General features: G+C 31.9%; 5 protein-coding genes across 11 annotated transcripts; 3 read left to right on the forward strand and 2 right to left on the reverse strand.

The window, feature by feature from the left end:
• Window positions 1-10,484: 10,484 nt before the first annotated feature.
• On the forward strand, window positions 10,485-42,024 carry LOC129919734 (fizzy-related protein homolog). 3 transcript variants are annotated; one of them, XM_056000723.1, is made up of 7 exons: window positions 10,485-10,611; window positions 17,629-18,069; window positions 26,415-26,667; window positions 37,883-37,993; window positions 40,348-40,470; window positions 40,548-40,682; window positions 40,953-42,024. In XM_056000723.1, the coding sequence occupies exons 2-7, from the start codon at window positions 17,948-17,950 to the stop codon at window positions 41,643-41,645; spliced, it is 1,437 nt and encodes a 478-aa protein (XP_055856698.1). In that variant the 5' UTR covers window positions 10,485-10,611; window positions 17,629-17,947; the 3' UTR covers window positions 41,646-42,024. The 3 variants fall into 3 exon arrangements, with proteins under 3 accessions (XP_055856698.1, XP_055856695.1, XP_055856696.1); XM_056000720.1 differs by lacking the exon at window positions 10,485-10,611 and adding an exon at window positions 10,645-10,878; XM_056000721.1 differs by lacking the exon at window positions 10,485-10,611 and adding an exon at window positions 10,645-10,874.
• Window positions 42,025-45,772: 3,748 nt separating this feature from the next.
• LOC129919731 (uncharacterized) lies at window positions 45,773-66,958 on the reverse strand. Of its 4 annotated transcripts, XM_056000715.1 has the most exons (7): window positions 66,828-66,956; window positions 66,474-66,760; window positions 60,253-60,463; window positions 60,119-60,185; window positions 56,269-60,057; window positions 49,854-53,876; window positions 45,773-49,783 (listed from the first exon to the last, which is right to left on the reverse strand). In XM_056000715.1, the coding sequence occupies exons 3-7, from the start codon at window positions 60,417-60,419 to the stop codon at window positions 45,980-45,982; spliced, it is 11,850 nt and encodes a 3,949-aa protein (XP_055856690.1). In that variant the 5' UTR covers window positions 60,420-60,463; window positions 66,474-66,760; window positions 66,828-66,956; the 3' UTR covers window positions 45,773-45,979. The 4 variants fall into 4 exon arrangements, with proteins under 4 accessions (XP_055856690.1, XP_055856688.1, XP_055856689.1 ...); XM_056000713.1 differs by lacking the exon at window positions 66,474-66,760 and having other exon boundaries at window positions 66,828-66,958; XM_056000714.1 differs by lacking the exons at window positions 66,474-66,760; window positions 66,828-66,956 and adding an exon at window positions 65,597-66,300.
• Window positions 66,959-71,678: 4,720 nt separating this feature from the next.
• On the reverse strand, window positions 71,679-90,239 carry LOC129919733 (D-xylose transporter). Its single transcript, XM_056000719.1, has 4 exons — window positions 90,073-90,239; window positions 73,486-73,723; window positions 73,158-73,421; window positions 71,679-73,094 (listed from the first exon to the last, which is right to left on the reverse strand). Exons 2-4 carry the CDS (start codon window positions 73,710-73,712, stop codon window positions 72,014-72,016), a joined length of 1,572 nt encoding a protein of 523 aa, XP_055856694.1. The 5' UTR covers window positions 73,713-73,723; window positions 90,073-90,239; the 3' UTR covers window positions 71,679-72,013.
• A 10,601-nt stretch (window positions 90,240-100,840) lies between these two features.
• LOC129919526 (uncharacterized) lies at window positions 100,841-107,683 on the forward strand. Its single transcript, XM_056000433.1, has 6 exons — window positions 100,841-101,368; window positions 103,383-103,614; window positions 103,782-103,907; window positions 103,972-105,219; window positions 106,460-106,589; window positions 106,648-107,683. Exons 2-6 carry the CDS (start codon window positions 103,459-103,461, stop codon window positions 107,007-107,009), a joined length of 2,022 nt encoding a protein of 673 aa, XP_055856408.1. The 5' UTR covers window positions 100,841-101,368; window positions 103,383-103,458; the 3' UTR covers window positions 107,010-107,683.
• A 10,854-nt stretch (window positions 107,684-118,537) lies between these two features.
• LOC129918089 (uncharacterized) lies at window positions 118,538-141,032 on the forward strand. 2 transcript variants are annotated; one of them, XM_055998439.1, is made up of 6 exons: window positions 118,538-118,627; window positions 132,513-132,764; window positions 134,358-134,504; window positions 134,743-138,098; window positions 138,163-138,232; window positions 138,994-141,032. In XM_055998439.1, the coding sequence occupies exons 2-6, from the start codon at window positions 132,516-132,518 to the stop codon at window positions 139,063-139,065; spliced, it is 3,894 nt and encodes a 1,297-aa protein (XP_055854414.1). In that variant the 5' UTR covers window positions 118,538-118,627; window positions 132,513-132,515; the 3' UTR covers window positions 139,066-141,032. The 2 variants fall into 2 exon arrangements, with proteins under 2 accessions (XP_055854414.1, XP_055854415.1); XM_055998440.1 differs by having other exon boundaries at window positions 134,379-134,504.
• Window positions 141,033-144,179: the final 3,147 nt, after the last annotated feature.

Raw genomic sequence — 144,179 nt, forward strand, 5'->3', positions numbered from 1 at the left:
ACATTGCACGAATAATTTGTAGTATTTACGAATGCTTTTCTCATTAATTCGTACATTGTACAGCACTATTCGTATATTGTACGAATAGCATTGTAATATTTACGAATGGCTTTACTAATAATTCGTACCTACATTATACAGTGCTATTCGTATAATGTACGAATGTTATTTATTGTATAACTTTCCGCCATTGATTTTTTTCCTGAAATTTCCAGAAATATTAATTGTTGAAATAATTACCCAAGCATATAACTGTACTTCAAAACTATAAAAATTTATTGCATACATTTTTTACATTTATAAGTTTTTGGACCTTAAATATTATACCATATGTATTCCCTGGTGTTCATATTCTTTTTCTTGGAAGATCACTGAAAATATATAAACATTAAACATTGAAAGTAGCTCGAAAGCACAGTACACATAATAAGGTAATATATTCCGAACGTTGTCAAAATTTGTTTGTCAAAAATGGGCACCAATCTGTCAGGCCGGCCTTTAATTTTTATATTTCAATCGCAGTAAACAGGAAATTTGTTTTTGTTTTAATTTATAAAATGTCATTTAAAAATACATATTATAAATTGAAAAATAACAAATTTTCTTCGTGTATCATCGCGGAAAATTGTAAATAATTGTTTAAAAATTAGTGGTGTGCGTGGTTTATCGGTTTTTGTTCGTTTTTCGTCGGTATTTTAAACAATTAAGAATTCGGTAGCTGACATTGGTCGCCAAAGTGTCATGTTTTGACAATCTGGCGACCAATGTCAGTTCGGAATATATTACCTTTTTATGTGTACTGTGGCTCGAAAGAATGTCTATACTTACAATAAATATTTAAGAAAAGTACTAGTACCAAAGATGTTTTGATATGGTCCGCCATTTGCCAATTGGTAAAGCTGATTGTTGATGAATTCTTGATGCCAACCTTGAAAAAATATTCCAAAATGAAAGTAAAAAGTCAAAAAATAAATTAGGATTAATGAAATAAGCTATAAAGGACAATGATTTAAACTTAAATATAGATTACTCACCTGATTTTTGTTGCGATTCTGATTGTTCAGTCGATCCTCGGTTCTGTAATCACTTCAATCACTATTTTTACAAATTTTATGTTTCTAAATTATATTTATTTTAACTTATTATATTTTCCGTGAAATATAAACGTTCTACAAGCGACGACACGTGTATAGCAACTAACTTTTTTGATGCTATTTAGGAATGGAAAACGATTAACAAAGAACGGAAATAACGGATATTTCGGTTCAAATTTGGTACCACTCAACGAATTATTCGTATATTCTACGAATAATGCGTACAGGCACCCTACGAATAAATTTCTCTACGAATATTAGTATTTACTTAGTAAATAGTACGAATTTATTAGTAGATTAGATTAGATTTAGATTAGATTCTGAACAATAATCTGTTCATAACTTTAGTGGACTGTATAACATATTGATAATAATAAATAATATAAATAAGACACAACACATTGTTTTGTTATTAATTGGACTGCACGTCCTCTTTATTGAGAGATCTTGTTAAGACTGAAAATTCGGGTGTGTGTGGAGGAAGAAGGAAAAAAGAGATACACATAATGTTTCGCTGATCTCCTATTCGTTTGAGATGTTGTGTGTGTTGAGATATTCTCCTGCGAGTAGGCACGGATTATTTAACATCCTGCCCACTTTAAACCTTCGGTTTAATATTTGATGATTGTTGATCTTCGATGCGTTGGGGGCTTCTTCCGAATAGCATTTGCTCAAGGACATTGGGAAAACCATTGGCGCCCCTGAGTGTTTGTTAATGCCAATGGAAAAAAAACCAAGTCGATTCGGGTATTATGTAAAGAAGTGACTATAGTGACAGAGGAGATCGTTGTTCAAATGAATCTCCAGACTGAAAGCTTGTTAGATGCCTTGGAGACTTTGATTTGAGTGTCGGGAGAATATCGTAGTTGGTGGTTTTAATGAACCAGAGTTTTGAAACTTGAAAATGTCCAAGGCCAGTTTTGTTGTTGTGAAAGCTGTTTATGCGGTTGTGTCATATCTGCTATTATTGCCAAATATAGATATCTGGAGATTTCTTGGTGTGTTTTCAGTGTGTGAATAACTTTTTAACAAATATTTCTACTTTGAGTGTGGAAAAACTTGATCCGTTTTATTTTGCAAATCTTTGGTGATGATTGTTGTGAGACTTGTAGATACTGCTGAATTCTTATGGTTAAAATTGAAGAGCTACTGAAACTAGTTGGTGTATTCTGTTGATGGTTCGATGAATCACAAGTTGGTGCTGTGCTGTGGTTCTTGTAGTTCTTGCTGCTGCTTTATTTGTTATCCTCGTTAAAATACTGATGTATGACGAAATATTGCTGCTATTGATATACTGCATTGTGTGCCTTGTGTTGTTGGGTTTGATCTGCCTATGAACAGATGTCCCTGCCCACTTTGATTCTACAGAATCAAGAGAATTGATAAAGCTGTGTCGTGTCTCATATGGCTTTCTTAGCCATTTCTCTGTGTTGGAAATGCTCGGAAGAAAAGAAAATAAAGAAGAAAATATTTAGTCATGCTTCCTACTTGAAGGAATATATTTTATAAATGTATGTTTGAAATGTGCATGTTTAAAAAATTTTTTTTATTACGTTTTATCTCGTGAGCCTCTTGTGGGCTCATACTTCTAATTTACTGTTAAAAGGTTACCCATTGTAGGTAGGTCCTTTTCTGCAATGTCAAAAGGTTACCCATTGTAGGTAGGTCCTTTTCTTGAATGTCAAAAGGTTACCCATTGTAGGTAGGTCCTTTTCTTGAACGTCAAAAGGTTACCCATTGTAGGTAGGTCCTTTTCTGCAATGTCAAAAGGTTACCCATTGTAGGTAGGTCCTTTTCTAGAATGTCAAAAGGTTACCCATTGTAGGTAGGTCCTTTTCTGCAATGTCAAAAGGTTACCCATTGTAGGTAGGTCCTTTTCTTGAACGTCAAAAGGTTACCCATTGTAGGTAGGTCCTTTTCTAGAATGTCAAAAGGTTACCCATTGTAGGTAGGTCCTTTTCTGCAATGTCAAAAGGTTACCCATTGTAGGTAGGTCCTTTTCTTGAACGTCAAAAGGTTACCCATTGTAGGTAGGTCCTTTTCTGCAATGTCAAAAGGTTACCCATTGTAGGTAGGTCCTTTTCTTGAACGTCAAAAGGTTACCCATTGTAGGTAGGTCCTTTTCTGCAATGTCAAAAGGTTACCCATTGTAGGTAGGTCCTTTTCTTGAACGTCAAAAGGTTACCCATTGTGGGTAGGTCCTTTTCTTGAACGTCAAAAGGTTACCCATTGTAGGTAGGTCCTTTTCTTGAACGTCAAAAGGTTACCCATTGTAGGTAGGTCCTTTTCTAGAATGTCAAAAGGTTACCCATTGTAGATAGGTCCTTTTCTGCAATGTCAAAAGGTTACCCATTGTAGGTAGGTCCTTTTCTTTAACGTCAAAAGGTTACCCATTGTAGGTAGGTCCTTTTCTGCAATGTCAAAAGGTTACCCATTGTAGGTAGGTCCTTTTCTTTAACGTCAAAAGGTTACCCATTGTAGGTAGGTCCTTTTCTAGAATGTCAAAAGGTTACCCATTGTAGATAGGTCCTTTTCTGCAATGTCAAAAGGTTACCCATTGTAGGTAGGTCCTTTTCTTGAACGTCAAAAGGTTACCCATTGTAGGTAGGTCCTTTTCTAGAATGTCAAAAGGTTACCCATTGTAGGTAGGTCCTTTTCTGCAAGAATGTACGCGTTGTAAGGACGCACACTCTAGTCCAACCCAATGTCAAAAGGTTACCCATTGTAGGTAGATCCTTTTCTGCAAGAATGTACGCGTTGTAAGGACGCACACTCTAGTCCAACCCAATGTCAAAAGGTTACCCATTGTAGGTAGATCCTTTTCTGCAAGAATGTGCACCTCGTGTGGATGCACACTCCTAGTCCAACCCAAAGTCAAAAGGTTACCCATTGTAGGTAGATCCTTTTCTGCAAGAATGTACGCGTTGTAAGGGCGCACACTCTAGTCCAACCCAATGTCAAAAGGTTATCCAACGTCAATCAAGAAAAAGGTGGAAATCAAACAATTTTTCTCTGAAGTGAGGAAACAACTTAAGATACGTTATGAGAGATGCTAGTAGCCCCTTTAGAAAAATTGTATTCATTAATTCATATTTACGTCAAACCCCGAACACCAACCTTGCGTGCCTTTTTTTGTATAGTATGTGATGTAAATAAATACTTGAATTTGTTTAATAATTGGCGAATACAAAAATTAAGATGTGTTGCTTTTTTTTTTGTTTAAGTTAGAAAAAATGCTTTATATTGGTTTGGCGTTTCTATAATTCAGCTTGCTTTGACTCTTTTTGTTTGTTTGCATGATTTTCTTACGTTATGTATATATAACTGCAAAAGAATGAAATGAAAATATCTTGCATTAAAACTAAGATCCTTAAATGAAACATTTAGCCTGTCCTATAAAATGAAAAGCGCTATTATTTTGTTTGACATTATTCTCAATTTGTGCCTTGAGGATTTCAAAGAACAGTTACTCAAATTGTCTTTGTGATTTGTGATTAATTTGAATAACCACAATGAAAAGTCTCACTCCGACCCAAACAAATAGGTTGATAATTATCCTACTTACTAACCACCTCGAGAAAGCAAAACAATTCAATTAAACCCTGGCAGATCTAATCCTCAACCTCACCGCACAAAACGACAACATTTTTGGAAACAAAAGCAGCTAAAATAAAACTAAAAAGATCGTAAAATAATTCCTTATTGCCTCGGCGATCTACGATTATGATTTCCTTTATCATAAAAGAATTTCGCACACAATTATTTCCCTACACCATTAAACATGAGTTGTCAATCTGACCCGACAAAAAGGGTACAGATCTTACTGTCCTAGTTAAATGAGTGGTTTACAACCAAATGTATGCCTGCCTACCTACTTGACCGAACCAATGACAAGAAAATTCTTCTGCTACAAAAAGGACAATAAACGACCTAACGGAATTTTCAATTTCAACAGCTGCATAGATTCTTCACAACAAACCCTAAAACAAAGGAAAATAAATTGTTCACACAAAAAAAAAACAAGTTGGGCTACATTCATATATTTTGCAAACAAGATACAGTAAAACCCGGATAAGTGCCTCTCGCTTAAGTGCCTTACCCGCATAAGTACCTTTGTTTTCTTAGAACCAAAATTTTAAGCATTTTTTCACATAAAATTGATCTTTTAAGTACCTTTCGCTTAACTACCTTCCCCGCTTAATTGCCTGGCTTTTCAAATTTTATAATTGAATTTACTTGCAAAAAATTCTTTTAAGTACACATTTGAAACAAATTTGAACTGTAAGAAAAACTTCGTTTCCTAAACCGCTTTAAAATTCTAAAATTCTACCATAGGTAGAAATTAGTTAGTTAGCTATTTTAAACATTCAAAGTAATTTTGTTTTGTGAAGATTATGTTTTTAGTAATCAAACATGTTTTTTTTATTATTAAATAAATATAGAGATAACTGCCTATGAGCACTTAAGCGGGTTCTTGTAAGTACCTTACCCGCTTTAGTGCCTATCAAAATGGGACATTTAAGGTGAGGTACTTATCCGGGTTTTACTGTACATAAATGCGTAGCGCGTAGGTAGGTATATTCTCGACTACTAGATACATTCTTACACTATTGGTGTAACACCGCTATTTCTATTTTCTTGCAAATAAAAATAAAAACATTTCGCGATTTAAACGAAAACAGCCATAAAAACAAAAAGGTACCTGCCTAGCTAATGTGTACTCAAGTGACTCTCGACACAAGCAATGCATCCCTAAATTACCGACGAAAACAAAAATGACCTAACGGGGTTTCTATTCCAACAGCTCCACCACCAAGTTGGTCACATAAACAATAAATAGCGAAAGGAGTCCCTACCTAGATCATGAAGGATAGTAGTACAAATAGATAGATAATTTGTGACGACATTCGTACACCACAGATCAATGTGTCTTGTTTTGCGTTGTTTTTTTTTTTTTTTTTTTTTTACGTATGTAGATAGTATAATATCCAATTTATACTGATCTACTGTTTTTGCTAATTGGAAATCTTATTGGGAAAATCCTTCATGTAGATACAATGTAGAATCTGATTTGTAAATAGGTTTGTTGATTTATTTAAACGCAGAAATTGCTTGAGTGTCATATTAAAAATTTTCAAACTTATACACGCATGCGGATACATAAAAGAGAAATATGATTTAAATTATAATTGCGAAATATGTTATGTAGGCAGTAGGCACATGATGTAAGATTTATTGTCATCAATGAATTCATATGAAACAATATGTGCCTATGATGTGTCTCTAAGATACATAGGTAGATATTTGTACCTATCTACTGCAAAATAAAATTAATATATCAAGTATATTGTAGGTACCTAGATGCCTATGTGGGTATTAATGTGCATAGGTGAAAATGTGATTTTTTTTTATTTTGAGGCCACAAGTGCACAAGCATAATATGTTAAGGTACCTACACCAAAGAAATGTAACTTGATGAAATTTGTCTTCGCCAAAAACGAAATCCTAACGATCCTGTGCGCCTAGCCTGTGATGGATGGATGGATCACAAAGCTACCTGCGCTATTAAAACAATTCTCTATCTCAAAGAACAACAACAAAAAGGGTGATGTGTAGTGACACGCGACACAAACAACGTATCCCTAAATAACTGACGAAAACAAAATTCTTGCTATACCTACTACAGTCCTACACATAAAAAAGGGAAATGAAGTTGACCTAACGGGATTTTTCATTCCAACATCTGCACCAAAACAGACCATCAGGATAACAATAACAAACCTTAAGTCGCGCAACAAATGACAAAATAGACAATCATAGTTCCTGAAGAAGATTATTGCTTATGTAAATAGGTACCTACTCCTGCATGCATCATTTGCGTGCAGTGTAATAAATATTTTGAATTTCAGCTAGGTGTTCAAATGATATTCATAACAAGCAAGTAGCAGAAAGCTGATCACTTTTGCTTTTTTTTTTGTTTTTGCTTCAGAAAACTAAAAAATAAATTTGAAAACTACCTACTACTGTCTGATGTGGGAGATGAATGAAAATTGTTTTTGGTTTTTGCTCTTGTTTTTTGATCGAATTGAATATGAGAAATGAGACACATTATGAAAATTATTTGTTTGTACCTATATATTTTCTTTATTTTTGTGCCTGTGTAGTATGTTTATTAACTACCATAAATTGTAATTACTATTCACGAATTTGGATACCTACATGAAAATGGAGAGAGATACGATAGTAGGTATCCCTACTATAATTTGCCATTTTGTAATAAAATACTAACATACATAATATAACTATGTATTATAAAATGTGTTGATAGGAAAATTATTTCTTGTCTGTATGTATGTTTGTTAGAAAATTATGATATTTATAATGTTTATTTTTGTTTGTTATGAATGATGTTTTGATAAAATAAAACCAATAAACTTGCAATTGTGTTAGCAGTTTTTAAACATGTTTGTATGTAGGTAGTTAAATATGTATGATGTACATATGTGAGTATGGAATGTTAAGTAGGTAGGTATAATATTAAAAAATGTATTGGTCAGAAAACAGTCTCATGTACCTGTAGGGGTACATAATGATTTTTTGTTTTTTTTTTTTTTGTTTTTGTTTTGCAGGTATATATGTACCTATGTAGTTAGATATGTGTATGTAAATGTATAGTTATTAAAAAAGTTTTGGTTGGTTTATAATCATGATAGATATAACTTACATATGTTTTTCACATAGGAATGTACCTATGTATGTGTAATGCATTCCATGAAACATGTTGATACAGGCTCCACAGCTAGATCAGCTGTTGATTTCCTTTGTGCTTCATCTCTTATTTCAGCTTCCATGAATTTCAAGCACTTATCCGCTGTTAGATCGTATCCGTGTACAATTCTCCCAGTGAGTTATCGCCAAAATAATATCCCAAACTAGCACAACATGAACAGGTATTTTGTTTTTCTGTTTGAATTCCTTTTTTTTTTTTTTAACTCGAGAGAATTTTTTGTCTTTGTTTTTCTATTTTTGTATTCATTTTTCGCACTTGCACTTGGACAAACACGAAAGCACCGCTGATGGTGGTTGTTTATTTTTCAATTAGAAATATTTTTTTTTATCATTATTATTATTAACGGCACTACATTTATAATAAAACCTTAATGTACTTTTAGAGGTGCATAGCTCAATATTGGGCTACGAAGGACCGTGAACAATAATCTGTTCATAACTTTAGTGGACTGTATAACATATTGATAATAATAAATAATATAAATAAGACACAACACATTGTTTTGTTATTAATTGGACTGCACGTCCTCTTTATTGAGAGATCTTGTTAAGACTGAAAATTCGGGTGTGTGTGGAGGAAGAAGGAAAAAAGAGATACACATAATGTTTCGCTGATCTCCTATTCGTTTGAGATGTTGTGTGTGTTGAGATATTCTCCTGCGAGTAGGCACGGATTATTTAACAGATTCTTCCTTTATTCATTAGATAAATTACAATTTTTTTTCTATTGGAAATACGGACATGACAATGCTGCCGTCTGCCGGAAATGACATTTCAGTATAATAAAAAAAATTATATAAAGAGAAGATGTATCAAAAAGATTTACAATAAATTTGAAATAATAAATTACATAAATAACTGTTACACAAAATATTAGACAAAAGTTTATATTAACATAGATATGAGGAGTAAATTTGTATATAATTTTAAATTTTAAGTATTAAATATTAATTTTTTAATTTTAAAATTTTAAATTTTTTAAATTTTCAATTATTTTAAATTTTTAATATTTTTTAAAATTTTTTAAGTTTTTTTTTTTTTTTTTTTTTTTTTTTAGTACGAATTTATTAGTAAATACTACGAATACAATGCAAGAAATTACTAATGCTAATTACAATGCACGAATATTTTTCCTACGAATGCCATTCGTACCTGTTTTACTAATAAATTTTTTGAGTGTAGATGATAGTACTAGATTAACCAAAACATCTACTAGTAGTAAACTACCACCTCCAATGGAACAGGGCTAATACTGCGACACGACGAGACGAGAGCGTTGTGAGACTAAAATTGATATCCAGGTAGGGTAAATTTGGTAAGTTGGGCAGGTAGGGTAAATTGGGTAAGTTTGGCAGGTAGGGTAAATTGTTTAAGTTGGGCAGGCAGGGTAAATTAGTTAAGTTGGGCAGGTAGGGTAAATTGGGTAAGTTGGGCAGGTAGGATAAATTGGGTAAGTTGAACCGGTAGGGTACATTGGGTAAGTTGGGCAGGTAGGGTAAATTGAGTAAGTGGAGCAGGTAGGGTAAATTGGGTAAGTGGGGCAGGTAGGGGGAAATTGAGTAAGTGGGGATGGCAGGGTAAATTGGGTGAGTGGGGCAGATAGGGTAAACCCGACAAACAATTTTGGTTCTATAAAGCTTTACAGATGCAATTGTTGCTTCTGTAAAGCATTATAGAAGCAAAATTGTTAGTAGGGAAGTGTGTAAGTTGGGCATACAGTACGCAGCTGAAGCGAAACGAAATTTTCCATAATTTCTTTAACGAAATCTTGATCGAGTTTTTGCTTTTGAACTTATTTTCTGATGTTTTTTCTTGAATTTTGTTATTTGTGTTTTCATTATTTTTACTTTGCTGTTAACATGTTCGCTGTTGACTTTGGAGACTTCAAAACTTTTCGTTTCGCTTCAGCTGCGTACTAGGCTTTACAATACATTTGTTTTTTTTTTTTTTATTTCAAATGCATTTTTTTCAATTGATATTTTTTTAACTCTGCTTTCAATCAACTATAAAATCTCAAGTTCTTTTTACACCGTTGCATACATTTATTTTAGAACACGATACGACATAAAGGCAACCTATAAAAGAATTTATATTTTTCAAAAAATGCGAGAAGTCAGACGAACAAATTAAATTTCCATAGCCTCGTAGTTGGAGTGTAAACTTATTTTCAATCGTACCAATGTAATCTGCCCCTTATATCAATAAACCTGATGGCCATCTACATGTGAAACTCGCAACTACACAAAATAAAATGGCGTCAAAATAATAAAACAAAACAAACACACCCAAACGGCTCTTTTTGTATTCACCTCTCACCACCATTGTATATATATTTCTATAGTACTATCATGAAGTCGAATTTAGTATTAGTTGATGTCGCCACTTTTTTGAGGTGGCGCTCAGTGTGTTTTTTTCATACAAATTCTGCTTTTTCAAGTCACCACTAGAGTTCCTAAGATTTTTACTTCATGATAGTACTATGGAAATATATATACAGCTCACCACACTCATTTGACAGCTCCATTTTAAATTTTTTATTGACGATTTTTCTTCATAGATCAACTCGAGTCCGTTTGTGTAATAAACCACGCGCAGTGATTTGCTTTTGCTGTGTTTTATTTTTTTTCAAGAAAAAAACATATATTCAATTTTCATATTTTCTATATAAATCACATTAAAAAGAAGTTATTATTCACAGCAAACAAATAAATTTGTAAACTCAAGTGAGGTAAAGAAAATAAATCCAAAAAAAAACTCACCAAACAAATCAATAAAAACCTAAAAAAAAAAAACTTCTCGGCTAGTTTCATCTATCTTTTTTGTTTAATATTTAAAATTACATGCATTTGTTAAGTGTATAAAAATCCAATCAAAAAACAAATCTATAAAAAGTTACAAATTTGGAATTTGAATTATTTTAGTGAATTTTTACTTAGCAGGAGACCTCTCAACATATTGCACCGAAAAAAGTATCCCAGAAATAAAACTGCAGTGAGTGAGTAATTTTCTTCTTCTTCTCTATCTTGTCTTGAATAAAAATGTATCCATGGACTCAATAGATTGACAGCAAGTTTGTTTACAATTTCGTTATCTGGGTTATTAATAGAGAAATTGAAGAAATTCAAGAAACACCGAGAAAATCAAGTACAAAGTTGTCAATTGCCATTTAATTGCTTTGATTTATGTGGAAAATCAAAGCCTCTTTCTGTTTCAATGAGACACAAAAGAAAGTGCATTGATTTTTCACAAATTGCCGCTGCTGGAGGCACAAAACAAAGCTCTCTCAATTTAAGATTCCAGTTCGATAGCTTTTTAAAAAAAGTCTTAACCAACCCCCAGACGTAATTTTTAATGAAAAAAGAACAGCTAATTAGTTGTTCCTATTTGGATGACCTTTGCCTAATAGGTCGACTTATATAGCTCACAAATGGAATTAACTTTTCTTTTTAAATCCAAAAACTCTTTATCTTGTCCGTCGGCGTCGTTTTTGTTCTGTGGAAAGAGTATTTTTTTGTTTGCTTTTGATTAATTCAATTCATAATGTGAATTTATTGTGGGTAGTTTTGAGGAATAAAGAGGGCGGATTGAGAGCTGCAATAGGCAGTATTTCATCGTTATCTTTCTAGTATTGTGGTTTCCAATGGAATATATTCAACTTGCATGTGGGTTGCGGTTGTTTTAAAAAATTTTGTTAATCTTTATTGGAATTGAGATCGAATGACGTAGGCTTTTGGTCTATGGGAGTCGTTTACTAAAAATACATCAGAACGACATTGAACAGAACGTTTGATTTAATCTACCACAATATTATTGTTTTTAGTATAAAGTTCTGTTTCTTTCTTGTTATTTGAAGAACCACATAGATTTTTGTGGTTACTACCAAGGAATACCTAAATCTTGTGGTAAGAATCATGTTCCACTGTTAACTTTGCATCAAAAATATGCCAGTGGCAATGATTTGATTTCAGAATAATATAGTATTTGCATTTGATTCATTTGAATTAAAAATGTCACTCAAGTTGCCATTCCATATGCAAATCTGATACTCGTCAAACGTACAACATATCAAACATTCTTTGAGATAGATGTACCATGACGATGGAGAATGTACAAAATAATCAAAACCGGGTTTGTGACACGATCATTGTAAAAGGTTCCAACGTCCAATCAAAATCACGTCAAGAGATTCAAATTAAGCGTTTTAAGTTGAACCAGGCATTTAAAACAAATTCCATCGTCTATTTAGAAGGGTTCATCGTCTCTATAGCCGTTACCAAGCTATCAAAACCTTTCTGTAAAGTAAAAAGAAATTTGCAAACAATATCGAGTTCTTCTAAGGTGACATCAGTCGATCTCAGCTCATGCACTTTGTGATCGAATTCAAGAAAATATTCGTTAATGTATTCGCTATCCTTGTATCGCATTGCTAACACTTGCCTTCGAAGTAGCAACTGACCAGAGACAACTACATAGAACTGCCGTGCATTTTTTCTCTTTCAATTTCAAAGAATCTTTCACATCATCATCATCATATAATAAAACGGCAAACACTTATTTTGTTGTACAAAATACGCGGCCCACAAAAACCGAAGGGGCATAAATTATATACCGAACGATAGGAAATTTTATCTAGATGTGCAGAATGTATACTTTGTTTATTTTTATTTTTACCGAAATAGATAAAAATAATAAATTAAAATTGAGAAAAAAAAAAACAAAAACAAATGTGCTGAACCACGCCCTCTCCCTTCTGTAAGTGGAAACTTCTAAAAGCAAAGACGAGAACCTTCGAAGACATTCTCGAATTTCGAATAAAATTAAGTGTTGCATATTCTTAGTAGTAAAAGTTACAATTGGCACTCGAATTTTGAGTGCGGGGTCGGCTAGTTTTCATTATTAGACCAGTGGCAATCCGGTTTTCAGAAGGCAAAAGTTGAACAAATTATTAGCAGCATAAGGGTGGTGGGAAAGTTTAGGATAAATGGTATATGAAAGGGGAAAAATAAATTGCCCACAAAAAAATTGGGGGAAAGGGGGTGGGGGGGGGGGCGAAAAAGTGGGGGTTGGTGTCAAAATTAGACGTCCTATCGAAAAAAGTCAAATCGTCGGTGAAACCAGAAAAGTGTGTAACTCCATTTTAGAAAATTTTATAGGAGAGCAAAAAAACAAAATCGTTTTGAAGGCATTTGTATGAGTTTTCATTTTCTAATTTGCTAATAAAATAAAAACTATGAACTTTAAGGGGATTCTGAGTTTAAGCATTGTATATATATTTCTAAGAATATATATACAATGGTTTAAGGAACGGTAGATATTAGGTTTGTCTAACAGATGGCATTCAAATCTAATTTTCAGAAAATTTGGAATTACACACTTTTCTGGTTTCACCGACGAAATGCAAAAGTTGTAGGTAGGTAGTATAAATGTCTACAACTTTTACTCAAACAACTTTTTTCTATAACCTCGAAAATATTGAAAAAAATGCAAAAATACCTACGATTTTTTAAAAATTACTTTGTTATGTTTTCTATCTATTAAAAATGTTTTTTGAGCAAAAAGTTAATTTTTGGATTTTTGACGAATTTAATTTGAAAAAATAGCTAATTTTGCAATCAAAAAAGTTACCGAAAAAATTTTTGATTTTTGCAAATTTTGGAATGCAATTATTTAGCTTAAAACCGTTTTTTTAAAGATTGTGTGGAAAAACTATACTTTTGTTTTAGAAAATATTGAGAAAAATTGAAAAAAAAAAAAAAACAAAAAAACGATTTTTAAGATTGATTTTTCCGTAAATGACAGTAATATTGGCTAGAAATAATTTTCCATAGAAACCAAATTATACTTTTCTAATGGTCATTGACCTTTTTAATTTGAATCAAGCACTAGAATAGCTCTAACGTGCAAAGTTTTTGAGATATTGAATTTTGAACGTCCCAAACACTATTTTTCTGATTTTTGGCATGGTAATATGTCAAAAACGTTATGTGATAGAATTTTTCTGACTTCAGATTTGAGCTCAGCGCACAAAAAACCAATAGAAAAACATACTTTGATTTCTATAAAAAAAAACTTTTTGACTAGGGAAATAGAAAAGGCATTCTATTTTTTCTCCCCTGTTCGATTTCACTAGTCAAAAAGTTTTTTTTATAGAAATCAAAGTATGTTTTTCTATTGGTTTTTTGTGCGCTGAGCTCGAATCTTATATCAATATAAGCTCTTTGAAATGTATAATAATAATTATTAATTTTTTATGAAGGTTTAAAAAAAATTATTAGTTAAGACTCAACTCGAAAATACATGATAGTTGAGGCGCAAACATGTAGTTCATCTATCTTCCGGTACTCTTATAGTTGCAGAGTAATCTGCGTATCACTTCTATTTGTAATTACTCAATGGTATAATTTAGTTTCTATGGAAAATTATTTCTCGCCAATATTACTGTCATTTACGGAAAAATCAATCTTAAAAATCGTTTCTTTGTTTTTTTCATATAGTTTTTCCACACAATCTTTAAAAAACGGTTTTAAGCTAAATAATTGCATTCCAAACTTTTCAAAAATCAAAAAAATTTTCGGTAACTTTTTTGATTGCAAAATTAGCTATTTTTTCAAATTAAATTCGTCAAAAATCCAAAAAAAATCGTATTTTTGCATTTTTTTCAATATTTTTGAGGTTATAGAAAAAAATTGTTTGAGTAAAAGTTGTAGACATTTATACTACCTACCTACAACTTTTGCATTTGAGTTTTTCGATAGGAAGTCTTATTTTGACAGAAATCTTAAAAAAACATGATTTTTGACACCCATCCCACTTTTTCGCCCACCCACCCCCTTTTCCCCAATTTTTTTGTGGGCAATTTATTTTTCCCCTTTCATATACCATTTATCCTAAATTTTCCCACCACCCTTATGCTACTAATAATTTTTTTATTTTCAAAAATTATTGGCACTGGTCTATATGTGCAGCGTCCAAAAACGAGTTCAATAAAAATAAAAACTTATATAACTCAATTAGATGCCTGGGCCCAAAAACTGTTATTATATCGTCGGCACAAAGCCAAAACCGCGAAGCTGCATTTTCGGACATTTTCACTTTATCATTTAACTTGTTATATATTATGTATGTCCCTCCATTCAGTGCGTCGATCGCAATCCTCAATCTGTTGTCTAGCAGGCGAAACTATTAATGTCTTTTGCACGAGTTTGCATAAGTTTGCATGAGTTTACAAGACTTTGAAGCCATTTTTCTAACAACATTTGCAGATTCGTGGTTTTAGCGTTGTGCTCACGATAAACATATGTATTATAGTTGAGAAATGTTAATAATAAATACTAATTATAAAAAGCACTAAAAATGTATGTACTTCTGGTTACATTTTTTGGTTTTGTTATATCCTAATTTTCAAAACGCGCTAAATTTTAGCTTTATTAAAAATTCCATTGCTGAAACACAAAAAAAAAACATTACTAAAACTTCGTGCTAGGCTTTTGAAATCAGTATTTAAAAACAAAAAACTTTTTGTCTATTCGAGATGACTTTAAGTTCAAATAATAGACAATCTAATTAAAAACGAGTGGTTCCAAAATTGTGTTTGACCAAAATTCTGTATCTAAATAAAAAAAATCTGTATAAACATAATTCTGCATAAAGTTACTCTACTATTCTATTATTCTGTATTTAAAAATTCTGTTAATTAATTCTGAGTAAACAGAATTTTAAAATACAGAATCTTGGAATGCAGAATTTTTGAATCCGAATTTTGACACATACAGACTTTTGACCTCAACCGAATTTACTAACGGCAAAAATTTAAAAAAAAATTTAAAAAAAATTAAAATTTTTGATTTATACACAAATTTTTGAATGCAATATTTGAAAAGAATTAAAAACCAATAAAACTGCATTTAAAATTATGTGATAGTTGAAAGCAAAAACTACGAAAACAGCTAATAATTTCAAAAACCGAAATAAAATATAAAAACAATTTTTAACGGGAAATTTTGAATGTAATCTTTTAAAGGAACTATTTTCCAACCAGAAACAACAAACATTTTAAAAATAGATGATTTAACTCGAGAGAAAAAAAACTTTATGTATGAGTTAAAAATTTCCCATACAAATTTGTATGGGGAAAGTATGACCTTAGAGGCACGGGTTAATGACCTCCAAAAAATTTTTTTTTGCTAATTTCCCCTTATTTAGGCCCTAAACTTTCGATCTGTGGGGTGTCTCCCCCGAAAACATCACTTTGGGAAATAACGGACACCCTAGTACACATAATAAGAGTTCTTTAGTAAAAAAAAAAAAATAGAAAAAAAACTGAAGAAGGGTACAAAAATCCAAACTTTTTTACTTTTTTTGATATGTTTAAACTAATTTTTCGGTTTGATAATTTTGTTTTATTTTTTTTCTAATAGTATTACATCAAAACTCAGTAAAAACTCATTTTCAATTCAAATCTGGCATTCAAAATTGATTTCAACTTATTTACTTACCGATCAAGAAAGTTGTCGGAATTAACTTAAAAATCGTATGACAAAAAAAAAAACATTCTCCTGGTAAACCACAATAGATGCTTTTACCAAGACATCTTCTAGTACTTGGTTGGTAACTTATAATGCAATGTTTGTTAACATTGCCAACTTTTTAATTCTACCGATTCAGAGTCTATAATCTTTTCCACAACAATTATAATGCATATTTTTATTCCATGAGCCACCAGAAAATGAAAATATCCAAATTTAGGTAAACAATCATTGGTTTCTAAATAAAATACATAAATAAAATCAGCTTTATAAAAAAAGAGAATATAAATAATTGAATAATGAATATATGCATTTAAAACATGCTTAAATATTTGTTCCATGTGATATCCATATCATTTCGTGAATCAATTCTATTTTACACTAAACTAACAGCAACTATGTATATATATTTGAATGTATAAAATGTGTTACAATCAATTCCAATTATAAATCATCGTTCAAAGATACCTAGACATACTATTTTGGATTTGACATAGTTTTACTTTAATGTAAACTCGTAAAGTATAGCTCAATTTGCATTTCTTCTTTTTTGTATTTTTAATGTGTGTGTATGTCTTATACTCCATCCAGTGATGTTTCACAAAATAAAATAAAATATTTTATTTTTACATTTCGTTATCATTATCACTTCTTCTTTTTCTTTATCATACATTATTCTTATCTAGTTTAGAGAAATGTAGGTAATGTTTCCTTATCCAATTACTTCCTATGAATTTTGTATTTTTGTTTGAAAGTTTCTACCTGATGAACAAACAGTATTGGAACCTTTAATTACAAAACTATAAATGACTTTTAATGTATTCTCAATTTGTCTATAATTGGAGATAAAATAGTTTTGAATTTATGAATAACACACCACCGGAATAGTGATATCAGGTACTCTCATTTGTATTTATTTAATAATGCTTCTAATTAAAAAAAAAATAGAAACAATGCATACTTAGCTAGATCAATTAGAACTTTTGTATAGATATTAATTGCTTCAAAATGTAGAAAGTATACCGCCAAGTTAAGTATTCTAAAACTAATACGTTTGAGATCTGAAATAAATTAAGAACTGATTACAGCAACATGACCGAATTAACTTATTTCTGTGGCGCGTTTATATACAATATAAATAGTTAAGCCCTTTCGTTATTCCTTTTTTTTAATATTAAATTTCGAAATAACAAACATTTAATTTTTTTTTTTTTTTTCAGGAGTACACAAACACTTGGGTTGAATAATCTATATCAATATTTACAAACAAACTGATCTAAAAATCGGAACGTCTCATGAAATCTATCTCATGCGTAACTAAGTAATTTATTTTGTCCAGAAAAAAACAAATAGAATATTCTATTTCCATCGTCACTTAAATTTATTTTGATAAAAAAATATTTACAATTTTTGGAAATCGCCGGTATTAATTAGAAAGAGAATAAAACAAAATTGTGTTAAATAAACATTTGAAAATTGCAACAAAAAGAAAATAACAATTTGGAATTACCCTAAGAGTGTATAAATTATTATAAGAACATGTTTAGTCCAGATTATGAGAAACGGATTTTAAAACATTGTAGTCCTGTTGCCCGGAATTTATTTAATTCGTTCGATGCAGCTAGCACATCAACATCACTAGATCGATTTATACCATGCAGGTGAGTTATAAATTTAAGTTAAGACTTTTTAAAAATAAACAAGAACTACGAGTAATATCTTGATTAAAAAAAATTATTATTTTATAAGCAAACAATAAAAAACTAATGGCCGTGCAATAATCGTTCGATTTTGTAGCAAACAATAAACGAGAAGAATCACTTTGCGTTCAATGATTTGGGTACCCTTAAAACGAATTGGTTTTCTATAAGTTACAGATTGTTTCAAGTGGGTCTCTTTTCTTTCAATAGTTACCTATTAAATTTAACAAGGGAACAAGTTTACTGAAAGAGAAACTTTTACAACTTAGTTCATTAAAAAAGTTAGAACATCGGGTTGTATACAAAAAATTAACTCGAACACTTTTCTCACATTTCAGAACATTTGCTTCAGATCGATCTGTAGAAAATGTTCTGAAAAGCGAGAAAAGATTTCGAGTTCATTTTTTGCATACGACTCACTGTCATAAAATGGGGGAAAAAAAGGAATAATGTGGAATATTTAATTTTATAGTGCAATTAACGGTTCAGTAACATATTTTAAAAATTTACATTTTTGGCACTATTGTGATCTCGATGTTGAGGAGGCCATAATTCTAAAACGTTTCTGTTTCAAACTAGTGTTCTACCGGTGAAAATGTATGTAGGGATAACCAAAAAGTTTCTCAGGTTTGATGTTCGTAAATTAGTAAAAAATAAAATGCCCGACTGGGTCGCACGAACTTGCTCTAAAAGTTCAAGTTGTTTAATTTTTTAAGGCTTTTTATATAGAAATTTGGAAAATGTAGGTACCTAATATACATATGTAACATAGGTAAAAAAAAAAGATTCGTTAAAAAAAAAATAAAATAAAACCTGAAATCAAATTGCCCCCCCCAAAACAAGTATGCGGTTTTGATTGATATATTAAGATGCATTTTTAGAAAAAAAATTCCAAAATCGTTAGAACCGTTTTTTGAAAAACTAATTTTTAATAAACAATTTTTTGGAAAAAAAAGTTTTAAAATACAACAAAATTTCAAAAAAATTCAATGTCCTGTTTTCGAAAATTTGATTTTTCAAAAAAAAAATTTTCAAATTTTTTTTTAAAATCAAAAAATTATTTTTTTGGAAATTTTATTTTTGGTTTATATTTAAATTATATAAATGCTTCTTCTTATCTTAGAACTTACATTTGAATTTTGTAAACAAAATCGTTGGAGCCGTTTTTGAGCAATTTCAACTTTACTATAATCGGTATAAGACAAGTACCGTTATTTTTTATCCAAAAAAATTAATTCCAAAAATCCCTCTGAAGAGTCGCCAAATAACGCAACATAAAAGGCTCAAACTCTAGGGAGCTACACTGGCTGCTCCCCTGCAACTATCACTCTAAGAATTCGGGAAGATTCGAGGCAAAGTATGTAAGGGTTAATTTTTGCATGTAAAGAAACTCTGCATGTACCTACCCTGTAGTGGCGAAGCTAGGGAGAGTATGGGGACCGGGTGGGAGTGGCTCCACCAGCGCCATAAGTTAAGGGCGATAAAACCATGTTTATTGTACATTATAAACGAAAAAAAGTTTGAATCTAAAATGTAAAGAAGTTTTTATTAAAAAATAAAATTTCTATGGAATTCAAATGTTTACGGCAAATACCCTAGCTACGCTCCTGCGAACCTTAAGCCTACTCCAAATCATGTAGAGAGGTACCTACATACCTAAATCAAATTGTTTTTAAAAATATGAATGAAACTAGGCCCTTACATGTTGGGATCTCTTTCATTATGAAATAACACTTCAATCAAAAAAACATTTTGATTGTTTTTTGAATTTCTTTGACATCTTTCTTTGACATTTTTTCAAATAAAAGGAATTGAAGAGCGGTTTTTCATAAGCGAACAAGACTACTTTTTATAATTTTTTTAGGAGAAAGCTTTTTGTTTCCTTTTTTGTATTAAAATACAAATCTAAAAAGAATAAAAATGTTCCGCAAAACCGCTCTTTACTTGCTAAAATCGTTTACCCCCAAGAAAGACCAATTTCTCTCTCAAACATTTCATTGATTCTACCATACATACCACTAGCCAGATGTTTTCCGATCATTAATTACAGGATCTCGATTTCTTCAAAGCTTTGCTTTGGAGAAAAGTTTAAAACGAAAAAAGAATTCTTGTTGGCCATTCTACCAAACATCTCAAAATGCGAATAGTTCAAGAAGCAAATAAGTTCATAAAAATATTTTCGATATACGGAGGAGGTGGGTTTTCTTTTAAATCTAAAATCTGTTGTGCTGTTGGCTACTTAAGTAAATAGAAGTCCGCTTGACTTAATTCATACTTCTCCAGTTTTTCAATCGTACAAGTTCAATGATAGTTTGAAATAAGAACATGTTTCACCTTTTATTATACTTAGTTAGAATTCTGGGTTCAACCACTAACCAGTTTTCCTTCCAATATATCATTCAGTTTCTATTGTGTTTTAAAATGACTCCTACATCAGACATACCTTATTTTTGTTTCTTTTTTTTTATTTTGGCATTATTCTTTTTTATTGTCACAACACGAAAAAACACTTGGTTTAATGAATCATTCAGTCCAGAAATATTCGAATTTAGTTTTTTTTTCTATTTTTGGTTCAAACAAAAGTTAAGAGCCTAAAACTTGAATTCAATTTATAAATAATTTTATTCACCCCTAACAAAATAAAAAATAATCAAATGTGACGGTTTTGAACGTTATGAATCGTAGAACGAATATATTTGAAATCTCCTCTCATAATACTCTAGCTCATGCTTATGTGCACTCACCTTTGACGATCACTGAAAGGCGTATATATGAGATTTTAATTAAATACAGTACATTGAACTAAATAAATGAAAATAAATTAAATTAGAGGAAAATTATTATATTAGAAATACTTGGACGAATTGTCATTTATAATTTTTTACACTCTACATTGTCGGATTTGGGTCTAACTATTTTTTTTTTGTAGCGGCTACATCAAACTAAAGCACTGTTCGCAAAATTGCTCAAAGAAAGAGTTAAGAATTTCAAAGTACTTCTGACATTCTTCTTTAAGAAGGGTTAAAGTTCTTTATAAATAGATAAAAGAAACAAGTGGGCGATCCAATAGAGAGAATAAAAACTCAATAAAGAAGTAATACTTAACATACATAAAAACGAAATAAAAATGCGTTAAGAAGTGTCATACCGAAATTATTTTACTATCATGTTCTCCTTTTATCGCTTATTCCAAATAATTTGGCACATCAAAACAATTTCTGGGATAACTCTAACCATTAAAAACTCTTGGTTGCATTCATATAATTTAAAGGAAATGGTAACGGAGTTACGAATACCAAAGTTACGGGCGACAGAGGTACGAGCGTCATAGTTACGCGAAACCGAAGTTAAGAAAAACTAGAGTTACGAATTTTAAAGTTATGTTAAGCTATGACATGTGATTTTTGGGTTGGCAATAATTGCGAGGAACGATATGGAGTTATGGAAACATAAATAAGAGAATATCGATACGTAGGTGCAAAACTTACATAAGTATACTTATGTTTTTTTTTTCTATTTCAACGTTTTTGCGATCTTCTCACAAAAACAAAACCATATATGTATATCTATTCCTATCCAATCAAAATTTTACAAGATTAAATGACACCCATTTTCGCTTTACTCATTTAGTTCTGACTAATGAGAAAAATGTTAATCTCTTGTTTGTATTTCCATAATTCCATATCGTTCCTCGCAATTGTTGCCAACCCAAAAATCACATGTCATAGCTTAACATAACTTTAGAATTCGTAACTCTAGTTTTTCGTAACTTCGGTTTCGCGTAACTTTGACGCTCGTCACTCTGTCGGCCGTAACTTCGTCGGTTTCCCAATTTAAAGAAATAGGTAGTATCCCGTGGCACGATATTTAGTGCGTTAGTTCGAGTCCCAGCCTCCACAAATAAGGGTACTACCTCTTGCAAGGTATTGACAAAGCCTCCAAGAGTATCACTGTGACAAAAACTGCATTTCCTGGTTAGTCGTTCGGACTCGGCGACAAATTGTTGGGCTATTCCATTCTTGAAAATGAATTACACTGACACAAGAATGGTTGAGAGTTGCTAGTCACTAGGACTTGCTCCTTTCTGGGGTGTCACATGTATAATATATCAAGCCACAATATGACCAAAATATACATTAAGTCAATATGTCTTGTTAAATAAAAATGTGGGTAATGTAAACAACATCAATGAAGAGACACAGAGTGTATTTAACGAAGTACCACGGCATCTTATAGGTTCGGGATACCTATCTTAATTCTAACACACAACACTGACTGTTGTTGTTGTTTTTGTGAAGTTGCTCATGCGCTACTACCTTATAGCATGAAACCTGTAAATTATTATGCTTAAATACACACGAATAGGTATACAACACACAAACTAACTAAAGTTGGGATAGAAAGAAGTGTTGTGCTTTATATTCTATAGTTCCACCAACTTTGAAGGCATATTTTCCTCTCTGACGAGTTTAGCTTGGCTGTAGCCAAGAGCCGCGACGAGTCATTGGTTGGTTGCTGTGGTTGAATGGGTTGCGTGGAAATCTTATATGGTTTCATTTTAGAAACAGTTAGGAATTGTTACATTCACCTCTAGGTTGTTCACCTAAACCAAAGAGCTACAAAAAAATGTATCTTTCGTGTGCATTATATTCAATCTATGTTAGGTCTACAACATGGTGGATGCATTGCATATGCATATGGAAAAGAAAAGTCTGGTATCTAGTTGTCTGAAACTAGAAACTTCATAACGATCTTGTTAAGATTTTGTTTTTTTTTTTGTAGACGAATTTTCTTTTTTTTTCTACTGAGGGAGTTGAATAAAAAATTAGCTTTGTAGGAATATACTAGAAATAGGAATAATGTCATCTGTTGTTTATTTAATTTCGAAATGCTGAAAATAACACAAACTCTAGGTGACTGACTGACTGTTCAATCGATTTAAAAGTTAATGAACTGGCTATGGAAAAAAAATGCTTTTTTTTTTATTAAAGCAATGATCGGTAGTTGTACTCCATATACATATAAGAAATTGGGCCACATCGATTCCATTTCCATTTTTTTTTATTGTTTTTTGCACATGTTTTGTTGTAATTTTAAGAACAAGTAATGAAAGATTTTATACATGATTATAAGATATTTTTTACGTCTGTTCTAATATAACTTATCTCACAATATTGTAGAAAAAGTTATTGAGTTTTCTATGAATATTTTTGTTTAAGTGTAAAATTCAGAATATTATCCGTAACTCTTTGTAAATAAATGGTAGAAAGATTAAATTTGGTACGAATATATATGATACCTACCTCCCACAGGAGTTCATAATAAAAATGAACAGAACACATTTTTTGGTTATTAGACATTATTATTTATTATTATTTTTATGAGGCTTAATACAAGCAAAAACATAAACTTAGACTTAAAAGATAAAACTTAAACATTCTAATTTAGAGAGTGAAATAGAGATTTTTCAAGGATTTTCGAAGGAAAGACAAATCAATTATAAAATGGGCATTATTAAGGAATGTCCATATTATGTTGATTTGCGAAGATCAAAACACTTGATCAATAAAGTTTAATAAATGGGGACGAGTTGCTCGACCCGATTTAAATCAATAAACATCAAAGAATGTTGCGAATATTCAAGCTTGTTGACAATGAAATGGCAGTTGAATTCAAAAATGACAATTTCTAATTGTTATTTTTGGGTTTTACCATGAAAAATAACACGTCCACACTTAACTCAGAGTGTGTACAAGTAGCATGCTGGCCAACAATTTAAAAAACAGTGTTGATCGACATATTATGGACGCTGCTTTAGATAAACGTAACAGTCTGAAAATGGGTTCAAAGTGGCAATAGTTGGCGCGGTGAAGACGACGATAGACAAGTGAAACGGATCTTGGGTTGCCTGGGTTTGTTATAAATTGAATCATTTCCAGCAAAGCTGGACAATCAATATTACCGGTTATCAGTTGGTGGATGAAAATCATGTCCGCGATAGCGCGGCGTTGAGCAAGTGTATGAAGGCCAATAAGCTTCATAAGGAAACAGGATAATTTGATACGACCAGGGGAGACCACGTACGACAAAGAAATATAGCAGGAAGACCATCGGGTTCGGGGGAGAAGTCATCTTTAAGGAGATTTATATTTTCTCTAACCGTAAAGCGCTCATTAATCAAGGAGACAAAAGATTTTTGCGGACAATTCCATAGGTAGTTGAAATGGTCAGAATCAGGTTCTTCACAGAGAAAAATAGACCACATAAAATAGAACAAAAACAATAAGATTTCTATATGGTTTTCATCCAAGAAGGAAACCTTATTAAAACAATCGGGGTTGCCTTATTGTTTTCAAAATTAGCACTTGTAGGGTTTTAACAAGAAAATTAAAAAAAAAAAAACGGCGACCAGGCCGCGGATCGAACTGAAATCTTTATAAAAAAAACCTTATTAATCGTTGATTTTAATAAGATTTTCATTATGAAACATATGAGCAGTAAAACAATAAGGCAATCTGTTAGTTTTTAGGTGGTCATATTTTTCTGTGTGTAGACTTCCATTACTAAAAGAAGAACTAACAAATTTTACAAAGAGGTTTGCTATAGTTTTGAATCCGTTTTTTTATGTTTTAGAATCTTTTTTTTCTAAACGAAATACTACTGTTTTTTTTTATTCTCAGGTACCAGTTCTTCTGCTCAGGTTAATAATAATTTATGTATTATTCAGAAATAGCCCGAACAGTAAACTATGTACGCTGGAAAAAACAAACGATAGAAAACTTTTAAAAAACATGTCTCTAAATCTTATCCATAAACATTTTTTTCAATATGATTTTGGAGTTGTATGGGTAAAATCTAAATCTGCTTTTTTAACAAAAATTCTGTTTTTCGTTTTCTTATTTAGTTTTTTGAATATTCATTTTTATTTGATAAATTAATGAGTTTTCATTTATTTTTCAAAAATATTTAACATTAAAAAAATTTTCTTAATATTTTTAAATGTATTAATCTTAATTTATCAAATAAAAAAAATAATATTAAAAAAATTAACAAATTAAGTACCTATGTAAGTATAATTAAATAATCTGCAAATTTTCACCAGCAATAACAAAGGTTCTTAAAAAAAATATTTGGTTTCTGTTATAGGTATTCTTGATTAAATAAGTAAGAGAATGATTTTACATAATTCGACAAAAAATTAAAAAAGTTTTGGAAAATGTTAAAGAGCGCACCCAAAGTGAACTGCTATGACCCATTTTAAATAAGTTTATTTATTTACAAGAAAAGTACTTATCTGATTAAAAAAAACTTAACTCCTATAAAATTGGAGCAGACAGAACACAGAATTAAATTTTGTTCATTGTTGTTATTTGTATTGTATTGTATTGTATTTTGACCTCACCCATTGTCAGGAATTCTGATAATTCCATTTGATCCATGATCAGCTAAAAACATTTTGCAAACAACTTTAAAAAAATGTCATATCAAATAAACAATAAATCCTATCATATGCATAGTGTTGTCTAACTTATCAGTTTGGTGTTCAAAGTCAACGAACTCACCTTCTACAATTTTGGAACTTCAAAACGTTAATTGCATTAAAAATGATCAACCTCAAAGAACAATAAAAAAAAACACATAAATAATTTCCTCACAATTTAATCAAAAAAAAATATTAGAAAAATAAGCGACTCTGAAAAGAAAAAAAAATATTGCAGGAACCAGCAATAAAGATAAAGTAAATTGCAAACGAAGCACGAGGCAAAACGAATCGTGTGATGCATTGCTTCTTTTCTTTTTTTTTCTTTCTTCTGTGAATACATTTTTTGTTTGATGTTATTAAATCCGCCAATGGTTTACCTTGCATGTGAATTGAATATTTATGCTCAAATAAAATAAAATTATGAATACTAATAAAAATGATGACAGCATAAAATAATACAAATTAAAACTGGGTGGTACCTGATGGTCTATGCACAGCCGCATTATTCATAGAAAAAAAAGGCAAGCATTGTTTTTAACGCTTCTTGTTAAATCTTGTTAAAGAAGACATGGTTGATAGTTTTTTTTTTAAGTTCACAAAATACTATAGATTTTGGAACTGATCTTGATATAATTTTTTCAGCTGATAAGAGGAAGTGGCCATTTACTTTGAATTTGGTCGTCGATGTTTCGGTCATTTTTCTTCACCACCTTATTAAGCTTTTATTTGTCGAGCCCATTTTGGGGTGCGACTCCATAAATATTTTTAAAAATTATGTAGATTTCCATAATAATGACAATATATTTTTTGTATTTCATTTCAGAGCAAATAACAATTGGCAAACAAATTTCGCCTCAATTAGTAAATCAAATGAAAATTCACCACAGACTAGCAAAAAGCAGCGCGACTGTGGTGAATCAGCCCGCGATAGCTTAGCATATTCTTGCCTTCTTAAAAATGAGCTCCTTGGAACAGCTATTGAAGATGTCAAAGCAGTTAGTGATGAGCGGAATGAGAATAACTATCTACCGAGTGCAAAAAAGAATCTTTTCAAATACCAGTCACCAACAAAACAGGTAAGCAAACTTACAAACAAACAAATGTTAAAGTTCTTTTTATTTTATTCAGAAAAGATAAGATGAATAAGTATGAGCCATGAGCCAGCTCATTTTTATAGTCATAGCGTGTATATGTAGCTTTCGACCCCCCATTTGATCTCTTGTGGAATTTAGAAATATACAAGTATTAAAGAAAGAAATACTTTTAAAGTGTCTAACACTGCAGTAAAATGATAAAAAAAAAGAAACGTAACCAAGATCGTGCACGTTTTGTCGTGAGGTTAAAATGTATAAAGAAAAAAATCAGTCGATTTGATTTGTTTTTTTTTTTTTAATGACCAGACCATCTTAAAAATAAACTGATATAAAATTGAAAAATTATTAATTTCTGATTATATTATTGTAATTATTAATCTTCACTTCGATGACCCACTGCTATTTCAATTTGAGTTATATATTGATGTATTGTATAAATTTAAGTTTGTTTTCTTCGTTAAAAATTTGATTGGTTAATCCTCTTCCATAATTAAATGTGGAAAGTAAGTAGAAACTCATCAACCAGATGAAATCATAAATTTGATTTTAACATTTTGCTTTGGAAAATTTCGTTAACAAAAAAGTAAATAGAACAATGGAAATCATTTTTGAAAAGGGAAAAAGCTATTCCATGGCCAGAAGTAGGGTGGGGATCAAAAAAAGGGAAAGGGTGAAAAAACGTGGTTCTTAACAATTTCTGGTAAAAATAACTCCCTTATCGAATATAGTTATGTATGTATGTTAAAAAGTTGTACATAATCAAGAAATCTATACAGCTTTTATTTCAACATCACAGAAATAGTAGGATTTTTATAAATGCTATTAAAAATATACCTAGCTACGTTTTTATGTTTCAGGTAAGCTTGAATTTTTAATTAATTTTTTGATATTTTTTTTTTTAAATATTTATAACCTAAAAAAAGGATGATGAGTTTTGATTAATTCAATAGCATTTTTTGGTTGAAACTTTTACTTTAATATGATGTGTAGAAAACTAAGCTGCTATTGTAGAAAATTACTGTCAAAACAAGCCCTAAGAATAAAATACTGGTAGTAAAAATATTTGGAAAATATCTTAATTATTAACGGAGATTCATCGTATTTTGAAAAACCTGCCTGTTGTCGGGATTTTCGAACTTCAACTGATTTTTGGTCTTTTTACTGTTTATGTTTAAATAAAATGCACGACTGGGTTGCACATACTTGCTTTTAGAATTAAAATTGCTAATATTATTTAATTTATTTTAATAAAATTTTGCTCCAAAAAAATATGCAGTTTAATTTATTTTATAAAAATGCATTTAAATAAAAATATCAAAATCTTTAATGCCGTCATGTCATGTCTGCTTGTTATCTCAACTTTTTTTTTGTACGAATGCATATTTGTATATGGGCAATTCCATGGTAACTCACGTTACATTCACAAAAATTTCCGATACATAAATAATTTTTTTTTTGTTAATTTTAATATAAATTGATACGAATTTACTATTCATGAACGGAGCATAACCATTACTTTCATAATTAACAAAAAAAATTTTCTTTAATTTTAGTATTTGCTTGGGATAAATAAAAGTATGATGGTAACTCACGTTACAAAAATCGGACACGAGATTTAAGAGTCCCACAGTATGAAGTTTTTCTGCGAAATTAAGAATCTTAATTTGTTTTAAATGAAGATTTCATACATACAAAATTACAAACTTTTAATATTAGTGACAAAACCAAACATTTATTCGATATTTCGAGGAACATTTTTAAAATGTTTAGGTAACTCACGTTACATTATTTTAGTAACTCATGTTACCTGCGATTTGTGGTTCCAAAAGTAAAGAAAAGATGCATTTTCACTCAAGTTTTTTTTAAATCGAATATTGTGTAACGAAGCTTGCTTAAATGTTAATTTATTTTAGCAATCACGAGGGCATATTGTCATGGTCACTATTAGATTCATCCAATTTTCTGTGGGCTTGTTTTTCCGTCATTTTCATGTGAAATTCTTCTGTAGTTGGCAGCTTATGCTTTAAAAATGCTTTAAGATTATTTATTCTCCTTGAATTTAATTTCTATCCATAAGGGAATACAACAAAGAATCTTTTCTTGCAACTTGCATAAAGTGTTACCGTTTGTAAATAGTAATTTGCTATTACAAAAAGTAAAAAAAACTGCATAATTTGTTCAAAATTCGTGTCCACTTTTTCATGGAATTACCCATATCGCAAGTAAAAAAAACATCACAGAATTTACCGAAAAAGTCCGGCAAATTTATTCATTCAAATAAATTATAGTTAATCAGCGTAGAATATGTTCGTCTTTTTATGAATAACATTTTACTTTAAGGACAAGAGGCAGAATGAGCTGATGAAATTTAGTATGAATGATTCAGGTACCATTTGAATTAATAATAAAATAAGTACATTAAAATATGCGTTAAAGGGTGTTTTTTTTTAAATGGAAAATGCCTTTAACAAATACATAGTACCAAAATTTCGTAAAAAGAATAAAACATAATTTTATTTATATGCAAGGAAAATTTAAGGAGTCTAATATAATAAAAATTTCCCAATAAATAAATTGATTCTCAACTTCTCTCTATAAATATTTTCTTCACATTTTTTGTTTTAGATTTTTGTGTAGCTGCCACTTATATTGTCACTTGCTAATTTATATTTTTGTTTTGCATTTTTCTTGAAAATTAGCTATGCAAGTTCTTGAAGTTAAAATAATGTACGCTCTGCTCGACTACGCCATCATGATGTGTTTGCTGTATGAGAACACCATTTGGTGACAGCATAAATTGTTGTCTATGCTACTCACCCAACAGCTAGGAATTAAACGTTAGAGTATGGAAATATTTGCTCAACATTGTGCGAATAAAGTTTTTCGCCAATATAATAAAAATATTTTTTCTTTCGAATTAAAAGCCACTCAAATTAAATTTTAATGATAGATATCAAGTTTCCCAGAAATAGATATAATCCTTCTAATACACACAAGATAAGAACTGAAATAGAATGCCCTGTATATCAAATGCCTCACACAAAGTAGCTAAATAAGAAATCATTGCCGTTTTAAGGTTTCAATCGTAATCCAAAGTTCTACTACCTGTAAAGAAAGAACAAGTTTGTATCTATAAAAGTTATAAAAAACAGGTGGATGTTCTTTTTTTTATTTAAAGATTAGAGAGGAATAGAATGCTAAATCTAAATAACATTCACACACAATCACTTCTTTCAAAAAAGAAACTACGAAAAAATAATAAAAAAAAAGCCAAAACAACCGGCATCTAAGTGATGAACAAACCACCTATAGACCAGAGGCCACTAAACCCTCAACTTGCTAGAAAATAGTTGTTGTAAAAGTGTTTGCTATCTATTTTTTAATAGGTTTCGGTGTTGCTGGTTTTATTATAAATAAAAAAAAAAACAAGTTGATAACTCATTTTGTATTTACTTTCTGTTTATGGTTGCCAAAAATTAATTTATGTATTCATGCCTAAAGCAAAGCTTTTAAGAACATGAATAGACACAAATCGATCATTGCCCGACAGACAATCTCCAAACGTGAAAAATTAATTATAGGGTTTGTGTATTATTAACAGCAACACATTGATTGAAACCAGTTTATAGAAAAAAATTCATGCGATTAATGTCTCTTATGTCGAATTCCTTTCAATTTTTTGAATCGCCTCAAAAAAATCGAATTTTTGGTGTTAAAAAGGAACATGAAAACAGACCGAATTCTTTTTGCGATTGTATGTGTGTCATTTGACAACAATTTTTACACGAACGTCAAGCTGAAACCAAAACAATTTCTGCAAAATAAAACCAGAGATTCCTTTGATCAATAATTTTGTTTATTTTTTTCGGTAATATAAATTTATTTTAATCAGAATCAAAGGGAAATTGCAGTTATTACTAAGATCTGAGTGAAGATGAAGTAGAAAATTATTATTTTGGCCGTATGCTGTGGTTTTACAGAGAAAAAAATTTCTGACGCCAATTACGACAAGAAAAGTCACAGTAATTTGACTTTTTCACAAGAACTATGCCAGGAAAAATATATTTTGATCGCACATTGTTTTTTTTTATTTATTTTATATTTTTCCGCAATAAAAATACGATATTCTATTGAAATTTACTCTTTATTTGAAGTTGGTGTTCTCAAATGAACAAACAACATGAAAAAAAACTTTCAGCTTGACGTTTGAGAAATGTCAAATGTTCCAAGTGTGTGTGCAAATCCGTGTAAATCTCTCAAAAAAGAAGGATTAAAAAAAATTCGAATTCTGCTTCGTTTGAGGCGAATTTTTTTTCTATGGAACATGATTTTCAGAAAAAATTCGCTTCGAGATCGCCGAAAATTCGATTTTTCAATTGAAAGGAATTCGACATTAGAAAAGTTTTTTTTTTGTATTGTGAATGGCAGCAAATGATCAAAATAATCTGGCTACCCGTATCGGATGTGTCTACAGTTGAAACTCTTGTATCCGAAATTCTAAAATATGGAAAACTGACCATAACCAAACAAATAATGTTGAATTGTTCAGACATCTCCCATAGCTGCTTGGCTGTACGAGAAGATCGGAATTTCTGTATGGGATATTAAGTTTTATCTGAGTTAAGATAGAACTTCTTTGATCACCAGAACTTCCGCTTGATGGTAGGCGAACGGTGCAGCAGCGCGCTGGTCTGGTAGGCGGAAGAAAAAACTGAGATTCACTTTTTTTTGAGAATATACCACTTCCTACACCTTAATTGGCTTTGGAGCTATCAGTGTAAAAGTGTAAAAAGTCATTGTCCAGAATGCTACGTTTCTCCCATACAGTTTTGGAGGGTGTGTTGTAATCTAAACGATCCGGGATGAATCCGAAATAATTTAGAGTGTTACTGGAGCCAATATGATTACTGGTCCACTATAAAGTTGCTTTAAGACGAGTAGCTGGTTATGCTGCTACTTGTTTGCTATAGATGTCTAGGGGTGTGAGATCTAGTAGTATGTCGAGGGCGTCCTTAGTACTCCGCTTATGCACAGTTCGTTGACTACGAAGTTCCATGGGAGAGGTGATAAGACCCCTCCCTGACTGGCCCAGCTGTTGAGTGCTCTACGAATACGTGTTTTGAAGTTACCCAACTCTGAACTGATTATTCTACTGCTAATCATGATACTTATAAAGTTCTTAAGCGGGTCTTCTATTTTAAAATTAGCTTGAGCATTCATGATTGCTGAATTTCTGAGATTATTAAACACACTCTTTGTAGTAGTGTAGGGAATATTCAATGGTGCAAACCATAGAATGGAGAGCAGTTTCCACGGATGTCCCCTGTGTGTAGACATGTTGTGCCTTTGAGATCTGACAGGGTTCTATTTCCTGTCTTAGATTTTTTCTAGATAGATGATAGATATATAGCCATAAATTTAAATATCAAGTTTCATTAAATAAATCTACAATACAAGCTAAAAATTAGAATTGAAAAAACAATTTTTGTTGGTTCACCAGGATGTTAATTAGCACATAATTAAGGGCTTGGACATTTTTTAAGGTTTATTGCCCAGAAGAAATTGAAGATCTCCTATCGCTAACTACTTTGTGTCTCCATTAATCAAAACCAAACCTGCTATTAAGTATTCATAACGTAGTCAGAGGCACTTGTGCTCGAGACGTGAAAATTATTCATTAGGCCTGATAAATTTTGGTGTCACGTGTATTACAAACTTAATAAATTTCTGTATGCCTATAAAATATTGAATTATTAAATACATACAGTAAGGTGTAATAATGTGCCTGGCAAAACACTGACCTCTTGATGCATTGAAAAATAATAGTTAGTTAACTGTCTTGTAACACTCTGTTTGTTATCTTACGTTCTTATTCGAACCACACAAATGAATATTTGCAAGATATTGTTGATGAACTAGAAGGCTTGGCTTTCCTCTCCTGCGAAATGTGTGGGTTCTTTTTAAAATCAATATTTATGGTGACGACATTTCTCCCAAAACCTGTACAAACTTGAGAAATACTCGTAATCAATAATTTCAATTGTTATTGGAATGTCTGGATGTTGACTGGTATTCTAATTTTTAAGTCTTTTCTTCTTTAACATTTCTATCATGTATGCAAAGACTAACATTTTTTTTTTAATATTGGGCTTTTTGTTGAGGTGCGTAGGTGATGTATGTGTTGTGAATAAATTAAACAATTTTTTGGTTTATTATGTCCAACTATTATTATTGAATACAAATTCAACGAAAATACTGAAAAGAGTTAATGGGTATAGAGAAAGAGACATAGGAGTCTTAAGATTCGCTGTGAAATATAATTTCATTTAGAATACATTTTGAATGAATGACAAGTGAGCTTCCGACAGCAAACACACATTCAATTGTCATTCTAGATTCGAGAACTTATTTGTCAGAGAATTTATGTACAGACACACAAGTACACTTCAACCAACACTTGATGTCAAAAATAATACACTCTGGTTCAATTGATTGATATCGAAATCATTAAAGAGGCAAATGTACATGTATATACGTAACGTACTTAAATCAGGGGTCGAACTACGGCATACGTACGTTAACGTATTGACGTTTTATGTCTCTATCATTTTCTTCTGATTAAATAGAGAGAGCAATAGTCAAAATGTTAACGAACGTATGCCGTAGTTCGACCCCAGTAAATTTGTGTGTAAGGTTTGTTTTTTTTTTTGGTAAAGCTGCCCATATTAAGATTTTCGAAATATTTTTTCAAAATTCCGCAGCGTATTGTTTTTGTAATTTAAACTCCTATACATTTAAACTCCTACTGTACGAGTATATGCGGACAAAAAAAAAACATATGTACACTTGTACACTGTTAAACATTTTGGGGTAGCTTCTACGAAAGTTTGGGTTACATATGAGACAACACCAAAAAAATCGTGCGCGAAATGATTCTTCGCTTTGGGAGAGCTTTGGAATTTATGACATTTTTATCAATAGAACTGCGTAAAAAGTGACTCTGGACTCTGGACATTTAACTTTAATCGATGTTTCAATCAATGTGAATTATTTCTGGATAAGAACTTCTTTACTTTTATTTTGTAAGGATAGCAATTGAGGACTATCGCAACAAATCATTGAAAAACTAGTGTAAAACTTTATCTCTCATATGGCATTCATCAAAACCACTGGTACTGTGTAAATACCCGAAGTGGTTAAGAACTATTTGTAGAATGTATTTTCCGAACTGGACCTTAATTAATTGTTGTCTGTATTTATCGGATTCCAATAAATTTGCATTTTGCTGTGACAAAGCCCTATTAAAAAAATAATGATTTTAACAACAGAAGATAATTTTTTTAGCTTTACATATATGATAAAAAGGTCCGATAAAAAGTTGCCTTTTCTACATTTTAAATCGAACTGATTCAAACGTACGGCTTCGTACTATCTGATTTGGTAACAATTTCAAGCTTTTTTATAAAATTTCAATTCTACTTCAGAGTCCCACGATCTACAAAATTGTACAACAAAAAAACAGAAACTTCCAATGAATACTAATTTAACTTACGCACTTTATAATGAATTACCCTAATAAATTTCGCACTTTTTGAAAATTCCCTATTTTGTTTAGAATTAAAATTCAAATCATTTTTTACAATTATATTATTTTTCGACGATGAAGTTAGGCTTTTTGTATTTTTTTTTTGACTTTTTTCGCCAGTGCTATTTTACATAATAATTGACTGACAGACGCTCGTTAATTTAAATACAGCTGTGTTACAATTTAGGCTCGACACAAAGCTGCTTTGCTGATAAATTGCAACTTTAACTTAAAATTTGTCACATTGCCATCTACATACGATACCTACATTAGTGTGCCGCAATCTTTCTTTTCATTTCAAATAATTTCATTTACAAGAACTTAAACGTGAATAAACTGCTGATCGTGATGAAAGATTTCAATCTTTTTGCAATTTTGTGTGCATTCCCTCATCATCATCATCAACACATCACACAGTCTTGTTCAAATTTAAACTTGTGCCAGAAACTATTGTTGAATTTAATAGACGGTAAGTGTAAAAAGATTGTACTTAAAAGTTTTCTGCCCTTTTGGAGTAATTAAAAGGTTAACGAACTGCAAGCCGACAATGTTCGTTTTAATCGTATCTTAGCTAGAGAGATAAACCTTTCATGTTGTGATGATGCCTTTTGCCTGTCTGCATGCCTTCCTACTTATTATTTTGTTTTTCTTTATTTTTTTCGCTGCCTTTCGGTTTTGCTTTTTCTCGTATCGTACCTCTTCCATGATTATTTATATATTTTGTAACATTTAATTTGCTCAATTGGCAAAAAGACTTGGATATTCCGTCTTCAAAAGATATAAAAGACATTAATGTCAGCAAATGAAAGCACGATCTAAACGAGGAAAAAGCAGAACCGGAATTAGCTAAAAGTGGCTAGAGTTTGAGTATTATTTATGCCAACTTGATGATTAATTGTTTGAAGTTTTTTTTTTTTATTTTTGGTTTGCCTATGAAAGAAATTGAATATTTATAAATGTAGCAAATTGAGGCCATATTAATAAGGTTTGCTTAAAGTCAAGCTTTAAATAAAGGGCTAGAACTGAAAAAAAGGGGTCATCGTCGTTAATTTGTTTCTACATATGTAATTAGTTACGTCATTTCCACCTGTAAAAAAATAAATTCGCCTACAAACGTTTTTTTTTTTTTCTTAGCTTAAGTTTGCAGCATGTTTTGGTGTTTTGACACATTCAGCCGAAATAATGTGGTCTTGTAGGGCAATACCAAATGCTTTCTGGCACGCGTCTTATATTTTTTTTTGTCATAGCTGTTTTGAATGTTTATTCTATGAGGGTGTTTAACTTGAATAGCTAGTTAAAAAAAAAGAGCTAGAGTTGTGCACTTTTGAGTTCTTGCATAGAAAATATTTGTCGAATATCAATTTTACTAGAAAGTTTTTTGAATATACAGGTTGATTATGTAGGAAAATGCTAGAGCGTGTTCGTTTGGTAAATTTTAATTGAATTCTTTTATAACTAATTTTTTTTTATTGAAATATTTGATTTTTTGACAAAAAAGAAAACGATGCTAATTATCTTAAAATCAGACCTGATGGATTTTTTTAAATTATTTTTCCCGTAATCAGCGTTACAAAATCTATCGAAATCAGTATATTTGAAAGGGAGTTGATTTCCCTGCACAAAACACAATATGGTTGTCACTGTTTTTCAATATAAGGTGAAATACTTGTTGACAAAATCTTTTAGTACAAAACATTCATAATTGTACAGGAGAGTTCTGCTTAAGATGACATTAACTGTTAATGTTACGAGTCTTTTGAAACGCCAAAAAGAACAGTTTTAGAATTACAACAAAACACGTCTTGTAATTTTCATCGGTTATCAATTGTTTTTTTTTCAGTCACAGAAAGAAGAATTTAACCCCTTAACTAGGTTTTTTTTTGTTTAAGAACTTTTAAAAGCCACTTTATATGCAAGTTATAATTAAAGTTTGACAACTTAACGTGTATCTATCTGCATAGGTAAAAAGATCGTTGTTATGAGAGAGGATTTATCTGTGAAATATGCAATGCAGATAACAAAGAAACACAAAAATAAAACAAAGTTCTGACTGGGGTTGCGACTAGGACTAGGTTAATTATTTATATGTTTTTTGGATCACTGAAAACCGAATCCGAAGTCTATTTCACTCCTTCACGTCTGATTTTCGAAATAACCTTAAAACTCAGGAACAATCAATTAACTCAGTTCTGTATATATTGAAATTGATTTCCTTGAAAGTACTCTTGGATTTTTCTATTTTTAGCTATAAAGAGAAAGTATGACATCTTGAGCAGAAATCTCCTTCAACTATTTTTTTGTTAAAAAATTGTGCATTTATATTTTATCTTTCTGGCTTTTCAATATTGTGTTTTTTTTTATCATTTTAAAAATGAAGTTCGCTATATCCCGTTTTCCCCTATCGGTAACTATTTCTCGGATTATTAAGCCATGATGACGATATTTTATGTATGACCTGACCTGCAGAAGAAAGAAATGTTTTTCTCTTTGGTGAAATTGAATGATTTGTTTCAAAATCAACCACGTTGTATTAGTTTTTTTCTTAAATTAATATTTTTAGGAACCCACGATAAATGAAACTCACATATCATATACCCTTTAGCAGTAAAACGAGATTTGCATAACTATTTTTCGTGTTGAATTAATTTGCAAATTACCATTTTTAATTCTAGCGTTAATGATAATTATAGTGTTAAGCTTCTTAATTACAAGAAAAAAAAAATACACACGAAATAAGTGTTAACAAATCATTTATATCAATTAATAATACATTTCATCTTTTCTATGCACGCACACCCAAACAAACCACGCATCTTCTATAATAAAGTACGAGCTCAAATTTTCTACCTTGTATCACACGAAATACGTTTTCTATGATAATTTTTACTGCCCATTCTCGTCGGTGATGATTCGATAATAATTTTGGTTAAAAGAAGCCATTTCTAGGACCTTCACGATTTTTGCTGTGGTGCGATTTATGTTATCAGCTTCACCATACCTATAAAGCACCATCGAGACTGAAAATATCTTATTTTATAGCTGAAAATCGTGGGAAGAATTAAACCATAGTGTATATTGTGGGAAATTGCGACGAGACATGCTATAGAAGAATGTGTGGTTGTCTTCAAGTAATAATCATCATCATCGCAATCTCAGACACATTACAATAGTTTGGTAGATATGTGGTGAGTTTAAATGGCAATTGAACTGAATGAAGATTGAATGAAGTTGTATTAAGAATGAATAAACACATATTACTTGATGTGTCACATATTTGTTGATTCCATTAACATGAACAAATGGGTTTTTTTTTTTTTCTTGTAATTCTCTTGGGTGGGTAGGGTATTTGAATTTGATATACCGAATTTGAGATATCGAAAGGGTCTGAATTTAAAACAAGAGTCGATCTAGTCAATTGAAGTATGTTAACACCATTGATATACTCAAATGTCATATATTTAATACCATTTTCTCTAATTTTACATCACTACATCAAAAGATGTCGAATTCTTTTGGCAGTTTATAAATCTTATTTTCGATGCTTTCATTTATAACATAAATTATACATATAATTTCTTAAATAAAATATTAACATTACCTTTTTTGTTTTAGGACTTCAACGAACAATGCCCATATTCGTTATCACCAGTCAGTACTAAAAGCCAAAAACTTCTAAGGTCTCCTAGGAAAGCAACAAGAAAGATATCAAGGATTCCATTTAAAGTAAGTACCTAATGTTAATAAATTCATTTAGGTACATATGTATTTTAAATTTACTATTTCAAAAACGTATGCTAGTGGCATAAGTCAAGACTCAAGAGTAGTCAATTCAAAGACTTGCAAGATTAATTTAATTCAAGATTTGTAGCAGTTCGTTTAATTGATAATGTTCTGGAAAATTCATGCTATAACAACAACAGAAACATGTTTTTCCTTTGAGGTAAAAAAAGTGATCAAATTTTTTGTTTAAGTTCAGGAAAGAGAGAAAGATAGAAACAAGGGTAAGAAAATCATGAATTCTTATGATTGGTATCGATGCATACTATTTCTGCTTAAGTCGGAGCTCAAGAATTTATTAATGTAAGATTCAAAACATTTTTATATCTTGATTAGCATTGAAAACTGATAAGTCTGCGTGATTTGTGTGCCATCCAAACTGAAAAGGAAGTGATACAACAAATAAGTTCTAATTCGTTAAAAAAGTTACCAAATTAAGGCACTGTCATTTGTGGACAACCATATTATGCCACTCCTATGTTTAGCTCACGTAAATCCCCTGCGAAATCTCCTGACAAATTTTTTAACAAACAAATATTCAAGTATATTATTGACAGAAATGTCATCACTCATACCATAAAAGTCTAACAATCGGAAAAAAACTGGAGTAAGGCTGCCTCTTTAAGTTGGGCTAATCAAGGAAATGAGGCTAATATAGATAATTTTAAGATCATCTTTATTGCATTTAAATTTCCTGTAAAAGCCATTTAAGTGAGAAATAAAAAAAATGTTGGGTCACTGTGGTGTATGCGTAACATTTTTTCTACAGAAAAAAAAAAACAAACAAACAATTAAAAAATTCTATCGGGAATGAACCCCACATGTGGAGCCGTAGTGTGAAGCAGTAAAGAGCTGTGATCCCATTCGAAATCATGACTGTCGTCGATAATGGAGAAGAAGAAGATCATGAAAAATAATCTAATCAATGAATTTTTTATGATCGCTTTGTAATACTTAAATAATATTTGTAACTGGTAAAAATTTAACATGTAGAGTGCAAGAATCAATATAATAGCTTAAATGTTTTATTTTCTGCAATATAAACTGAAGGTTCTATAAATTTGGAAACTGAACCGAAGAACAATTTTTTTTTTTAATTTAACTCGGAATAAAACATACAATTCTCACAAATAATCTAAAGCAGTTTTGTAATAGCTAACCTAAATCTGAAACAAAATATTTTTCAAAACCCCTTTCTCAAAATCTAGTCAGAAAAAACAAAATCAGACTTGTTGACGTTAGTTTTAAGAAACAGTGTTCAATTAAGTAATTACATCTTAAAACCCGTTTTGTTTGCAGATAAAAATCATTTGTGTTTAAAAAAAAAATCGAAAAATTCTTCCATTTATAATTTTCGAATGAGGAATCCTTCTTTTTAGGGTTTTTGTTTTCTTTTAAATTTGGAATTTGTATCCTGTCTCCCAGTCAAGTGTTAAATTTTTTTATAATTAACGTTAAATTACTGAGCTGAAATTCAAATATAATAAGAACCGAACATCTTGAAGGAATAGCTACTACAACAAATTATGCGAAGTTTCAAATTTTTGGAACAAATAGTTTTGCTGGGAAAAAAATTTGCTGTTAAAGAAGCAAAACTCCCTACTATTCCTCCAAGACACTTCAGCTTCTAAAGGCATGGGTAATAATGAAGTTCGGGAAACTTGGGGATCTAACATAAAATTATGTTTTTTTTATTTGACATTGATGCTGACTGCAACAAATCTCCAAGTGGTAGATATCCTCTCCATCGTTTTGTCGAACTTCCTTGATAGTTTATTTTTAAACTGATTGTTCATCCCAGGAGCGACTCTAAACTTCGTTGCCCTTGTTTCGTTTTTGGGGGTTGTCTACCTTAGGATGCATACTCTCTTTTGTGACAAAATACATAATTTATTATCGGTGGAGAAACTATCCCTACCAAGCTAAGTGACCTAAATATCTATGCAACTGGGGCCAACCAAAAAAATTAAATAGAATACACCAATTTTTCTACCAAACCTCAAATGGTCATAAACCACACATGATTATTCGTACGTTTGACTTCTGAATGGAATATTCGAGCGGCTTACCAAATCATAATTCTTTCGAATTAACCTTTATTGGCCTAATTTGGCCCAAAATCTTATATAACTCCAAAAGCGGCAAGACTATTCTATCTAAAATATTAGTCGCAGGCCGACAATTCCTACTTTAAAAAAGTCCAAATCCAAACAAAAGTTAAATCTAGACATATTTGGTAATCATTAAAATTTTCCATATCAAATAAACTATTTTAACAAATACATTAATTTTTCTTAAAGGTGTTAGATGCCCCTGAACTACAAGATGACTTTTATTTGAATTTGGTCGACTGGTCATCGCAAAATGTATTAGCCGTTGGCCTAGGCAGCTGTGTATACCTATGGAGTGCGTGTACAAGTCAAGTAAGTACCGTCTAGTCTCATATAAGTAAACAAAATATCAAATTATATCAATTTACAACTTTATCATTACTTTTTAGGTTACACGATTATGTGACCTTAGCCCAGATGCGAATACAGTAACCTCCGTATCATGGAACGAACGTGGCAATTTAGTAGCTGTTGGCACACATCACGGTTATGTTACCGTGTGGGATGTAGCAGCCAGCAAACAGGTACGTCAAATATAGAAGCTTTGTTTATTCTAAGCATATTTACCAAATTGACGCAATAGAGTGTGAAATAGCAGTATTTGCATCCATCATTATCGAAAGATCTTACCCAAGACATTCTTTGACCATAAAAAGTGTGATGTTTTGTTTATTAATTTAAAAGTTTCCGCTCATAATGGCAAAAAAAAAATATATAATTGACTCAAATGTTTGTTTTTAATTTGGTTCCTTATGTCAACACATTAGTTGCTAAACACATTTTTTTCTTTGCAGATTAATAAACTGAATGGTCACTCTGCTAGAGTTGGCGCTTTAGCTTGGAATGGTGATATCCTATCAAGTGGTTCCCGAGATCGTTTGATCATCCAACGGGATACTCGCACACCAGCCCAACAATCTGAACGGCATTTAGCTGGTCATCGGCAGGAAGTGTGCGGCTTGAAATGGTCTCCAGACAATCAGTATCTGGCAAGTGGAGGCAATGACAATCGTTTGTATGTCTGGAATCAACATTCCCTAAATCCGGTGCAATCGTACACGGAGCATATGGCCGCAGTAAAGGCAATCGCATGGTCTCCCCATCACCATGGACTGTTGGCAAGTGGTGGGGGAACAGCTGATCGTTGCATACGCTTCTGGAACACACTAACTGGCCAACCTATGCAGTGTGTGGATACAGGTTCGCAAGTGTGCAATCTCGCCTGGTCAAAGCACTCCTCCGAACTGGTATCCACACATGGCTATTCGCAAAATCAAATTCTGGTTTGGAAATACCCCTCACTTACACAAGTTGCTAAACTAACTGGACACTCATACCGCGTATTGTATCTTGCACTGAGTCCGGACGGAGAAGCGATTGTCACTGGAGCTGGAGATGAAACATTACGCTTCTGGAATGTATTTAGCAAAGCACGTAGCCAAAAAGAAAACAAATCTGTGCTTAATCTCTTTACAAATATAAGATAAATTCAATATTAGGATAATTTATATAAAAAAAAAAACTAAAAAAAAAAAAAACACCTCCTCTTCTACATATAGATCTTGGCTTCAAATTGTATTCTTAGCTCTATATCAGTGGCTTCCGTTCCTGGAAATTCCAAATCAAAGAATAATTATTATTTAGCTTGCAATAGTCACTATAATTATTATTTTTTTTTTTTTTAATTTTTATTTTTTTCTTTTTATTTTTAATTTTCATTTGTTAACAATTTTTTAATTTTGTTAAAAACAAATTTATAATATATTTTATATTTACTTCTTTCATATGCATTATGCGTATGTCTGTATGCGCTTGGAGTTAGGAAAAAACAAACAAATATTATACAGAAATAATAAATTAAAACTAATTAAAACAAAAATTAAATTAAATTAAATTTCATTTAAATAAAGAATTGTGTGAAATAAAAATGTATTTTTTTTTTTGTGTTTGTATTTTTTCTATTTAAGTGCAGTCCAACTTTTTTGGTTCTAAGTTTGAATTTAATTTCAAATTTAAATCTCAGAAAACCAATTGGGAAAGGTTGAGTGCAGAACAAACAGAAAGCAACATACAGATTACGGAGAATTTTCTGTATCCAAATAATGCTACGAATGAATCAGAAGTCAAAGAAGCTTTACATGCAGATTACCTAGCACTTCTAGTAAATAAATTTAAAATTGTTCACTATTATATCAATGTTTGCACCGAAAACCTAATGGTGTGGTTTAATACAGAAAATTGAACTGGCTGTCTGGATTTTCAGAAACCCATATTTTGTACGCAGAATTGAGTGTCAGCTAAACTTTAATTAATAATTTGGCATTGTACCTAGTTTAAACTACATAGTGTAAATTGTTTTATTAATTTTTTTTTTTCACAGTTTAGGCTCTCTTTTGGCATTAATAAAATATTCTTACTGTAGCAAACTACAGATGTATCGCTGGCTGAGAATTATAGGGTTGTATGTTTTATGGAAACCCCTGCAGACATACAACCCAATAATTCTCAGCCAGCGATATGACAAAGTGGTGACAAAAGTCATGTGACAATTTTTGCTTTAAAATATGGTTTTCATATAGATGTTCAGTTATCATTTTGAAGGTGACAATCATATTTTTCGTTTTCAGTATCAACTTATCTTTCGATTGACACCAAATTTAGCCTTTAACCTTACTAGGTAAAAATCCACGGTCTAATGAACTTGATACTCTGTCCGAATCCAATAAGATTGTCGCTAAAAACATGCAAATGCGACGTAGTTCTTTTTTTTTTATATAAATAGAGTTCTTTCAAAATAAACCGAAACAGCTATGAAGCAAAATCATTGGTAAAATATGATGAGGCATGTTTATTTTTCTGTGTTTAATCCTTATTATTCACAATTTCCTAGAAAACCATACATTTTTATGGACTTGACAAGGATCTAGCATTGGCCCCCACCTATATTCAATCTTTATACCTCCAACGAAGCCTACAATTATGCCAAATACGAGAACATACTCCTCTTCACTGATGACTACATCACCATTATACTTAGCTAATGCAAGGCGCTTTCCCTCACTCATTTAATTAACAAACAAAGCGTTGAAAACCTAGTTCTCTTTTTTGAAATGTTCGAATTTGAACAATTCGTAAAATTCACCTTTCGCTAGACTAAAGATCTTGACATACTTACAAACATAACTCCGTTGGCCCTGACTGTATCGCGCATCGGTTTGAAATGTTCTTCCTTGCTGGAAAACGTTCTAAAATACGCTAGGTTTTGATCTTATCTTTTTCTCCTGGGCCCCATTTTGTTAAACGATTATCGTTGAAACTACTTCATCATCGTTCAAACGCGATTACGTACTCCTATAAATCGTTTTATTTTAAAGCCTGGTACGCAGTTTGCGCTAAATTTTAGCTTCCATATCGATAAATTCTATGGGAATTTTATCTTCGCTAAAATTTAGCTCGATCTGCTTACACAGTTATCGATAATTTGTATGTGATCCATTTTAGCTTGGCTAAAATTGTTCGATAATTTGTATGGGAGTTAAAATGTATCTCTAACTGCGAACTTGACCAGGTTTAAGCCTGGTACGCTGTTCGCGCTAAATTTTAGATGAGATAAAATTCCCATACAAGTTATCGATAATTTGTATGGGATAGATTTTAGCTCGGCTAAAATTTGTAGGGAGCTAAAAGTTAGCGCGAGCTGCGTACCAGGCTTTAAGGCTAGTATGAAGATCGAGATAAATTTTAGCTCCCATACAAATTATCGAAAAATTTTAACCGAGCTAAAATGTATCCCATACAAATTATCGATAACTTGTATGGGAATTTTATCTCGGCTAAAATTCAGCTCGATCTGGCGTACCAGGCTTTTGTCAATTCCAACTGCAAGGTTTTTTTATTTTTCTCAACCCAACTTAATTAGTACTTCAATAAGCACCCTAAAGTATGCAATTTCATATAATGGCAAACGAGACGATAACTATTGAGTTACGGAGAGCAAATCAAAGACGATCACGTTTCCGATTATAGTTTTGATAGTTACTGATGACCTCCTGTTCTGATTTGCATAAGGAATGTTTTTATGTACCTTTTCAAAGCACACGCACAAAATCTGTACAACATTTATCATTCGGATGGATAGTGATGGGCAGTGAACGCACATTGAACAAAAGCCACAATATTCATTTAAGCCTTCACTTTAAGAAGCGAATCGAATGTTCGATTAATTGCAAACGTTTAAATAGTAAATATTCTAAATTTGGTGATTAGACTTTGTTTGCTATAAAAACTTTGAATCTAAAGAGTCTACAGAATTATCTTTATGGGAAGGGTGTTTTTTTTTTGTAAGAAAAGACGGATTCAGAATAACCTATTGCCAAAAAAAACTATGACAAAAATGATTCTCAAATGAGAATTTGTAAGAAATTTTTTTTTAAAATATTTTGGTAAAAGGGTGTTTCTTTTAGGAAATACGTATAAATGGTACCATTAAAAACTTTTTTAAAATCTTGATGAGCTAAAATGTATGGGAATTTTCTCTCGGCTAAAATTTAGCACGAACAGCGTACCAGGCTTTATAATCTTGTGATTATTGAAATCCAGAAATTATGTATGTTGCACTTGAGATTGAAAAAAATCTTCAGTGTCTATAAGAATATAATCAGCCCTATCCTTAGTTTCACGTGGAAATTTTTCCACCCGGAATATTTCTTTTCGCCCGGCATTCTAAAAGGTATCTTGAGTTACACCCGATGGGAATTAACATTTACTGCTAAACTAGCTTCCTGTTCGCCACCAAAATTCATCTTACGTAAGAAGATTTTTCCGAACGTGAAAAACTTTTAAGCCGGAACTCATAATAGGCGAAAAGTGAAATTAAATTTTTTCGGGGGGAATCTTGTTCACGTGAAACTCAGGATAGGGCTGAATGTGTTCTATTGACAAATAGTTAAAAACAAACAATGATAATAACGTTTCATTGGGATACAAAATATTTTTAGATGAGGGTATCGTGATTTGTGGATACGAATTTCCCTGGGAATGATTCCTTTGTTTCAAACTCGCTGGGAATTTATTGGTGTCGGCTATAAATTTCTGTCATTAATTTTTTTTTACTGGAAGATTCTCGATTTGAGAGGGAGATACACGATAGCAAAATAGATTTCGAGGGAAAAAATATTCGGAGGAAAATCAAATTCAATTGGGTGAGGGTAATGGAAAACTATTCTTTGGACAGGGAATTTAATTCGAACACAAACTATGGGTGTAACTTCAAATAAGGGCTAATACTTAGGAGTGAATTAGAGTCACATAAATTTATTTAGTTTCTCGAGAATGCAAAACTACTTTTTGCGGTGCTGAATTTCTAATACTCAACGTAGTAGCATTAAAAGGTAAAATGCATTGATTCGCCCCTAGATACTCATAAATAAATATTAATACCCATTATTACCTAAGCTCAGTCAACTATAGTATTGAATGCACAATTAGGTGGAGCCAAAATTAAGAGCGATTTTCTCAGTTTATGGGTTTCTAAATGGATTATCAGACATAGGTCAGGATTTTTTTTAAGTTTTTATAAAAAAAAACATTTTTTTTTTCAATTTTTTGAAAATTTAATTTTTATTTATTTACATTTGGTTCATAATTCATTAACTAATAATAAAAATTAAAAAAAAAAAAATAATAATAAACAAAGCAGCAGGAAACTGTTGATAAAAATTTGATCGACCGACACGTGCTCTGGATCGTCGTCTCTGATCTTTAATAAAAACTCCAACTTAACTTCTTTTTTTTTAAGTAAATAATTCTCTTACTTATATTTCTATGCTAATCTTTTCTTTTTGCTTGCTGGGCAAGGTCTATTAAAGTTTGCATTTCTCTTCTTGGCTTGTTGATTATGATGATATCTTCGATGGTCCATTGGTTCAACCATAACTTTGGTGTTAATTTTAAATAAAAGTGAAAACTTTTTCACCGAAACCGGAGCATATTTATCTCCAATTGCAATGTGTGTGTAGATCTTTGATAAATCAATTGGGTCAGGTTTTTTGCCATAGAATGAAAAACCTTGAGGTTCTTTTATTTCTGCAGGTTGACGTTGTATTGATCTTTCAACAACGTTATTTGATTTTGTAATTGTACTAAAAAGAGGTGCTGTCGGCTGGACAAAATCTCCACATATCGATGATTTTCTCTTCTTTATTTTCTGAGGTTCTGGTGGAACTAAAAAGTTAGTCAGTCCTCGTTCACATCCACCCATGGCTACAGTACTTCTTCGTTTTGCTATTCGCTTTGCTGTCACTGCTTGCGGTGGAGGAGGAAGTAATGTTTGAGCTTCTAGAGAAGACTTTTTCGCCGCCAGTAAACGACCCATACACAAGGGTGGAATTGGCGGTTCAAGGGCCTTCTTACAAATCTCATCATACATCGCCTGAATTCTCTCTGTATTACCATATTGAGTGTGTTGCAGATTTTTCTTATTTATAATAAGACCATTTGGAAATATCAACAACATCTGCCCCAAAAATGCTGCTACTGTGTCAAATTTGTAAATCTCTTTAAAGCTAGCCAGCGCCTTCACATGACTCGAATAGCAGTGCTGCATATAGGAATTGAAATTACTCTGAGCACTCTTGCAGAAATGACAAAAGCTAAAACCACTAAAATGATCGATCATGTGCCGCAGAGTTGCCAATTCATTCGTCGATGAATATTGACACAGTCCACACCGATAAATCACATCATCTTTGATTTGCTTATAGCGAAAGTTTGAATTTTTATGGCGTTCACGTTCGTGTTCAATGATTGAAGTTTTATCTGCACAGATTTCGGCACAGAAATAACACTGCATATAAACTTGACACTCACCCAACGCCAGCAAATTCTTAAGCAGTCCCGATGATAGATTCTTCACATCGGTAGGCTTATGTTCACGCAGGTAATGGTTAGTTAGGACTTCCAGTCTTTTGGGTGGGTACACAAACGGACAATGGCCACAAGTATTAGAGAGGTTTGGGTCCGCTGCACAGAAATTCTTCTGCCCATGTACATTGATGAGATGAATCTTCAAATTGATATGGTCTCCTACATGTGTACAAAGCGGACATTTCAAAATTGTATGAACCCGAAAGAAAAATGGCAACCTCGGGACCATTTCATTATTCTTCTCGTGCCAATGTTTAGTTTTCCAATGCTGCGCAAGCGAACTCATTTCCACACTGGTGTAGTTACAATGGAAGCAGGATAATCCACCAGGGATTGTTGAGGATTCTGAATCACTTACTGGAATTACATCATCATATTCACCATCATCTAAATCTTCATCAGAATCTACACCAGCACGACTAAGATTCTTCTTAGTTCGCTCGGCATCTTCTTCATTTTCCATAAGAATACCACGAATACTTCTCACTCGTTTCGGATCGTTTCTTGACCATAACGGCCGAGTGTCAGCAGCCTTATCTTGTTGTGTTTCATTGATTTTATAAAACACATACTTTGCTTCCCGAATTTTTGTGGGATGTTTGCTGTCGATATGGTCCATTATGTGAGCTAAATGTGCTGACCCAAATGAACAGTGCACGCAGTGGTATTGATGTTTGGCATTGTGCAAGGAATTTGCATGTGAGATCATTTGATTCCAAGTCACCGTTTGATGTTTGCATATGGCACACTCCCATTTCATTCTGGTATTGGGAGGTGTGCTCGATGTTGTTGGGGGTTCAGCAGGAGAATCATATTCCGATTGACTTGGTGTCGTCACATTTCTACCCGGAAAGACTTGCGAAGTCTTCTTGGTTTCATTTTCACTCCGATCATAGGTTAGCAGGTTGACAAATGGAACAGTAGTATGTTTTTCATTGACATGTCGTTCCACCACATGTTTCGTGTAGTGGAAGTATTCACATTCACTGCACTGGTAAATTTTGTTCCCATGGAACTTGAGATGCTGGACGATCCTCTCGGCGCACATGTTCTTTTTGCAAATTTCCTCCTGGCAATGTGGACACATATAGCCCTTTTCACTGCCATGGAGAGCATTCAAATGGGATCGCAACATTTGATCGGTGAGTGTGAGATATTTGCATCCAGGATGACCACACACATATCGTCTCAAATCAGGAACAAAAACTGGAATCTTGACACTCTCTTTGGGCTTCATTGGTCCACCTGTGTTGGAGCTACAAGCAAGATTAGTCATCTTATCGAAATGTTTTTCATTCTTCTCAAGACATGGCACTGGATTTACAGGATCAACACTTCCCACATCAACATCCTGATTGTGCAACTGCAAATGCCTGAACATATTCGTTCTCACTTTGGTCTTGTAATTGCAAACCGAGCAGTAGACTTGATTATTGAAGATCGGTTGAAGAGGGAGTAGATTTTGTTCACTCGGTTGGAAGTGGGTTTTATTTAGAGCTTTCTTTCGTTCCCAATCGACAATGAGTTTCTCTCCAAATTGAACCAGTTCCATGGGACTGAGTTCAACATCATTGGTAACGAAAAATGCCGGCTTATCTGATTCGTCATCTGGAATCATATTTTGTGGTCGTAGATTTCCCGAACGCGCATGAATATCACTAAAATGCTTTTGAACTTGATGATAGTTGGCAAAGGTTGTGAGACTGCATATGAAGCAGAAATACTGATGTCGAGCATGGGTTTTCATGTGAGCTTTCAACACAGCTGCTCGATAGTAATTTACTGTACAGTGTGGACAATGCAAGGAACTACCTGGCGGTATACTGGGAAATGATGTGGGTACAATATTTGTATGTGTACCGAGATGTGTTTGGAAATCCTTCTCCGAGACAGTACAATCGCATTCGGGGAAGAATATACATCTCCAGATCTCTTCTTCGGGTAGACCCGTTTCGGCAACTACCTCCTCTGCAGCTTTTCTCACTTTGCTGGCAAAACTAGTATCTGTTGGTTTTGCTACTTTTGTTGCCGCTGGTGGTGCTGCTGGAGGTGTACTAATTTCCTGTGACGTTGGTTGACTTATCTGCTGTGGCTCTTGCTCACTTGATTGATTTGGTTTAGGTTTTCCAGTATTCCGCAGAATGTCTTGAATTTTTTGAGTCAAATCAAATGTCGTAGACGATAAAGGTGACGACGTCACAACCCCATCGGGCCTTGAATGGTTTAGTGTCATGTGGGAGAAGTAGCTTGCTATTTCCTGTCCCACAAAAGGACAAATATGGCATTTTAATGCATCACGATTGTTGTCCCGCCGAATATGAGATGAAATATGTTCATTCATCGTTGATCGCATGTTTGTGGAGAAGGAGCATTGCATTACGCCACAAACAAAGGCCATATGTTGATTTTTTGGCATTGGACTGGAGGTATTCCTCTGAGTTAACAATGAAGTCATTTGATTTGGTTTAGGACTAGAGGTATTCCTCTGAGTTAACAATGAAGTCATTTGATTTGGTTTAGGAGATGCTCTTGACTGTTGATCTCTAAATGCAGATGACACACACACAGAACTCCTTCGTCCAGATAAAGTTATACGACCAGGTATTGGCTTTATGGGCACGGGTGTCACAGTTACACTGTTAGAGACTGGCTTCATAGGCATATGCGATACAGATTTGCCTCCAGCATTTAGGCTTACCACCTGAAAAAAAATCAAAATTATATTCCTGTTTTTTTTTTTTTTTAAGAAAAACAAAAATAACGGTATTTACCTGACTAATTTGAATTCCTCCTGGACTTGAGTCAACTTGTTTGAAGACCATATTCAATAGATCATTATCGGATACTCCTTCAGCTACATTAGTGATGGCAAACTCCTTGCTAACATTCTTGAAGAGCGGTATGTCGATATTTTTCGAAGTGGGTGGTGCTTTTGGGGGAATCATTGCTTTTGGCTCACTCTGTAACATTGATGACAAACTTAATTCCCGATGCTTGGGTCTAGATTTTGATGGGAGCATTGCTTTTGGCTCACTTTGCAACATTTCTGACAAACTTATATCTAATGACGGGTTGGTGGATGGCAATGTGTAGGTTGGCGTTTTGGAAGATGAGACATTCACAGGTTTGGGAGATGGAGATGGCGAATTGTAAGAAGGTGAGTTATAGGATGATGTTATGGTAAAGGGTAATGCGGATTGAGGAGTTGCAGAACGACTAGGAGCAGGACTAAATGATTCAAACACAACTTCATTAGATGCAGTATCAATCTTTGGTTTATCTGTTGAAAGGATATCTCCAGTGAGTCTGCGAAATTTAATTCTTGGTTTGTCACTACCACCACCACCGCTTCCTGGATCATCTGTTCTCACTTTTGAATGTACATCCAACAAGTGTTTCATTTCCCGACAGTCGCCATAGTCCACTTGCATTTTGCAAGTATGACAATATCCGTCCCATTTGAGATTGGGATGATCCAATAGAAAATGATTTTGAAGTCCATCGGGATGGTCGGAAAATAGAAATGCACAGGATTTTACCATGCAATAGTATTTGAGGGAATTGCCGCACAAAGAAAAGCCAAAGCATCCAATTTTTTGAATTATCGTTGACAAAGGTTGTTGTTTTGGAGGTGCTGAATTTGGACTTATTGAAACTGGATTGCCAAGAATGTCATATTTGTTTGAATCCAAGTCCGTGGCCATAGCTATGGCATCTTGAATGTTTTCTTGCTCTTCTGGCAGAGGGAATATTGACGAATCCAAGTCATTCAAATCCAAATGTGGGAAACTACTACCATCGCCTTCGAGGCAATTGAAATTTGAATTCAAAAGAATATCTAGAGAATCTGTTTGTGAATCGAGAATAAATTCTGATAAATTCGGTAACCGATGTTGTTGTTGTGGTTTTTCTGTTGGTTTTGGTGCTGGATCTGAATTTTCTTCAGAAGTCGACTGTTTATCATTGGATTTTGATGCGGAAGTGACTGTTTCAGATAATGATTTCTGTGAGGTCTCAGCTTTTTTCTTCTCTTTTTCTTTTGTCGTCTTTTTGGAAGTCTTCTTTGGCGCAATCGATGCGTACAGGCGACTTAAAGTTTTGTAAATTGATTTATTTTTATTATTTTTGTCTTTTTGGGTTCCACCTTTTGTCTCAGTGATTTCAATATCTTCCCAATTATCGTTATCATCTTCTTCATCTTCATACCCTGCATCATCACTGTCTGAGGCGGCGTCATCATCTCTTGTTTGAGAATCATTTTGTTCATCAATGACAAGATTACCACCAGATTCATTTATAGACCGATTTGATGCAGGAGAATTTACGACTGTTGGCAACTGACATGCCTTTTCACTTGTTGCCGGTCTTTCTTCTATTTGATCAACTTCTGGAACAGACGATACTGAAACTTCATGACTGATATCCTTTTCTGGAATTGTCTTTCCTGTTGAAGCAGCATCATCAGCTATATTTTGTTTTTCAATATTTTTGAATCTCTGACTTAGCTTCTCAGCAATAGTCATTCTCTTTTCAGTTGGCTTGGTTTTACTGAGACTTGAGTCGTTGTCTTTTTCAATTGATTTCAAGCTTTCGGTTAAAACGAGAGAAGTTGGTGAGGCTATGTCACGAGGTAGAAATACCTCCATGTTTGCTGGTTTTATGGCGATGCTTGATGGTTTTTCAACTGGAGTTTGACTTATGGATGGCGCCGTTGGCTCATCTGGGAATATAGAATCATCATCTAAGTCGATGATTTCATCTAATTCGGCTGGTGAAAGTTCTTTAAGAATTCCAGAAGTTGGAGATATTAGTGTTCTAGGGAGGAATGCTTCCATGTTTGGAATAATGGAAAGTTCATTAATTGATTCTTCATCTTCGTCGGTTATTTTCTTTTCAGCTTCAGCCTTAGATTTATTTTCAGACTCAGCTTTGTTTTCAGCTTCCGATTTATTTCCAGCCTCAGTTTTATTTCCAGTCTCAGCCTTATTTTCAGCCTCAACCTTATCATCAACCGATAAAATTGTATTGGTTGCATTGGAATCCAACTCAACTAGATTATCTTCTTGGGTTAATTTCAAAGGATCTTCTTCAATGACCATACTTGATTCTTTCGGCGTACTTGGAACTACATCAGGGACACTCTTTAAAACAGCAGATGAATCATTTAAAGATGTATCAGTGACTGATTCGTCGACTTTAATATCGTCTCTCTTTGGAACACCTGCGACGTCAATTAATCGTATTTCAAAAATATTACTTTTAGCAGCTGCTGGGTCTTCGAGACTATGATGAATTTTCAAATGACGTACAACATTTCCTTGGAGCATTTGAGTGAAGTTACATAACTGACATACATAACCATTTATTCCTAGACCACGAAGATTAATTGGATCTCTGTTGATTTTTTTGGCGCCAGGGCAAGATTTTTTAAGATGATCTGACAAGTAGCTAGCACTGTTCATTGCTTTGAAACATTTGGAACATTTTTGACCATATTCGCCAGTGTGTATGGTGAAGTGTTCCATCCATCCACGAAGTGTTTGTGCCGATTTAAAGTCACAAAATGGACAATTATATTGGTAAGCTATTTGCGGTTTCTTAGGAATTGAATAGAATGCACGATTGCCAATGTTGAGTTTAATATCTTCCAAGACAGCTTGTGGAAGTCGTGATGTGTAGACTTCGGAATCATTATGTGCGAGAAGATAATGTGGTGCAATGAAACGTGCCTTCTCTTTGCAGATAACACAACAATTGGAATAGTCAGACTTTGTATGATATTCGGGATTAGTATTTTTTACGAAAACTTCTGACTTCTGTTCGGGTTTGTCTTCTTTTTCTTCAACTGTCTTTTCACTTTCGTTTGTTTCGATTACTTTTTCTTTTTCATCATTTTTAGTTTTTGTTTCTTCTTTGGGAACTTCAACTTTCGCTTTCGGTTTAGTCTCTTCTTTTGGTAAAACAACTTTCGTTTTCGGTTTGGCCTCTTCTTCTTTTGGTGAAACCACTTTCTCTGTTTCTTCCTGTTCTTTTTCGGTTTTCTTAACAACCTTTAATTTTTTATTATTCTCTTTTTCGCTCTTCGATTCATCCAATTTCTTTATTTTATTTTTTAAGTAAGCTAACTCAATATCATCATCTGAGGAATCTGTTTCTGAAGAGACATCAGATGCCTGACGTTTCGACTTGGGACCAGGCTTTTTCTTAATTGGTATAAACATTTCTTCATCATCGTCTTCTTCCAATTTACTATTCTTACTAGTTTTCTTTGTTTCCACAACGTCTCCTTCACTAATTTTTCTATTTTTGACTTTTGGATGAGTTTCATTGGGTAGTTTGATTGGAGTATTTGGTGCAAGAGTAGGCATTTTGGGGGAGGTATTTGCTTTTGGATTTCGACTTCGCAGTGCTCTAATATTTAATGGGCTTATCAAAACTTTAGCCTTGCGCATTGGACGCTTATTTAACAAAGATGCTGGTTGAGTTGGTCCTTTAGCAGATTTTAATGGAATATTTTTCTTTTTAACTGGATTTTTAACTGGAACAGGTTTCTTTTGCCTTGTTTCTCTGGGCGTTTCCGTTTCCTTCGCAAGAGTACACATTCGCCGACCGGTGGCAGTTACAACGCCTTGACATATAAACATATCTCGGATGTCTTCATTCAGACGGTCGAGTTCATTTTTCTTGTGTTTTGTTACACGAGGTTTATTTGACTCTGGCTCGTGCTCTTGGAGTTCTTTTTCCTTGGCCGATTCATTCTTGCTATCGTCTTTTGCTGGACTGTACAATATTTCCTGTAAAATAAAAAGTTTAAAATATTAATAGTTAATAAAAGGAAAATCTGTTTTTGGGTGTTGTATGAATCGGATAGGCCTCTATGAGGAATAACTTGTCGACATCTAGAAAATAACAAACAAAATAACAATATTTAGGCAAAGTCTTAGCTTTATCCCTTAGTAAAATTGATCCCTCTAACGAAATCAGATTACTTTTCGACTAAAAACTGATTTCAAGTTATAACTTTTGACTTGATTTCGTGGAAGTGAAAATAGAATTCGAATCAGAAATTCAAGTTTCTCAGAATATATCAAATTTTTCAAATTTGAAATTAAATTCATGCGATGTAAAATGGACATTTTGAGATAATTTCACTTAGGTTAATGTATACAACTATGTATAACATTTTACTAGTCTGTTTCAGAATGACGCTATGAAGCGCCATTGCTGATTGTTGAATATAGATTCAGTTCAGCTCAGAAGATAGAAGGTGTTCAACATTCACATTTTTCAAATGCTTGAATTCGCATCTTACCACTTCACTTTCGCGAAGAGGTAGGACCTGTTTATCAGAGTATACAAAATAATCAGTTGCCACATTGTTAATAACTTCCAAATTTTGGTGATTGTCACTGCCAAAGGCGGAAATTAACGAACTGATTTTGAAACCTAAATATGAAAGGCGAAGGGAAAAACGAAAAGAAGTACAAATGTAAACGCAAGTGTGTTCCAAAAATACTGTTATAATGGCGATACAATAGAGACTCATGTTATATTACTTCGGTGATCAAGAGGTTTATTCATTTTCCTGAACTCTATCCCAGAAGGTTAAAAAAAGCAAAGTGTAAGAAAAAAGCTATGGACAAGCAAACAATTTTTAGGGAAAGGAAGCCGAAATTCTTCCATCTAAGAAAAAAAAAACAAGCATTTCGGCCAAGTTTTGATTGTGAGAAGCATCACGCATTGGAGGACAATGCTCTCGAGACTAGAATTAAATAATTGTACCATATTTGGCATTCAGTTGGCCTTTTTCTGTGGCCAACGCGGTGAATCCCAAATGTGGAGCCATAAGTGGGTTTGTTCTACTTCTTGACAATCGTCGTAAAGAAGTAGAAGAATTTAGCATTTAAGTGACACAACTTTTTAAAATGTAAATACTTACATAAGTCGTAGGGTTAGATAACATACGCAGAAAAAAAAAACGAAAAAGGAGTACATGCTTCGTTACAAAAATTAGAAAAAAAGGGATGAAGAGAAAACGGAATTCAAAAGCACGCCAACATTTGAACCGTTCTCCTAATAAAAAATAAGAACTTTAGCTTTTAAGTCTTAACAAAATCTATTCAAATGAAAACCTTGTTGGTTTAAGAAGATTTGGAAGCAATCAGTAGATAGTGAGAAAGTGAAGAGGATTTGTATGTCTTTCAGAAGTCTTGCCATCCTTCAAGAGGAAAAGTAGATTCCGTCTCAATTTCAGAAGGTAAAGTACAATCAGCAAGTAAGCTTTTTTCAGGAGAACAAAAAAAAAAAGGCGTCTCAAGTTTCTGAAAAATTACCAACAATTTTTTTTGTATGAGCGAGCCGTTCATTATTGATTTACAAATATCGTTCGTCATTATAGGGCAGGTAAATCACATCTATCCTATTCTTTTTGACATCGAAAGTTAACTCTTCCGTTACTTCTTCAAAGCTCGATCTCATGAATGTTGTAACTCAAAAAAAATTTTTCGCTGAATCATCGAAAAACTGTTTATTTACAAACTATTTCAAATTGTAAAAAAATAATTTTTATCAAGTTCATTTATAAAAATAATGCAATTAACTATTCAGCAATTATTTAAAATATTAGATATATAATGTTATTCTGTAAAATATGATGTCCGCTCAAGAAAAAAAAAATTTGTAGTTACTACAGTCTTGTAATACCTTCTAGTGCGATATGTACAATCCGTGTTTTTTTTTGCGTAGCTATCCCTATCCGCAGTATGACTTCACATGTAGTACAAAAACAACAAGCAGCTTTTTATAAGAATAGAAGCTAAATCCAACTGCGGATAGAATTTTGACAAAGTATGTAGGTATATTAGTTTCTTTTTTCCTGTATCTCCAGGCATATAAATATTTTTTCAATTTTGATAATTTGAAAAATCCCACTGCAGAAACCTTTGCCAAAAATTCTCACGTATAAATTGCGTTGCAAAAAGGTAGCATTTTCATTCCATATCAAGCAGTGATATGGAAGGTAGAGGAGAATTACACATCTGGAAGTCAGTGAGAGGTAGAACAAATCTTTGAAAACCTTACATAGATAGATAGATGGATCGTAAAATTATTGGCCTCCCTAACCACCCTATCACCATCGTGAAATAGAACCTAATTAACCAAGATACATTATAGAAATATTCTTACCTTGACTTGCTGCAGTTTCTTTTCATCCAATACAGATTTCAACATGTCCAGTATACGATCTTTGTTTGTTGTTGGATCCACAATACTCATTAGGAATCCTTCTAAAAATTCTTGTTTCTTCTTATTATCAGCATCGACGACTGCAGTTTGTGGATCTACTGCATTCGAACTACTTGGTTCTTCAGGTGATGCAGAAATTTCGCTTACAACTGGAGGCTCATTATGTGGCCCTTCTGTTGTGCTACTAACTGCACATATCTGTCCATCTTCTAAATTTTTCTTTTCAACAATATCTTTTTTCTGTTGTGCTTTTTTACCTCCACTCCTGCAATCGATTGATTTTGCACGGGTTTTGCGTGTTTGAGTTGGAGTTGTTGAAGGAGGGGTAGAAGCTGATGGTGCTGTTACTGGAGGTGTTGCTGTTGTTTTAGGTGTTGCAGGTTTTTTAGTATTTTTTTCATTGAAATTAATTGAAGCCCTTGTCCTCCTCTTGCCAGTAATAATATTTTGAGTTGAAACTACAGAATTATCTGTTGTTGGAGAGAATATATCAGAAGCTGTCCGACGAGAACAAGGACTTTCACTTTTTCTTCTTTCAACTTGTGGTTCTGGAGGCTCTCTCACAATTATTGTTGAACGTCGTGTGGTGATTCTGCGCGGTTCTGGTTTAACCTCTTCCTTTTTCTCTTCTTCGTTCAATTTGGGTTTTGCTGCTGCTGCTGGTGGGGGTGGAGGTGGTGGTAATATTTTTGTTTCAATTTTTTCAGGTGAAGGAGTATTCTCAATTATTGAAACATTATTCTTATTTCGCAACCTCCGAGAACGTATTAACCTCGGCTGAGGGGAATCATTCTCACTTTCATCTTTTTCCTCCACCATAGTTGTTTTTGTTGGTGTTTCGAGTTCTGCATTGTTTTCGAGTGAATTTGTAGTAGTTTCACTCTCATCGATTACCAATCTACTCTCATTTATTGACGAATCTAATATCTCAGAAGTTTGTGAACTAGATTTCAATAGTTCCCCATCGGAGTCGTTACCTTCGTTATCTGAATCAATTATGTAGATAATTTCCTTAGGTTTTTTATTTGATTTTTTACTTGTTTTTAAATCATTTTCTATTTTAACAAAATCTGTCTCAATATCATCTTCGATGACTTGAGACTTTGTTGTAGACTTTTTAGTTTCTGGAATAGTTGATTTCTTTGTTTCTTTATGTACATTTTTATCATTTTGTTTTGGAAGTTTTTCTTTTTGTTTTGGCAATTCATTAGCTTCTGATTGATCTTTTTCGGATTTCTTAGTTGGCTCCTCTTCCGGTTTTTTCAAAGTTTCTCCAACTTTTCCAGAAGATTCAACAGTTTTTGTAGACTCCTCAGGAGGCTTAAGTTCCGAATCATCTTTCTTTGTATCCACAACTTTGGGTTCTTCTACTGGTTTAGGTTTTTTAGGAATTTTAAAGCCTTGTATGCTTCCTGTCATTTCTTTACCATAATCAGCATTTCTATACATTTTATCCAGCGTTGAAGGCACCATTGATTGAATTGTTGGTGCAACTGGTATCGTAGGATCAGTTGTCGTTGCTGTTTTACTCGATTCTTCTTCTTCCATTTGCTGTCTTTTTCTGTATTCCCCATACGTCTTCGGTTCAGGAGGCTTATTCCTCTTGGATTCTAAATATTTCATTCTCTCCGTTTTATCATTTCGTTCGGCATTGAATTTATCAGCATAAATTTTAGCTGGTGGTTTATGTGTTCTTGGATCTATTCTGTTTGAGTTGGGAGGAATGTAATTCGGTAGCGGAGGCTTTTGGATGTTTGGAATATTATAACTTGGCAACGGGGGCTGAACGCCACTATTTACTGGAGCATTATAAGCTGCTAATGGAGGAATAAGAGGAATATGAATATCCAATAGACTAGGAATTGGAGAATAAGGTTTAGGTACGCTAAATGGTATATGATCTTTATTCAAAGGATGAGTGTTTCTTAGGCGAGGATCAAAGTGATTGATTGTGGGTAGAACATTGGGCACAGGTGTCGCCATAAGTGGAGGAATGTGTGCCATATTTTTCGCTACACGCGGATCCGTCACATGACCCCTATGACCCACGGAATTAATCTTCGGGTCCATGGTGTGAGAAGGAGGCGTGCTTGTTTTCTCGGTCTGTTGGAATTGACTTCGGTCAACACACACAGACTCTCGCCTTTTGTGTGGCTTGTATTTCAAGGCTAAACGTTCTACAACCCTATCCATTGGATTTGGAGGTGATTTTGGAGAAGGTAACGGACAAGTACTGCTGCTTGGTTGTACTGTAGTTGGTGTGGTGGTTGTAGCTTCCTTTGGGCCAGTTTCTGTTACCTTTTCATTTTCAACAATATCAATTGGTTTTTTAGTTGGGGTGTGTCCTCTCCGGTAGAATGGTTCTTCTTCGCTTTTATTTTCTACTCTAGGCGGACTTCCTAGTTCAGGTGATGGTGAAGCAGGTTTAGAGATCATGGCTAGTTTTTTTCTCACAGCATCTAATGAAGTTGGTTTTTTGGGGTCTTTTGAGTTTTCACTTGAAGAAAGACTTTTCTTTTGTTTCCCAATAGCTGCTTCGAGTGATTCATTTAGCAAATCATCAATATCATCCGCACTGAGAGGAGGACTTTTAAGAACCTCACCAATTGGTCGGGTTTGAACTAATAAAGGTGGAGGAGGTGGTGGTGGAGATTGTATTGGTCTATGAGGTGCCTTGGATGATTTGATTTTGTCATTCTTCACTCGAATACTGAAATTCTCATAAGGATCAACTTTATCACCCAAACGATTAAATACATTGCCTACTGGCTGTGGTTTTGGTGGAGTTCTTGCCTCTGGTGGTGGAGGATTCATAAAACTACTAAACGCATCTGGTTTCTTATAATTATAAATTGTTTCGTGATATAATCTGTTTTGAAAAGCATCGTTATCCATGCTTGATTCTGGCAAGACATGATGATATGCAGATGGAGGAGGCTGTGGAGATGATGAATGTTCGGCCTGGGATCTATAACTTTTGTCATGTTGACGATGATGGTGACTTGATTTTGATGATGTTGATGTATTCGTTGTTTTAGGATCTGGCTTTGATTTTGGTAAAGTATCTTCTTCCGGTTCATCCCAGTTCTCTTCCTCTGAACTAAATATCGACGACTTCTGACCATGTGATGATCGATTTTTATTCGACGACGAATAACTAGTTGATGTTGCAGACCACGATCTGTGATGGGCGGAAGATGAAGCGGGTGATATATCTCTTGTATGATCTCTAGAATCCGACCAGCGGGAAGTTTTTTGGGGCTTTTCAGTAGGTTTGTGATGGGTACTGTGAAAGAAATCTGTGGAACGATTTTGAAATCTCGATGCAGTACTTGATGGATGAGTAGGAATTTGTTTTTCTATTGTTTCTTTGGAACTTTTTTGATCCCAACGAGGACTGGACAAGAACTTCACTGGAGAAGATCGTCTTTCTGTAGGAATTTCAACCGGTGGCCGAAAATCCTCCTCACCCAAATGTGGAGGACTAGCAGGGCAGGTGTATATTTCTATTAAGTTGCGATTTGGCACGAATTTGTTTCTAGCACTTGCAGTGGCGGCACGTGCTGATGTTGCTTGAGATGCAGGTGTAATATGTGGTGCAGCTATTTGAGATGCAGGTGTAGAGTTATGTACATTTTTTGCTGTCACTGATGCTGCATCGGAAGATAATCTTGTAGTCGTCGTAGTAGTCGAAATGCTAGACGGATTCGACGGGGCGACATCATCAGACTTAAGAATGAATACAAACAAAATTAAAACTGATGCCTTTCTTTGTATATCTTAAGATTACCTTTTCAATTTTAGCATAAAGTTTTTTTAATACCGATTCACATTTCAATAAGGTCTCCATCTTGAGTCTAAAATAAATTTAATACATATTCATTGTTACTTATTGATTTTAGCATATAAAAGGATTTAACTTACTTTTTTTCTTTGTTATTAAGTAAACCATGTAATGTTTGCATTTTATCTAGTTGTGCCTTGCGTGGCTTATCTTGGTCATTGTTTTTTAGTTTCTCAATGACACGATCCAAAAATGGAATGTATTTTTGCATCTCATTAAACTTACTATCATAATCTATGTCTCCCATTGTATTGTGTGTTTATTCTTGTTTGCAATTATGAAAAAAGTATTCTAAAATGAAAAAAAAAGAGAGAATTTGATATAAGAAAAGTTAAAACTTGGATTTTTAAATTGAACTTTTAAATTAAACTTAAATATTAATTCAACTTGAAATTAAATTAAATTTAAAAACAACAACTAAAAATATAAGAAAAAAAAAGTAAAATAAGGGATGATTTGAATGCTGATGGATTTCAAAACCTCTATAGCTCCGAATAAATGGTAATATGAAATAAATGACAGTTAAGAGGTACTGAACTGTACTCTCAATACAAACGCATTGGTACTCTAATCGAGATCCGTTGACGTGCAGAAATCTTTGGTGCTAGAATAAAAGCTAGGAACAGATCCAAAATGAATAAACACCATATTCAAATAATGTGCAAAACGAAGTCAGAAAGAAATTATAAAAACCTGAAAGTTTTTAGGTAACCAAGTTGCACTTAAAGAAATAAACTCCTATGGAAAAACTCCAAACTGTCTTATGAAAATGTTTGAGCAAGCAAAGGGAAAGGCACTTATGGAAAAGAAAAACTATAAAAATAGAACACAAGAAAAAGAAGTAAAAGTGGGTAAGCAAAAAAAAAACATTTTTGAATCGTTTTTGATCGAATGAAATTCCTACAAGTGGGCGTGGCAGTGGAAAGTGTGAGGATTGTAGTCAAAAATATATTTCGGTTAAAAATGGACTTCTAACTTTTATGGGGTGCTTCTTTAGGGATAGGTTATGAAGAGATCCGATAAAAGAAAAGGTTAACAGCATAATTTTGCATTATGTTTATAAAGATGTGATGTTATAACCTTTGAAATCGCTTGGCATAAAAGAGGGCTATAACAAGGTGGTGCAATGCTTTTAATTGTATATAGAAGTTTTTTTTAAAACTTTGCATTTTCAAAGAAAAACTTTTCAAAATTCTTATGTGTATTATATGATTTCCATTATTCTATGATACCGAATTATAAGCTTTCTTTGGTGTTAGTTTTTTTTTTTATTACAGCAGTGTTTTCAAGAGAATTGTGTTAAAATAATTCCAAGTCAATCTGGTTATAAAGCTTTTTTCATCAAATGTTCTAATTCTGTTTGGTTCCAGATTTTATGTATAGCATAGGTATATGTACATAACTTCCAACATATCTTACAATTATTTTGCTATGGGAGATCTAAAATTATTTTTCGGTCTCAGAGCTTTACTTTTACTTAAGAACTTTAATGGTATTTTGCTCAAGTCAAGACTCACAAACTAAAATCGAACGAGAAAAATAAAGGAAGTGTTTTCTTACGAAAACGATCCGTATACAATTACAAATAATAAAGAGCTTTTTTAAATGTACATAATATTGTACATAATATAGCTTCAAAATTCAAATTATTCCACAGAGTTTACGAGTTATGGAACGAAAATATTTCGTAGCAAGTTTTTTTTGTTGTGTTATGTGTTCAATGTTAACTGTCTGAATACAGAAATTAAATGAAAACAAAAACAGGTTACCTAAGAAATAAGAAAATTCAGGTTTCATGGCCATATCTTTTTCATAAACTCAATGTAGAAAATTTGAGTTGAAAGCTCATGAAACATATGCGAGGTATCCATAATAACAATTTTAACGGTAGAACGTAGAATACAGAGAACCACAAGGAATATTAATAAAAACTACATAGCTGCTCTCTCTCAGAGCTTTTGCTCAGCAAGAGAAGACATTTTCTCTGACATTTATACCATTTCACTCTTCTTAAATAAAATGCACGACTGGGTCGCACGAACTTGCTCTTAAATTTAAAGTAGCTTAAATTGTTAAGACTTTTTATATAGAAATTTGGAAAAAAAAAATAAAATTAGTTTAAAAAAAAAATAAAATAAAATCTGAAATCAAATTGCCCTCCAAAACAAGTATGCAGTTTTGATTGACATATTAAGATGCATTTTTAGAAAAAAAAAATTTCAAAATCGTTAGAGCCGTTTTTAAAAAACTAATTTTTTATAAATAATTTTTTGGAGAAAAAGTTTTAAAATTAAATTGGTATGCCATTTTGTAGAAATCACTTATCAACATCTAAAAACAAAATTTCAAAAAAATTCAATGTCCCGTTTTCGATAATTTGATTTTTAAAAATCCAAAACATATTTTTTTTTTAATTTTATTTTTGGTTTATATTTAAATTGTATAAATGCTTCTTCACAAAAAGTTTCGTTGAAATCGAATAAGCAGTTTCGGAGATAATCGGATTTGAAAAAAACGGTTCTATGGCAGGTACCGTTAATAATGATTTTCAAAAAAAAAAATTTTTCATTAGAAGATAGAACTAACATTTGAATTTTTTAAACAAAATCGTTGGAGCCGTTTTCGAGATATTTCAATTTTACTAAAATCGATGACAAGTACCGTTATTTTTGGTCCAAAAAAATTAATTCCAAAAACCCCTCTGGAGAGTCGCCAAATAACGCTACATACCAAGTTTGACATCAATCAGTCCATCCGTTTAGGCTGTAGCTTCGTTTATAGACAGACTTACAGACAGACTGACTGACTGACAGACAGACAGACAGACAGACAGTTTGACAGACAGACAGACAGACAGACAGACAGACAGACAGACAGACAGACAGACAGACAGACAGACAGACAGACAGACAGACAGACAGACTGACAGACAGACAGACAGACAGACAGACGGACTTCCGGGACCCACTTTTTTGGCATTGTCTACCATCGTTATGTCATGGAAAAATGTTATCTCAACTTTTTTTTTTTTTACGAATGCATAACTTGATTATATAGTACCTACCTATATCGCAAGTAAAAATTATTGATGCCGCTTATTATGGGATAATATTATAAATCGATTATATTATGGTTTCGAGATCTTTTTGAGAACAATTAAATAAAAAACAGTTGTATAAATAAATATTGTGGCAAGAAATGTAATACATGTGAGACTGCATGAAAGAGCAAGGCCGTGTCTAACAATTCTCAACCATTCTTGTGTGTGTGTAAGTACAGTCGACTCCCTCTAACTCGAACTCCCTCTGAGCCGAATTTCCCTCTTACTCTAACTTTTATCACCCTAGACCCTATTTTTTACAAAATAAAACACCTTACTTAGTAGACTTACAACTAAACAACTAATTACAACAATAGGGATATTGCTCTTCAATTTATACCAATTTATAATGCCAATAAAAGCATCTTTGGTAAAGAGAGACATTCAGATAATTTAAAACAGAAAACGATTGGAAACTGATTGAAGCATTTTCCAATGTTGGCGAATGTGTGAGATATGGAGGGCTAAAACTTTTAGTGGATCTATTATTTTTTTTTTCTTCTTGTACTAAACTCTGCGCAAAGTGTGTTAAGTTTCTAAGATAACGAAGGTTAAATGCCCGACAGAATCAAAGTTGATGTGCACAAGGGAATCGTCTTGAGACCTTTTCTCTTTATCACAATCCTTGATTTTCTGATTTAGAGCCAAAGTGATGGATCCGAAAGTGAAACAGGTATTCTTTTTGATATTGGAGCCATCAAAAATCCAACATCCTTGTTGGATGACGACCACCTTAGCAGCCACTGTCATGTACAAAGAAAAAATCCTAAGTACCTAGTTCATACTAATTTGAACACAATCGCGAAAAAGAGGCAGGCCCAAAAACTCATGGAAAAAACAAATGCAAAGATTACTACATTCAGCCGGTCTGACATGGAACAATTCAAAACCGGGACGCCTGCCAACGTTTCCTGAGGTTAACCAGGCGGACCTCATGTAGAGCCATAATGTGGAGCAGCAAAATGGCGGAATTGTAGTCCCATCTGAGGTCAAATATAAAGTCATTACTATAATAACTACAGGGGACGTATGAACTTTAACTCTTTATTTCTCCGAATTGCCAAACCAAATTGGTTTTTTTTTTTTTGCAATATCTTTTAATTTTAACTGTTCGAACAAATATACACGTCGTTTCATTAATTTTTTTAAAAACAGTCAATTTCGTCAAGATTGCAGTTTTCTTCAGAATGCGCTTTTTTCCTTTATCCGACCCTATTATGATCTTAATATCGATGGGATCAGAACTTTGTCACGTAGATATTTGATTCACAGTAGTAATCTGCCTGTGGGCTTCGCTGTTTTTACCTCAGAAAGTTGCAAATGGAAGAAAATTTCAATTTAGTGAGTAATACATCTTTATGGATTCATCAGATCAATTTCTTGCATTCCCATTTGTCTTCTTAAATCTCAAGAACATTATCCATTTTGAGAATTGTCTTTCATCTATGTTACGCTTCATTGTTCAACCTTACTACTGCGTAATATGTATTATGTTCTTAGGTAATCGTAATAGCCAATCATTTGGAGTCGCTTTTTTTTTCTAAAACACAATTCATTTTACATAGATTGCGTTGAATTTAAGTTTATGTTCAATAGCTCACTTCATCGATTAAATCTATCTTTTGCAGAATTTTTTCTCTGCAGCACTTCTTTTTTATTATATAATCGTATGGCATATATTATGTAACTTTAAAGTTTTCATTTTCCTTCCACATTCCATTATCCTCATCATGATGCACACAACATGTATGTTAAAGAATATCTGGATGCTGGCTCACTCAATTCTAGTAGGTATGTATACATACAAATAATTTGCAATGTTCTGATCACATTTTTACTGCTTGAAAGTTGAAATTTTAAAACATAGAACACAGTTTATCATTAAACTTGGACACCACACTTAACTTTATTTTAATTGCAATGGATAAGTAACAAACCACACCCAATTGAGGATCAATATTGGATGTTTTATATGGTGTCACTTCGGTACGGTTCCTTTTGAAGATCACTCATCTATAAATTTTCCAAATTCTTTGGGGTCCATTTCTGTTATAAAAGCTCCGTTTTTTTCTATCATTTTCTGCAAAATACCGGAAGCCATTTTGTGATGTCATTGTTCTCTCAATTTATTGGTTATGTGGCAAATTCATTTTTCATTTTCAAAATGGCTTCCTCCCAGATACCTACATATTTTTACAGTTATTCTCAATTTTTTCCTTTTCTTTTTTCACTAAAAACAGGTTTTTCAAAATGTGAAATCAACAAATCACAAAAAAAATCATCCATAAAAACCGAAAAAACAAAATTTTCCAAATCAAACACACCTCCGTGAAATCCGTGTGAAGAAAATTGTGTTTCAATTTTCAAAGTCGTTCTCGAGATATTGGTCGGCAAAGTGTTTTTCAAAATGGCGTCACACACACACCCACGTGTAGAACAACAAAAAAAACTGCACTTTATCGGCAGGTATTCAGTAATAACCGTTCTCAAGATATATTACGCAGTCATCACTTGAAAATGAAAAAATAAATTCCAATATGGCTGCGCTGCACAAAATCACATTATTCACATAATTTTTTCAACAAATTGTTTTTTTTTTTTTTATCAAAAATCGATGATATTTTCACGATTCAAAACACAAAAGATGTTGCTCTTCTTGGTCTTCGATAAGATCTAAAACTATTCCTTGAAAAAATTTGTTCACCATTTTGTTTCTGCGTCGATATATATATTTTTTTTTATGTTTTCGTTTTGTTGTTGTTGTTTTGGTAAAGCTTGAAAACCATGACGTTTTTTCAAACGTCATCCATTTTAAAGCTTAACTTGCTGGTGCGCGAATTGGTAAAAAAAATGTATTGATCGTTTGAAGGGTATCTTCGTTTGTTTGTAGGTTTTGGTAGAGGTTAAGTCGGAGAAGTGCACTTTTTTGGGTATGTACCTGGCAAATAATTGCCCATAATTTTTCCCAGGTGATATGTGTCGCATTAAAAATTAGAGCTACGCAACAAATTTTTACACAATAGATTTTATAATAAAAAATGAACACGTTTTCTGTAGTCCATCATGAAGGGAAACGGGATCAGGTTTAAGAAATAAATTAACATTATGTACATCAAGAAGAAAAAAGGGAACTCTAAGCATGCAAAAACTAATAAAAATGATATTTTCTTGTCTAAAAAAACAACTAAATTGATGGAGAACCTGGAATATGAAACTTCTTCATGACTTTCTTTCTGCCCTCATACATTTTTTCAGGCGTCAGTGTCAATACAAAGCAAGGTAACAAATTCAACACAAGTTTAATTTATATTTTTTTTTTCTTTTTTTTTTTCAATTCATTTTGTATTGCGGAGGTTGTCGCTGTCCGAACACAAGAAAAAAATGTAGGTATTTTTTTTTTTCTTGAAAATCAATTTTGCATTTTATGCAAAACCTTTTCGCGATGAGTTTATTGAAAACTTTTGTTTGTTTAGTAGGTTAGTAATGCACTGAAATTCACAATTAAAAAGTTGTTTTCTTCTTTCAGATATAATAAATATAATTTATTATACATACATTAGGGGAAGAATAATATGGAACTAGAGTATCAACTTTTTTTTGTATTTCACTTATGATGGATGACAGACTTTACTAGCGGCGAAGAGAGTTTGTGCCATGCTCAACTTTGTTCAAGACGAGTTTTTTTTTGTGAGTAGAAAACAGAAAACCGCGGATTTTTAATGGAACTGTCAGTTTTTCTGTCAGCTGGCATCGAAATTCGGAACAATTTTGATGGTGCCGGTGAATTATTAAGGGTATGCTTACAGTTAAATGATAAGTGATGCCAATTTTTTTAGTTTACGGAATTCCAAATGGAAATTTTAATATTTTCTTGGAATTGCGAATAACTACTAAAATGATTATCAGGGGTATTCACGATCCGGTGCACCAAAAAAGTGTAAAATTGCTAAATTTTATTTTTCTACTACTACTACTACAACTACAAAAGACAAATTTTGCACCATTGTATTTTATTTTTGCAGTAGGGTTAAGCCTTACTACAATGACCTAAAAAGTGAAGAAGTGGGAAATTTACAAAAGTAAAAAAAAAATTATTTCTTTCTAGAGCTATTTGTTTGTGGAAAAAACTACAAACATTGTTTTTGAAACTTGGAAGAAAAAAAAGAGAATAAAAAAGAGCACTTAATTAAAAAAAAAAAAAACAAACAACTTACATAAACTAAATACATTTATTTTTCTAACTGGGTAGAGGTACCTACTTATAAGTATGGAATGTTGGAAACATGATCAGCTGATCAAACAGGACTTCCTGCTTGTAAAACGATTAAAAATTACCATCACCATAGAAATAAATTTTGAAATCTTAACTTCACAAAAGTCGACCAGAATATTTGGTTATTTTTAAAACTTATCATTAGCCCAAATCTCGGATCTTCAAAATGTTATGATGAGTAAGATAGAAGTGGGTACTACCTTCAAACAATAGGTGTGTTTTTTATTACCACAGGGCTTAGCTGGTTAAAAAAATGCCTCGGGGCTTAGCGAGAAAAATTGGCAGCACTGCATACCAAATGTTCCGAAATCAAATCAGCTGACACAAAAAAATATAAAGTTGTCATATTTGCGCTTTTGGGTTTTCTTGTGTGTTTTTGAAAAAAAAAGTTTAACTAACTATTAAATAAATATTTAAAATAATAATTGTCATTCCAAACATCAGTTTTGATGTTGTTAAACAAATTCTAAACAATTTACGAACAAGTTAATTTGGTAACACAGATTTAAATCTGTTGAAAAAGTTAAGCCCAGAGAATTCTCCGGGCTAAACAACTAAGCCCAAGGGGCTAAAGTGTTGTTGCATTTAACATGTAAATTGCTTAGCCCAGACTGCGTTTTTTTTTGTCCAAATAAGACCGGTTGTAATAAAAAACACACCTAATATATTTGTGAAGACATTATTTTACTAACTGATTTTTTACAATCGGTTTAAAAAAGTCGACTTCACATCGCAGAAGTAAATTTTTGACAAAAGGTACAAACAACAAAAATTAAACTTGTTGAAAAGTTAATAAATTAATTAAAATAAATAAAAATGTAGTTAAAGGAAAAAAGAGAACCGTAATATTTTGGAAAAACTACGTAGGCAAATAAAAAAAGAGACTAAAAGAGGATATTTGGAAAAAAGAGAACAAAAAAAGATTTTTATGAAAAAAGAGAACATGTTCTCTCTAAAAGAGATGTTCTGGAAACCCTACTTTAGGGTATAGCAAAAGTGTAAAAGGGTAAAAAAATTGTAGTCTGTAGTATATTTGGTTATTTTAGTTTAAGAAAATTTTACACTTTTGCACGTTTACAACGATACAAGACCATTTGCATCAAAACGTGAATACCACTATTGTAATGGCTGAAACACATGTGCCGCACATCTGCAGGAATCGCTGCATGCAGCGCTGCACCCATAATACATGTGTATAACTTTTCAAACGATTGATGCCAATTTCTGTCAAAAATATTGACAAACTTGATTTTTATTATAGTATTTTGTTTATGTAAGGAAACGATTATGTGCCATTAAAAAAGAAGAAGTAATCGAATTTATAAAACAAAACACGATGGTTGTGTTTTATAAATTCAATTAGTTCTTTCATTTTAACAAAATCAAAACAAACGTTATTTTAATTTTTGAATGATAGATTCTTTCAACTGCCAATAGGTGTGTTTTTTTTTTATTAAATCTTGGCAGCACTGCATATTGAATGTTCCGAAATCAGCAGAAACAAACAAAAATTTAATGTTACCATATTTTTCGCTTTCGGGTTTTTCTTGTTTTTTAAAGGATAATGTATGCTAGGAAAACTAGTTAAATACACTTTGTCATTCAAAACGTCAGTTTTCACGTTTTTAGACAAATTCTAAACTATTTATGAAAAAATTAGTTTGTTTCACAGGGTGTTTCGTAATCATTTACCGAAGAAAGATTTTCGTAGAAAAAGGAATTTATAGAAAAATCAATTGAAGTAAAACTTTAAAAATTGTCCTCAATTTTGCAAATTTTGTCAAAAACAAAAAACTATGGCCACCTAAGTGTTCCTAGGATCTTCTTAAATAAAATTGATCACAACAGTGGATGCTAAGCAATTTACATGTTAAATGCAACAACACTTTAGCCTCTTGGGCTTAGTTGTTTAGCCCTGAGATTTTTCTGGGCTTCAATAGGTGTTTTTTATTTCCACCGGGCTTGATTGGACAAAAAAAAAAAACGCAGTCGGGGCTAAGCAATTTACATGTTAAATACAACACCTTAGCCCCGTGGGCTTAGTTGCTTAGCCCGGAGATTTCTCTGGGCTTAACTTCTTGATTTACATGTTAAATACAACACCTTAGCCCCGTGGGCTTAGTTGCTTAGCCCGGAGATTTCTCTGGGCTTAACTTCTTGAACAGTTTTAAATCTGTGCTACCAAACCAATTTTTTCATAAATTGTTTTAAATTTGTTTACAAACGTGAAAACTGACGCTTAGAATGATAAAATGGGTGCTTTCATAAATGCATGGTTGCGCAAGTCTGACGAATGCAAAGCTTTCATTAATGCAAATGACAAATGTCAGGTGTTCATAAATGTAATACGCAAATATTTGCAGCGCAAATGTGCATATGAAAAAATTCCCATGCGCAATGAATTTTAACTGAAGAAAGAAGGAACATGACGTAAAAAATGATAAAGCTTTCCTTTATTTCTCCATTCTGTCAAAATTTTGATTGGAAATTCAAAATTCAAGTAAAAATAGCCGCGAATTTCTTGAATATAATAAATTTGTAAACATTAAGAGAAATGTAAAAAAAAAGTTTTTTCTCTTAAAGGAAGGATTTTTTTTATTTTTAAGAAGAGGCTGAATTAAAACTTCAAACTTTTGAAAAATGACGCAAATCAGAAAAAGTGTTCATAAATTCTAAGTAAAATACATGCGCAAATAGTTTTTCTGACATTAGTCTGATCGCAAATGACCGCATGTAAACAAAGCAACCATGCAATTATGAAAGCACCCAATGTCTTTAACTTGTTTTGCTAGCATACATTTTTGTATCCCTTTGTAAAACATATTATGAAAAATACAAGAAAAACTCGAAAGCAAAAAATATGAAAATTCTAAATTCTTGTTGTGTCTTGTGTTTTCGGAACATTCCATATACAATGCTACCAATATGGACGTATTAACAATACGTATACAATACGTCCATGGCTACCAAGATTACCGGTTAAGCATCGATACGTTTTTTTTTTTTGCCTAGTTAAGTCCGGTGGTAATAAAAAACACACCTATAGTGTGTATTATAATTCAGGAAGAATAGACGAAAAATTGTCAAAGAAAGAAAAAAAATTGTAACAAGCTGATTTTTGGTATACAGCTAAGTTTTAGGGTGCTCTACAATCTGTGAAAAGTCCTGAAGTTTCCTCTGTCCGCCAGTCCTAATATAAGGGGTAAAAGGTCACATTTTTTATTTAAAAAAAGGTAGGTTTTACACAAAAATTTTGTTCTATAAAATTGTATTTACAAACAAAATTGTAAAATTGTTATTTTACAAACAAAATTTTACAAGAAAACTTTGTATGACAATTTTATGTAAAATAACCTCAGCTTCAATTTTTGTAGAACATAATTTTTGTCTAAAACCTTCTTGTTTTTAAAATAAAAAATGTTGTGACCTTTGACCTCTTATAATGGGCGTACAGAGGAAATTTCAGGACTTTTCACAGATTGTAAACCACCCTTACACTAAGCTGTATACCAAAAATCAGCCTGTTACAAATTTGTGCCTTGAAAGAATCTATTTTTCCTAAGCTATTAGGGAAAATCAATATTTTTTTAAATATATTTCACTTTATTGATGATGAAAAAAAAATCGTTAGTGAATGTAAACGCAAAAAAAAAGTTCACAGTTCAGTATTCAATGCGTCTCATGCCCAAATCATGTAAAATGCTGTGCTCGAAAGGTACCTTTCTTTGCGTCCAAACACAGTTTTGAAGAACAATTTTAAGAATTTCTCGACTTTTATGTATTCATTGTGGAAGCATGAGCAAACACCCAACCGTTGTTTTGACCTATTTGAATCTTTCGCTAAACAGATACAAGACCAAACCAAGGTGTTTAAATAATAGTTACAAATCGATACACTTTTTTAGTTTTGATAGTTCAAAGCTATTTCAAAGTTTTCGAAGATGAACGAAATGTTGAACATAATATTTAATATCCATCGATTTCCAATTTCAGAAGAAATGTAGGTAAAAAAAATTTTATTTTTTTTTTATTAAAAAAAACTTACGGTGTTTTAACCCGTTATTAAATAAAACACGATTTTTTTTTTAATAATTAAATAATAACTTTTTTCTTTTCAACATTTATACAATCTACAATTTGAACTTACACTAAAAAGCAAGTAACAGTCGCTTTAAAATACATATATATTTACATAAATATTTCTTTTATCTGATATATTAACCCAAAAAAGAATTATATGTTTCAATTTAAGCGTTGTTGACTTTTCTATCTTTAGAGAGAGAGTCTTAATACTTTTATATAAATCAAAAACAATAACATTTTTCGTAAACAAAAAAAAATTAAATATTTAAAAAACTCTTAATTTTAAAGATCTATAAAATATCTAATTTTAACTTTGAGTTATGGCCGTACGATGATGTAATGAATTTTTAATGACATAACATTTAATAATGTGCATACATTTTATTTACAGTCTGCTATTCTCATGAGCACTTCTTCCCATTGCTGGTTTATTATAGTCACTACCAAATGTGGTATGTGGCAAAATTGCCGGCCTATTGCCAGATGTTATCTCGTCACTGGTAAAAACATTATTGTCATGACCCATGTCGAAGTTGTTTCCATTCCTTGTGGGTGGTGCTGATGCTGGTGTATCTTCTACTTTACCATCGAGCAAGAAGCATAAACAGAAGAACATGATAGAACTGACTCCATAAAATCCAGCATAAAAGATCATAATTGATCCACGATATCCAATACTCTTAGCCACAGGGTCAACCAGAATAGGCAAGTTTCCTCCAATGTTGTTCATAACGAACAAGAAGATTCCAATAGTAGTTGATCGAAGTTTCAATGGAACCAATTCAACAACAATAGCGAAGACAATACCGAACCACATTTCAGCGAAGAAGTAACTCATACCCAGTGTAATCATGGCCCAAACTGGTTCGAAATAAACAGATCCAAAGGCTGGAAGAGTCGCAATCAACTGACTCAAAGCTAACACAAAAGCTCTAGATCTAATTCCCATTTTAGCGACGATTTTGTCTGAAACAATTCCACCAACTACAACACCAATGCTGCCAATTCCTATTGTTACAGCAAACAACCACCATCCTAGATCCACTTCGGGGAAATAGTTGTTATAATAAAGATCAGCATTGTAGGCAAATGTCATGCCACCACAATGACGGATAGATGCAGCCAACATCAAAAGAATCATTCTTGGATGTAGAACTACATCCCAAATAGAAACTTTCTTAGTGTCTTTTTGGTTATCACCTTCGGCGATAGCCTTGCGTTCTGGTTCTTTGAGTGTTGTTCCAGTAAGAATAGCAAGAAGTACGGCTAAGACTCCAGCGCCCAGATAGCATACCCTCCATCCCAAATTCCAAAAGTTGGCTTTTGTTATGTAACGTCCAACTGGAAAAGCTATACCATAACCTCCATAGATACCCCAGTTGAAAATTGCCATAACCAAAGCTCTCTTGTCTTCCGGAAAGATATCAGACATAATACCAGTTGCCAAAGGATTGCATCCAGATTCACTATAATCAAAAAAATCAAATAAAATTAATATTCTCAAGATTTCATTGTAAAAACAAACATACCCAGCTGCCATAACCATTCTCAATAAAATGAGATGCCAGTACTCTTTTACTGTCCCCTGAAGAATTATAGCCACAGCAAACACAAATGTGCACACAGTCAACATTTTAACTCTGTTGAACTTATCAGCAGCCATTCCCATAAAAACACCAGCAATAGTAAAGACCGCAATGAAACTAGGTCCTGCTAAAAGCTGATAGTCCCATCCAAGACCATTGTAGTTCCATTCACAATATGGTGTTCCATTCATGTTCAAGTCCATACATCTATGGGTGGAAAAATATATGTTAAGTAACAAAATAACCAAAATATAACCAGTTGAAAACTTACTGTGAACTGTTGAAAACTTTGTTACACTGCATTGGTAACGATGTTTGCTCAAATTCTGTATTATTTTGTTGACATGCTATGTCACCGTAATCCAATTCCATAGCAGTTTGTTTCGATGTAACACCGATGAGGTAGTGTCCTAATTCGCCAAGGATATATCCAACTGTAAGAATACCTAGGACATATGTGTCGTATAGGAAACCCAACTTTTTAAACACCGGAATCATCGTGAAGATTTCTAGAATGATAAAAAAAATACAAACTATAAAAGATCTGAAATAAATTACAGGTTAGTTTCCTAAAGTTTAAGTAATGTGAGTTTGGTTCAAGGAACATACGAACTTATAACATTAAACAGTTTATCTTGAATTGCCTGGAATGCTTCGTGACACAACCAATGTATGTATTAAGGTCACCTGTGCGCACGTTTCTGACTGTGTGAGTTCACATTAACTGTACCTAAATGTGGTTTCAACTTGAAGCAATTATTGCAGTGCACAGCTAATCATTGGACAATTTATCAAGGGCAGCCTATACAATTACAATCAAAAAGTTTACAACTACCTTAAAGTGAACCTTCCAAAAAAAAAGAACATTCAAATAAAATGAATTTGCTCCAATCAATCTTTGTTATTCCTTTTCTCATGATTGACTAACCATGATGAGTTGTCTTATGATGATGTGTACTGTGATATGTTGGGTTGATCTTGCGAAATCCGTCTGTTATGGAGTTTCTCAAATCTTCAGAAGTCAAGACAAAATGGCTTGAAGAAACTAACTTAACTTAAAAGGTACATTACCAACGACAGAACTATTTTTTAATTTTACTTTGTAATACAATTCATTTGTTGCTTTTTATGCGATACCCTATGGAGAGTCACTCAAAAATTAACTTAATTGCAACTCCAAGATTTATAGAACGTGTTTCTTACATCATTTTACAATAGACTACCCACTAGACACAAATACCAAGTAAAAGTAAAAATCGTGATCTTCGTTTTTTTTTTAAGTGGCCTTTTTCCCAGACGATTTCCTTCTGAAGTTCAATGCATTTACCTGCAATTAATCTATTCCACAACTTATCATATTCATCTCTATTCAAGTGTAAGATTGTTTTGTTGCATTCTCAAGGTTCCACGTGTTAACATGCATCACTACCTACTCAGCATAGATACTCCTCAACAACAATTCATACACGGAGATATCACAGTATGTTAAACTTTTATTCAATTTCATTGACATACAAACGCCTACATAATGCATAACCGGTTTTTCACATGACAACACAATCACACGCACGAAATGTTTTGTTTTAAATTGAGTGTTATCAACAAGATGCATTGATAAAAAAAGCGACTGCAATTATGAGGCGATTCATTTGTTGTAATTTCAAATTAATCTTATGATAAAACATTGATGGTGTATAGTGAAGATACAACACAACGAAGCTTAAATACAAATTCTTAATTTATCTATAGAAAATTCCATCATGTAAATTACTATATCTTAAGTGTGAATCTTATTAATTGAACTTGAATGAAAATGCATGACTGGCTTGCACGATCTTTTGAATTTCATCACAAAGTGCCATGGTTACCTAATTAATTTGTACAAGCTTCGAATCTATAACAACAAACCGATATTTCTTTAAGCCGCCTGTAAGTCACAATTTTCTTAAAATTGCACAACATATCCCTTGAAAGCATGAGAATCAACAAGAACGAACAAATTAAAAAAACACTGCGGCATGTTTATGAAAGCGAAAGTTCAAACAGAGAAAAATTATTCAAAATAAACATAAAAACGCCATTAGGTCATGTGCAAACTAACGTAACATGTACCGAGCCTGAAGCTGAAATTGAAATTAATTAATTAAAATAGGTATAGGTGCGTCTCACAAGGAACTTGCATCTGCCAAGTTAAAATTTACCGCTGTGTGATTTTTTAAAATAAAAGAAATGTAAAAGCTAATTTCAAAAACCACAAAGGTCACTCTAAAGTATGAGAATCAGCAAGAACGAACCAAACAAAATTTAAACAGAAGGTCACTCAAAACTATGAGAATCAACAAGAACGAACCAAAATTCTTATAAAAAAGAAATAAATTACGGGCTAGAGGTTATTATTTTGATTAAAACCAAGCTATCTGCAACAAATCTTGTAAATAATAAAAAAAAGTTTAAAAAATTCTAAATATTGATTGATTTGTTACTAAATTCCTTTAGCATTCCAATTATAGTCATAACTCATAAACAATTGCATGCAACTAATTGTTCTTAATCATTATTATTATTAGAATTTACTTTTTGTTTACAAAGAAATGAAAGAATTCAGTGCATCAATATTAAATAACCTTGAATTGAGTTATTTCACTCTTTGACAATTAGAGACACAAGAACAAGCGATATAATTAAGGTTGTTAACATTACATTGTTTTTTTTTTGTTGTTGTTGTTGTTTGCTTGCAACTGCACAATATGCCAATGCATGTCCAACAGGTGAGGTTTTTTTTTTACTCCTTGGTTGCAGCGGCAGCGGCGATGTTGGCCGCGCATATAATTTATGTGCGAAAGGGCTTCGGTTATGCACACAAAAGCTTGTTCGAAGGTGTGGAAGTGGAAGTAATGCAAAATCAGGTCAAAAACTCGAATAGAAACCGGTTGCTGCAAGTACTGTCGAAGAGATAAGAAACTTGTTGTACCTACCTATAACCTCTATTACTGCAAAATAGTTTTGCAAATATGTAATTTTGTTGAGAAAATATAATTTTCTTTTCCGATGATTTCAAGATATTTCAATTATCAAATACTTATGGTGATTTCTATTTCATTTGAAATTGGAGGTTAACCAATAATAGGATTGAAACATGCTCACGTTCATTAATTTGATGAGACGCACTCTGCGGGTAGCATGCGATAATGATTTGATGTGACCAAAGATCGTATACATACCTGCCAACCAATACCATTTATAGCAGGGGGGGGGGGGGGGTTTTCGGTATGAAACATACCTGCAGTGTACAATATTATGCCGCAAAGTATTCGCACCATCAATTCACAACATTGAAAACAAATTTCATTACCATCTATTTGTACTTGATTTTTATAGCGAGTTTTTGGTTTATGGTTGCATAAATGGATTTTAAATGTATGACCGGATTTGCTCTATTAATTTATCGCAGATGAAAAAAAAATTGTTTGTTTTAATTGGAATGAAGCTTATGCCATATTGCCATGTCTATTATGAAAAGTTAATCTCGGTTTTATGAGAAGATTAAAATTAATTGAAGTGTTAACATATTTTTATTCGAAATGACAGTTCACTAACCAAATAGTTAATGTTTTCATTGGAATTCGAAGCAAGCAAATTAACTATTTATGAGCAATAACTTTATTTATTTTATAGTTGGTTGTTTAGTATACTATTGAAAACTAATAATAGGTGTGTTCACTTGGAGTAGAGTGTACTGCCAAGTACCTACCTTTTACATGAATCGCTTATTTTTAATCAAATGAATCTAAAAAAGTGAAAGCAATGCGAAAAACATATATACACTTTTTCACAGAAGAATAAAAGGTCTTAAAAGTTGAAGGCGTGCGTCGCACAATGGGGCAAAATTCAAAAAAGCTGGCATTTAATCGAATCATAAAGTTTAGCTTTGTTTTGAATAACCCAACTATTTCTCTTTGAAAAATAATAGAGAATCAGAAATGAGAGAGAAAAAATTAATTTAAACCACGTGTAATTCAGGAGATTGTCTCAAAGGAAGAGAAATATCACTTCTCGGTAGAATTTTTACGACTTTCAATCATTTTGGGTTGTTTCAATAAATTGTGTACTGTTAATTATTTTTTACTTGTACAAAGTTGAATCTTTTTGAAATTGAATCAGTGAGTCTAGTACGTTCTAATAAATTTTCTTTTTATGAAAAATATGTATTCAAAATATTTTAATTCCTAGTCAAAAATGAAAAATAACCTAAAAATAATGTGTTTTCTGCACTCTTCTGAAAACCTTAGTCTTTTAGTTGTGATCGCCGTAAAACGCCAATAAGTTTTAGATGTCATTTTGTTCTGGGTTTTATCTAGTTTTAGAATATGAAAAGTTTTCTTGCTACTTTTTGCTACTCTGTGAGAATTGTTCATTTTTAGTTGGTGACGTCATTTTCTATAAATGCTCATATTTTAGTCGAAATTGAGAGTGATAAAGACATTTAAATTATTAAATTGGTTCATTTATTAAATGTGTACTTATGTATAATAAAATATTTAAGAAAAATTAATTGAATAAATTTATTTAAACAAAATAAAAATAAAATAATAAAAAAAAACATAAAAAATTTCAAGTGGCAACCCTAATTTTAATTTTTTTTTATATATATAATTGCAATTGCATTACTATTTTATAAATGGCATTGAAAGTTTAATTGAAACTGATTGAGGATTTTCCGAGAAATTTCGAAAATCTTAAAAAAAGTGTATGGGTGGTAACCCTAAAAATGGGCGTGGCCATTCGATATTTTGGCTATGAACTAACATTTGTATCAGTAATACTTGTTCCAAATTTCAAGTGTCTAGCTCTATTGGTTGATTTAATGCCACCTTTTTGCCATTTTGCCCCATTGTGCGTCGTTCAGCGACTTAATTGACACATATCAAAAATTCGTTTTCCAAAGTTGAAGTTGAGCAACTGCATTCTGTTGTCGATGAGCGACTTCCATTATATTTTTTCATTTTTAACACTTGTCATTCTGTTCAGTTCTTTATACATATGTAGGTTTTTGGTTCTTGGTTCTAAAAGACTGCTACTAGTATGTATATTTATATTGTGACTATAATAAAGTTATGTCTTGACTGGGTGGGACAAGTAACGATTTGTCACAACTGAGGTAGATATTTTGTTTTTTAAAGAAAAGAAAAAGCAATTCCAAAAAAAATTATTATTATAATTATTGACGGTTAAGTTTCCATTTGGGGATCAAATTTTATTTGGGCCCACAAAGTTAGTCGTACATGAGCATGGTCCTGTGTGAAAAAGTTTTTTAACCGTTTTTATAACTAAAATTCATTTTTTTCATCGGCAGATTTGTTGACAAGTCGAAGATTACAAAATTACAAAAATCGGATTCAATGTGAGAAACTTGTTTAATTCCAGCAAGCATTTCCTTATTACTAAATATGATGAGAAAGCTCAAAGCTATTGATGATAAGGAAAAGATGATTTAGAAATTCAGGTGATTTTCAACCAGACTTGAATGCGTTCAGACAAGATCAAGAGCTCGAAACAATTTTCGAATATAATTGAAAAAATGATTGCTATTTTTGAAAACTTCTTTATGTTGTATGAATGAAATGTACAATTCTTGCAGTTTTTAGTGGGGCATTTGGAAATTAAAGCGCATCAATAATAAATTTTTTAAAAATTAATTATTGTTAAAAAAATACTGGCACCAAGATAGATCTCTTTGCTAGGATACCCAAAATTATACTTCCAACTTTTTTTTTCTTCTAATACCAGTCCAAAACTCTTACTTTAATATTCTATTTAATGAATTGCATTCATTTCTGCAGCACAGAACTAACTTTTCAATAGATTTAAATTTTAACATCATTTGAGAAAAATTTAATATTCAAAGAAAATTAATGTGTTAATCTGTTATCATTAAGTTCTTCTTCATTAAGCACACTCAATGTGTATAATTAGTATTAAGTAATTATGAAATAAAAATAAGGGAAAGTTATCAATTTCAATTAAATACATATTTGTTAAACAATACACACGTTTCTAGTTTGTAGACTAATTTAAAATTTTGAATGATGTGAATTTTTTGTATCAGTTTATTCTGATCAATATATTAAAAGATAATTATGTGACAGTAATTTCTGAGATAATAGAGAGATAAACAAAATAAACGTCGAAGAATTATTTCATTGTACTGAAACATAAATAAACGTCATTATTTAGTTTTTTTTAACTTATATTTATTTTTTGTGATTAAACTATAACTAGTGACTAGCTATTATCACTTGCGTTTATGGTAATAAAAAAGGAGATACATGTAGCCTCTACTCAAACCCTATTATTATTAGTAATAAAAAAAACAAATTTAATTACATTTTCAAAAGGATTTAATATTAGTACATCTGTAATTTTACTTTAATAATTCATTTTTTTATTCTGATGTTATAACTTATTCTAGTAAAAAAACAAAACAGAAATAATAACAATAGATAAGTAGTAATAAATCTGCAATGATATTGTATAATAGCAGATGGTGTGCCCACGAGCTTCCATAAATTTATAAACATAGTGTGATTGAATTTGTTTAACTTTATATTCAATTTCAAGACAGAATGGCATCAACAATCAGCATGGCAATGGCATGTGTCTAGAGTACTTTAGCTTTTTTTAATAAGTAAATCATTATAAAAATCAGCATCTGGGAGATAACAACAACAAACTTCAACAAATGTGCAAATTTATACCACATTCTCGCTCCGCGGCTATATAAGAAGTTGGAAGTTGTTAAATTCTACACCTGTTGAGACTATACAATAAAAATGCAACAGCATAATATTCCTTGATTGTTTATTTCATCTACTAGGCAACTAGGTAAAGTCGGTGGTGTTTGTTGCGAGGGAAACAAAACAACACCTGTCAATATAAATTAGTTTCATATATATGTATATTTTTGCGGGCGTGGATATAAATAATTCAATAGGTCTATCTCATTAAACGATTGCACTTAAGGTTTTAAAATAGGTAATCTAAAAAAATGGCTAGTTCACCTTGGAGAAAGGTGATACAGAAACATTTTTTATTATGTTATTTATCAATTAAACTTTTTTTTTTAAGTCACGAACAGTCAAACTATATAGAATAGAATTGTTTTTACCATGACAATGATTTATATAGTAACACCATGTAGGTAATATCTAAGGCAAGGTCAATGAAAAGTGTTTGTAGACAGGATACAGAAAAAAGTTAAAAAGAAAATTGAGTTCAACTTGATGTAGGCGAGAAGGGGGAGTTTATAACCGGATTGGTATTTTTAGAATTATCGATAAGTTTTGACACATAAGGTTTTGATGTGAAATATTGTAATAAGTTGTTCAGACGTTTATGACGGATACGTTAGTCCGCCAAATGCATAAAACATTATTTTCTTGGAAAAGTAGAATTATTAAATGGATCCATTTCTAAATAAAACAGATCCGATACCTTGATTCTATGATTATGATTAAGTGACCTACAACGTTTTGACCGAATCCCTAGAAATCGATTTTTATTTTTTTTTTTATAGTTTTCACTTCTAATTTCTATATTGATATTAAAATAAGTTGACCACATAAAAGTGGTAAAATATCAATGATCGCTGACAGTGACTAAAATCTTATATGGAAAGAAAATAATGCGGTTTAATAACGATTTGGAATTTTAAATATAACTTTTTTTTAATGGAAATTTCTTGCCTCAAACAGTTGACATCTGTCATTTATACGATATTAAAGTCGCAATTAAATTTACTGATGTAACTATTCAAAACCGATGTAGCGTAACCGCTATTCTTCTAAATGTCTTAAATATAGCGTTTTTGTTTGGTCAATATAAATATATTGAACTTTTATGAAATTATATTTTTACCACTAATTGCAGTAAGTGCAAAGCAAGTTGTAACCGAGGGAAAGTATTTAGCAGCGTTTGAAGTGTTCGAAATTGTAAATAGTAATATTCTAATTAATTTCGCAAAAAAATATTTTCGGTTTGGCCAATATAAAAAAAACTCAGTCAAGTTGCCAAAAACAAAATTATAAGAAAATAGCAAAATTAGCTAATTTTCACTCTAGCTCGCAACACACTTACTAATGTATAAGGGAAAAATATACGGAAACTGCACTCCATGAAGTCGTTCAAACAATATTGAGAGAAAGTCCAGTGAAGGCAGGTTATTCTAGTACCGGGAAAGTTTTAACACGTGATCAGCGAAATCACTGGCATGAATGTGATAAACGTTGGCAATTGGGATACGAGCTGTGGTCTAGAAGTCAACCTAAATAAAACGTAGCTCATGCTTTTTACAATTAAAACCAAAATCCTTACCTTCCCTCTACCGCGGATTTTAATCTTAATAATTGTCGCACAATTAGTGCTCCATTTTAGAAATTTCTAAATTTATAGGAGATACGAAAAGGTCTCACACGGCTAATCCTTGTACGAAAATGGATATGGTTCAGTAGTAAACTGAATGCAGTCTATCCCTGTTATTCGTCCATTTTGGTTCTTGTCGCACAAATATAAACAATGTGAATTGACAATGTTTCATCTGAGAATTTTTTTTATTTCTAATGGTTCTACGCATAATTTTCTCATTATCTTTTGTCTATATTTTAAATACAACGCACACCTGACTGCAAAAGAATATTTCTGATTTCATGCGTTTATGTTCGTTCACATTTCAAATCCTACATTCTGTTTTTTAAACTTTTCCATGAAAAAAAAATGGCATTAACATAATGTTACCATGTTAGTGAAGTTATACATAATGAGGTAGATAAACAAACTTTGTATATTAATTTGGTTAATTCATTAAGTCGCATTTGTGGTCATCGTTGACCTATTTGATTAAAATGGTTTAGTATGAACACGACTGACTTAATAAAACCACAAATCTGTGGTCGTAGAAGAATAGACTTAATTAGTTACAAATGCAACAACAGAAAATATTATGTGTTTGTATCTATACCTACCTACTTTTGACTACGCCATTTGAAAAGAAGACATGCTTTCGAGTCAATTTAATCATTTGCAAAAAATCTATTACATTTCAAGTCAAATTTTGGAAAGTAAACCTTAGCCCTGTTCCATTGGAGGTGTTAGTCTACTAATAGTAGATGTTTTGGTTTATCTAGTACTATCATCTACTCATGCTCTTCTTCCCGAGTAGATACGATTTTTATTGAATTCGTAAAAAGTGCGTTCCATTGAAAATCGCTAATAAACTACCAGTACCTAGTACTTTGCCACCTCCCAAAGGAACAGGGCTCTTATCAACTTACTATGCTTACTATTTTTAAAAATATACAAATATTAAAGCGCGTGTATCAAAGAGAGATCTTTGAGAGTTTAGATATTTTTTTAAATTCGATATTTATCCAAAAAAAATTCCTTTATAAAAATTATAGATTTAAGATTGTTGACACAAATTTGAATGAGTCAGATTGTAGGCAGTTAATTGTTAAGATTTGATTTAGGTAGTTGATGAAAGTCATCATTTGTTGCAATTATAAAAATTTCATAAAACAGGTTACAAGTTATTTAATTAACAATCCAAAACAATTCTATATTTGCGGTTAATTTGAATTAATTTAGATAAATAGTCGTTATAATTTCAATAAGTAAGAAAATATGTACATACAAATATAAATATTATTATAATATGTATAAATTATCAGGAAAGTTAATTGGACAACAAGAGAACACATTTTTTCTTTGCACGAAACCTTTAAGTACCTCTTTACCTACCTTATTTTAAAAACAGGTTAAATAAGTTAAAAAGTAGATTGATAGATAGGTTTAGAACTATAAAAGAAAAGATATAGGAACAAATAAACGTTCACCATAACTAATCTATTGCCCTAGGCTAAATGTATAAATTGAAAAGATCATTATTTATAATGGTCAAGCAATGATCTTTGACCTTCACTCTGTATAAACACCACGCAAACATGATACAAAAATTCTGATATATCTACCAATATCAATCTAATCCCACAAGAATTTCTGTGTATTATCTCAAAAGCTATTATGGCTTAAGGCATAGGGGTGATGATCAATTGGTCATACATAGACATTGTTGTTTAAGTCAATAAATAGAATTGAAATTAATTCAAACACGGTAACACCTGTTTAAGTTGTTACATCATTCTTACGCACATAAAAAATTCTTTTGGCGAGGCGATAAATCATGTGGGAAAAATTCTGAATGATTATGAAGCGCATCAAAACTTGTTTAAGGGGTAATAACACCTTGTAAACCACGAAATCAAGCGTCATTTTCATCACCGTATAAAACAAAGAAGAAATATTATTTTCTTTTGGTGTTTGTTTAGTTTAATTAAGTATATTAATAGGTAACAGAATAGGCTAATGTTAAATTTTTTAATGATGTGAAATTTTTTAAATGGCGGTGTAGTTCAGGATGATAGTAAAATTCTGTGCTCCCATCGGGTGACCAACTAACTCCTACAGTTTTTAACCGATTGGGCTGAAATTTTGTGCGGAGCTTAAAAATACTATTCTCTAGTGAAGTACGTAGGATTTTTTTGAAATATTAAAATTTAACGATTTTATGGTCTTTTTTTTAACGAATTTTGTTTTTGGAATGAAATAATTTTTTCAAACTAATGCCATTTCTTTAAAAATTAATATTTCAAAAAATTCCTACGTACTTCACTAGAGAATAGTATTTTTAAGCTCCGCACAATTTCAGCCCAATCGGTTAAAAACTGTAGGGGCCCTACCAATAATCAAATTTAAAGCTGACTTTAATTTTTACCTTAATTCTACATATTTCACAATACCAAAAACCACTTTAATAGTCAAGTTAAAGGCTAATGCTCGATTAAAATTAATAGTTGGGAAACTCAACTATAAAATTTAACCTAGAGTTAGCCTTTAACCTGACTACTAAATTGGTTTTTGGTACTGTGAAATATGTAGAATTAAGGTAAAAACTAAAGCGAGCTTTAAATTTGATTATTAGTAAGGCCCTAGGAGTTAGTTGGTCGCCCGATGGGAGCACAGAATTTTACTATCATCCTGAACTACACCGCCATTTAAAAAATTTCACATCATTAAAAAATTTAACATTAGCCTATTCTGTTACCTATTAATATACTTAATTAAACTAAACAAACACTAAAAGAAAATAATATTTCTTCTTTGTTTTATACGCTGATGAATATGACGCTCGATTTCATGGTTTACAAGGTGTTATTACCCCTTAAGTCTATATTCAAAGTTGAATAGGTAGAAGATTTTTTTTTTTTTAATTTTATTCTTAGCTAAAAGAAACAGCGATTAGCTATTTGAATTGAATTCGTCTGACCGTCTCTCTTGTAACGTATTCAACGCAAGCCAAAATTACAACAAGTGATTCTTGAATTCAAAAACAACATTTAATACCATATACATTATTTCAAAATTTATGGAGTTGTTCATTATGAACTAAGCCCCAACTGAAGTAACTTCTAAATCTACGAAATCCAAACGGCAAATTCGGTGGAATTACTTTGAGTCTAATAAATCTACCTGAACCAAGGTCGTGTTGGGTCTTCACTTGTACGAGAACTCAGAGTAAACAACAACCTAATTGGAACCGGACAACAAGGAAGCAGTTACGATCTTTTTCTGATAATCTACAATTTATGCTAAATTCTTTCCAAAATAATCGCCCGGAATTATACTAAATGACAAGCAAATTCTTTCATTTATTTACAAAATCTTGTGAAATCAGTTTGAAGAGTTTTTTTTTGTGAAAAATAAAGCAATTTTAAAGTTTCATACAGCTAAAAATAATTTCTTTAATTGAAAAAAAGGAAAGACTCTGAAGACTGGTGGAAAACAGAACATTAACCCGAGAGAGGGTATATAGCTTTAAGCTGACGAACCCCTTTTAAATTAATGTGATGAACAGTTACAAGGGGTGTGCGTCAGAGGCAGTGGCGTATCCAGAAAAAAATTTGGAGGGGGCTAGAAAATTTTTCAAACATTTTTTAGAGGGGTACGAAAAATTTTTCTCTCTATTTTATTCACCTTTGATCGAGAGTGAAGCGCTGTGCTGCGATACTGAAAGTGGTATAGTAGCATTTAACTGCTCTCGACGTCGACAGCTTCGTACTGCTGTCTCCTGTTTTTAAAGTTCTTGTTCCGCAATTCGACCGAAAGTGAATTGAAATCACTTTTAGATTTCACGTGAAATAAAATATCATATTCTTCATTTGGATCAATTTCAAAAACTTCGAAATTGCTTCGAACTGTCATAGCTGAAGGATCATCCTTTTTAATTTTGTTTCTGAAGTTAAATTATTACTGCTGGATGCAATTTTATCGGCAATTTTAATGAAAAAAAAAGAAGAATTCAAGAGAAAAAATAAGGAGACACAAATAAGTTATGATAATATTTTGTCTAAAAATTATAGATTCATTAAAAAAGGCACCAAATTTACAAACAGAAATAATGTGAATTGAATTCGATCAGAAAATCTAAATGAGTGAAAAATGCAGAAAGTGAAAGCCTAGAAACTAATTTTCCATTAAATTATTTTAGATGTTTAATTCGAAATATATATTTTTTCGTAATATGTTGCTTTTATAATCCGAATTCGAAGACCAAACTGGCATTTGCTGAAAGAAACCATTAGTTACATATGTTGACCACTAAGATTTTGAGATATCAAATATTTCTATTTCCAATAGCTTTGAGAAGTATATAATTTTTGAAAAAAGTGTTTATCGAGATTGCATAAGAACTTTTGCAAAATTACACGGTGATGATATTCGACGTACGTATTATATTAAAAAGTGATCTGAAGAATTTCGAATTGGACTTAAATCCGAAAAAAACCACCCAACCCCCAGCTACAGCTAAGGCTCTTACTCAAACAAACACAAATAGCCGTTTCAGAACTTGGAGGGGGCTCGAGCATGTGAGCTGCCTCTAAATCTATAAGATTTACGAACAAGTTTCAGTGAAGCATATACATTACAATGAAATTATGTAAAAAATAACATGATCTGGAAGGCTTGGGGGGGGCTTGAGCCCCCTGAGCCCCCCCCTCAATACGCCACTGGTCAGAGGCCGAGGATGGGATTCATTTTTGGATATCGTGAAACATCCCAGGTGTCTTGTTAGTAACAACGACCACCTGACCTGTGATAATTTCATCTCAAACCATTTAAAAGGAATGACGAAAAAATCTTAAAATATGCATAAGGATTCAAAATATACAATCAATTATTGTGAATTAATTCATTTGTCACAATATATTGTTTTAAATCTTAAGATAAGCAGATGTAAGAAAACAAGAAACATATTTTAGTATCTTTACAGATCATTTTTAAACCGGAAATATCTCTGGCAAGGAAGTTGAAAAAAAAATTACACAAAATATTACTTATTCGAGCAAATAAAGTGATTCATAATATTATTATACATACTAATGTATAACAAGTTTGTTACAACTTAAAATAAAATAAGCAACAGGGTCGCACCTAATTGCTCGTAATAACTTAAATTTTGAATAATAATTTTCTTTTCATAGATAAAACTAACATCAACAAATTATGGAAATATAATAAACAATCTATTATTATTTATTTATTTTATTCTTTTAAAAAATAATAATTCTTTCAAGGAAAATATTTGAATTGTAAAATCTAATTTTTCATTCGTCTCGAAAAAACACCCTTTTTACTTGTATATTTGAATAAACTCTTTCGGTTCGTGGTAATTATACCCGCTGCAACACTTTCACTTAATTTTATACAGGTATTGGATATTATTCACAGGGTGTTTATTTTCAACAGTCTTTCGCTTATATTTTACATGATATGGAAAAATATTCATATTTTGATAAAAAGGATTATTATTTTCTTAGATATCGGGATAATCTTTGTTCTCATTCGATTCTAAGGCCGTGTGTGAATTGCGTTAAATAGTTAACACCGTGTAAAATTTTTGACACTATTGAGGTGAATAAAAAATTTTCAGCTGTTAAAAATTTATTGGACTCTGGGACCTGGTTAAATTTGAGTTAAATTTTTTTTGCAGATGGTTTTATTTTTTTTTTTTTATTAAAAAGGAGTATCATGGCAGAAAAAAGGCAAAAAAAAAATTTTAACAATAAATTTTTTTTTTTTGAAATTTTTTTGTTCATCTCAATAGTGTCAAAAATTTTACACGGTGTTAAATATTTAACGCAATTCACACACGGCCTAAATTCAAAAATTCCCGAAATAACTTGCCATATGGCCAGATTGCAGGAAAATACGTTTTCCAGTTTCATCAACCAGAATCTCCTCCCCTGCTCTTTAACTTAAAATACAGTTTTAAAAAATGCCAATGGGTGGATTTTTGGGAGATTTTTAATCAATACAATTTTCTGACCCTCGTTATTAGATTTATTTCTGTTTTGGTAATATTCTTTGGTTCCATAACCTTTTTAAAAACTGCACTAAAATTTTCATATGAGTTAATATTGAAACATTTGCAGAAATCATTAAAATTTGCTGGCTTAGTGATGGGCAGAAACAGAACTTCATTTCAGAAAAAGGTACCAAACTTGAGAAAACATTTGAAAGGCACTAATGTGATGGCAATGTGTCTAATTAATTAAATTATTACATAAATCCTATAAACGAAATTTACGAAAATAGTAGTAGAATATGGAAGATAATTCAGTAACATAAAATTTATTAAAAATTACATTCGTGCAGCAAAAATTCAAAGCTTATATTCGTTTCTTTTGTGCAACTAACATACTATACTATATTTTGTAGTCAATATCTTCACATCACGTTTATCACACGTATATTTTCACCATAAATAACATGTAAATCATATACATTTTTTGTTTATAACAAATGGAACAGGGGGTTGAAAGTGCAATAATTATTTTTGATTGCATGCATATCAATTTTTTTCAAGCCAATAATAATTCAATTGCATTTTTAGCTCTTTGCTTTAATAAACCAGTAAGAAAATAAGATCATTTCGTGAGGAAAAAAGAAAAAAGATTCAAAACTTGAATTTGTGCATATGCGTTAATCATGGTCGTCTATTACTATTCCCATATGTTCTCATTAAACTGAGTGCCGCTAGGTCAGATTTTAAGGGTAAACTGTTCCGCTTGTAACGGATACTTCCCATTAAACATTTTTGAGGTATTGAAAGATTCTCGTTAGCGTTTTTAACGACTTAGTTTAAAAAACAAAATTCAAGTGCTATTTTTTTAATAACACTTAGTTTTTATTTCGAAAATGATTGACTGAATGATTGAATTTAGCCTTCTTTTATAATTTATAAAAAAAATTTAAATAAGATCCACGACTGGGTGACACGTACTTGCTCTTGTGGTAAAAGTTGCTTGGAATATTAAAGCTTTATATGAAATAAAAGAATAATTTTAATTTAATTATCATTAATTTTAAAAAGTATAAAACAAAGTATTAAAAGACTTCTTGTATATAGCAATGAATTTTGGGACATTAATTTTATGAAAATTGTAGGAACTTTTTTATGAAAAGTAATTTTTTTAAGAAAACGGTGTACCAAAAAATGTCATGTACTAAAACTCGTTAGAGCCGTTTTTGTTGGCATGCAAATCAATTTTTTTAAGCAAATAACTATTCAATTGCATTTTCAGTCTTTCGCTTGAATTGGTTAATAAAATAGTCATCTCACATAATAGCTATGTAAGTAAAAGAATTTCATCACAGAATGTAATAAAAAGAAGGGGCAACAATCTCCAAAAATCTTAAATTACAAAATTAGATTTCTTAGTCATTTGGCAAGTTTAAAATCAGCTTACCACTGTGTTAAAAATCAATTCTGTAGATAATGCTTTGAAGATTTTCCAAAAAAATCGTTAAAATAAATTTCAGTTAAAAATAAAAGAAATATAAACAAATGTAAACAGCACAAACAATATTTTATATAGAAATCTTGTGAATTGTTTTTAGGAAACAAAAAAATTAACAACAGATAGATTCATAGGTACAGTTATTTTGAATTAAACAATAATTAAAAAAAAATTCCGTTCGAGCTTGTTTTTGCAATTTCTAATTACCAAATTTAAATCAAATCGATTCATTGGTTAAGACTCTTACCCTTATACAGACATGCAGACAGATGGACCGAATTTTGGAAACCACTTTTTTCGGATTCCCAATGTCAAGTTTTATTGTTTTCTCAAGTTTGTTTTCATTTTTTTTAATTTAATCGCAAGATTTATTTACCGTACGTCATAACGAAAGGAAATACGTATCTCCGTTGAATTTATTCATAAATTCGTTTAAAAAAATATGAATTATTCAAAAAAAACAAAATCAAAATCTTTCCATTTGCTAATTTCTAAAATCCTAAAAACCACCAGACTATTGTGTACCAATTTGGTATTTTTTTAGAATTTAAATTAATATATTAAAAGAACCGGTTTCCTTTTTTTAATAAAGGGATTATTTTAATAGCTTAGACGGAATTTTTTAATGTTTTCTTATATCATTTGATTTTTTTAACTTATTATTTGTGATCTTTTTTATTCGTTTGCGGTTTTTATTATTTGTGATTTTGGATTATTTATGTGGTGGCACAGTTTTATTTTATTTTGAAAAATTAGGGTTTCCAGGTTTAATTTTTAGGAATACGGTAATTTTATAGAAGAAAATATTTCTAATCCTTAGAACGAACTCACATTATGCACTTTTTATGAAGAATAATTTAAAAATTTTAAAAAATGTATGAAAATTTTTCTGTTAAGTCCTGATTTCACTTTTTTTTATAAAATATTTATTAAGTCCGAATACTAACCTTTTTATTTTGTATATTCACTCAATATTCGCTTATAATATAGGCACTTATAAGGAACCTTTAGTACTCAGCTTCTTGTAGTTTTATATATTTTTATTAAATTTTTAAGCCGAGCTACCGATCCGTTCAACTAAGGCATTCAGAAAGAACTGATCCTAGATACTTTCAACTCGCTTCGAATATACCTCCAACAACTTACCAATTTGTATCTTCAGTATTTTTTTTTCACTTTTTTCTTAGCTTTGTTGACAATGCTTTGGCGTGTATAGTGTGTGCGCAACCACGGGCAAGATATCTTTTTTTGTTTGTTTGGTTTGAGTCGTGTGGGTTTGAGTCGGACTTGTTTATATGAATATGCGATTAATATTGACTTACTCTTCGACCATAAACAAAACTGCAAGATTTTTTTGGGGAATCCCAAACCCCAAGATAAGCGGTTAACTTATTTTAGTAGCTCATAATATTGATACCAAAAAATTGCGGCGGGAAATATACCTGCCTATTCGTATTCTTGGACGAAGAATAATATAAAACAAGTTCTTTAGTCTCGGATCTTAGTCATCACAACAGATTTACTCTGGTTTTCGTTTGATTCAGGGTATTTGGGGGAATAAGCATATAAACATACTTTCAATATAAATATATGTTGATATTCATGTTTTGTTTTGACGTCATTGAGATTGTAATGTTGTATAGTCACGATTTAGATCGTTGTATATGGCTAAGTCAGCTGATCTGTTTGATTTGACCTCCGCGTGCATGAAAATACAATAAGAACAATCGCCGCCACCACATGGTATAGTAGCGATATTAATAAATTCAACTTTCACCTAATAGACTGCCCAGTTTTTATTTTTTTAAATTGTTCTATAATACATTTTTGTAATGGATAAAAATGACTAAGTCTGGCTAATTAAAGAAAATAATTATGATTTGTGTCTTATGGAGTTGAATTAATTAAATTTAAAGTGTGATTTAAGTACTTACTCACTTTCATATACAGGTGTCATGTCAATTTTCTTCTCATTATGGTACAGCTTGTGAGGAATCTCTTAAGGTCAGTCTAGAAAAAGAAAAGTGTAATTAATAAATTTTCTAAGACAGTAGTTGCTATTTAGTTAAGATGGTCATCAGGTTTTAATCAATTTAATTAAATGTCAAGGTATAGACAATCGATTTCTGAAATACAGCCCTCAGAAAGAATTCCAATTATTACATTTTTAATCTTCAACCTGCAAAACTATAAACATTCTGTGTTATAGAGAGAATTTCAAATAGCACATTAATAGTTTAGGCAATTAGAGAAAAAAATGAGCCCTGACCTAGGCAAAACTTTTACAGCATTTTAATTGGTGAAAATTGCTAACAGAAATATCTTACCGATTTTGTGATGTGTTAGTTAGTACTAGTTTGAATCTGCACTTTAGAATTCATATAAGTTTAAAAAAAGGTGATTATTAAAATTAATCTAATAGTACTTTCTATCGGATCAATGGAATATATATCAGGACATATCATTTTAGAACAACTCATCATGAAACAAGTCATCACAACCTTTTACAACTTTTGGGAAGATATACTTTTTGGTGGTTGGTGTTTTTATTACCCTTTTTATATACCTATTTATGCGCCCCTATTTGAACATTATTTTTGAAAATTGTTTTTAAATAATGAAATAATTTTCTTTGCATAGCGTTACCAATTCTTAATTTTAAAATGCAGCAAAGTTCAAGGCATGATGACTACTAATCCAGCCTTAATTTTTTTACACATTGTGCAGTCATAAAAAACGCAGTTCCAAAGATCATAAAAAAATCAGTTTGATTACTTGCTCAAGGATTGGGAAGTTTTTTGCACAAGGAGAGGGTCGCTCGTGCAAAAAAATCGAATGAAAAGTCATTCCACAGATGAGTACTTCCAATGCGCTTTTATGTCCATTTCGGTGTTTAGTCAGGATTTTCAGAACCAGCAAAGCAATCTTCATTTTTGTCCGTGATATTCAATGGGTCTACATTTTATTTTTCTAATGTCTCTAGAAGTTTTTAAAAGTTTTCTCGAGGCTGAATCGAAAAAATAAAATCGCTTAATCCATCCTCGAAATATTATCGAAAAAGCCGCTCCATACAAATGAGTTGTCTTAAATTTTTCCCGTTGGGTTTTTGTGTGGTTTTAATGCTTATTCTGTTATTCGGGAGGAAGGTAAATCCAGTTAAATAAAGCTCATTATAGAATCCGCAAACTAACAACGACTTTGTTTTATATTATTAAGAATATTATAATTTGAAAAGAGACAAAAAGTATCACAGAAGTCATTAATCGTTTCGAATGTAATGTATCATGTTTCTACCAATTCAATTAATCTGAAAAGGATTAATACACTTAAATTCACATTCTTAGTGGAATAACTGATGCTTTGATATTTTGCTTGATTGAGAGCATCTGAATCTTGGAGATCTAATTTGTGAAACAAAAGATATCGGTTGGTTTTTCCAAAGAGAACTTGATAAGTTTTTTTATTTAAATAATACGCTGTTGTGTCCATGAAGCTGGATGTTTATAGCTCCCGATTCGTTAATACGTCTTTTCTAATAACAGCCAGTGGCGCGGCGGCGTATTGTCAGAATAAACCAATTATTTATTACTGTCAAATAATTAATACTAGCAGACCCCGCACTCAAAATTCGAGTGGCAATTGTAACTTTTATTTATGCTCAAATAAGCACAGTGTGCTTAGCACACTATATAAATCACTTTATTAACTGCTAAGAATATGCAACACTTAATTTTATTCGAAATTCGAGAATGTCTTCAAAGGTTCCCGTCTTTGCTTTTAGAAGTTTCCACTTCCAGAAGGGAGAGGGCGTGGTTCAGCTTATTTGTTTTTGTTTTTTTCCTCAATTTTAATTTATTTTTTTATCTATTTCGGTAAAAAAATATAAATAAAGTATACATTCTGCACATCTAGATAAAATTTCCTATCGTTCGGTATATAATTATGCCCCTTCGGTTTTTGTGGGCCGCGTATTTTGTACCACAAAATAAGTGTTTGCCATTTTATTATATGATGATGATATGTAACACATTCATCGAATTGACTTTTCAACAAGTCAATCGTTATAATCGCTCTGTGGCTTTAATTGACACTACACATTATTATTTATATCTATAGTCCATGCAATTAACGCTGCAACATATTTTTGTAGCGGTCTTCATTGACTGTAAATTGGAGGTTGTTTTCATCAACAAGGAACAAAAAAAATTTAATGCCCAAGCTGAGAACGTACGCTGCGTCATATGATTAAGTGGCTTCCTCTAAAAAGACTGAGTCTGCGGAAGATTGTTCTTCAAAGTGAGCTGGGAACACTTTTGCATTTTTCTGTTATGGTGTAGCTTTTCCAATGTTGGTGTTAATAGGTAACTTCTTCGGGCGTTGGTGACTTATTTCCAACAATTCCTTTGATATTTTGGAAGGCATCCGGTCCGAGCTTTATTGAATGGAGTCTCTTATGGAACTGTGTTGTATTGTTGAAGAGAGTTACGGAAAATTGTTTTAAGTGCACTGTACTTTACGCACACTGTCTGGTAGTTGGCGTTTTATGTGTTAAGGATCCGCCAGTGGCTAGTGAATCAGTTGGAAGCGTTTCCTTAACCGTTGTCTGTGTGCGTGTGGATGGGTTTTGAACGTGTTTTGGAAAATGTTGGTAGCGGTCCTTTGATGTCTTCGGCTGTTTTCGATTGTCCAGTGCACAAGTGATGGCAATTTCCGGTGAGTCAATAGTAACATCAATTTCTTTATTCTCTAAATTAGTGTTTTTTTAGGCACTGTGACGATTTGTTCGACGACTCCTTGCAAACTGTCTACATTCAAACTTCTGTAGTTGTTTAATACTACATTACATAATCGATATATTCATAAAATTTGCAAAATCGAATAACATTTATAATCTTTTTTATACCACCCCATACTTAAGACTTACTGGAAATTATAAAGTGTTTTCTTTAAATAACGTTTTGTGTGTATGATTAACCAATTAAACCTGAAAGTACTTATACATTATCGACTCAAACTGACAAACCTGCTTCCATTATAGTCAACTAATCATAAAGCGGATTTTAAAATCCAAACACAATTTTCTTCTCTTGGTTTTTTTTTTTATACCAAGCATTTATAACCAGGATCGATGATGCTGCGTTTTGCGTACTATATACTTATCTACTTCAAGCCCATTAATTTATTTTACTTTCTTAAATTCTTTAAAAAGAATATTTTAGCTGAAATATTCTAAATATAAACAAAATAAAATAAAGAGGTGTGTCTTCTTACACTCGAACTGACTATATTAAGCAGGTACACACTACTACTTTAATAACACTATTCACATTTTGACATGCTAATTAAGAGATATGAAAGCTTCAAGTTCTTAATAGCAAAGTATTTAGCTATTGTATATTAAGATTAAGATTAATACTTCACATTTGGATTTATTAACAATGCAAATTAAATACAAATATATATGCAGACACCTTTATCACAAAGTAAAAGTATATTCTCCTACAGCATTTGCAATTGGTTGGTAACGCGGAAGAATTGTTTCAACATAACCTGTCAATTGATCATGGACGCATTTCCTTCCTGATATTATTTACTTATTAAACCTTTTTGTGTTGTCGTAAGATTCACGTTAATATATTAAAGTTTAAAGCGACCAAGACAAATTTACAAAAAATTGATTTAGTTTCATTGCAATAAATAACAATACAATTCATTGCCACATTACGACTTTTATAATGAATCAGGTTCATTATTTAATTGCTTTTTTATTTGGGTTTTTTTTTTTTATTCAAGTGTGAAGGTATAAACATTTATGAAGCAAATGTAATATTAAGACTCAGAGTTTGTTCACCCAATTTTCAATTTTCAACTACATTACACAAGTTGTTGAAATAAATTTGTTTTGATAAAATTCATTCATAATACAAATCGATTACTGAAACGTGCTGTAAAAGCTATCTATATTTTATATTTCATATATTAATGAGAAACTTCTTTTATAATCTTTGCTACTAATAAACCCAGTCTAAAAATTTGTATGTATTTATTTTAATTTATTTACGTTACTGAAAATCGTGTTTGGGGATTTTGAGACATTCACGTGTGGAGTTTATATTACAGATGCCTTTTTCATAAGAAGTATAAAGCTTTCGGTTATACCTCCACTCCCAAAATTTGGTGTGGGCTCTTAGACTTAGTTTCCTGTCTTCTTTATTAAATAAAAAATTAATAAAACCATTTCGACGCCATTCATTTAAACTCAAAACGGTCACTATGGCGTACGAGGAATATTTTTCTCTATGCAAAAAAAAATAATCAAAAAATTAATGAATCCGTTGACAGTTCCTGGCAATTTCTGATGATCTAGTTTTCAAAACAAAATTAAATAGCTGTTAAAAATATAAGGAAAAAAAGAAGCCAACAGTTTTGTGTGAACTTTAAAAGTCTGCAATAATTGGAGAAAAACTTGTAAGCATTAAATAAATTGAAAATACAATTTCGATTTGTAGCTATTTGAATTTATTTGTTTTTCTCCAGTGCAATTTGTAATTAAAAAAAAAAATAACTTAAGCCCAAATTTTAATGTTCAAAATAATACGGTATATGTATGAAAAAATCTAATTTGAAATAGTAAAAACTAAGGGTGTTTTTTTAATAGCCAGAACGACCGACTTGATTTTTTTACAGACGTGGTGGCATGGAATCATTAAATTTTGGGCAAATTAAACCACCTTTTTTTAACGCTTTTTGGCGAGAAATTTTTAGTTCGGGTCACTGGATGGGACAAAGAATCACAGAAATTTGCTGATCCCGAAGAGAGGTACTCACGAACTTCGATTTATGCTTAGGATCGTTTTTCTGTTGACAATTCCAGTTTAGTGGCATGTTGTGCTAGCATAATGGAAATATTCGATCTTTCAAAATGTCTGGATATGTCTTTAGGTACCTTGTTTCATTAATTTTGAAAATTGGATCAACGTTAAACTAGGAAAATTACCCATATCATGATGTTACCGCCTCCGTGTTTTACGTTTTGGTAAAGCGCAAGAAAAAAAGAATCAACGACCGATTAAGTGGACAGAATGAAGTGCTTGAAGAAAATTTGTTCAGCGGTTACGTAAGTCAAAAGCCTTTTACAAATTATGGCACTAAAGGCTTAGATCAAATTAGGAGAGTTCAGTCTGAAGGATTCCATACAGACAACAGACAATAAGACAACAGAATTCTCCGTGTTAGATAGGGAAAAGCTTGTTGAAAAATTAATGAAATGTTTGCTGAGGTACCGCAAGGTAGTGTTCTTGGTCCGATTTTGTAACTGAACCGGTTGTCTATAAAGAAAACACCATAATAGCTACATTTGCTCGCGATACTGCAATACATGCAGTATGGAGAAAAATATTGGCAATTATGAAATACATTGCTACTAATTAGGCTATTTCTGATGCATTTTTTTCTTCTTTAGATTCTCTTTATAGTAGTAGTAGGGTATGGCATTTACATTTTATGGTACATGCTTAGCTTATATTAAACCAAACTTTTTTTCAAGATGAGGTCTCAGCTTAATTAAAAGGAGGAAAAAAAAGGTTCAAGCGACGACTTAATTTATTGATTGTTGACTGAACTTATATAAAAATATTATAATTTTTAAGAACTGACATCATAAATCTTTAAGAGCCATACATAATAACACTTAGAAAAATGGAAATCAACAAAAAATAAATAAAAAACTACTGAGCCGCGTAAGCCTACCTCAGAGGTAAGCACTGAGTCATTAGATAGTAACTTATGTTTTTTTTTTTAATTTTCTTTAATTCTCTTTTGAGGCGACACGACGTACGAAGCCATTGAGTCTCCATCAATTCTAATATGAACAAATGATTGACTTCAATTAAATTAAAAAAAAAAAAACCTTTTGTTATATTTGTCATTGAAATCAATCAAATATTGGCTCTTTTTGCATGCAATTAACTACCAATAAATTATTTTTAAAGAGACTATGCCAAAATTATTGATTTAAACAGTTGCAATATTTTTAATTTGCATTGCTTTAAACAAAAGTATTAGTTCACTTTTGATAATGACACAATATTTTGCGTAATTAGTTTGGCAGAAAATCCATCTAGAGCTAGACTAGACTTTTTCTTTTGTAATGGTCAAAAACTAAGGTAAGGTTAAATTATTCTCGCTAACACATTTCGTTTGCAATGTGTCAATAAAAATGTAATAAAACGTATTATAAAGATTTTTGATCAAAATGTTAACAATTTTACTCTGATTTGTTGTACCCCTTTTTCTCAAAATTTGTTTCGGGAAGCTTCCATAAATATTTAATTAAAAAAAAAAAATGAATTTAAGTATCTATAAATTAAAGAACAAATTTATTCAGCGATAACTACATACTTTTATCAAATCTAGCCATATTTTTCTAACTGAAAGTTGTGTGAACACACAACGTAAACATAGCCATAAAATATAGGTATGAAAATTTGACTCAGTAAACAGATGGAGTTGCAAGCAGTTTTTCCGGTATGTCGTTGAATAAGTTGGCGTCTTAATTATTTTACTGAATTTAATTAAAGGGGTAAATTAGTTTTAATTTGATCAAAACATATTTAAATGATATTCCGTAAGCGTCAATTATGGAAAGTTTAAGATTGAAATTAGTTTAGACCGTAAAATTCAAAATTAAGTAAAAACATTCTTTAAAATTCTGATCTTCTTAAACATAGTAGCAGCCTAAGAGCAATGCAAATTCCCAGCTAAGGTGTACAAAAAGATTAGAAATTTCCGAATTTAAATAATTGTTCTATTGTAAGCTATAGGAAGTATACAAGTTCGATAAATGTTAAAAAAAAATGTATGCAAATATGGGATTATTGGAACCAAATGTGAAAATGTAGGCAAATAAACCAAATCAAGGGGCACGGTAGTGCCCAGCCAAGTTCTCTAGCAACTTTGGCACTACACCCTTATTTACAGGAAACAACTCAGGCCATTTTCGACCCCCCTCTAACTTCCACACCAAAGATGCTAGAAATTTCAAAACCAAACACCTCACAAAATTTCAGCCTCCTACGATGAGTAGTTTCTGAGATATAGGGCTTCAAAAATCGCAAAAACCGTAACTGACTCACTGACTCACTGACAGATCATCAAAATTATGGAGAACTTCCCGATATCGTAGAAACTTGAAATTTTACACGGTGATAGGACTTGTGGTGTATACAAAGGAAAAAATCGAAAATTTGAGATTTTCAATTCAGGGGGCGTGGCATCCGCCCATTTCCGCTGAATTTTCATCATATATTATAGAGCACTTCTGATTATCGTAGAATCTTGAAATTTGGTAGAATAGTAGAGCTGGTAGTTTATACAAAGGAAAAAATTTAAAACTTGAGAATTTCAGCCAGGGGGCGTGGCAACCGCCCATTCCCGCTGAATTTTCATAAATTATTATAGAGCACTTCTGACTGTCGTAGAATCTTGAAATTTGGTAGAATGGTGGTGCTGGTAGTTTACACAAAGGAAAAAATTTAAAATTTGAGAATTTCAGCCAGGGGGCGTGGCAACCGCCCATTCCCGCTGAATTTTCATCAAATATTATAGAGCACTTCTGTATGTCGTAGAATCTTGAAATTTGGTAGAATGGTGGAGCTGGTAGTTTACACAAAGGAAAAAATTTAAAATTTGAGAATTTCAGCCAGGGGGCGTGGCAACCGCCCATTCCCGCTGAATTTTCATCAAATATTATAGAGCACTTCTGTATTTCGTAGAATCTTGAAATTTGGTAGAATGGTGGAGCTGGTAGTTTACACAAAGGAAAAAATTTAAAGTTTGAGAATTTCAGGCAGGGGGCGTGGCAACCACCCATTTTCACTGAATTTTCATCAAATAAAGAGATTTAATATTCTACAGCCATACCTTGCAAAAAGTAGTGAAATCACAACAAAAACATTACTGTTAAAAAAGAGCCAAGTTCTCCTATGTTGAAATTATGCTGGCACAAAAAGTACTGAGATGTAAAAGTGTACCAAGTTCTAAAGTTTGGGTTCAAATTCGTATCAATAAAATTTTGATTGTTTACTTGGCAATTTTTGAAATAACTTTAAAAATCGATGGTTAAGAAAAATTGTCAAGAGAACAATCAAACACCTCACAAAATTTCAGCCTCCTACGATGAGTAGTTTCTGAGATATAGGGCTTCAAAAATCGCAAAAACCGTAACTGACTCACTGACTCACTGACAGATCATCAAAATTATGGAGAACTTCCCGATATCGTAGAAACTTGAAATTTTACACGGTGATAGGACTTGTGGTGTATACAAAGGAAAAAATCGAAAATTTGAGATTTTCAATTCAGGGGGCGTGGCATCCGCCCATTTCCGCTGAATTTTCATCATATATAATAGAGCACTTCTGATTATCGTAGAATCTTGAAATTTGGTAGAATAGTAGAGCTGGTAGTTTATACAAAGGAAAAAATTTAAAACTTGAGAATTTCAGCCAGGGGGCGTGGCAACCGCCCATTCCCGCTGAATTTTCATAAATTATTATAGAGCACTTCTGATTGTCGTAGAATCTTGAAATTTGGTAGAATGGTGGTGCTGGTAGTTTACACAAAGGAAAAAATTTAAAATTTGAGAATTTCAGCCAGGGGGCGTGGCAACCGCCCATTCCCGCTGAATTTTCATCAAATATTATAGAGCACTTCTGTATGTCGTAGAATCTTGAAATTTGGTAGAATGGTGGAGCTGGTAGTTTACACAAAGGAAAAAATTTAAAATTTGAGAATTTCAGCCAGGGGGCGTGGCAACCGCCCATTCCCGCTGAATTTTCATCAAAAATTATAGAGCACTTCTGTATTTCGTAGAATCTTGAAATTTGGTAGAATGGTGGAGCTGGTAGTTTACACAAAGGAAAAAATTTAAAGTTTAAGAATTTCAGGCAGGGGGCGTGGCAACCACCCATTTTCACTGAATTTTCATCAAATAAAGAGATTTAATATTCTACAGCCATACCTTGCAAAAAGTAGTGAAATCACAACAAAAACATTACTGTTAAAAAAAGAGCCAAGTTCTCCTATGTTGAAATTATGCTGGCACAAAAAGTACTGAGATGTAAAAGTGTACCAAGTTCTAAAGTTTGGGTTCAAATTCGTATCAATAAAATTTTGATTGTTTACTTGGCAATTTTTGAAATAACTTTAAAAATCGATGGTTAAGAAAAATTGTCAAGAGAACAATCAAAATTTTATTGATACGAATTTGAACCCAAACTTTAGAACTTGGTACACTTTTACATCTCAGTACTTTTTGTGCCAGCATAATTTCAACATAGGAGAACTTGGCTCTTTTTTTAACAGTAATGTTTTTGTTGTGATAAGTCTTTACCAGAAAATTTAAAATGAGGTAGTAGAAGGATGTAAAGATAGGTAGTATTAGCTCCTTTTTTAAAGTACTACATAATGTTTTTGCATTTTGACTATGTATGTTTTGAAGGATCCTTTAACTTTTATAATTATTTCTTTTTATTTTGACATTTACCAAATTCGTTATCATAAGAGTTTGGGACACAAATTGACAAAGGAAAAAGGATACGTGATTAGGACAGTGGATAAAACTGCGCAATCTCTTATTGTTGTCCTACTTCTTGACATTTCTTTGGCCTGAAATACATTTTGTTGTCTTCCAGTTTTCTTTGTTAGTAACAATTTTGCAATCATGAAGGATGTTTGTTTTTGTGTCTGAACTGAACAAAAAATTGTTGATGTCCTCTAATTGAAAACGTACAGAATCCATGAATAGAAAACCTTGGAAAAACTCCTGAGATACAATTTGTGAAAAACTAAGTTTAAAAGTTACACTTTTCTTTGAATAAGAAAGAGTCATTTATGTGAAAATAAAATGTTATAAAACATACTATTAATTTAAAACCTTTGAAGTTCAAACGAAATACATGTAATATTGTTGTTGTTGTGGTAAATTCGGAAGAAAAAAAAAAAACACCAAATGGGTGTGTATATCTACACCAGATAACTATTATCTGGGCTAAGTTGCCAATAAAGATATTGAGTGGTTTTTTTTGTGCGTGTTTGCCTGACGGTCACGTTGTAAATTTATTCAGATACTTTGAATAATCTTTAAATTTAAGTTTTTTTTACCATCAAAATAAAAGAAAAGATCTAGTCAAAGTGTAAGCAAAGATGTTATGAATTGATGAAGATTAATGAAAAGGGTTACAAGTAAGTAAGTTTTTTTTTCTATCATAACATATCTACATAGATTTCAATGATAATCATTGCAAATTTTTATTAATTTATTCATAATTTATTGACATCTACTGAGATGAAATTTTATTAATCTATCTTTGCATCCATTAATGGATGAAATATTGTTTGTTGACAGTTGGAAAATTTTTTTTTGAGAAATTTATATATGCGAGATGAAATATTGATGTCAAAGAAATATGTTATTGATTTAATTAATTTATCTCCAGATGGATGATGTGTGTTGTGTCAATTTGTTCGAGACTGTTGAATGACAATCTATTATTGGGCGTGGTTGTTTTCTTAAAAATGAATAATATTTTTTTTGTTCTTCTTCTATATTATAATGATCTCTTGTATATGTACTTTGCATCAGTGATGACTTTGACCTAATTTTTTTGCTACGGGTTGAACTGAATGTTTCCTCCTCTTGAAAGAGAAGAACAATGCGTATCCTTTAAATGATGCATTTTACAAGTGAAAGACAAGAAACAAATATGACAGATGAGTACCATAAACTCAAGAGTTTGTTTGAACAAAAAAAAAATATTTAATGAGAAGATTATATCGATTTAACTTTAGAGACTTTTAAATAATGCATGTTTAGTTGATTGTTCAGGTTCTTGAGAAATTTATAGTCGAAAAACTTTTTAAAAGAAGGAAGTTGACTCTTTACTTTTTTTTTGTTGAACTTTTAAATGATGTGTCTTAAACGGAGGAAATACGAGTACCTATATGTACAGAAGGACAAAACAAGAGAAACGTGGCAATAGTTCGATGTTGTATTTAATTTGACAGATGTTTCTTTACTTTAAGTTCCTGCATCACTTTCAAGATTTGTTTGAATTCTTGAACAATCTTTAATAGATATTTTCTTCAACAAACTTGTGCCTTCAGGCTTTTTAAGTTCGGATAGTGCATAGGGTTTCTCTGTCCAAACTGCATGGCATTGTGCCAAGTTTTCTTATTTAAGTACCAAGGTTTTTTAGGTCTTTTACTTGTGGTGACTTTGACTACATCTAATTCTGTTTCTTCAAGAATACTAACTCTGAAAATATTTCTTATAAAATTCATATACTTCTCATCGCAGTCGTTCTTAATCCAAAGCAGATCTTCATGAGGCGCTTCTCATTGGCTCAAATAATCTACCTTTCTAGTGGGTCTACGGAAAATTTAGCTAAAATTCTTCGACCACTGGAACAAAATTCTTGGAATTGAAATGAAAATTCTTGGAATAAAAATTCTTCGGCAACTCTCCATATTTGAGGAAAATTCGTCGAAAACAAAACACTAACCGCAGCCAGGGCTCTCCTCCGTGGTGCACCGGTGTCCATACTTCGGACACAAAGAGCTATTTATTTTTCCTGGTCCTTAATCATTAAAATTTGTTCAAGACAACAATTGCAAGAACTTTCCGGATTTCACTGTTGAGCGGTATATTCGTAAATTTGTCCTTACGCGGCTGTACTTTCAAATCATCTTGCAGCTTTTTAGTGTTTTGCTCGCCAATTGATTGATTTTGCTTAGCCAATGATTTAATAAATGACGCTTATCATTTATCTTAAGAAAAATAAGAAGGGAATGGAGTAGAAGCAAGGGGAAAGAAAATACGGCAATTTTTTATTTTCATACTTAAGACTTCAATGAAAGTGCTGTTAATAATTTTTTTGATGTCAAAATATTGTTCAATATGACCAAACTTGCTTTTCTGAAGTACTCAAGGCCAAGGCTGAATATTTCTAAACGAGACTTCCAAACTTGTCAGTGCGGCATCAACAGGTATGTTATACTGGCTTTAAGATACTTCAGGATACAATCTACGCCTTCTCTTCTATAGTGAAAAAGTCGTTTGTTGCACTCAAAAGTATTTTTCAAGGCCCAACTGAACTCATATAATAATTCTGAGTACGGCTTTCTTATATTTTTTCCTAGTTTTTTTCAATTTTTGCAATATATGTTCCAAAAAACTAAATAAATCTCAAAATTTCAGAAAACATTTTTGAATGTAACTTATTACTGACTTCATCTTTAAAACACCTACAACGGCTTCAAAAATATCTTCCTCGATGAGAATGGGAAGTTTACCGAACATCCACGAGTTGGAGCGAATCGAACGAAAGCTTGGAAGAGAGAGAGAAATAGCTCTTATCGAGCAAAGAGCAAGAGAACAAATCGATTTCAATCGAGAAAGAGATAGGGAAACATTTCCACCTCCACATCAGGTAAAAAAACGTTCTCACAAAAACTGGTTGTCCTTTAGAGGTTGAGCAAAAAGTTTCAACTTCATCGAAAGCTTTTGAAGTTATATCGTTTGATTGTATTGAAACTTTCTGTTCAATACTATTTGACGAGCAGTTTTTGTGAGAATGTTTGGATTTTTCTATTGCAGAACTCTGCCTTCAACCCTTATTTTGTGAATACAAAACACCATCGGCATTCATTGACGGCAAGAAATGTCCTACGAACTCGAAGTTCTGGTGGATCACACAACATCTGGGATGAACCTATGATTGAGGTAACTAACTGTTTGATGTCTTTTTATAAATTGTGTAACTCATGATTGTTATTATTATTTGTAGCGTCTTGCAGCCTACTCACCAATCTCCAGCCGATCACACAGAATTAATCCGATCACTCCGTATCAGGTGCAAGCCGCTCTTGCAGCTAGCAGACGTCGTGAATCAATAAATAGCTCCATTGGAGCTACTTCCATTCGGCGACTTATAACTCTAAACAGCCGTTGCTGTCGTCACAAGATACCAGCACACATTCAGTCCAAAGTCTGGAAGGACTTTACCTTCTTAACCATAGGACACGGCCTAATTTGTGCCATTTTGCTCCCACTCATCGGTCTTCAAAGCTCTAACTCAGTGTGGCATCATAGCGAGCAATGGGTCAATGTGGGTCCCAACATAGGCTCAATATTGCTGAGTATTTCTTTTATAATTTCAACGGGAATGTGCTTTTTCACAGCAAGACTTATTAAGAAAAAGGGCTTCGTTGTTCTGATTGCCTCCAGCTATATTGGAATGTGTTTGTTCCTCTTAGGACATCTCTGTTCATCAATTTACACCCTGCTTCCAGCTTACGTAATCCTGGGACTAACCTTGGGACCAGCGTGGGTTGGAAAAATAGCCTTGGTGGTGCATTTCGCCAGTAGACTGAGCTGTTCCCAGCATGATTGTGCCTTAACTGCTGCTGTGGATAATATCGATGATCACAAGATCTTTTGCAATCGAGAACAGAAAGTTCGACGATTTGCCAGATGGTTTCAAGCGTCTCAAGATATCGGCATTATAATTGGAGCTATTTTGGCATCTTTAGTATTGGCTTGCAGTTCGACAAATTGGGACTGTTTCAATTTTAGTTTTACTCCAAGTGAGGACTTAATTGCAACAACGACGACGACAGTTAAGACATTGACGCAGTTGAATAACACTACAGAAGCACTGCCTATTCCTGTGGTCTTAACTACCAACAATTTTTACTATCTGTTCGATGAGATGTACAATCATAATGAACATGGTGAAAGAATTTGTGGAGCAGATATGTGTCCTGTGTGGAATACATTAGATGATGATGATGACAACGATACAAAACCTTATTCGCATTTTGTTAGCGAAAAACGTATTGGAGGAGTTACGCTCATTTTAATTTATTTGGTGTTTGCAATTGGAGCTTTGTTGTTGACTTTGTTTGCTGGAAAGTTTGAATGCACATTACGAAGGACACGAGTTAAGGGCGTTACCGATACATTATTGTTTGCTGGACCAATGGCATATTTTATTGGTACTGAACAAGCATACATGCTGGGAGATTTTACAAGGGTAAGTTTGTCATCATGTATATTTGAATATAAGCTATTATTCTTCGGTACGTATTGTAATTGTACTTGTGAGCTTTTATCCTGCATATTAAGCTTTCCCAAGAGCGCATTTTTTATTGCTCAAATACTTTCTGAAAGGAGCACCGTGCAGTTAGAAGTGATATACGAATACAAGTACTTAGGTAATTGAGAACCACTTGAACAACAAACTTTTAAAAGCTTAGTTTGCTATCTTTGCTTGGTGTTTTTCGAACAAAAATATTGGTCATAGTGCCGAATTTCATGTCTTTGAAGCATTATGTTGTATTCTGCACATCAGTAGGACTAAAAACTGTACGAAACGGTGAAAAATTTCAAAGATACTATATTAAAAGAATCTTTCACTGATCCTCTGTGTTTCGTTTTCATTTTAATTTGGAATCAAAGGTTTACTTCAACATATTTAGCTACTTTGGAAATTGGAATGTCAATTAGCTTGGGAGGGGTAATCTTCTAAATTCTTTTTTTTTTTTGAACAGAAGGTACAGTATTTTTGTAGGGTAGGCTGCTCAAGACTATATTTCTTGAATTCCATAATATTTTTTATGTTTCTTGTTTCCTAAACTAGGTAAGGATTTTGATTGAGGGTAGAATATGTATAACACGTACTTTATTACCCTCAAAATACCAAACAATTAGACAAACTTAAAAAGCATTATGCTTGAAGCCTTTAAATAACATAGATATGTATATAACAATGTGGCCTTAACGCTGAACCAACCAATTTAACACAAGTACCAACATTCCATTAGAAGAATTTCTTCTTCTACATTCAGTTTCCGAAATGATTGACTACTATGCCTTATTATTGAAGTTTTCAATTATTTCCATTATTTGTTTATCAAAAGACGAAATATTCTTAATAAACAAAAAATGTTACACATACGCCTCAGTGACCGTCTTTAAACTTGAAAATTGATAAAAAATTTGCTAATACAATTTTTAAAACAAAATTATTTTCATAATAGTAGATGAAGTCTAAATCCTTATAGAATCTATTTCGACAAATTTTATTTTTATGATTAGCTACGAGTTCAATTTGATTTAATTTACATTTTGAATAAAAATTTAAAAATTATTCCTTATTTCGTGTTTAAAAATTTAAAAAGATCTATTTTTCTTTTATTTTAAAAATTGCCTTTTATTTTTTAACAATTAACAATTAAAAATTTAAAACTTATTTTTTGTTTTTCTAATTTCAGGCTTTTGTATCCTGTTCTCTTGGAATCAGCATGGTAGCTGGAGCCCTCATAGGCATGGGCTTAATGCAGGCTATAGTTTCATGCACATTAAGTCTTCTTTTGCGTTACACCAAACGCATTGTTATAATATGTAAGTAAATATGCAATAATGTATACTACATTTAATACCCTTTTCTGTTCTGTTACAGTTGCTGCATTCTTTTTCCATGCATGTCTACTCCTGGTTCTATCTCGATGGAAGCCCTCCAGCGATGATAGTGCTCTATTTTATGTTATAGCCGCAAGTTGGGGTGCTTGTAATGGCCTATGGGAAACACTTCTATTAGCCCTGGTAACACTTAATCACACAAATCATGTCACAGAAGTCATGGGTCCACTACAGGGTTTGAGATTTTTCGGACTAGGTGTTACTTTTGCTGCTCATGGATTCTTATGCGAGAATCCCAAAATACTTATTCTTGTCATCATCCTAGTAGTAAGTGTTCCGCCATATGCTATGTTGGAGATCCGTTTGGAAGCACAACGAAAAGCTCATATAGTTTCGTTATGACGAAGTGTTTTTAGTTAGTATACATTCAGAAGAAATACCACCAGAACTAACACCATGTAGAAAAAATGGATGAAATCATCTACTGCCACGAAGCTGAGCTAAATATTATTTTTTGTCAAAAATTGACAAATAAATACATCGTCCGGTTCATACGAGTTAAGGATTCAGAGTGCACTAAATCCTATCTCAAGCTGAAATCTATTCTACCAACTTAGTTCTAGTTGTAACTTATTATGATTTCCCGATCCCTATAAAAAAATATATGTATGTTGATGATAAGAAAATTGTACACGTTATTGAAGTATTACGGGATAAAAGAAAAGTTTATTAAATTAATTATAAGAAAAAATAAAATTTATAAATGTGTAATCCCAATAGTATGTACGTAAATGTATGTGTATTGTGTATGTATGATCAAATAATTTAAAATTGCTGGCAATATTGCATTGCCTGCAAAATTTTTATGCATGAAATTTTAAAAATTCATTGTATTGTATTGATGTCTTGAGAGAAACCTGGAAGCTGTACAAGTACATGTGCATAAACATCGACTCATAAATACTCGAGGTTCGAGTAAAAAAAAAAAGTTGGCTATATTTAAGTAATGTTTAAAAATTAAGTCGCCACTTTAGTTTCAATGCTGAGAAAAAGTGCGTTAAACTGTTTGTTTAAATATTTATACTTTTGTTACTCTTCATTTTTGAAAGTGAGAAAATAAAGTTTAAAACACAACAAAAAAAAAATCAATGGTTAATTGTTAAAATTTTGTCTATGCTTCATCAAACTACATAAATATAATCAATTTTTTTTTCAGCCGCGGCTGTAAGAAGCATACCGTGTCCGTGATGCCTTTGATGTTTTTTGACGTCAAATATTATTTATACCGCAATTTCTGAACGAAAAGTGATGAAATTTGGTACACTTCTGAAGGATATAAGAAAAGGAAAAAATCTGCCAAATTTTTTTACTCAAAATGGCGGCTTCAAAATTGTGGACAGAATAAGCTTTTTAAATATAATTTTTCTTTTTTCAAAACAGTATATAGGTTAAAAATTTAGCTCATTCGATATCAAAGAGTTATTCGATCCGGTACTAAGTTCCAACTGTTTATATTCAATGGCGAAAATTTAAACATTATGAAAAAAAAAGTCCAAAAAGTCGCAAATTAGGAAAAAATACTTTAACACATTTTTTTAAAAGTAAGTATTAAAATCATGAAATAATCAAAATAACAATATTGAATATTCAATAAAATTGAATAGTTAATTTTTTTAACAAAAATGTAATTTTCTCCTAATATAATATACTAAATACCAATTCAAAGTCAAGAAACATCTTTGTATTCATGTTTCGAAGACAAAAACTAATCTTGAAGTTCTTGTACTTCAAAAACATGACGCCATAGATTTTTTTGGCTTGGATTCGAATTTAGAATATAGTATATTTTAGTTCAAAGAAAAATTAAATACTCGGTTTTGTTAAACCTTGTAATTTTTATTACTTCATGTTTTTTAATTTTACTTTAAAACAGTCGGCAACAATGAACACCATTTTATCAAGGAAAATAAATAGCGAAGTTATCAGCTTTTTGGACTTTGTTTTCAAAATTTTTGCCATTGAATATGAAGTTATATCTGAATCCAAGATCGAACACCATATTGAAATCAATTAAGCTAAATTTTAAACTTATAAACTGTTTTTAAAAAGAAAACGAAAAACTTTATACTATATACTTAAAAGATCCTTTTCTAATTTTAATATCACATTAATGTTTACTTAATTATTTTTCGATTTCGTGGGACTCTTGAAAACAAATTCATCATCTTTATCTAACTCAGTCATTTCAAGGGAAAGAGTATTGAGGAAGGTATTTCCCAGAGATACCCAGAAGGAGATGATAAACTTCTGACGTCATACTGGTTTGCCTAAAAGCTTGAACTGATACTTCTGGCTTAGTATGCGTGAAAAGGTTGAGGCTTTTGGGTAAGTATGCGTGAAAAGTCACATATGTATGCGTAAAAACACTGTGGTTATACTATCTCACATTTATTTACAGACACAAAAGTACAACAACACGAAATAAACAAATGGGTTTTGGGGGGTAAAACGTACGAAAGTTTCCGATCTCCTTCTGGGTATCTGATAAACTTTGTCTATCTTATTTCAGCCCGGCTATCCCTCTCTGGCAGGAGCATTTCCGACTTACACTTTTCGGTTTAATTATAAAACGAATAACACACAAACGCACGAATTTCTTTCATAAGTTATATTTTTTAGCCAAGTTAATGGTAGAATCTACGAAATATATTTATATAAAATATTGTTACTATCTTGAAATCAATCAACTCACTAAAATTATTACAAAATAAACAATTGGATAGAGATGAAAATCTATATTAACCGGACAGAACAAAGTAAAATAACCCACATTCATGCTCACTGTTAATGAATTTAATTGCTTAAATTGCAATCATTATCATAAATAATAATCATTAACAACATAGCAACACCACCTGTGTGAATTGATTAAATGTCATATCTAATTAAATTGTAGTTTTCCATATTAATTTCACTATGTGAAATATGTTGAGTTAACAGGTTCACTTAGCGCAATTATGTACATTAAATTTCATATTTACAACAAATTACTCAAGTTCATTGAGATTTGCTGTTAAACGTTGAATATAAGATAGAGTATAAAAGATATGTCAGTTGGTTTCTAATATTTAATTTATTTTTCTCCCTTAAATTTTTGAGCAACAAAAATGCATAAAGCCGAAATTTCTTCTTTCTAACAAAATAAAAACTTTTTTTGATTGACAACTTATATTTATTTAAATTAAACTTTATTCTAAATTAAACTATAACCTACTCTTAAAAAGCTTCTTCAATCCCAAGAGAAAGGATAATCAAAAAAAAAACAATTTCGAGAGGTGAGTCTACGAACTACACTCTCAATGCAAACTCAATCTGGTGGTATACTGTATAGAGAGCGGGACTGATAAAGGAATCTTTGGACAAAGAACCAAATTCGTCATTCACATGGGACAGTTCCCTAGTATGTTCCAAGTGGGTGTTTACGCTTGAAAAAGAATGAAGTGGATAGTAATGCCGACTTTTCACGAGTCGATTTTATTGTCATTTTAGTTACCTGCAGCTTACGTTCACACGATTCGAAAAGCTTCGCCGCACGGCAAAAATCGGCCCGTGAAAAGTCGGCCACAAGAGCCACAGCACCCTTTAAGGGTCCCAAATCACTGCGTTATAAAAAAAAAAACCGGAAGAAGAAAGTAAGAAGCGCACATTCACCAACTTGAACGATATAAATACCTGAGACACCATTAGGGAAGTGTTATGTAGTGTTTGACAATAATTCATCGAAAGTGGCCCGTGAATGCAAAATTTTTAATTTACATAACGATAACAGAAAGTGCTCCATTATTTTTATGAACAGTGAGTGAATGAGTGAGCCTGTTACGGTTTTTGTGATTTTGAAGCCTTTCATAAACTATTCATTCTAAATACAGTAGTCCCTCGATAATGTGAACTAATTAAAACAAGGCGTTTTCGGATTTTAGATAGATTCATAACTGGAACTTTTTTCAATTCTCATTAAACTGATTTAAACAATATTTATAAACAACGAATGTAACGCACAATATTTTTTTGAAGCTTATAGTGGAGTAACTAAAGCTCAAAAATTGGCAATATTAGGGAACCCGGCCGAACAGCTTAGACTTTGATGATCTTTTTTATTCAAACGTCGGTAATTAAAAATACTTTAAAGTCTATAGATTAAAAATTGCCGGTGTTGCCGTTTTGATTTTTTAAATTTAATTGAAGATTTTTGTGAACAACAAAATTTTTTTCAAACATTTTTCTTAAATTTTATAAATTAATTGATGCCAAAAGATTGTCTCGAAAATTCAAGGAAAAAAAATATGTGTGAGTGAGGGAAAATCTTTCATCGTTCAAGCGATAGATGCAATTTTCTTATTAATTGACTTCAAACACAGAAAAAAATATTTGAACACAACGGCAACACCTACAACATTTAAATATATATTTTTAAAAAGCTAGAAGCTTAGTCATATTTGTAAAATTAAAATTAAGTTAATTGAATTAAAGGCTTTTGAAAGAGTGGTAACTGAACTCAGATGTAAAATGCATTTTTTTTCAAATTTTTTTATGATTTTAAATTATAAAAGCAAATGTCAATATGTATTACGGTTTATGAAAAAAATTAAAAAGTATTTCATTTTCGAAGAACTTTTTTGAATAGAAGTTTTGAATAAAAATTTAACTTATTTTTTTTTTTTTAAGTTTAACATCTAAATATAAAATTATTTTGTATTCATTTAATAACCCTTACTGTTGAAAGTTAAATAGCAAAAATTTAAAGTTCTTATTTACCAAAGTTTTTGAGAAAATCAATTATTTAAATGCAAAAATTCAGTTTTTATCAAAAAAAAAAACCATTTATATTGAAGTAATGTTTATTTTTTTTTTTTTTTTCAAAACTGTAATATATGTATATTACCTTTTTCTCTTCATAATTCAACTGATAATATTTATGGCCAAAATTTTTTTAAAAATAAATTCATATTTTATTAGAAAAAGTTTGGAAAAAAGTCATTTAAATTTTTTTTTAAACATTTTTTAACATTTTTTTTTTTAATTCTGAGTTTGAGGACCATTTTTTTAAAAACTCTTAATTAAATTTAGTGGATTTAAATTTAAGAGATAAGAATGAGCTTCTGGCTTTTTAAAAATTGCATTTATCGCTTAAAGGATGGAAGATTGTCCCTTGCTTCCCTATACTTTTTTCCTTAAATTACCTAGAGAATCTTTTGCTATCATTTGTTTTATGAAATTTAAGCAAAAAAATGGTTTTGTTCAAAAAAAAAATTAATTTTAATTTTAAAAAACAATACGGCAATATCGGCAATTTTTAATCTATAGACTTAAAAGTATATTTAATTACCTACGTTTGAAAAAAAAATCGTCAAAATGAGAGCTGTTCCGCCGGGTTCCCTAACAATTTGCTTTAGTTACTATACTATTAGTTTAAGCATTTAATGAAAAAAAAAATTTCAAAAATAAATAAATAAATAAAATACAAGTAATTACGAGTACCTACACTCCATTTCAAAACATCAAAAAAAAAAGTCATCGCATTAAATATTTCTTAAGATTTATCTTGACCAATAACAGTTGTCCATTATTCAGAATTATATAAAAAAAAATTGCGTACGCGAACAAGAAAAACACAATATTTTACAAAAGAAATTCACACTATAGAGTCTAAAAATTTTCAAAGTTTACATATAGAGATGACAATGAAATTCTGAGGTTGTTATTTTGACTAACTCCAAAAATATGGGAAGTATGAAGTTTTTGGCTTGATCAGGATTTATAACTTCATTTGTTTTTTTCTTCACAAAACTGAGTTACGCGGCCTAGAGGCAGTACCTAACTCTTTGGGAACATTTTTACACAGTTTAATGGTAAGACCTATACATTTTATCATGGCTTTCAGTAAGAAAATTCGGCAGTTCAAGTCAATTATTAGTTTTTTGAATGGATTTAAACCCAATAACATAAGGTTCTTGGACTAGTCAGTACTTTTTCAGGATTGTAATGTAATTTTAATAAAAATCTTTGAAAAACCATTTTAAAATTAGTGTATTGGATAATTTAAAGTCTGTTTTGAGTTCGAAGACTAAAGTAGAAAATATGCTCTTTTCTAGAATACCTTGGTGCTCGGTTAAATTTTAAAGTTAAGTTTGCCAAATGTATAAGTTTATTTCCTTAAAAACACAAAAATTTTATAATAATACTAGCTAACCCCACCCGCTTCGCTGAGTGCATTTGAATCATTTATTTTCAAAACATGATAAGTCCACTTTTTTTCAAAATTCGTTTTTTTTTGACTAAATTGTTACTCTAGGGATAACCACGTCTATCTTCAAAATAATGTAGTATCTACTCCATCTATATCCGATCTTACAGCTAAGCGAAATATTTTTTTAGTATCAAAAACAGGATAAGTCCCGGACTTATCATCTTTTGAAAATAAATAACAGCTTTTTATGTGTAAATGCTATATTAAGCTACTGGCTGAAAATCTTAAGTTTAAAGCTTCTTTAAAGTTAAAGAAGCACTCCGAACATTATACATTATTTTTTAATCTCAAATGCTATTTTGTGATAGACTGGAGATGAAAGCAAAATTGTGTACCCATTTTAAAAGTAATTTCACATCCGTATATTTTCAAAGTATGATAAGTCCAAAAGCGTTTTTTTTTTTTTTTATCTTTTGAACTATCGCTCCAAAAATTAAAAACGAAACGGTATTTTGTACCTAGGCAAAAGTTCTACAAAATATATTTTTTATAAATTTTGCTACACACATCAAAAGAAAATAGAACGTTTTTTTCTTCTCCTGCAAAATTTTAAATCATGGACTTATTATGTTTTGAAAATAATGATTCATTTATAAAAAAAATTTAACCTGTGTGAAAATATGTTAACAATTGCGCTCATGGGCAGTCTTGCCCCAGTCATATCATATCTGATGTACTGGGGTCGAATTACAGCATACGATTACGATCATTCGTTAACGTTTTTACTATTTAAGAAAAAGTTAAAAATTTTATTTTTTCACTGTTAAAAATACAACTGACATGACACATGAACAATTTGATGAAAAATCACAAAATTTACCATAATTCTTCGGCGCCTCAACTGAGCTTGGTAAAACTTACAGACGTGTTCGATTATACTAAAAAACACGTATTTTATATTGCAAGTGTTGCCAATTTTACTTTTTTTCATACAACGTAGTACAAAAATGGTCTTGCCCTAGGGCCGCCAGATAAAATAATATTAATGTCGGGACAACAGGTTTTAAAAGTCGGGACAAATCGGGACACCAAACAAACTTATTTAATACATTTTTTCGGATGGTAAAAATTCCCTGTTTTGACAGTTTTCTAATTTTGAATGCGGACTTAAAATATAATGGAGTGTGAATAAATTAAGGCTAACAGCTTTTTATCTAAAGCTGGAAGTTTTTCATTTTGGAAATTCTAAGCTTTTGGCATTTACCAGATTTCAATTGTCTGAACTCTAACGAAAGTTATAGTGCTTACAAACATCAAGACGCCACAAAATATCTCAAAAACATGTTTGTAAATTTGGGCCGGTAGTTTTACTATTCATTTATACACGTGTAATAATAAAAGTGGTAATATATTTTCACCAAAAGGGAAACAACACGTAGCAAATGTTTTTAGGAAGAAAATGTCACCTCAGCTAAATGTTTTCGAGAGAGAACAAAAATCATTTTCATCAATTTCAAGGGTAAAGCCATTATGAATGTGTTATATCTGAGGTTTCAAAAACTTACTTTTCATTGACATTTCAACATTGTATTTCTGTTTTAACGGTTTAAAAAAAAGATCAAAATGTTTGATGAATATGATTGTTCGAAATCAATTGAAATTGCTGCACATCATAGTCTATTTAATAGACCCGAGCTCCAGAGCAAAAATAGAACAAATTCGTTCAAGACTTTTTATTGGCGATTATGATTCCTTGGCATACAAGAATACTCCAGCCAAAAGTGCTACTAAATCCATTGGTGCATTTCTGAGAAAACGGCAACACTGGTCGGTTTTCAGTTTTTTTGATTTAACTCGAAAACCAAGCCTGACTTTGAAATGGTTCAAAGACACTTTTCATAGCAAATTAAATTTTCTGTCAAGTTAAGATGGTTAAAAAATTTTAAAAATTATTTTTGTCTAAAATTCTAACCTAAAATCAAAGAAAAAAAAGTTAAAAAATTGACAATTTTATTTTTTTTTACTAAATCAAGGGGCATTTTGTGTATGTAGCCGGGACGTCCAAACTTTGTACTAATGAAATAAAGAAGAGGTAAAATCCTTTGATAATATGCAATTTTTAATTTTTTTTGTCAAGAAACAACTTAAATGTACCTATTCAAAAATTAGCACTTTTTCTAAATTTTTGACTTTTTTAGTTAAAAGCAAGTTTTTAAAACTCGATAAAATCGTATTAATTGGTAACTTTTAGACTTTTAAAGTAAACATACTTCGAGGGATTGATTTAATATAAACTAAATATGACAAACAAAAAAATTTATTTGCATCCTTATGGCCTTTTGTGCAATTTTGTGTATGTGCATTTTTATAAATTCGGGTCGAATGGATGGACAGAGAGCCATTAGCTTTGGTCTATTGCATAGAAGAACATTTAATACCAACTCTTTTACTGTTTTCAATGGCCTGAAAAACAATTCTTGTAAAATCCGCGACCAACGAAAAGTTTCTCTTGAAAAACGAAAAAAATACTCTAATGAGTTTGAAACAAAATAGCTCAGGGAAATTAGTAAATCAAATTGCACTTTTCGCGGGACAAATTTTTTTCATGGAACGTATTTAGGTGAATGTCCTTATCGTAAGAGTGAATTTTTTGGGATGATAAGATATCGGGAACAGCCGCCATCTTGGAAAAGAGGTCGGTGCCGTTTTTATTTTATAACTCCATTTTTACTCATTTAAACCATAAATGTCCGAGGGTAGACTTATTATCAATTAAATTATCTAAAAAATGATATACAAATGAATTCCGTGAGTTAGTTAAATTCAATTTTATAGTCGGTCAAAGTCCGGGTTCTTCTCGCAAGGTTAAGACAATATGACATTTTTTCAAATATCTGAAGAACTTTTGATTTGTTTGGGATTTTCTTAAAGAATGAATTATAGCACTTTTAATTAACTATGAAATGAACCCTTTATTGTTTTTGTAACCATCACATTGTAGAGGCAACCAAACGTCGAAGTCATGATATACGATTTTTTAACTGAACATATTTGGGATTTCAATAGTTCAAATAAACAATCAAAAATTAAACACAATAGTCTCGAAAACATAACGGCTTACACACCTCATATCTTGAGTTATACTTATCGTAATGCTGAGATTGAGGTGTTCATGTTTAGGAAAAATGACAGGGTATCAGTTCTTATATTTAGAATTTTAAATAGTGTCACTTGAGCTTATTCACATTAATTGGAAAATTCACTTCATTTAAAACCTCGGAAACCATATAAAGGTTAACATTAAAGATTTCAAACTTTGAATTCAATATTTAGACGAATATAGTTAAAAAACTGTTTACTTATATTTTGGTTATACCTCCACTTCAAAAATTTGCTCGGTCTAATAGAAGAAAACTTGTTATTTTCTCACTTTTGGATAGTAGAATGTGAACTTCGACGTTAGATGGCTTATACATTATGTTGGTTACAGTAACGATAAAGGGCTCATTTCATAGATAATTCAAACTGCTATAATTCATACTTTAAGAAAATCCCCAACAAATCAAAAGTTCTTCAGATATTTGAAAAAATGTCATATTGTCTTAACCTTGCGAGAAGAACCCGGACTTTGACCGACTATAAAATTGAATTTAACTAACTCACGGAATTCATTTGTATATCATTTTTTAGATAATTTAATTGATAATAAGTCTACCCTGGGACATTTTTGGTTTAAATGAGTAAAAATGGAGTTATAAAATAAAAACGGCACCGACCTCTTTTCCAAGATGGCGGCTGTTCCCGATATCTTATCATCCCAAAAAATTCACTTTTACGGTAAGGACATTCACCTAAATACGTTCCATGAAAAAAATTTGTCCCGCGAAAAGTGCAATTTGATTTACTAATTTCCCTGAGCTATTTTGTTTCAAACTCATTAGAGTATTTTATTCGTTTTTCAAGAGAAACTTTTCGTTGGTCGCGGATTTTACAAGAATTGTTTTTCAGGCCATTGAAAACAGTAAAAGAGTTGGTATTAAATGTTCTTCTATGCAATAGACCAAAGCTAATGGCTCTCTGTCCATCCATTCGACCCGAATTTATAAAAATGCACATACACAAAATTGCACAAAAGGCCATAAGGATGCAAATAAATTTTTTTGTTTGTCATATTTAGTTTATATTAAATCAATCCCTCGAAGTATGTTTACTTTAAAAGTCTAAAAGTTACCAATTAATACGATTTTATCGAGTTTTAAAAACTTGCTTTTAACTAAAAAAGTCAAAAATTTAGAAAAAGTGCTAATTTTTGAATAGGTACATTTAAGTTGTTTCTTGACAAAAAAAATTAAAAATTGCATATTATCAAAGGATTTTACCTCTTCTTTATTTCATTAGTACAAAGTTTGGACGTCCCGGCTACATACACAAAATGCCCCTTGATTTAGTAAAAAAAAATAAAATTGTCAATTTTTTAACTTTTTTTTCTTTGATTTTAGGTTAGAATTTTAGACAAAAATAATTTTTAAAATTTTTTAACCATCTTAACTTGACAGAAAATTTAATTTGCTATGAAAAGTGTCTTTGAACCATTTCAAAGTCAGGCTTGGTTTTCGAGTTAAATCAAAAAAACTGAAAACCGACCAGTGTTGCCGTTTTCTCAGAAATGCACCAATGGATTTAGTAGCACTTTTGGCTGGAGTATTCTTGTATGCCAAGGAATCATAATCGCCAATAAAAACTCTTGAACGAATTTGTTCCATCCAAAAGGGTCTATTCAATAGACTAATCAATAGTGATTCATTACGCAGTCACATTTTTTTCTTGCCGAACGATTTCAAACAAAGACAGATTAAAAAACAGAATGTCGGGACAATATCGGGACATTTTGTTAATCGGGACGTCTGGCAGACCCCATAGGCGGTCTTGAACCCCATTTCCACTATACTTTTTTATTTAAACACGAACATTGTTCCAATATTTTTTGTAAAAATAAGACCGAGGATCAGAATGTGTGTATTGCAAATGTGGATTAAATGACGACGCTTTTGCTGATCCTGAGTAATGTTATCTTAACAATAATGCTAAAGTCAGGATTTAAACGATAATAATTAATAATGATTTTGAAGCCTGTCTTAATTAATTTATTAACAAATTAAGCTAAGTTAGAATTTTAAGAAATCGAGAGTGTTTCTTCACTCGTACAAATTAACAGCAATGTAAAGATGGAAGAAAAGGTATTATTTTTTTTGATACAAACCATCTACATATTAAAACCTTTCAAACAAAAAAAAAAATTACCAAAATCGGACCAGTCAAACTCGAGTTTATCGGCCACACACACTTAACGAACTCATTTTTATATATAAGATTAATTTTAAAACTGTTTTTGGGTTTAAATTTTAATATAAATCAAAACATACAAAATAGTTTGTGTGAGCCTAAAATTATGTGATTCAATATTGTCACAATAGTTGCAAAAGCTTCAAAAGCTTGAGTCACACAAAAGCTTATTTTTGGGACAAAGCTTTCCATTTCTTCTACAAAGCTTTTAAAGTGACAAACAAAACATAAAGTAACGTCACCCTCTTTTACATAAAGCTTTTATTGTCAGTTAGACATGTTATCTACTGCGACTGACTAATTAAAATGGTTTTCGAACTTCGTTTTTCTACATTTCTGGCAGTTTTCTTCGTCTTTTCAATTCTCTTGTTTTGTGCAGTTAGGTAAAGCAACTTATTCCGAATACGTTCGAGTATAAATTGTTTTATTTGTGAGTAATGAAGCTTTTTATTAAGTTAACTTCTTTAAAATGCAAAAAAAAACCCTGATTAATTAAATTAGTTTATGATTTTCACAAAAGAAAAAATCAGGCTTCGAATAAAAATCCAACAAAGAATAGGAAGTGAAAAACTAGGTGGCCCATTTTTTTTTTACTTGTCAATCGGTTGTGTTTTTTTTTCTGTATCTACTGGTATCCAACCTAGAAAAAGCTAATTGGTCAATTTTGAGAAATTCTTCTTCAGAAATAATTGCATTCTGGACATTCAACATTAACTTTAAATCAAAGTGGTTTTTCCAAAAGGTTTTCATTTAACAATTTTGGTGAAGAAGTTGGAATTTTGTAGCTTTCAAAGGTTTTTTATTTCCTCATTTTTTTTTTTTCTTTTTATGAATTATTTGTGTCAAAATGAATCCTTTCGACCTCAAGGTTGTGTGACTCCTTAAGCTTCCTGCAAGCTGCACCCTCTTTTCTCTGAATGATATGACTTTCTGTTTCTTTGAATTGTACCACTTCAGCGAAACACTTTTCTGTAGTACCTTTGGTAGTAAAAAATCATATGGAATTGTGAAGTTTGTTTATTTCGCGTTAGTTTTTCTTGTTTATTGATAAATTGAAAAGAAAAGCGCTATTTTTTGTTTCTAAATCTATGAAAAAATAACCTAAAAAGTAAAAAAAAAAACCTGGACAAAGTTCCTCACTTGTCAACTATATGGATTCCAAATGATATCCAACGTGATGAAATGCCAAGTGCCTTTTATCTCGACTTAAAGAGTGTTGAAAGCTTTTTTGATTCGAAATTTATAGTTTTAGTGCTGTGCAAAAATTGATCCAAGTCTGTCAAAGTTAATTAAAAAACACGTTAAAGAAAAAACACGTGATAAAAAGCTTAAATGTTATTTATAATTCATGAAATATAAAAATCAAAGAGAAAGAAAAATTAATTAAAAATTAATCAAAGCAAATAAAAAAAAAATAACTAACTAACATACATAAATGCAAAGCTCTCGTTGAAGTGATGTGTTCGATAGTTTTCAATTTTCATGAGAAGAGCTCATGTGTATTTTTAGTGAAACATAATCTCATTAAAAGTTTTTGGTCCATTGTATCACAGTTAACAAGCAACCGCTTTTTCCTGTGAATCATTCTAGTTTTGAAATTTTATGTGTACGAGTTTAATGGTTAGAAATAGTGTATAGCGTTTCGGGTCATTATTCAGGATAAGTATTTGTATGAAAAATTTGGTTGTGGGTACTTAAGCAGAGTTGGGTAATCGAATCGTTAATTACATTACATGTAATTACAGGGTAATTGCATTGTAATCGAATTACTTTCGCATTACAAGGGAAATGTAATTCGAAATGCAATTACAATTAAATAACCGTGTAATTTTATTGTAATTACATTATGAAATTAAAAAAGTAATTGCATTGTAATTAAATATGTTGTTAATTTGAAAGTAATTACATTGTAATTTAAACTTTGTAATTAATTACTGAATTAAATTAAACATTTTATTTTATTCAAACGAAACAAAATCATTCAATAAATTAACTTTATTATTCCCGTGATCCAGATCATATCATTTTATTTGTTAGCTTTACAATAACAAAGCAAGATCCTGGTTTTTTTGTAAGGCAAATTAATACAATATGATTTGATCTGGATCACGAGAATAATAAAGCACAGCTATTATCATACTACACGAAGAGTTAGAATAAAATTACTGGTAGTTTATTTTTGCTTTAAGCAAAACAAACTTTTCAAAGTTTGTGTCCGATAACTTATTTCATCCACTTATTTTGCCACATGCAACTTGCTACATGCCACTTGCTACATGCCACTTCCTACATGCCACTTGCCACATGCTTCATGCCACTTTCTTTGCTTTGCAAACTTTCTGTTCTACCATATAATTTATTATTGGAATGGTATAGCTACGGTGACCATCCGTCCCGGTTTACCCGGGACTGTCCCGTATTTCTACAGCTTGTCCCGGGTTTTTATTTAAGAAACCCGGGACGTATAAGTGTCCCGTATTTTGTAATTTGTCCCGTGATTGTCCCGTATTTGCACATTCTCTGATTTTTGTATTCAATATTTTAAAAACTTTGTACGGAAAACAAGAAAACAGTGGTTGGAAATTAAATTTTTTCTAGTACGCTGCTGAAGCAAAACGAAAAATTTTCTAAGTCTCCAAAGTAAAAAAAAACGATTAAAAACTCTCCATATATTCTAGCACAGGTAAGAATTTCGTTGCCTAAAGCTGCGTACTCAACGAAAAGCAAAATTTTAGTTTACGATTTCGTTGTGCTGGTTTTTTATGAAAATTTTCGTTCTGCCTCTAGTTTTAGGTTTTAGTTTTTTTTTTAAATGTTCGTCAATTATTTAGTTCCAGCTTCTGTTTGTCAGGTTAGTACACCAGAAAAAATGTTTTCGAATAAAGAACAACATAATGGAAGAGTAAAGAACCCATATAAGTTTCAAAACTTTTAAGGACATGTTAAAAGTTTTCTTAAGGTACAATTTCAAAACCATTTTTTATATAAAAATGTTAAAAAACAGATCTCCCGATTTTGACTAAAAAATATTTTTTTAGAAGTTATTAACAGACATTATTAAAAAACCATTTTCTTGATTTCTGATTTCGTAAGCGACTTAAATGATTTCAACAAAAACGCTCCCATAAAATCGTTTAGGAAATCTTAATATCAAAAAAAGGAAAAACTATGAAAAGTCATTTAAATATATTTTAATTTTTTTTTGAAAAATCAATATTTTCAAAACGATCCAACGAATTTTTTATCCGTCCCGGGTTTGGCTTTCAAAAATATGGTCACCGTAGGTATAGCCCAAATCAATGCATAGCGCGACTCATCGCAACTCGTCTCAGATAGGCGTGTATACATATACCTTTTACACTCCTCAAAAATTTTACCTGCCACATGTTGCATCTGGCTTGTGTGGTGTGGCATTTGGCATAGTTTTTCTTTGAAATGTTGAAGGTTTAGATTTTTGTTTTTTTTTTTGTTTTTACAATATAATTACTTTTAAATTACAATTTTAACTACAATGTAATTACTTTTGTAATTTCATCTTTTAAATTACAATAAAATTACACGGTAATTTAATTGTAATTGCATTTCGAATTACATTTCCTTTGTAATGGGAAAGTAATTCGATTACAATGCAATTACTAGTGGAGTTATTAATTAGTAATTAATTACAAATTAATTCCTCCTTTTGTGACCTTTTTTTAGTAAAATAAATTTTACTTTTTCCGTGGGCTATAGGTCTTTCTTCGATATACTTTGTTAGTACTAGTCGACGTTTCGGGTATGCTTATACCCTTCTTCAGGACTCTAATAAAGAAACATGACTTAAACATATTAAAAAAGACGTATAATTAATTTACCTATACTTACAATATTAGTGAAATATATTAAATATATTTTAACCTTTTAGGTTTCTAACTTCTTGGAAAGTTGCTTGTTTTTGTTTTTAAATTTTAATATTTCAAAATTTCAACAATTGAAGTCTTGAAAAAGACTTTCGTTTTATCAAAATTTCAAAATAATGAAGTTTAATAAATTTCTATTTGATAAGAAATTCAAATTTTTATAAAAACAAAAACAAATCTTACCTAAAAATTCTAGTCAAAAAAAAATAAGATTTAATCTAAAATACTTCTTTGGACAAACTGACTATAAATATTGCTAAGTCCCTCACAATCCGATCTCCTGTTAACAGTATTATCTGTATCTAAAATATGCAACATTTCTAGCAACATTCTCTTACTATAGTGTTTTTCTGTTTGTAAAATGTCTACATTATTGAAATCAGGTCTATGTCCTTCATCTAAACAATGTAAAGCTAACGCTGTTTTTTGGGACTGTCCCCTATTTATATCTGATCTATGACCAGCTATTCGATTCTTAAGTTTCTGCATAGAAGTGCCTACATAGACTGAAGGACAATAGTTTGTTCCATCACCTAAGCATTTTATTTTATATACAATATTCGATTTTTCATTTTTGGAAAATTCACCTTTTAAATTCGAGAACAATGAAGTTCTTAAAGTATTTGCCGATTTAAATGCTAAGCGAACGTTGTCTTTATTCATTATAGGAGCATTCAACATTCTATTGGAAAGATTTGGAATATATAAAACACTTTTGTACGAAAATTGTGTAACATTTGTTCCTAAATTTGTTTGAACCAACGGATTAAAATGTTGGTTCAATAATGTTCTTATTATATTCAAAGGAAATGAATTTGAAAGTAAAGTATCCATGATGATTTTAATGTTCTTATGACGAAAGACAATGTCACTGATATCTAAAACTCTTTTAATAAAATTTTTAGCTGTATTAATAATTACTTGTTTAGGCTGTTTGGAATTATAATTTATAAGACGACCCGAAGATGTTGGTTTTTTATACCAATCGAATATCAATTTATTATTTTTTCTTATAACCATCACATCAAGATATGGAAGTTCTCCATTATTTTCATACTCAACAGTAAATTGAATGTTTGGATGAAACGAATTTAAAGCAGTTAAAGTAGTATTAACATGACTAGATTTCAGGATTATAAAAATGTCATCGACATATTTTGTAATTATTTTTGGCTTATCTAGAATTTTATCAAAAACGTCATCTAATAAAGCTTCCATTACAATATCTGCTAATATTGGAGAAGCTGGACTTCCCATCGGAACTCCTTGTTTCTGCTGATAAAATTGTTTATCGAATTCTAAATAATTGTTGTCAATCACACAAAAACGTAACACTTCCAAAAATTTAATTTTTGGAATTCTTGTGTGATTTTCTATGGTATTCCAACTTTTTTCAACTAATTCTAGTACTAACGGAATTGGAATGTTAGTAAATAAAGAAACTACATCAAATGAAACAAGAATGTCATCTTGTTCTAATATAATTGGAGAAACTGTTGAAATAAATGACATTCTTGTTTCATTTGATGTAGTTTCTTTATTTACTAACATTCCAATTCCGTTAGTACTAGAATTAGTTGAAAAAAGTTGGAATACCATAGAAAATCACACAAGAATTCCAAAAATTAAATTTTTGGAAGTGTTACGTTTTTGTGTGATTGACAACAATTATTTAGAATTCGATAAACAATTTTATCAGCAGAAACAAGGAGTTCCGATGGGAAGTCCAGCTTCTCCAATATTAGCAGATATTGTTATGGAAGCTTTATTAGATGACGTTTTTGATAAAATTCTAGATAAGCCAAAAATAATTACAAAATATGTCGATGACATTTTTATAATCCTGAAATCTAGTCATGTTAATACTACTTTAACTGCTTTAAATTCGTTTCATCCAAACATTCAATTTACTGTTGAGTATGAAAATAATGGAGAACTTCCATATCTTGATGTGATGGTTATAAGAAAAAATAATAAATTGATATTCGATTGGTATAAAAAACCAACATCTTCGGGTCGTCTTATAAATTATAATTCCAAACAGCCTAAACAAGTAATTATTAATACAGCTAAAAATTTTATTAAAAGAGTTTTAGATATCAGTGACATTGTCTTTCGTCATAAGAACATTAAAATCATCATGGATACTTTACTTTCAAATTCATTTCCTTTGAATATAATAAGAACATTATTGAACCAACATTTTAATCCGTTGGTTCAAACAAATTTAGGAACAAATGTTACACAATTTTCGTACAAAAGTGTTTTATATATTCCAAATCTTTCCAATAGAATGTTGAATGCTCCTATAATGAATAAAGACAACGTTCGCTTAGCATTTAAATCGGCAAATACTTTAAGAACTTCATTGTTCTCGAATTTAAAAGGTGAATTTTCCAAAAATGAAAAATCGAATATTGTATATAAAATAAAATGCTTAGGTGATGGAACAAACTATTGTCCTTCAGTCTATGTAGGCACTTCTATGCAGAAACTTAAGAATCGAATAGCTGGTCATAGATCAGATATAAATAGCGGACAGTCCCAAAAAACAGCGTTAGCTTTACATTGTTTAGATGAAGGACATAGACCTGATTTCAATAATGTAGACATTTTACAAACAGAAAAACACTATAGTAAGAGAATGTTGCTAGAAATGTTGCATATTTTAGATACAGATAATACTGTTAACAGGAGATCGGATTGTGAGGGACTTAGCAATATTTATAGTCAGTTTGTCCAAAGAAGTATTTTAGATTAAATCTTATTTTTTTTGACTAGAATTTTTAGGTAAGATTTGTTTTTGTTTTTATAAAAATTTGAATTTCTTATCAAATAGAAATTTATTAAACTTCATTATTTTGAAATTTTGATAAAACGAAAGTCTTTTTCAAGACTTCAATTGTTGAAATTTTGAAATATTAAAATTTAAAAACAAAAACAAGCAACTTTCCAAGAAGTTAGAAACCTAAAAGGTTAAAATATATTTAATATATTTCACTAATATTGTAAGTATAGGTAAATTAATTATACGTCTTTTTTAATATGTTTAAGTCATGTTTCTTTATTAGAGTCCTGAAGAAGGGTATAAGCATACCCGAAACGTCGACTAGTACTAACAAAGTATATCGAAGAAAGACCTATAGCCCACGGAAAAAGTAAAATTTATTTTAATTAATTACAAATGTAACGATTACTCCCCAACTCTGTACTCAAGTATATCGCCAACCAAAATCAATTTTGAATTAATTTTAATTTGGATTTCGTTACCGTCTAGCAAAACACCTCAGAAAATTGACACAAAAAAAAAACATTCAAAAATAAGAGATAATCAAAATTAAGAAAGTAAATAGGTATCTCATTCGGATTCAATTCTTTCTAAAAAGAAAGATATACTTTTCCAACTTCATATTTCCTGCGTTCCTTTGGGGACATTTATCTACTGCTTAGTACTTAAAGTGCAACGGCGTATACAAGGGGGGGGTCACGGGGTCATGACCCCCCCCAAGAACTCAGAACTTAAAAAAGAATTTGTTATGTGATACTGAAATCTCTTGAGTAAGATTATTTTCAAAATGTTGAAGTTTTAGAACATGAACGAAAATTAAAAGTAAAAAAAATTTTTGGTATTCAAACAAACTATTTTACCATATTTTGGGGATGTGGTCATATTTTTAGCGAACGCTATGCTGGATTAGGATTATTTTGATTCGTTCGATAATATTAGTTGAGCTGTAGAGTTTTGTATGAAAACAAAATCCGGATAAGTATTATATTCAAAGCTTTTTAAAAGAAATTGAATCTAGTAGGTACACAAAAATAATATCTTAAGGGTAAGACACTGCTTACCAGCAAATAAAAGAAGCAGCCATATCTTCTATTTTTTTATATGATGAAGTGAATAAAATATGTTTTAAATAGGGAAGCTTTCTGTGGCCTTGCTGTGTGGAGGTCAATTCTGTTGATAAAATTCGTCCTCGGCAAAATGTTAAAGAAGGATATCATTTCTCAAATCTTTTTAGTTTTTTTGCAATGTTCCAGTTCAATACATTCGTCTGATAAAATTTGGTGAATTTTGTTTGCTTACAGAATATAACAGTATTTTGTACAATTGTACATACTAAATTTGCTAGATCTGTTGCATTTTTTGAAAAAACTATCGATTTGTTAATCATCATAGAAGCAATGTAAGCAACCTTATCTAAGGCAATTTAAATATTATTATTAAATATCACTTAGGGCTAATTTTTTGAATAGTTAGATAAACCTAAGTTAGAGCTTGTTCCTAGGAATAAAAGTTTTTTTTTTATAGTGACATTTATTCTTGTGATAGTCTATCTGACGATTGAAAAGGCAGGGCTTAATCTAATAAATACAACTGAATGTTTTTTAAATTGTAAACCGCTGATTAATACCTGAAAACGGACGAATTCCAAAATATCGCCAAAATAATTTTTTTTGTCTTTACTATTTTAATAGAGGTATTTTAAATATTAAATACAATTTTAAAACAAAATTTAAAAAAAATTATATTTTCAATGCAATTTTTTTTACAAAACTTTGCGATTCGTTTGCCTGAGGTTAGGAAGACTTTTAATTCAAAAGTTAAAACTGTTATTAAGTAAAAACGATTTTTATTTTAACTTTCTGGGCTAGCGGAGAACAATGAACAGTTGTTTTGAGGCAAATTATTCAATCGAAGTACTCGTACAGTACATTTTATTTTTAGGAGAGGATAGCCTCAATTGGTCAAAATTATAGCCTAGTACGCTGCTGATAAGAAACGAAAAATCCCATACAAAAATGAAACAACGAAATGGTAAACCAAAAATTTCGTTCAACTTTTCGTTCTGTAGTACCTACGCTGTTCGCCACAACGAAATTGAAAGCCTAAACTTCTTTTTCGCCGTGGACACTCATTGTGTGTGGAAAAATGACATTTTGAGTTTTTTGTTTGTTTTTGTTGTTCATTTTGTCATTGCATGTCTTTCTGCGATGCGTGTTTGCTTTTTTTTCATTTATGTTTTGCAATTTTTCGGTCCAGATTTCGCAAGCATTTCGTTGTCCTCGTGGAGACCGACGAAAAATTTCGTTTCACATCAGCAGCGTTCTAGGCTTTAAGGCTTAACGCTAAACTTAAACGAATCTCATACCGTTTTTGTTTGGTTATTTTTAGAACTACATTCGGAACTTTTCTATTCGAAATGCAAGACGCACAAATTTTAATGTTTAGGCCCATTTGCTCATACTAGTCATAAATTCTAATCTTAGATAGGTCGAATATAGCTCTAATGTTTTACTTAGTTTATTCTAAGTTTCTAAAAAATATTTATGTTAAACCTAGCAACGATTCACTTTCATGCGAGAAATCGCTGAGAGCTTCAAATTAAAATGTCAAACGACTCAAACGTCAGTGTATTTGAATTGTTTTTGAGAAATTAACCGGGAATAATTCAACAAATTTATTATTTTGGCAATTTTTATTGCAGAAAAAAGTGTAAAATAGTGAAAGTGGCAATAAAAGTGTGTTTAATTTAATAAAAAAAATCACAACAAAAACATTACTGTTAAAAAAGGAGCCAAGTTCTCCTATTTTGAAATTATGCTGGCACAAAAAGTACTGAGATGTAAAAGTGTACCAAGTTCTAAAGTTTGGGTTCAAATTCGTATCAATAAAATTTTGATTGCTCTCTTGACAATTTTTCTTTTAATTACCGATTTTTAAAGTTATTTCAAAAATTGCCAAGTAAACAATCAAAATTTTATTGATACGAATTTGAACCCAAACTTTAGAACTTGGTACACTTTTACATCTCAGTACTTTTTGTGCCAGCATAATTTCAAAATAGGAGAACTTGGCTCCTTTTTTAACAGTAATGTTTTTGTTGTGATTTCACTACTTTTTGCAAGGTATGGCTGTAGAATTGAAAATCTCTATATTTGATGAAAATTCAGTGAAAATGGGCGGTTGCCACGCCCCCTGGCTGAAATTCTCAAATTTTAAATTTTTTCCTTTGTGTAAACTACCATCTCTACCATTCTACCAAATTTCAAGATTCTACGATAGTCAGAAGTGCTCTATAATATTTAATGAAAATTCAGCGGAAATGGGCGGTTACCACGCCCCCTGGCTGAAATTCTCAAATTAAAAATTTTTTCCTTTGCGTAAACTACCATCTCTACCATTCTACCAAATTTCAAGATTCTACGATAATCAGAAGTGCTCTATAATATTTAATGAAAATTCAGTGGAAATGGGCGGATGCCACGCCCCCTGAATTGAAAATCTCAAATTTTCGATTTTTCCCTTTGTATACACCACAAGTCCTATCACCGTGTAAAATTTCAAGTTTCTACGTTAACGGGAAGTTCTCCATAATTTTGATGATCTGTCAGTGAGTGAGTGAGTGAGTGAGTCAGTCAGTCAGTTACGGTTTTTGCGATTTTTGAAGCCCTATATCTCAGAAACTACTCATCGTAAAAGGCTGAAATTTTGTGAAAAGTTTGGTTTTGACAAGCTCAATAAATGTAGCGAGTTTGAAATTTCTAGCATCTTTGGTGTGGAAGTTAGAGGCGGGTCGAAAATGGCCTGAGTTGTTTCCTGTAAATAAGGGTGTAGTGCCAAAGTTGCTAGAGAACTTGGCTGGGCACTACCGTGCCCCTTGATTATTCATTTGACAGAATTTGTTTTGCAAATATTTTTGTTTGTCAAAAAATAATATGAGATATATAAAAACAAAAAGTGAACAGTGTTTCAAAAATGTATGTTGTAAATTTTACGATCTGAATATCTGCTAATAAATGTGAGTGAATTTATATTAAATTGATAATTTATTTCCTTTTCTCCCACATACATCAATTTTTTAAGCCGCGTTCTTTCTTTTTTGGTCAATTAAATACTTTAAGTAGGGTCAATGTGGGTAAATGTAAACAATTTCATGTCTTTTTTTTCTTTCGACTTTAGATTTTTTTATGTTTTCACGGAACAACTTGAATGGTATCTTCAAATGCAAATATGAAATGATGGCAATTCTTCTTTATAAATATAAACAAATATTTCCCAAATTGTTTACATTACTGTCAAATATGGCATGTTTACAAATACCCCACCATGTTTGTGTTTTTTTGCAAATTCGGTGGTATAAAATTTAGAATTTCCTCTTTATCATATCGTCCCGTTTCTGCTTGAACCTCGTAAGTACATTTTTTTAAAAGATTTTTTTTTCTGTTAAACATTGCTCTAAAACTTACAGATAGAATAGCTGCAAGGGTTTAAGTGTAGAAATAATTCAATTAATATGTCTAAAACATAACTTAATTTCCCTTTGTTCAATTCATATTTTTAATTTTGAGAAAAATGTATATTTATTTTAAGGAATGATCAAAATTTTTTTTGTAAATACGTGGTTCAGGCAGAAACGGGACGATATGGATAACAACTTGAAAAACGTTCAAGAAGGTATTTGACAAAAACTTTTTCAAATTCCAATAAAAGTTTTTGTTTTCTTCCTTTGATTCTTTATATAGGCGCCCAATATGCATCCTGAGCAGCTCTGAACGTAATATTTTTTGTTTTTTTACGTCAAAGGCCGATTTTGCAACATCATCCACTGAAAATGATGGTGTTGGCTACTTTAAAATGTGACTCCGCGGCACTTTAGCAGTAGTAATTGACTTAAAATATGTTATTTTTATTAAAACCAATAATTTCACCAAAAATGTATGTTTATATTTACCCCCAGAATACGTTGTTTACATTTACCCATTATGAAAAATATTCTGGGGTAAATGTAAACACATGCAAATCGACATAAATGTCCTGTATTTTAAAATTTGCTTGTATCACATAGAATCTACATCAAAATTAAAAACAAAAAAATATTTGCAAATTATACTGACTTTATTGAATCTGCAAAAATATTTAATTTTTCTGAAAGACTAACGACTTGTTTGGCACTTTAAAAAATTATCTTTCACGGAAAATACGCTCGTCGAATGAATTCTCTCTTGACAGCAATGAGCTTGACGTATAAGTTAAAAGATACATGCGTCCGCGATTTGTACTTATGTATGCATCAAATAGATTTAACTGAAGCTTGTTATGAGCCATGTTTTCATTTACCCCTGTTTACATTTACCCACATTGACCCTAGATCATAAAATCCTTAAGTTCTACTATTTCTTCCCCCTAAGTTATGTTAAACTTAGAGGAATTTATGACACAATTTGAAGTTCGTGCAAACCGCTATGTATAACTTTAGGGTTTATGTTTCACATAAATATTTAAGACTCGTTTCAGCAAATGGGCCTTAATAATTCAAAAAGCCCATTTTCAGGTTTATGGCTGCTATCAAAACTTTTGAAAAAAAAAAAAAAATTGGCATGACCCCCCCCAAGAAGCAAACTTGTATACGCCCCTGTTAAAGTGTCACCCTTGTCAATATGCATTACCAAAGCTTCACATGTGATTTATTGTAGAATACGTGGTTCATGGAACTTGCAACTTGTTTAACTCGTCACATATTTTTATAGTTTTATGTCCTCACAAAATTTAAATTTTAAATTATTACGTGCGCCTAAAAGTATGCAACAGTATTCTTCATTAGTTGAAGATATTTGTTCATTGGTTCAATAAAACATATCCGATGGGCGTTCAATTTAACTTGATGTGATTTAATGCGTGCTGACAGTTGGTTGTGAATGACTGTGGCCCGTTCTTTTATTAAATAAAGTTAACTTTGGTTGTTGTGTCAAAAAAAAATCGTTGTATTTGTTTTTGTTAGATTTTGTTAGAAAATTTCAACTTTGATTTAGGAACGACTAATGTTACATTTTGTTGATCTGTCAAAACAAAATTTTTTGAGATCATTTTTATGAATGAATAAACAAGAAAGAATTAATTTGGTACTGAAATAATTCTTTTAAATTGAATTCTAAGCAAATTGAAGCAAAAATATGCATTCAATAATTTCAAAAAAGAAAACATTCTCTTCTCACATCTTCCCCTCTCTTCCCCATTTAGTTGTGTTTGACAGATTAACATTGAAACTCACGTCCAGAAGCTGAGTTGGAAAAAGTAACAAAATGTAACTATTTGACACTTTAACATTGGATTTAGGAACGATGTTGTGACTTCACGATGTTACATTTTGTAACTTTTTTCTCATTAAGGAAAGATGAAAGTTAACTATTGTTAACAATAGTTAACAACTTCGAATAAAAGAACGCACCACTGATGTACCACTTCAACACCAACAAGATTTGTAGTAAAGCAAGCTCGTGTCCATTCGGAATTTCGCTCAGCCGTCAGTACCAAACGAACAAAAAAAAAAAAAAAAAAAAAACTGTTTCGTAAACCGGGTGAAAACATAAACAAACCAAATTTTCAAGGACGCGCGCAATTTCAAAGCATTTTTTGTCTGTAAAAAAAACTCATACAAATCGATTTAAAGTGTTTTATGATAACTACTTTCTACTAAAACTTAATCTAGTGTCTATAAAAATCGAAATAAATACTAAATTTAAAATACATTTCTATGCTATATTTTTTGTTTTTTTGTTTAGTTGGTTTGTTTTTGCTGGTTTGTTTTTGCTGGTTTGTTTTAATTTTCGCCGAGTTTAAAACGTCAAAATGGTAACTGTAAAAGGAAAGAGAAGACAAGGACAAATGTTCGAACTTCCCAATTGTATATATATTTCCATAGTACTATCATGAAGTGAAACGATCTTAGGAACTCTAGTGGTGACTTGAAAAAGCAGAATTTGTATGAAAAAAACACACTGAGCTCCACCTCAAAAAAGTGGCGACATGAACTAACACTAAATTCGACTTCATGATAGTACTATAGAAATATATATACAATGCTCGTGTCTAGAAAAATCTGCATATTAAGGTGGGACTGTGTTCCGTTGGGCGCCAGTATCTACTGTATCAACAGTATCTCTTTTAACATAAAATAAAATGATATAAAATCTTTGATATTTGTAAGTTTTATTATTTTGTCCCGAACTATAACACATTTTCAATTTTTAAAAGATTGGATCAGAACTTGAACTAAATATAAACCACTTTTTATTAGTAACTAGTACTCGGATTTGTAAACACAAGAGAAAACGATTGCTTTTATTTATTTTAATTAATCGTTTGTTTGTAGCTGTTTACCGTGTAAAATCTTACTAACCTTAGGTCTTAAATCACAAGTCACAACATACTCGGATATTAATTATATTTCAATAAAGAACCATACAATCAAATTTGATTTACAAGGTTTTCAGGAATACTTTATAGACATACTTGGCTTCATCATCTATTAGAAAGTCTTAAAATTATATTTTCCAAATTTAATTCTTTTAATATGAGTTCTCATTTTTAGTATAGCTTAGTTAACAAAAACATTTTTTTTTTTTATTTTAAAGAAAATGGATTCAATTGAAAGTGGTTGTAAGGATCGCCTTAGAATGGACAGCACAGAAAAGCCGGATAAATCTACAACATCAAAAAAACCAGCACCTATTAGAACAAACATTACAATAAGTGGAGTATCGGAATCATTGAAGAGTGCAACCTTAACTACGCCATCAACACCAAGAATCGAGCTTAGTCGAGCATCAAGTTCTTCGCACCACGAAGACAGTCGTGATAGTAGCCCAGATAATGTGTTTGAACAGGTGATGTTTAATGTTTATTTATATACATAGGCTATAGTTTATAGGAATGCACTTTAAATACATAATAACGCACAAGATAATAGAGCATGTTTTAAATTTAAATGTATATCTGGTCGCAAAAAATACATTAATTATTTAAAATTTCTCTATAGGAATTATAAATATTCACTACCATACTTAACTTATATAATATAGGCCAGGGAATTTAGAGTTAAATTTTATTGATGTGAGTTGTTGACAGCAATACTCTTACTCACATACCCAAAGTCCCAACAGATCCCTTTGGGGGTTTGACTACTACCACTAGCTATATCTTTTAAACTAACTATTTTAATCTCAAAACGAGTTTATTTGTATGCTAAGTCTAAAAAAAATAAGACCAAAATTATACAACTACTCAAAGTGACTATAAAAGTCCTTTTAATGTAGTTACTATTTTCAGTGCAACAGGTACACATTTCCAGAAAACTTTCCACTTCCTATGATGGTACAGAGATAAAATTCGGCAGGGAAAAAAAGAGGGAATAGAAACATTTTGGGTGAAAGGTTTTTTTTTTAATGGAGAAAAAACGTTGTGTAAACAAACTGTTAAAATAATGTTAGATATAAGAAAATTGGTAAAAATATTTTCATGGTCATTGGCATCAAGAATAAAAAAGATAAGCATATCATGAAAAGAGTGCTTTTTCTATTTATAGTGGATTTTAATGTGGTTAGCTATTAGCACGCTAGGAAACAATAATTACTCTTAAAGATGAGTGAAAGAGTGTTTTGCTTTTTTATTAAAACAGATTCATGAAAACTGTCAAATTTGTTTGTTATTTGGTGTTTGTCTGTCCAATTTTGTAACTTTCGTCGCACAACAAAATCCGCTTAGAGACTTATTATTATTATATTCGAAACCGAGGTTTTTCTAGATTTTCTCTGTTAACAGGCTGTATAGTGAAATATGAAAGACTCTTTTTATAGTGCAGACTGTCTGAAACAATAGAATTATTTTTTCTTGCTTCTCTGTTTTGTGCCCGCTAACCCTATTTGCTGCGAAAACTATTTTTCATCCGTCAGCTTCTAGAGCACCAGCTAACAAAACCCTAATTAAAGCTGATTAGTACAGTTTTGATAACATTCTTGTTTGTAAAATGGTTAAGTATGGTTCTGACCAAGGAAGACAAGTGCTATGATCACTGAACGCTATCGTTATGAGAGCCTGTTGGTCTGAACCTACCCTGGTTATAACTTATAATGGTGTATTTGGTGCCAGGAATGCTGAATATTTGCTCTTCCCTAGTACAACCTTCCGCGTAAAGGTCTGTTACAACAACGACCGATGTCATAGGAATTTGGCTTCGCAGAGCTTAAAGCCGAGTTCGTCAAAAAGAAAACCCGGTGAGTGGGTCTTAGTACTTAGCACTTAGTTTATGAATTGGCAGGGTTGCCACACAGGGGTAGTGCTGTAGTATGAGAATTCAGGTACAACAAGCCTATTAAATGGGATTAAGGGTTTTCTCAGTCTTCAAATTGAAGATTCTTTTATTTTATTTTATTCTTAGTGTTGTAATTCTTGTAAAATGATAGAAACTAATACACATAAAGGTTGGCACTGGCACACTGCAGGACACTATTGGAGTAGGATTTCATGAAGAAGGTGCTTTGGAATTGCGTAGCTCAACCGAAGAGTTATTCTTTATGGATCCAGAGGCTAAAAAAGAAGAACAAGAAAAATTGCAACAACAAATTCAGGTAAGTGAAAAGGTGATTTGACTTTAACTTATTTCTTTAGATTTTAAAAGAAAATTGATTAGGTTCAGCGGACAGAAGTTACAAAAAGATATAAAACATTTTACTAGCACTTTGACAGTTGGCCAATTGATTCCCCAGAACCTTTAAGCTTCGCATTTTTTTCAATATCACTAAGCATGCATCACAAAACCTTAAACCGTCACTAACTCTTATTTATGGTTTTTTTTCTCATCCCCAGCAAGCACGTCGATCCTCGCCTATTATTTTCAAATTTGATGAGCACCAAAATTATCTACAACATCATCAACGAAAAGACTCGGCCAGCTCTGAAGTTGCAGCCCTCCTCTGCATATCTGGTCGCACAAGCCGAGTGTCAAGTGTTGGTAGCCAAGGATCGGCAGTAAGTCGATTGTCTGCAATATCCGGTGTATCACGATCACCATCGCCACATCGAATGCTTCTCGAGACATCGTTTTGTGGTCCTAAACCTTTAGAAAATCTAGTAGATGGAAGCAGTGTGAGTGTTGTTGAAGCTCCAACAGCTGAAATTCTTGAGCAAGTCCTACTCTCAAGAAAACATGATCCAACACAAGCCGTTTTCGCTGAAGGAATAAAAATCGAATCTTCTCCTCAGAAAAAGAAGCCTCCAACTAGCATTACCAATGGTGATACAAAACGAAAACCAACCGATGTGAAGCGAGCTAGTCGACAAACAACCTCCTCCTCCTCAAAAGCGGTTTCTTCACGTGCAGCCAATCGTTTGACAGCAAATAAGAGTCCAGGACAATTGGTGATGGGCAAGACACCCAGTGGATCAGAGTACATTCGAATCAATCTAAAACCTGACCACATGTACAAGGATAAAGGTGTTGCACCTAACGAACGAGTTGTTGAAGTTGCCGTTCCAGGTGCAGAAAAAACTGGACATCATAAAAAGCCAATCTCTCTCAGTTTGGGTAGGAATGCTGCTATTGACGAAAAGCGATTAACACCCAGCTTAAGTCCAAAACCATCAAGACACTCAGCACTTTCCAAAGAAGCCATGGGAAGTCGATCACCATCGCCAGCTAACGTATCCGTTTCTCGCAAAAGCTCATTTTGTTCGCTATTCAAACTCAAAGATTCACCAGACTCACCAAAAGATCGTGTCAGATCTCGAAGCAAAAGTAGAGATCGTTCTACACCACAATCACAGAATCCTACACCAAATAAACAAAAATCAGTTTTGGCAATATTTAAGCCTAAACGTGGCGAAGGCAAATCAAAGAGTTCATCACCTATTGACTTTGATTTTGAACGCCATACTCCAACAGCTAGCAAAGATAGTGCAATGGAAACGTTCCAAAGCGCTGGTTCAAGGCCTTCGAGTAGATTAAGATACTACGATAAGCCAGCCGATGGGAAGGGAATACACATTCCCCTTCATACTCCTCCTGAAGAAAAAAATGTCAACAAGTTATTACAGGAATCAGCTGATACCCGACCACAATCAGCACCAACACTCAAAGAATCCTTAGCATCATCGCACTCAATAAGCTCAACAGCCAAGACTAAACCAAACGATGTTTCTTCAAAACCAACACCTGCTACAATCAAACCCGATGAACTGAAACATGAAAACACCGTTTTGGCTGCCCCATCAGCACCACCAGTTCCACATCAAAATAAAGTGACGAAAATTCAATGTATAGAAAACCTTGATGCAATTCACACTCTTCCTCAAGACGTCGATGAAAAAGAACAAACTTGGAGTCTCGAGGTCCATCAGCATAGTTCTCAAGACAGTCAAGACACCATTTTATCAGACAATTCATTACCTAATAATTGTATTTCCAAATTGAGTGGCCCTCGAACGAATTTGGAAAACGTTTCCGAGCACACCATTGACGAAAATGGCATTGCAGCAGAAGTACATCGTGTGCCTTCGGAGACAGAGTCTATTCCGGTTCAAGCACAACAACAAGTGGAAGAATCTATGGGAAGGGAAAAACGAAGAATTCTGTTCGCAACAAGACTAGGCTCTGGTAGCCAAGAGCAAATGTTTAGCACTCAATTTAGCCTCTCAAAGACAGAAAGTCTTTCAAGTCAGCTGTCAGAACAAGCCTCAATCCCTGAGAACTCAGTCCAGGAGGTTCTTCAACGCAAAGATACTATATTGCGAAGACCAGATGACAGTACTGTTGTGGCTAATAAAACCACTACTCCTATCAACAGATCCGAAATTTTGAAAAAGCCTTCAGTTTCAAAGTCTCAGTCAACATCTGAAGATGAGAAGCAAGCTCCTATTCCTGCTGCTGGAATTCTAATGCGAAAAAAAGAGTCTATGAATGAGGAACTTAGACGCAAGTCATCTCGTTCCGCGTCGGAAGATGATGATGTTGTTGCTACTCACAGACATTCTCGCTATCTGGAAAACTTTGACGTACGTCGAAAGCTCCATGAGAATGTTGCAGCTCGAAAATCAACAAGCCCAGTAGCAATACCACAAACTAAGGAAGAAGATGTTAAAATGACAGTTCAAGATCAGGGTGTGATTGATATATCAAGACATCCTCAACCAAAACTATTGAAAAAGCAAATTTCTGAATCGGAAACTGACACTAACGCTGCGCAAACTGATTTGTCCAAGTTTGAAACATTCAGTGAACCTATTCATATCCCAACAGAACGACAATCATTTGTTTCAACTGATGAGCCAGAGTCATCGGAAAGCGAACGTGACTCCGAATCAGATCCTCATCAATTGAAACGTAATTTATCACGACACATAGCTAGTGCTATTGAAGATCACGAGAGCACGGGTTTGGTTTCACAAGAATCATTTGACGATGAGCTTCCTTATATTCCAACAACACTGCCTGAGGAGCGAGCTCATGGTGTTGCTCTAATTCCAATGAAAGAGCGTTTGCATATGGAATTGAAAACATGTCCATTAGATCGGCCACGTTCCACAACACCTCTCAATCCTTCACATCTTGAAGAGTATTGTGGAATTGTAGCTGCTGCACCAGAAGCTGGTGGTGACCTAGATCACCGGCAACCTATCAGAGGTGAAAAGCTACGAATAAGTCTTCCGAAAAAGGATTCCGCCAAGGATAAAGCACAAAAATCAAAATCTCCTCGACGAACTTCAACATCGAGTGGAAAAAGTTGGTTTGAATTTGCTGAAGAAGCTATTCGCGGCCCAACAACAACAACCGTTACTGAAAATAATAAATTAGCTAGTATTCCTAAACTTCCGGCAGCGGAAGAATGTCAACCTACACCTGAAACCCCAACAAGTCAAGCTCAAGTGATTCAGGGCAATATTAGAAAACTATCTGATCAATGGGTAGACTTCCAGAATATTCCTGAAAAGCGTAAGACTCCGAAAAAAATTACAACACTGCCAAAGGACACTTTAGCTGATAACAAGACTATGGTTGAACACTATAATTATGTTAAACCTGAAGAGTGCCAGTGTGAATGTCATGATGTGGAGAGGGAGTCCGTACTGACACATAAATCAATTGCTTCGGTAGACTTGTTGAATCCGACTAGGGAAGATATGCAGCCACTTTTGGAGCCTGAAACGCTAGAAAGTATTGATCCTAGGTGAGTTTTGACACAATTTAGGGAAAGTTATTTTGTTTAAGTTTCGAATATTTTTCTCTTTAAGTGATTCATCAAGAGAATACAGTTGTTACACAGATGATGAAACAGAAGGTGCTAGAACAAATCAGATGCAAGTAAGTATCAAACTTTAGGCAAAAGTTTGAACTTTTGAGGGCTAACTTTAATAGGCATGAGCATACGTGAGCTAATATCAAAATTGAACGAACTGCTTTGTTATGTTTGTGAAACTATGAAGAAAGACCATAATGAACACGTAGACAGACAACTTTCTGCCAGATATACTTATAATGTTGAACAACACTTTTAAAGAGCATGGCGAACAAATTGGCTGTTCCTTTGGGAGATGGCAAAGTACTACTAGTAGTTTACTTGCAATTTTCAATGGAACGCACTTTCAACGAATTCAATACAAATCGTATCTACTCGAGAAGAAGAGCATGAGTAGATGATAGTACTAGATTAACCAAAACATCTACTATTAGTAGACTACCACCTCCAATGGAACAGGGCTAGTGATAGTGCTTTAAAAAAAAAAAATTAAATTAAAAAAATGTGATTTCATGGCTTTGAATTATTGTAAACTTTATTTTACCTTCGTTTTAATTGTTATTTAATTTAATGTTAAACTTTCGTCAATCAGGCAGACGGCAACGCCATTGCTTATGTAAACCTTAGATTAATTTGAAAACAAAAAATAAATAAATAATTTATAAAATCTAATCTAGTGCTTTAAATGTTCATGTTATGCAATAATGTGTATTCGCTTACTCGCAAATGCCGACATTAGCTCATGTAGACTCCTGCCAATTATAGTTGGGCCTTAAAACTCAAATCTCAGTTCTGTTTGTTTACTATATACGAATTATTATTTTAGACTGAAGAATTCCCTTTGCGTGGCTTGCACAACTCTAGAAACACGAAGTTCCCTGACAACCGATATTCTTAAGATTTATAGTAAATAATGGTTATAAAGTGAATTTTAGTTTGTAAGGCATTATAAAAAAAATTGTTCAATTTATAATAATTGTAAGCATGGTAGAAAACGATGGTAAGAAAAAAACTGAGAGCAGTTTAAAAAAAAAAATAACATAAATTGCAGTGCCCATAAAAGCATTGTTGTAATTGTGAGGGGCTGTAACGCACAAAGTGGTGGATTCAATCCCAGTCCTATCAACAATTAAAAAAAAATGTTTTTCATATGGGTACTGTCTCTTCCGAGTACGAGGTGACCACAAAGAAATCTGTTCTCCAAGAGTACTTCATACTATAAGTCTCCCCTAAACAAAAGTTCAAGGTCTTCGATTGACTTCAACAGAGCAATTACAAAAACATTCTCGCGTTTGCTAAGGTTTGTTCGATGACCACCAGATTGTGTCCACTGAACAAGTACAAGTACGTTTTTCAATGCTGTAAAATATGATAAAATGTGCTCAATTTCATCTCATAAGTATAATCATTTTATTTTGTAAAACATATTTGTATGCATTCGAAAACACATTTGCAAGCACTTATATACAACATTAAGTATTCACTATTCACCTATTTATACTAATATAAATCTCATAACCTCACAAAAAATTAATGCTTTCAATTGCCAGCTACAACTGTCACCCAACTCAAATACGACAAAAAATCCTTGTGCGTTTCAGTGCGGACATCGAACATACCTTTTAAATGATAGGTCGTGAATCAGCGATAAATTGCATAAAGTGAGTGCGTCTTTGGAGCAGTTAGAAGTACTTAACAGTACTTTTAAAGGCTCAAAAGAACACCCTACTATCCAATTTTTGAGACGTCATGCACCATGTAAAGCAATAATAGAGTTTCGAATCGCAATTAATTAAAGAATAACAGTCCGATTCTAATCCACGGCCACCGTCAGAACTTTCTAGCCACAAAAATTATCAACATTGTGATCCCTTCGAGGAAAGATCATGGATCACAAAAATCCTCACGCTCAGAATACTATAGTCAGTTGTGATTCCTCACAAGAACTGTGAAAGCCAAATCAGTTGGCACACTGCTGGAACCTGTTGAGTTTTTACCAGTTATTTCATTTTGTCAAAACTGGACCCACAACAAGAGTTAAAATTGTTGCAATTTACACAGCAAACATTAGCTGACGGTTCTTTCTCCTTTTTTCTTCACATTTTTTAACAGAGCTAAAATTTTGTCAATGACAAAAACCCATTTCTTGATCCCATATCCAGATTTTGGAAGTACATATTTTTAAATGTAAGCATAAATTTTTGTTATCAGTGCGACAACACCGCCAACAACACCATATTCCATCTTTGGACCATCAGTTTTGTTTCAGACGAAGTCTCACATCAATATGCCCATTGTTCAGTCTTTCCTCGGCGGAAAACTAACCATACAATTTTTACCAATCTATTGTCGAGAATAACACCAAAGTACCTACATTGTGCTTTTAGACTCTTAACAAATCTTTATATTTTTAATAGAATTTGTCTTTGTGTCAGATGTTAAAGATTCTTTTAGCCATTTTCTTCAGATTTGACGAGTCTTCGTACCACTAAAGAGGAAAGGTTTTTCCTTAATGTCTAACCGGGGTAGAGGCTTTAAAAGCAGTGATTATGGACCTTTCATATGTTTTTACCTTTGACTCAAGATCCGCATCTTATGTTCATGAACTCTGGAAAATGAATATTGTGGAACTACCTCTGTTGCAGAAAGTTAACTTATTTTCAACAATTAAATTAGAAAAAGACTCACATCGTTCGTTGATCTTAGAACTACCCCAGAGTGTATGCTGCCGTGCATTTGCATTGCAACCACGACCTGGTTTGTCTTCTTTATTCTGGCTTGACATCCCAGGATTCGTACTTCTTCACGTGGTTACTGCTGTGTGCCATGTAATGTAAGGAGTTACGATTTCCAATGCTCTAAAAATCGACAACAAATATTGAAAGTGAAGATGTAATTAAGTTATTTGTTCGAATTGAATTCTTTTCGCAATCACCAGGCGCAATAAAAATGGGATTATCATTACTTATATGTAAAGTCTGTGAAAAAAAAAATTTAACTGAATCAATATCTTGAGATGTCAATGCTTTCTAAAAATGTGCTTAAGCTATGCTTTGTTTCGATTTTATGTCAATATTTTGAGGTTTACAAGAATTTGTTAAAAAAAAAAAAACAAAATGTCAAGAAATTAAATTAAATTAAAATTACGTAAGTGTCCGCAGTGCCCTTTTTTGCGACAAAAAAAAACTTTATTCGAGTTATTTAAAAAAAGTTGAAATATTTTCCAGTTTTTATCTGATGATTCCTTTTTTTTTAACTTCGAGAACATTATAAATGGGAAGAAAATAATGCACGGTTCGACGAGAATAACATCTTTGAATGATATTTGTTTTGTTGCGAAATAGCTTGAAAACTACAACTATTCTATTAATTAGATGAAATGCAGTATAAATTTGCTTGTATTTAGAAAAATTATTTCTAAGATCATTTAATTTGTATCAAATCCGAAAAAAACACATATACGATTAATATGAATAAAAAAAAAAACAAAAACAAAAACAAAAAAAAACAACTATAAATAAAAAAAATGAATTATTTATTATACTATCTTGTTGTTCAATAAAAAAATTATCATACACCTCCTAAAATCTTTTTTTTTATTTGCAAATTATGACATTTTTTTAAAAACTATTTCAGAATTTTACTTAGCCCTGATTTTTCAATCGTCAGTTAGACTATCAGAAGAACAAATGTCGATATAAAAAAACTTTTATTCCTAGGAATAAGCTCTAACTGAGGTTTATCTGACTGTTGAAAAATTGGCCCTTAGTCTAAAATAGTCAAAGGTTTGCCACTTTTAAAATGGGAACTACTATATGACAAAAATATTTTAATGGAAAAAATGTCACATAACTTATTTTGTCATATCTTCTAGGTTCGATTAACTAAGAAAGATGCCAAGAAAAAGCCTAAATTAAAGAAAGTTAAAGAAACTAATAAAATAATGTTCAGAATGTAACCCCCACCCTTTCAAATGAAAAAAAAATCACATAAAATCTTTTTTGAACAAAAAAGTGTGAGTGTTTTCTTTTATTCTTCTTTATTGTTATAATGTCGATCTTCCTTGTTAATCTCGAATTTAAATCGACGTGAAGTTTTCAATAATATTCATTAATGTCAAATATAACCTTTTAATAGTCTTTACAAAAGACGAAGTTATTTTTATTCATTGGCACGGGCACCATCTATTTTTTTAGTTTGGTAAGAACGTGATGGTAGTATCCCGTGGCGGATTGTTATTGTGGTAGACTATAGAGTAGAGATCTGGGTTCAATGCAGACCTTAAAAAAAATTAATTTTTCAAGTTTTTTTAGGGGTATTACCTCTTGAGAGGAATTTACAAAGTCTCCAAGTCTCTAGGAACGATCTTTCAAAACGAACTCTATTTTAATTTACTATCGAGAAGTAAAATTAAAATCATTAGTCAGAGAATTAACAGGGATCTAACTAAAAAAAATTGGTGGTGCTATGTGGCGTATGCGCAACTTTTTTTTTTATTTTAAATATTGCCTTATTCCAGTAAAACAGTCATTCAACCATTGGCACGGGCACCATCTATTTTTTTAGTTTGGTAAGAACGTGATGGTAGTAACCCGTGGCGGATTGTTATTGTGGTAGACTATAGAGTAGAGATCTGGGTTCAATGCCCACCTTAAAAAAAATTAATTTTTCAAGTTTTTTTTAGGGGTATTACCTCTTGAGAGGAATTTACAAAGTCTCCAAGAGTATCATTGTCATGAAAAAGTGCATTTCTGCTTAGCCGTTCGAATTCGGAGGTAAATTGTAGGTGCCTTCAATTTCTGAAAATTAATTGCACGCACACAAGAATGGTTGAGAAATATTAGTCACTTGCTCATTAGTTGGGAGTTGCATACGTTTATTTTATGAAATATTACATGTCAGAATTATCTTAAAATCAGGTGTACCTTTTTACAGTGCCTAGAATTTTTATTAACTATGGAGAATCCCTGATAACAAATGATGATAATTTTCTAATATTTATTTATTTATTCAGTGTGACAAGTGGAGCTTAAAGTATTTAACAAACACTTGAAAAAATGACGTTAAAGTAAGTCGATTGCACTGGCCTGCAAGACTCTATATGAAAATATTGAAAAGTAATTTGATAAGAAGTTTGAACATTTTAGTCAAAGAGTTGCTAGGACGGACTATTTATCAATATTTAAACTATTCAAACTATACAATTACAATTTTGAAGCTGCTTTGGGAATCAGTATATTATACTTGAGAACAAACTTACTGCAAACAAAACAATGAATAAAAATAAGTTATTTTTCTCGTTTATTTATCAATACTGGGCTATTTTTATCTCCAAGACTTTTCAAAATGCGCTCAGTGCCTCTTAGAAAATATTGGTTTGCTGATTAGGTACACAAAAATAAACCACTTAGTGAAGCAAACAAAACTTTTTCAGCATGAATTGAATAAATTACTCCTTGAATCAAATACAAAATAAGGAAACGATTTAAAGATTTTCAAGATCTGAGCAAATTTTTTTGACAGAGGATACAACAAAAAATTCTTTCCTATCTTTCTATTCCTTCTAACTAGTACCGTGCAGTATGCATTTAAACCTTAGACCTTAGGTCTTACAGGCATATAGTTACAATTATTATTATTATTACCAATTTTCGCTAAGTAAAAAGAGAAAATTAGCTCGGGAGTATTTTCAGGTTCCTTAGATTAATAAAATCTACGAAATCTCAGTGACGTTAACAGCTAATTTATTCTAATTGATGCAGATTTTTTTCGAGGGACATGTTGCTTTAAAAAAGCTATTATATGCAACATCTTATGCTTATAAAAAACGATAAATTTATCACTTATATCCCACAAGCTACATTTACAATCAAATCAGCATGATTTTTACATGCGGAATGCATGGTATCGTACCACTGGCTACATATCACATTCATGATTGATGGAAAACTTGTTGAAAATTTTTTTTGTTTTATGACCCATATTTTTCGAGTTAATTCAAAAATAATATTT

The sequence above is a fragment of the Episyrphus balteatus genome, chromosome 4 (genome assembly GCF_945859705.1).
Source record: "Episyrphus balteatus chromosome 4, idEpiBalt1.1, whole genome shotgun sequence".
Classification (NCBI taxonomy): Eukaryota; Metazoa; Arthropoda; class Insecta; order Diptera; family Syrphidae; genus Episyrphus; species Episyrphus balteatus.

Excerpts from the sequence above, each read along its gene's own strand:
- LOC129919734 (XM_056000723.1), top strand. The coding sequence starts at position 17,948 with ATGTTTAGTCCAGATTATGAGAAACGGATTTTAAAACATTGTAGTCCT. Across the intron at positions 18,070-26,414 it reads GATCGATTTATACCATGCAG|AGCAAATAACAATTGGCAAA; the intron begins GTGAGTTATAAA and ends ATTTCATTTCAG. Across the intron at positions 26,668-37,882 it reads ACCAGTCACCAACAAAACAG|GACTTCAACGAACAATGCCC; the intron begins GTAAGCAAACTT and ends TTTTTGTTTTAG.
- LOC129919731 (XM_056000713.1), bottom strand. The coding sequence starts at position 60,419 with ATGGGAGACATAGATTATGATAGTAAGTTTAATGAGATGCAAAAATAC. Across the intron at positions 53,877-56,268 it reads AGAAACTGCAGCAAGTCAAG|GAAATATTGTACAGTCCAGC; the intron begins GTAAGAATATTT and ends TTTATTTTACAG. Across the intron at positions 49,784-49,853 it reads GAGGAATTCAAATTAGTCAG|GTGGTAAGCCTAAATGCTGG; the intron begins GTAAATACCGTT and ends ATTTTTTTTCAG.
- LOC129919733 (XM_056000719.1), bottom strand. The coding sequence starts at position 73,712 with ATGATTCCGGTGTTTAAAAAGTTGGGTTTCCTATACGACACATATGTC. Across the intron at positions 73,422-73,485 it reads AAAGTTTTCAACAGTTCACA|ATGTATGGACTTGAACATGA; the intron begins GTAAGTTTTCAA and ends TTCCACCCATAG. Across the intron at positions 73,095-73,157 it reads AGAATGGTTATGGCAGCTGG|TGAATCTGGATGCAATCCTT; the intron begins GTATGTTTGTTT and ends TTTTGATTATAG.
- LOC129919526 (XM_056000433.1), top strand. The coding sequence starts at position 103,459 with ATGAGAATGGGAAGTTTACCGAACATCCACGAGTTGGAGCGAATCGAA. Across the intron at positions 103,908-103,971 it reads GGGATGAACCTATGATTGAG|CGTCTTGCAGCCTACTCACC; the intron begins GTAACTAACTGT and ends TATTATTTGTAG. Across the intron at positions 106,590-106,647 it reads CAAACGCATTGTTATAATAT|TTGCTGCATTCTTTTTCCAT; the intron begins GTAAGTAAATAT and ends GTTCTGTTACAG.
- LOC129918089 (XM_055998439.1), top strand. The coding sequence starts at position 132,516 with ATGGATTCAATTGAAAGTGGTTGTAAGGATCGCCTTAGAATGGACAGC. Across the intron at positions 134,505-134,742 it reads AATTGCAACAACAAATTCAG|CAAGCACGTCGATCCTCGCC; the intron begins GTAAGTGAAAAG and ends TCTCATCCCCAG. Across the intron at positions 138,099-138,162 it reads CTAGAAAGTATTGATCCTAG|TGATTCATCAAGAGAATACA; the intron begins GTGAGTTTTGAC and ends TTTCTCTTTAAG.